Below are 144179 nucleotides of genomic sequence, written 5' to 3' on the forward strand. Positions count from 1 at the left end.
GGACATTGTGCTGGTGGCCATGTTCTATAGGTGACTTCCAAGTCAGCCATATTGCATGGGGGACATTGTGCTGGTTGTCTTGTATAGGTGACTTCCAAGTCAGCCATATTGCATGGGGGACATTGTGCTGGTTGTATTGTATAGGTGACTTCCAAGTCAGCCATATTGCATGGGGGACATTGTGCTGGTGGCCATGTCCTATAGGTGACTTCCAAGTCAGCCATATTGCATGGGGGACATTGTGCTGGTTGTCTTGTATAGGTGACTTCCAAGTCAGCCATATTGCTTGGGGGACATTGTGCTGGTTGTATTGTATAGGTGACTTCCAAGTCAGCCATATTGCATGGGGGACATTGTGCTGGTTGCCATGTTGTATAGGTGACTTCCAAGTCAGCCATATTGCATGGGGGACATTGTGCTGGTGGCCATGTTCTATAGGTGACTTCCAAGTCAGCCATATTGCATTTGGGACATTGTGATGATTGTCTTGTATAGGTGACTTCCAAGTCAGCCATATTGCATGAGGGACATTGTGCTGGTTGTGTTGTATAGGTGACTTCCAAATCAGCCATATTGCATGGGGGACATTGTGCTGGTTGTATTGTATAGGTGAATTCCAAGTCAGCCATATTGCATGGGGGACATTGTGCTGGTTGTCTTGTATAGGTGACTTCCAAGTCAGCCATATTGCTTGGGGGACATTGTGATGGTTGTATTGTATAGGTGACTTCCAAGTCAGCCATATTGCATGGGGGACATTGTGCTGGTTGCCATGTTGTATAGGTGACTTCCAAGTCAGCCAAATTGCATGGGGGACATTGTGCTGGTGGCCATGTTCTATAGGTGACTTCCAAGTCAGCCATATTGCATTTGGGACATTGTGCTGGTTGTATTGTATAGGTGACTTCCAAGTCAGCCATATTGCATGGGGGACATTGTGCTGGTTGTATTGTATAGGTGACTTCCAAGTGAGCCATATTGCTTGGGGGACATTGTGCTGGTGGCCATGTTCTATAGGTGACTTCCAAGTCAGCCATATTGCATGGGGGACATTGTGCTGGTTGCCATGTTCTATAGGTGACTTCCAAGTCAGCCATATTGCATGGGGGACATTGTGCTGGTTGTCTTGTATAGGTGACTTCCAAGTCAGCCATATTGCTTGGGGGACATTGTGCTGGTTGCCATGTTCTATAGGTGACTTCCAAGTCAGCCATATTGCTTGGGGGACATTGTGCTGGTGGCCATGTTCTATAGGTGACTTTCAAGTCAGCCATATTGCTTGGGGGACATTGTGCTGGTTGCCATGTTGTATAGGTGACTTCCAAGTCAGCCATATTGCAATGGTTACATTGTGCTGGTGGCCATGTTCTATAGGTGACTTCCAAGTCAGCCATATTGCATGGGGGACATTGTGCTGGTTGCCATGTTGTATAGGTGACTTCCAAGTCAGCCATATTGCATGGGGGACATTGGGCTGGTGGCCATGTTCTATAGGTGACTTCCAAGTCAGCCATATTGCATGGGGGACATTGTGCTGGTTGTCTTGTATAGGTGACTTCCAAGTCAGCCATATTGCATAGGGGACATTGTGCTGGTTGTGTTGTATAGGTGACTTCCAAATCAGCCATATTGCATGGGGGACATTGTGCTGGTTGTATTGTATAGGTGACTTCCAAGTCAGCCATATTGCATGGGGGACATTGTGCTGGTTGTATTGTATAGGTGACTTCCAAGTCAGCCATATTGCATGGGGGACATTGTGCTGGTGGCCATGTCCTATAGGTGACTTCCAAGTCAGCCATATTGTATGGGGGACAATGTGCTGGTTGTCTTGTATAGGTGACTTCCAAGTCAGCCATATTGCTTGGGGGACATTGTGCTGGTTGTATTGTATAGGTGACTTCCAAGTCAGCCATATTGCATAGGGGACATTGTTCTGGTTGCCATGTTGTATAGGTGACTTCCAAGTCAGCCATATTGCATGGGGGACATTGTGCTGGTGGCCATGTTCTATAGGTGACTTCCAAGTCAGCCATATTGCATGGGGGACATTGTGCTGGTTGTGTTGTATAGGTGAATTCCAAATCAGCCATATTGCATGGGGGACATTGTGCTGGTTGTATTGTATAGGTGACTTCCAAGTCAGCCATATTGCATGGGGGACATTGTGCTGGTTGTCTTGTATAGGTGACTTCCAAGTCAGCCATATTGCTTTGGGGACATTGTGCTGGTTGTATTGTATAGGTGACTTCCAAGTCAGCCATATTACATGGGGGACATTGTGCTGGTAGCCATGTTGTATAGGTGACTTCCAAGTCAGCCATATTGCATGGGGGACATTGTGCTGGTGGCCATGTTCTATAGGTGACTTCCAAGTCAGCCATATTGCATTTGGGACATTGTGCTGGTTGTATTGTATAGGTGACTTCCAAGTCAGCCATATTGCATGGGGGACATTGTGCTGGTTGTATTGTATAGGTGACTTCCAAGTGAGCCACATTGCTTGGCGGACATTGTGCTGGTGGCCATGTTCTATAGGTGACTTCCAAGTCAGCCATATTGCATGGGGGACATTGTGCTGGTTGCCATGTCCTATAGGTGACTTCCAAGTCAGCCATATTGCATGGGGGACATTGTGCTGGTTGTCTTGTATAGGTGACTTCCAAGTCAGCCATATTGCTTGGGGGACATTGTGCTGGTTGCCATGTTCTATAGGTGACTTCCAAGTCAGCCATATTGCTTGGGGGACATTGTGCTGGTGGCCATGTTCTATAGGTGACTTCCAAGTCAGCCATATTGCTTGGGGGACATTGTGCTGGTGGCCATGTTCTATAGGTGACTTCCAAGTCAGCCATATTGCATGGGGGACATTGTGCTGGTTGCCATGTTGTATAGGTGACTTCCAAGTCAGCCAAATTGCATGGGGGACATTTTGCTGGTTGTATTGTATAGGTGACTTCCAAGTCAGCCATATTGCATGGGGGACATTGTGCTGGTTGCCATGTCCTATAGGTGACTTCCAAGTCAGCCATATTGCATGGGGGAAATTGTGCTGGTTGTCTTGTATAGGTGACTTCCAAGTCAGCCATATTGCTTGGGTTACATTGTGCTGGTTGCCATGTTCTATAGCTGACTTCCAAGTCAGCCATATTGCATGGGGGACATTGTGCTGGTGGCCATGTTCTATAGGTGACTTCCAAGTCAGCCATATTGCATGGGGGACATTGTGCTGGTTGTCTTGTATAGGTGACTTCCAAGTCAGCCATATTGCATGGGGGACATTGTGCTGGTGGCCATGTTCTATAGGTGACTTCCAAGTCAGCCATATTGCTTGGGGGACATTGTGCTGGTTGCCATGTTGTATAGGTGACTTCCAATTGAGCCATATTGCTTGGGGGACATTGTGCTGGTTGTGTTGTATAGGTGACTTCCAAGTCAGCCATATTGCATGGGGGACATTGTGCTGGTTGGCTTGTATAGGTGACTTCCAAGTCAGCCGTGTTGCATGGGGGACATTGTGCTGGTTGTCTTGTATAGGTGACTTCCAAGTCAGCCATATTGCTTGGGGGACATTGTGCCGGTTGCCATGTTCTGTAGGTGACTTCCAAGTCAGCCATATTGCTTGGGGGACATTGTGCTGGTGGCCATGTTCTATAGGTGACTTCCAAGTCAGCCATATTGCTTGGGGGACATTGTGCTGGTTGCCATGTTGAACAGGTGACTTCCAAGTCAGCCATATTGCATGGGGGACATTGTGCTGGTGGCCATGTTCTATAGGTGACTTCCAAGTCAGCCATATTGCATTTCTGACATTGTGCTGGTTGTCTTGTATAGGTGACTTCCAAGTCAGCCATATTGCTTGGGGGTCATTGTGCTGGTTGCCATGTCCTATAGGTGACTTCCAAGTCAGCCATATTGCATGGTGGACATTGTGCTGGTTGTCTTGTATAGGTGACTTCCAAGTCAGCCATATTGCATGGGGGACATTGTGCTGGTGGCCATGTGGTATAGGTGACTTCCAAGTCAGCCATATTGCATGGGGGACATTGTGCTGGTTGCCATGTTGTATAGGTGACTTCCAAGTCAGCCATATTGCATGGGGGACATTGTGCTGGTTGCCATGTTGTATAGGTGACTTCCAAGTCAGCCATATTGCATGGGGGACATTGTGCTGGTTGCCATGTTGTATAGGTGACTTCCAAGTCAGCCATATTGCTTGGGGGACATTGTGCTGGTTGCCATGTTGTATAGGTGACTTCCAAGTCAGCCATATTGCCTGGGGGACATTGTGCTGGTTGTATTGTATAGGTGAATTCCAAATCAGCCATATTGCATGGGGGACATTGTGCTGGTTGCCATGTTGTATAGGTGACTTCCAAGTCAGCCATATTGCATGGGGGACATTGTGCTGGTGGCCATGTTCTATAGGTGACTTCCAAGTCAGCCATATTGCATGGGGGACATTGTGCTGGTTGTGTTGTATAGGTGAATTCCAAATCAGCCATATTGCATGGGGGACATTGTGCTGGTTGTATTGTATAGGTGACTTCCAAGTCAGCCATATTGCATGGGGGACATTGTGCTGGTTGTCTTGTATAGGTGACTTCCAAGTCAGCCATATTGCTTTGGGGACATTGTGCTGGTTGTATTGTATAGGTGACTTCCAAGTCAGCCATATTACATGGGGGACATTGTGCTGGTTGCCATGTTGTATAGGTGACTTCCAAGTCAGCCATATTGCATGGGGGACATTGTGCTGGTGGCCATGTTCTATAGGTGACTTCCAAGTCAGCCATATTGCATTTGGGACATTGTGCTGGTTGTATTGTATAGGTGACTTCCAAGTCAGCCATATTGCATGGGGGACATTGTGCTGGTTGTATTGTATAGGTGACTTCCAAGTGAGCCACATTGCTTGGCGGACATTGTGCTGGTGGCCATGTTCTATAGGTGACTTCCAAGTCAGCCATATTGCATGGGGGACATTGTGCTGGTTGCCATGTCCTATAGGTGACTTCCAAGTCAGCCATATTGCATGGGGGACATTGTGCTGGTTGTCTTGTATAGGTGACTTCCAAGTCAGCCATATTGCTTGGGGGACATTGTGCTGGTTGCCATGTTCTATAGGTGACTTCCAAGTCAGCCATATTGCTTGGGGGACATTGTGCTGGTGGCCATGTTCTATAGGTGACTTCCAAGTCAGCCATATTGCTTGGGGGACATTGTGCTGGTGGCCATGTTCTATAGGTGACTTCCAAGTCAGCCATATTGCATGGGGGACATTGTGCTGGTTGCCATGTTGTATAGGTGACTTCCAAGTCAGCCAAATTGCATGGGGGACATTTTGCTGGTTGTATTGTATAGGTGACTTCCAAGTCAGCCATATTGCATGGGGGACATTGTGCTGGTTGCCATGTCCTATAGGTGACTTCCAAGTCAGCCATATTGCATGGGGGAAATTGTGCTGGTTGTCTTGTATAGGTGACTTCCAAGTCAGCCATATTGCTTGGGTTACATTGTGCTGGTTGCCATGTTCTATAGCTGACTTCCAAGTCAGCCATATTGCATGGGGGACATTGTGCTGGTGGCCATGTTCTATAGGTGACTTCCAAGTCAGCCATATTGCATGGGGGACATTGTGCTGGTTGTCTTGTATAGGTGACTTCCAAGTCAGCCATATTGCATGGGGGACATTGTGCTGGTGGCCATGTTCTATAGGTGACTTCCAAGTCAGCCATATTGCTTGGGGGACATTGTGCTGGTTGCCATGTTGTATAGGTGACTTCCAATTGAGCCATATTGCTTGGGGGACATTGTGCTGGTTGTGTTGTATAGGTGACTTCCAAGTCAGCCATATTGCATGGGGGACATTGTGCTGGTTGGCTTGTATAGGTGACTTCCAAGTCAGCCGTGTTGCATGGGGGACATTGTGCTGGTTGTCTTGTATAGGTGACTTCCAAGTCAGCCATATTGCTTGGGGGACATTGTGCCGGTTGCCATGTTCTGTAGGTGACTTCCAAGTCAGCCATATTGCTTGGGGGACATTGTGCTGGTGGCCATGTTCTATAGGTGACTTCCAAGTCAGCCATATTGCTTGGGGGACATTGTGCTGGTTGCCATGTTGAACAGGTGACTTCCAAGTCAGCCATATTGCATGGGGGACATTGTGCTGGTGGCCATGTTCTATAGGTGACTTCCAAGTCAGCCATATTGCATTTCTGACATTGTGCTGGTTGTCTTGTATAGGTGACTTCCAAGTCAGCCATATTGCTTGGGGGTCATTGTGCTGGTTGCCATGTCCTATAGGTGACTTCCAAGTCAGCCATATTGCATGGTGGACATTGTGCTGGTTGTCTTGTATAGGTGACTTCCAAGTCAGCCATATTGCATGGGGGACATTGTGCTGGTGGCCATGTGGTATAGGTGACTTCCAAGTCAGCCATATTGCATGGGGGACATTGTGCTGGTTGCCATGTTGTATAGGTGACTTCCAAGTCAGCCATATTGCATGGGGGACATTGTGCTGGTTGCCATGTTGTATAGGTGACTTCCAAGTCAGCCATATTGCATGGGGGACATTGTGCTGGTTGCCATGTTGTATAGGTGACTTCCAAGTCAGCCATATTGCTTGGGGGACATTGTGCTGGTTGCCATGTTGTATAGGTGACTTCCAAGTCAGCCATATTGCCTGGGGGACATTGTGCTGGTTGTATTGTATAGGTGACTTCCAAGTCAGCCATATTGCATGGGGGACATTGTGCTGGTTGCCATGTTGTATAGGTGACTTCCAAGTCAGCCATATTGCCTGGGGGACATTGTGCTGGTTGTATTGTATAGGTGACTTCCAAGTCAGCCATATTGCATGGGGGACATTGTGCTGGTTGCCATGTTGTATAGGTGACTTCTAAGTCAGCCATATTGCATGGGGGACATTGTGCTGGTTGCCATGTTGTATAGGTGACTTCCAAGTGAGCCATATTGCTTGGGGGACAATGTGATGGTTGTGTTGTATAGGTGACTTCCAAGTCAGCCGTGTTGCATGGGGGACATTGTGCTGGTGGCCATGTTCTATAGGTGACTTCCAAGTCAGCCATATTGCATGGGGGACATTGTGCTGGTTGCCATGTTGTATAGGTGACTTCCAAGTGAGCCATATTGCTTGGGGGACATTGTTCTGGTTGCCATGTTGTAGAGGTGACTTCCAAGTCAGCCATATTGCATGGGGGACATTGTGTTGGTGGCCATTTTCTATAGGTGACTTCCAAGTCAGCCATATTGCTTGGGGGACATTGTGCTGGTTGTCTTGTATAGGTGACTTCCAAGTCAGCCATATTGCATGGGGGACATTGTGCTGGTTGTCTTGTATAGGTGACTTCCAAGTCAGCCGTGTTGCATGGGGGACATTGTGCTGGTGGCCATGTTCTATAGGTGACATCCAAGTCAGCCATATTGCATGGGGGACATTGTGCTGGTTGCCATGTTGTATAGGTGACTTCCAAGTGAGCCATATTGCTTGGGGGACATTGTGCTGGTTGCCATGTTGTATAGGTGACTTCCAAGTCAGCCATATTGCATGGGGGACATTGTGCTGGTGGCCATGTTCTATAGGTGACTTCCAAGTCAGCCATATTGCATGGGGACATTGTGCTGGTTGTCTTGTATAGGTGACTTCCAAGTCAGCCATATTGCATGGGGGACATTGTGCTGGTTGCCATGTTGTATAGGTGACTTCCAAGTCAGCCATATTGCATGGGGGACATTGTGCTGGTTGCCATGTTGTATAGGTGACCTCCAAGTCAGCCATATTGCATGGGGGACATTGTGCTGGTGGCCATGTGGTATAGGTGACTTCCAAGTCAGCCATATTGCATGGGGGACATTGTGCTGGTTGCCATGTTGTATAGGTGACTTCCAAGTCAGCCATATTGCATGGCGGACGTTGTGCTGGTTGCCATGTTGTATAGGTGACTTCCAAGTCAGCCATATTGCATGGGGGACATTGTGCTGGTTGCCATGTTGTATAGGTGACTTCCAAGTCAGCCATATTGCTTGGGGGACATTGTGCTGGTTGCCATGTTGTATAGGTGACTTCCAAGTCAGCCATATTGCCTGGGGGACATTGTGCTGGTTGTATTGTATAGGTGACTTCCAAGTCAGCCATATTGCATGGGGGACATTGTGCTGGTTGCCATGTTGTATAGGTGACTTCCAAGTCAGCCATATTGCCTGGGGGACATTGTGCTGGTTGTATTGTATAGGTGACTTCCAAGTCAGCCATATTGCATGGGGGACATTGTGCTGGTTGCCATGTTGTATAGGTGACTTCTAAGTCAGCCATATTGCATGGGGGACATTGTGCTGGTTGCCATGTTGTATAGGTGACTTCCAAGTGAGCCATATTGCTTGGGGGACATTGTGCTGGTTGTGTTGTATAGGTGACTTCCAAGTCAGCCGTGTTGCATGGGGGACATTGTGCTTGTGGCCATGTTCTATAGGTGACTTCCAAGTCAGCCATATTGCATGGGGGACATTGTGCTGGTTGCCATGTTGTATAGGTGACTTCCAAGTGAGCCATATTGCATGGGGGACATTGTGCTGGTTGCCATGTTGTAGAGGTGACTTCCAAGTCATCCATATTGCATGGGGGACATTGTGCTGGTGGCCATTTTCTATAGGTGACTTCCAAGTCAGCCATATTGCTTGGGGGACATTGTGCTGGTTGTCTTGTATAGGTGACTTCCAAGTCAGCCATATTGCATGGGGGACATTGTGCTGGTTGTCTTGTATAGGTGACTTCCAAGTCAGCCGTGTTGCATGGGGGACATTGTGCTGGTGGCCATGTTCTATAGGTGACTTCCAAGTCAGCCATATTGCATGGGGGACATTGTGCTGGTTGCCATGTTGTATAGGTGACTTCCAAGTGAGCCATATTGCTTGGGGGACATTGTGCTGGTTGCCATGTTGTATAGGTGACTTCCAAGTCAGCCATATTGCATGGGGGACATTGTGCTGGTGGCCATGTTCTATAGGTGACTTCCAAGTCAGCCATATTGCATGGGGACATTGTGCTGGTTGTCTTGTATAGGTGACTTCCAAGTCAGCCATATTGCATGGGGGACATTGTGCTGGTGGCCATTTTCTATAGGTGACTTCCAAGTCAGCCATATTGCTTGGGGGACATTGTGCTGGTTGTCTTGTATAGGTGACTTCCAAGTCAGAAATATTGCATGGGGGACATTGTGCTGGTTGTCTTGTATAGGTGACTTCCAAGTCAGCCGTGTTGCATGGGGGACATTGTGCTGGTGGCCATGTTCTATAGGTGACTTCCAAGTCAGCCATATTGCATGGGGGACATTGTGCTGGTTGCCATGTTGTATAGGTGACTTCCAAGTGAGCCATATTGCTTGGGGGACATTGTGCTGGTTGCCATGTTGTATAGGTGACTTCCAAGTCAGCCATATTGCATGGGGGACATTGTGCTGGTGGCCATGTTCTATAGGTGACTTCCAAGTCAGCCATATTGCATGGGGACATTGTGCTGGTTGTCTTGTATAGGTGACTTCCAAGTCAGCCATATTGCATGGGGGACATTGTGCTGGTTGCCATGTTGTATAGGTGACTTCCAAGTCAGCCATATTGCATGGGGGACATTGTGCTGGTTGCCATGTTGTATAGGTGACCTCCAAGTCAGCCATATTGCATGGGGGACATTGTGGTGGTTGTGTTGTATAGGTGACTTCCAAGTCAGCCATATTGCATGGGGGACATTGTGCTGGTTGTATTGTATAGGTGACTTCCAAGTCAGCCATATTGCATGGGGGACATTGTGCTGGTTGTATTGTATAGGTGACTTCCAAGTGAGCCATATTGCTTGGGGGACATTGTCCTGGTGGCCATGTTGTATAGGTGACTTCCAAGTCAGCCATATTGCTTGGGGGACATTGTGCTGGTTGCCATGTTCTATAGGTGACTTCCAAGTTAGCCATATTGCATGGGGGACATTGTGCTGGTTGTGTTGTATAGGTGACTTCCAAGTCAGCCATATTACATGGGGAACATTGTGCTGGTTGTGTTGTATAGGTGACTTCCAAGTCAGCCATATTGCATGGGGGACATTGTGCTGGTTGCCATGTCCTATAGGTGACTTCCAAGTCAGCCATATTGCATGGGGGAAATTGTGCTGGTTGTCTTGTATAGGTGACTTCCAAGTCAGCCATATTGCTTGGGGGACATTGTGCTGGTTGCCATGTTCTATAGGTGACTTCCAAGTCAGCCATATTGCATGGGGGACATTGTGCTGGTGGCCATGTTCTATAGGTGACTTCCAAGTCAGCCATATTGCATGGGGGACATTGTGCTGGTTGCCATGTTGTATAGGTGACTTCCAAGTCAGCCATATTGCATGGGGGACAATGTGCTGGTTGCCATGTTGTATAGGTGACTTCCAAGTCAGCCATATTGCTTGGGGGACATTGTGCTGGTTGCCATGTTGTATAGGTGACTTCCAAGTCAGCCATATTGCCTGGGGGACATTGTGCTGGTTGTATTGTATAGGTGACTTCCAAGTCAGCCATATTGCATGGGGGACATTGTGCTGGTTGCCATGTTGTATAGGTGACTTCCAAGTCAGCCATATTGCCTGGGGGACATTGTGCTGGTTGTATTTTATAGGTGACTTCCAAGTCAGCCATATTGCATGGGGGACATTGTGCTGGTTGCCATGTTGTATAGGTGACTTCCAAGTCAGCCATATTGCATGGGGGACATTGTGCTGGTTGCCATGTTGTATAGGTGACTTCCAAGTGAGCCATATTGCTTGGGGGACATTGTGCTGGTTGTGTTGTATAGGTGACTTCCAAGTCAGCCGTGTTGCATGGGGGACATTGTGCTGGTGGCCATGTTCTATAGGTGACTTCCAAGTCAGCCATATTGCATGGGGGACATTGTGCTGGTTGCCATGTTGTATAGGTGACTTCCAAGTGAGCCATATTGCTTGGGGGACATTGTGCTGGTTGCCATGTTGTATAGGTGACTTCCAAGTCAGCCATATTGCATGGGGGACATTGTGCTGGTGGCCATGTTCTATAGGTGACTTCCAAGTCAGCCATATTGCTTGGGGGACATTGTGCTGGTTGTCTTGTATAGGTGACTTCCAAGTCAGCCATATTGCATGGGGGACATTGTGCTGGTTGTCTTGTATAGGTGACTTCCAAGTCAGCCGTGTTGCATGGGGGACATTGTGCTGGTGGCCATGTTCTATAGGTGACTTCCAAGTCAGCCATATTGCATGGGGGACATTGTGCTGGTTGCCATGTTGTATAGGTGACTTCCAAGTGAGCCATATTGCTTGGGGGACATTGTGCTGGTTGCCATGTTGTATAGGTGACTTTCAAGTCAGCCATATTGCATGGGGGACATTGTGCTGGTGGCCATGTTCTATAGGTGACTTCCAAGTCAGCCATATTGCATGGGGACATTGTGCTGGTTGTCTTGTATAGGTGACTTCCAAGTCAGCCATATTGCATGGGGGACATTGTGCTGGTTGCCATGTTGTATAGGTGACTTGCAAGTCAGCCATATTGCATGGGGGACATTGTGCTGGTTGCCATGTTGTATAGGTGACTTCCAAGTCAGCCATATTGCATGGGGGACATTGTGCTGGTTGTGTTGTAAAGGTGACTTCCAAGTCAGCCATATTGCATGGGGGACATTGTGCTGGTTGTATTGTATAGGTGACTTCCAAGTCAGCCATATGGCATGGGGGACATTGTGCTGGTTGTATTGTATAGATGACTTCCAAGTGAGCCATATTGCTTGGGGGACATTGTGCTGTATAGGTGACTTCCAAGTCAGCCATATTGCTTGGGGGACATTGTGCTGGTTGCCATGTTCTATAGGTGACTTCCAAGTTAGCCATATTGCATGGGGGACATTGTGCTGGTTGTGTTGTATGACCGACTTCCAAGTCAGCCATATTGCATGGGGGACATTGTGCTGGTTGTGTTGTATAGGTGACTTCCAAGTCAGCCATATTGCATGGGGGACATTGTGCTGGTTGCCATGTCCTATAGGTGACTTCCAAGTCAGCCATATTGCATGGGGGAAATTGTGCTGGTTGTCTTGTATAGGTGACTTCCAAGTCAGCCATATTGCTTGGGGGACATTGTGCTGGTTGCCATGTTCTATAGGTGACTTCCAAGTCAGCCATATTGCATGGGGGACATTGTGCTGGTGGCCATGTTCTATAGGTGACTTCCAAGTCAGCCATATTGCATGGGGGACATTGTGCTGGTTGTCTTGTATAGGTGACTTCCAAGTCAGCCATATTGCATGGGGGACATTGTGCTGGTGGCCATGTTCTATAGGTGACTTCCAAGTCAGCCATATTGCTTGGGGGACATTGTGCTGGTTGTATTGTATAGGTGACTTCCAAGTCAGCCATATTGCATGGGGGACATTGTGCTGGTTGCCATGTTGTATAGGTGACTTCCAAGTGAGCCATATTGCTTGGGGGACATTGTGTTGGTTGTGTTGTATAGGTGACTTCCAAGTCAGCCATATTGCATGGGGGACATTGTGCTGGTTGTCTTGTATAGGTGACTTCCAAGTCAGCCGTGTTGCATGGGGGACATTGTGCTGGTTGTGTTGTATAGGTGACTTCCAAGTCAGCCATATTGCTTGGGGGACATTGTGCTGGTTGCCATGTCCTATAGGTGACTTCCAAGTCAGCCATATTGCATGGGGGAAATTGTGCTGGTTGTCTTGTATAGGTGACTTCCAAGTCAGCCATATTGCTTGGGGGACATTGTGCTGGTTGCCATGTTCTATAGGTGACTTCCAAGTTAGCCATATTGCATGGGGGACATTGTGCTGGTGGCCATGTTCTATAGGTGACTTCCAAGTCAGCCATATTGCATGGGGGACATTGTGCTGGTTGCCATGTTGTATAGGTGACTTCCAAGTCAGCAATATTGCATGGGGGACATTGTGCTGGTTGCCATGTTGTATAGGTGACTTCCAAGTCAGCCATATTGCTTGGGGGACATTGTGCTGGTTGCCATGTTGTATAGGTGACTTCCAAGTCAGCCATATTGCCTGGGGGACATTGTGCTGGTTGTATTGTATAGGTGACTTCCAAGTCAGCCATATTGCATGGGGGACATTGTGCTGGTGGCCATGTTGTATAGGTGACTTCCAAGTCAGCCATATTGCCTGGGGGACATTGTGCTGGTTGTATTGTATAGGTGACTTCCAAGTCAGCCATATTGCATGGGGGACATTGTGCTGGTTGCCATGTTGTATAGGTGACTTCCAAGTCAGCCATATTGCATGGGGGACATTGTGCTGGTTGCCATGTTGTATAGGTGACTTCCAAGTGAGCCATATTGCTTGGGGGACATTGTGCTGGTTGTGTTGTATAGGTGACTTCCAAGTCAGCCGTGTTGCATGGGGGACATTGTGCTGGTGGCCATGTTCTATAGGTGACTTCCAAGTCAGCCATATTGCATGCGGGACATTGTGCTGGTTGCCATGTTGTATAGGTGACTTCCAAGTGAGCCATATTGCTTGGGGGACATTGTGCTGGTTGCCATGTTGTATAGGTGACTTCCAAGTCAGCCATATTGCATGGGGGACATTGTGCTGGTGGCCATGTTCTATAGGTGACTTCCAAGTCAGCCATATTGCTTGTGGGACATTGTGCTGGTTGTCTTGTATAGGTGACTTCCAAGTCAGCCATATTGCATGGGGGACATTGTGCTGGTTGTCTTGTATAGGTGACTTCCAAGTCAGCCGTGTTGCATGGGGGACATTGTGCTGGTGGCCATGTTCTATAGGTGACTTCCAAGTCAGCCATATTGCATGGGGGACATTGTGCTGGTTGCCATGTTGTATAGGTGACTTCCAAGTGAGCCATATTGCTTGGGGGACATTGTGCTGGTTGCCATGTTGTATAGGTGACTTCCAAGTCAGCCATATTGCATGGGGGGACATTGTGCTGGTGGCCATGTTCTATAGGTGACTTCCAAGTCAGCCATATTGCATGGGGACATTGTGCTGGTTGTCTTGTATAGGTGACTTCCAAGTCAGCCATATTGCATGGGGGACATTGTGCTGGTTGCCATGTTGTATAGGTGACTTCCAAGTCAGCCATATTGCATGGGGGACATTGTGCTGGTTGCCATGTTGTATAGGTGACTTCCAAGTCAGCCATATTGCATGGGGGACATTGTGCTGGTTGTATTGTATAGGTGACTTCCAAGTGAGCCATATTGCTTGGGGGACATTGTGCTGGTGGCCATGTTGTATAGGTGACTTCCAAGTCAGCCATATTGCTTGGGGGACATTGTGCTGGTTGCCATGTTCTATAGGTGACTTCCAAGTAAGCCATATTGCATGGGGGACATTGTGCTGGTTGTGTTGTATAGGTGACTTCCAAGTCAGCCATATTGCATGGGGGACATTGTGCTGGTTGTGTTGTATAGGTGACTTCCAAGTCAGCCATATTGCATGGGGGACATTGTGCTGGTTGCCATGTCCTATAGGTGACTTCCAAGTCAGCCATATTGCATGGGGGAAATTGTGCTGGTTGTCTTGTATAGGTGACTTCCAAGTCAGCCATATTGCTTGGGGGACATTGTGCTGGTTGCCATGTTCTATAGGTGACTTCCAAGTCAGCCATATTGCATGGGGGACATTGTGCTGGTGGCCATGTTCTATAGGTGACTTCCAAGTCAGCCATATTGCATGGGGGACATTGTGCTGGTTGTCTTGTATAGGTGACTTCCAAGTCAGCCATATTGCATGGGGGACATTGTGCTGGTGGTCATGTTCTATAGGTGACTTCCAAGTCAGCCATATTGCTTCGGGGACATTGTGCTGGTTGTATTGTATAGGTGACTTCCAAGTCAGCCATATTGCATGGGGGACATTGTGCTGGTTGCCATGTTGTATAGGTGACTTCCAAGTGAGCCATATTGCTTGGGGGACATTGTGCTGGTTGTGTTGTATAGGTGACTTCCAAGTCAGCCATATTGCATGGGGGACATTGTGCTGGTTGTCTTGTATAGGTGACTTCCAAGTCAGCCGTGTTGCATGGGGGACATTGTGCTGGTTGTCTTGTATAGGTGACTTCCAAGTCAGCCATATTGCTTGGGGGACATTGTGCTGGTTGCCATGTTCTGTTGGTGACTTCCAAGTCAGCCATATTGCTTGGGGGACATTGTGCTGGTGGCCATGTTCTATAGGTGACTTCCAAGTCAGCCATATTGCTTGGGGGACATTGTGCTGGTTGCCATGTTGTACAGGTGACTTCCAAGTCAGCCATATTGCATGGGGGACATTGTGCTGGTGGCCATGTTCTATAGGTGACTTCCAAGTCAGCCATATTGCATTTGGGACATTGTGCTGGTTGTCTTGTATAGGTGACTTCCAAGTCAGCCATATTGCTTGGGGGACATTGTGCTAGTTGCCATGTTGTATAGGTGACTTCCAAGTCAGCCATATTGCATGGGGGACATTGTGCTGGTGGCCATGTTCTATAGGTGACTTCCAAGTCAGCCATATTGCATGGGGGACATTGTGCTGGTTGCCATGTTGTATAGGTGACTTCCAAGTCAGCCAAATTGCATGGGGGACATTGTGCTGGTTGTATTGTATAGGTGACTTCCAAGTCAGCCATATTGCATGGGGGACATTGTGCTGGTTGCCATGTTGTATAGGTGACTTCCAATTCAGCCATATTGCATAGGGGACATTGTGCTGGTGGCTATGTTCTATAGGTGACTTCCAAGTCAGCCATATTGCATTTGGGACATTGTGCTGGTTGTATTGTATAGGTGACTTCCAAGTGAGCCATATTGCTTGGCGGACATTGTGCTGGTGGCCATGTTCTATAGGTGACTTCCAAGTCAGCCATATTGCTTGGGGGACATTGTCCTGGTGGCCATGTTATATAGGTGACTTCCAAGTCAGCCATATTGCTTGGGGGACATTGTGCTGGTTGCCATGTTGTATAGGTGACTTCCAAGTCAGCCATATTGCATGGGGGACATTGTGCTGGTGGTCATGTTCTATAGGTGACTTCCAAGTCAGCCATATTGCATGGGGGACATTGTGCTGGTTGCCATGTTGTATAGGTGACTTCCAAGTCAGCCAAATTGCATGGGGGACATTGTGCTGGTTGTATTGTATAGGTGACTTCCAAGTCAGCCATATTGCATGGGGGACATTGTGCTGGTTGCCATGTCCTATAGGTGACTTCCAAGTCAGCCATATTGCATGGGGGAAATTGTGCTGGTTGTCTTGTATAGGTGACTTCCAAGTCAGCCATATTGCTTGGGGGACATTGTGCTGGTTGCCATGTTCTATAGGTGACTTCCAAGTCAGCCATATTGCATGGGGGACATTGTGCTGGTGGCCATGTTCTATAGGTGACTTCCAAGTCAGCAATATTGCATGGGGGACATTGTGCTGGTTGTCTTGTATAGGTGACTTCCAAGTCAGCCATATTGCATGGGGGACATTGTGCTGGTTGTATTGTATAGGTGACTTCCAAGTCAGCCATATTGCATGGGGGACATTGTGCTGGTGGCCATGTCCTATAGGTGACTTCCAAGTCAGCCATATTGCATGGGGGACATTGTGCTGGTTGTATTGTATAGGTGACTTCCAAGTCAGCCATATTGCATGGGGGACATTGTGCTGGTTGCCATGTTGTATAGGTGACTTCCAAGTCAGCCATATTGCATGGGGGACATTTTGCTGGTGGCCATGTTCTATAGGTGACTTCCAAGTCAGCCATATTGCATTTGGGACATTGTGCTGGTTGTATTGTATAGGTGACTTCCAAGTCAGCCATATTGCATGGGGGACATTGTGCTGGTTGTATTGTATAGGTGACTTCCAAGTGAGCCATAATGCTTGGCGGACATTGTGCTGGTGGCCATGTTCTATAGGTGACTTCCAAGTCAGCCATATTGCATGGGGGACATTGTGCTGGTTGCCATGTCCTATAGGTGACTTCCAAGTCAGCCATATTGCATGGGGGACATTGTGCTGGTTGTCTTGTATAGGTGACTTCCAAGTCAGCCATATTGCTTGGGGGACATTGTGCTGGTTGCCATGTTCTATAGGTGACTTCCAAGTCAGCCATATTGCTTGGGGGACATTGTGCTGGTGGCCATGTTCTATAGGTGACTTCCAAGTCAGCCATATTGCTTGGGGGACATTGTGCTGGTTGCCATGTTGTATAGGTGACTTCCAAGTCAGCCATATTGCATGGGGGACATTGTGCTGGTGGCCATGTTCTATAGGTGACTTCCAAGTCAGCCATATTGCATGGGGGACATTGTGCTGGTTGCCATGTCCTATAGGTGACTTCCAAGTCAGCCATATTGCTTGGGGGACATTGTGCTGGTTGCCATGTTGTATAGGTGACTTCCAAGTCAGCCAAATTGCATGGGGGACATTGTGCTGGTTGTATTGTATAGGTGACTTCCAAGTCAGCCATATTGCATGGGGGACATTGTGCTGGTTGCCATGTTGTATAGGTGACTTCCAAGTCAGCCATATTGCATGGGGGACATTGTGCTGGTGGCTATGTTCTATAGGTGACTTCCAAGTCAGCCATATTGCATTTGGGACATTGTGCTGGTTGTATTGTATAGGTGACTTCCAAGTCAGCCATATTGCATGGGGGACATTGTGCTGGTTGTATTGTATAGGTGACTTCCAAGTGAGCCATATTGCTTGGCGGACATTGTGCTGGTGGCCATGTTCTATAGGTGACTTCCAAGTCAGCCATATTGCATGGGGGACATTGTGCTGGTTGCCATGTCCTATAGGTGACTTCCAAGTCAGCCATATTGCATGGGGGACATTGTGCTGGTTGTCTTGTATAGGTGACTTCCAAGTCAGCCATATTGCTTGGGGGACATTGTGCTGGTTGCCATGTTCTATAGGTGACTTCCAAGTCAGCCATATTGCCTGGGGGACATTGTGCTGGTGGCCATGTTCTATAGGTGACTTCCAAGTCAGCCATATTGCTTGGGGGACATTGTGCTGGTTGCCATGTTGTATAGGTGACTTCCAAGTCAGCCATATTGCATGGGGGACATTGTGCTGGTGGCCATGTTCTATAGGTGACTTCCAAGTCAGCCATATTGCATGGGGGACATTGTGCTGGCTGCCATGTTGTATAGGTGACTTCCAAGTCAGCCAAATTGCATGGGAGACATTGTGCTGGTTGTATTGTATAGGTGACTTCCAAGTCAGCCATATTGCATGGGGGACATTGTGCTGGTTGCCATGTCCTATAGGTGACTTCCAAGTCAGCCATATTGCATGGGGGAAATTGTGCTGGTTGTCTTGTATAGGTGACTTCCAAGTCAGCCATATTGCTTGGGGGACATTGTGCTGGTTGCCATGTTCTATAGGTGACTTCCAAGTCAGCCATATTGCATGGGGGACATTGTGCTGGTGGCCATGTTCTATAGGTGACTTCCAAGTCAGCCATATTGCTTGGGGGACATTGTGCTGGTTGCCATGTTGTACAGGTGACTTCCAAGTCAGCCATATTGCATGGGGGACATTGTGCTGGTGGCCATGTTCTATAGGTGACTTCCAAGTCAGCCATATTGCATTTGGGACATTGTGCTGGTTGTCTTGTATAGGTGACTTCCAAGTCAGCCATATTGCTTGGGGGACATTGTGCTAGTTGCCATGTTGTATAGGTGACTTCCAAGTCAGCCATATTGCATGGGGGACATTGTGCTGGTGGCCATGTTCTATAGGTGACTTCCAAGTCAGCCATATTGCATGGGGGACATTGTGCTGGTTGCCATGTTGTATAGGTGACTTCCAAGTCAGCCAAATTGCATGGGGGACATTGTGCTGGTTGTATTGTATAGGTGACTTCCAAGTCAGCCATATTGCATGGGGGACATTGTGCTGGTTGCCATGTTGTATAGGTGACTTCCAAGTCAGCCATATTGCATAGGGGACATTGTGCTGGTGGCTATGTTCTATAGGTGACTTCCAAGTCAGCCATATTGCATTTGGGACATTGTGCTGGTTGTATTGTATAGGTGACTTCCAAGTGAGCCATATTGCTTGGCGGACATTGTGCTGGTGGCCATGTTCTATAGGTGACTTCCAAGTCAGCCATATTGCATGGGGGACATTGTGCTAGTTGCCATGTCCTATAGGTGACTTCCAAGTCAGCCATATTGCATGGGGGACATTGTGCTGGTTGTCTTGTATAGGTGACTTCCAAGTCAGCCATATTGCTTGGGGGACATTGTGCTGGTTGCCATGTTCTATAGGTGACTTCCAAGTCAGCCATATTGCTTGGGGGACATTGTCCTGGTGGCCATGTTATATAGGTGACTTCCAAGTCAGCCATATTGCTTGGGGGACATTGTGCTGGTTGCCATGTTGTATAGGTGACTTCCAAGTCAGCCATATTGCATGGGGGACATTGTGCTGGTGGTCATGTTCTATAGGTGACTTCCAATTCAGCCATATTGCATGGGGGACATTGTGCTGGTTGCCATGTTGTATAGGTGACTTCCAAGTCAGCCAAATTGCATGGGGGACATTGTGCTGGTTGTATTGTATAGGTGACTTCCAAGTCAGCCATATTGCATGGGGGACATTGTGCTGGTTGCCATGTCCTATAGGTGACTTCCAAGTCAGCCATATTGCATGGGGGAAATTGTGCTGGTTGTCTTGTATAGGTGACTTCCAAGTCAGCCATATTGCTTGGGGGACATTGTGCTGGTTGCCATGTTCTATAGGTGACTTCCAAGTCAGCCATATTGCATGGGGGACATTGTGCTGGTGGCCATGTTCTATAGGTGACTTCCAAGTCAGCAATATTGCATGGGGGACATTGTGCTGGTTGTCTTGTATAGGTGACTTCCAAGTCAGCCATATTGCATGGGGGACATTGTGCTGGTTGTATTGTATAGGTGACTTCCAAGTCAGCCATATTGCATGGGGGACATTGTGCTGGTGGCCATGTCCTATAGGTGACTTCCAAGTCAGCCATATTGCATGGGGGACATTGTGCTGGTTGTCTTGTATAGGTGACTTCCAAGTCAGCCATATTGCTTGGGGGACATTGTGCTGGTTGTATTGTATAGGTGACTTCCAAGTCAGCCATATTGCATGGGGGACATTGTGCTGGTTGCCATGTTGTATAGGTGACTTCCAAGTCAGCCATATTGCATGGGGGACATTGTGCTGGTGGCCATGTTCTATAGGTGACTTCCAAGTCAGCCATATTGCATTTGGGACATTGTGCTGGTTGTATTGTATAGGTGACTTCCAAGTCAGCCATATTGCATGGGGGACATTGTGCTGGTTGTATTGTATAGGTGACTTCCAAGTGAGCCATAATGCTTGGCGGACATTGTGCTGGTGGCCATGTTCTATAGGTGACTTCCAAGTCAGCCATATTGCATGGGGGACATTGTGCTGGTTGCCATGTCCTATAGGTGACTTCCAAGTCAGCCATATTGCATGGGGGACATTGTGCTGGTTGTCTTGTATAGGTGACTTCCAAGTCAGCCATATTGCTTGGGGGACATTGTGCTGGTTGCCATGTTCTATAGGTGACTTCCAAGTCAGCCATATTGCTTGGGGGACATTGTGCTGGTGGCCATGTTCTATAGGTGACTTCCAAGTCAGCCATATTGCTTGGGGGACATTGTGCTGGTTGCCATGTTGTATAGGTGACTTCCAAGTCAGCCATATTGCATGGGGGACATTGTGCTGGTGGCCATGTTCTATAGGTGACTTCCAAGTCAGCCATATTGCATGGGGGACATTGTGCTGGTTGCCATGTCCTATAGGTGACTTCCAAGTCAGCCATATTGCTTGGGGGACATTGTGCTGGTTGCCATGTTGTATAGGTGACTTCCAAGTCAGCCAAATTGCATGGGGGACATTGTGCTGGTTGTATTGTATAGGTGACTTCCAAGTCAGCCATATTGCATGGGGGACATTGTGCTGGTTGCCATGTTGTATAGGTGACTTCCAAGTCAGCCATATTGCATGGGGGACATTGTGCTGGTGGCTATGTTCTATAGGTGACTTCCAAGTCAGCCATATTGCATTTGGGACATTGTGCTGGTTGTATTGTATAGGTGACTTCCAAGTCAGCCATATTGCATGGGGGACATTGTGCTGGTTGTATTGTATAGGTGACTTCCAAGTGAGCCATATTGCTTGGCGGACATTGTGCTGGTGGCCATGTTCTATAGGTGACTTCCAAGTCAGCCATATTGCATGGGGGACATTGTGCTGGTTGCCATGTCCTATAGGTGACTTCCAAGTCAGCCATATTGCATGGGGGACATTGTGCTGGTTGTCTTGTATAGGTGACTTCCAAGTCAGCCATATTGCTTGGGGGACATTGTGCTGGTTGCCATGTTGTATAGGTGACTTCCAAGTCAGCCATATTGCCTGGGGGACATTGTGCTGGTGGCCATGTTCTATAGGTGACTTCCAAGTCAGCCATATTGCTTGGGGGACATTGTGCTGGTTGCCATGTTGTATAGGTGACTTCCAAGTCAGCCATATTGCATGGGGGACATTGTGCTGGTGGCCATGTTCTATAGGTGACTTCCAAGTCAGCCATATTGCATGGGGGACATTGTGCTGGTGGCCATGTTCTATAGGTGACTTCCAAGTCAGCAATATTGCATGGGGGACATTGTGCTGGTTGTCTTGTATAGGTGACTTCCAAGTCAGCCATATTGCATGGGGGACATTGTGCTGGTTGTATTGTATAGGTGACTTCCAAGTCAGCCATATTGCATGGGGGACATTGTGCTGGTGGCCATGTCCTATAGGTGACTTCCAAGTCAGCCATATTGCATGGGGGACATTGTGCTGGTTGTCTTGTATAGGTGACTTCCAAGTCAGCCATATTGCTTGGGGGACATTGTGCTGGTTGTATTGTATAGGTGACTTCCAAGTCAGCCATATTGCATGGGGGACATTGTGCTGGTTGCCATGTTGTATAGGTGACTTCCAAGTCAGCCATATTGCATGGGGGACATTGTGCTGGTGGCCATGTTCTATAGGTGACTTCCAAGTCAGCCATATTGCATTTGGGACATTGTGCTGGTTGTATTGTATAGGTGACTTCCAAGTCAGCCATATTGCATGGGGGACATTGTGCTGGTTGTATTGTATAGGTGACTTCCAAGTGAGCCATAATGCTTGGCGGACATTGTGCTGGTGGCCATGTTCTATAGGTGACTTCCAAGTCAGCCATATTGCATGGGGGACATTGTGCTGGTTGCCATGTCCTATAGGTGACTTCCAAGTCAGCCATATTGCATGGGGGAAATTGTGCTGGTTGTCTTGTATAGGTGACTTCCAAGTCAGCCATATTGCTTGGGGGACATTGTGCTGGTTGCCATGTTCTATAGGTGACTTCCAAGTCAGCCATATTGCTTGGGGGACATTGTGCTGGTGGCCATGTTCTATAGGTGACTTCCAAGTCAGCCATATTGCTTGGGGGACATTGTGCTGGTTGCCATGTTGTATAGGTGACTTCCAAGTCAGCCATATTGCATGGGGGACATTGTGCTGGTGGCCATGTTCTATAGGTGACTTCCAAGTCAGCCATATTGCATGGGGGACATTGTGCTGGTTGCCATGTCCTATAGGTGACTTCCAAGTCAGCCATATTGCTTGGGGGACATTGTGCTGGTTGCCATGTTGTATAGGTGACTTCCAAGTCAGCCAAATTGCATGGGGGACATTGTGCTGGTTGTATTGTATAGGTGACTTCCAAGTCAGCCATATTGCATGGGGGACATTGTGCTGGTTGCCATGTTGTATAGGTGACTTCCAAGTCAGCCATATTGCATGGGGGACATTGTGCTGGTGGCTATGTTCTATAGGTGACTTCCAAGTCAGCCATATTGCATTTGGGACATTGTGCTGGTTGTATTGTATAGGTGACTTCCAAGTCAGCCATATTGCATGGGGGACATTGTGCTGGTTGTATTGTATAGGTGACTTCCAAGTGAGCCATATTGCTTGGCGGACATTGTGCTGGTGGCCATGTTCTATAGGTGACTTCCAAGTCAGCCATATTGCATGGGGGACATTGTGCTGGTTGCCATGTCCTATAGGTGACTTCCAAGTCAGCCATATTGCATGGGGGACATTGTGCTGGTTGTCTTGTATAGGTGACTTCCAAGTCAGCCATATTGCTTGGGGGACATTGTGCTGGTTGCCATGTTCTATAGGTGACTTCCAAGTCAGCCATATTGCCTGGGGGACATTGTGCTGGTGGCCATGTTCTATAGGTGACTTCCAAGTCAGCCATATTGCTTGGGGGACATTGTGCTGGTTGCCATGTTGTATAGGTGACTTCCAAGTCAGCCATATTGCATGGGGGACATTGTGCTGGTGGCCATGTTCTATAGGTGACTTCCAAGTCAGCCATATTGCATGGGGGACATTGTGCTGGTGGCCATGTTCTATAGGTGACTTTCAAGTCAGCAATATTGCATGGGGGACATTGTGCTGGTTGTATTGTATAGGTGACTTCCAAGTCAGCCATATTGCATGGGGGACATTGTGCTGGTTGCCATGTTGTATAGGTGACTTCCAAGTCAGCCATATTGCATGGGGGACATTGTGCTGGTGGCTATGTTCTATAGGTGACTTCCAAGTCATCCATATTGCATTTGGGACATTGTGCTGGTTGTATTGTATAGGTGACTTCCAAGTCAGCCATATTGCATGGGGGACATTGTGCTGGTTGTATTGTATAGGTGACTTCCAAGTGAGCCATAATGCTTGGCGGACATTGTGCTGGTGGCCATGTTCTATAGGTGACTTCCAAGTCAGCCATATTGCATGGGGGACATTGTGCTGGTTGCCATGTCCTATAGGTGACTTCCAAGTCAGCCATATTGCATGGGGGACATTGTGCTGGTTGTCTTGTATAGGTGACTTCCAAGTCAGCCATATTGCTTGGGGGACATTGTGCTGGTTGCCATGTTCTATAGGTGACTTCCAAGTCAGCCATATTGCTTGGGGGACATTGTGCTGGTGGCCATGTTCTATAGGTGACTTCCAAGTCAGCCATATTGCTTGGGGGACATTGTGCTGGTTGCCATGTTGTATAGGTGACTTCCAAGTCAGCCATATTGCATGGGGGACATTGTGCTGGTTGTCTTGTATAGGTGACTTCCAAGTCAGCCATATTGCTTGGGGGACATTGTGCTGGTTGCCATGTTCTATAGGTGACTTCCAAGTCAGCCATATTGCCTGGGGGACATTGTGCTGGTGGCCATGTTCTATAGGTGACTTCCAAGTCAGCCATATTGCTTGGGGGACATTGTGCTGGTTGCCATGTTGTATAGGTGACTTCCAAGTCAGCCATATTGCATGGGGGACATTGTGCTGGTGGCCATGTTCTATAGGTGACTTCCAAGTCAGCCATATTGCATGGGGGACATTGTGCTGGTGGCCATGTTCTATAGGTGACTTTCAAGTCAGCAATATTGCATGGGGGACATTGTGCTGGTTGTATTGTATAGGTGACTTCCAAGTCAGCCATATTGCATGGGGGACATTGTGCTGGTTGCCATGTTGTATAGGTGACTTCCAAGTCAGCCATATTGCATGGGGGACATTGTGCTGGTGGCTATGTTCTATAGGTGACTTCCAAGTCATCCATATTGCATTTGGGACATTGTGCTGGTTGTATTGTATAGGTGACTTCCAAGTCAGCCATATTGCATGGGGGACATTGTGCTGGTTGTATTGTATAGGTGACTTCCAAGTGAGCCATAATGCTTGGCGGACATTGTGCTGGTGGCCATGTTCTATAGGTGACTTCCAAGTCAGCCATATTGCATGGGGGACATTGTGCTGGTTGCCATGTCCTATAGGTGACTTCCAAGTCAGCCATATTGCATGGGGGACATTGTGCTGGTTGTCTTGTATAGGTGACTTCCAAGTCAGCCATATTGCTTGGGGGACATTGTGCTGGTTGCCATGTTCTATAGGTGACTTCCAAGTCAGCCATATTGCTTGGGGGACATTGTGCTGGTGGCCATGTTCTATAGGTGACTTCCAAGTCAGCCATATTGCTTGGGGGACATTGTGCTGGTTGCCATGTTGTATAGGTGACTTCCAAGTCAGCCATATTGCATGGGGGACATTGTGCTGGTGGCCATGTTCTATAGGTGACTTCCAAGTCAGCCATATTGCATGGGGGACATTGTGCTGGTTGCCATGTCCTATAGGTGACTTCCAAGTCAGCCATATTGCTTGGGGGACATTGTGCTGGTTGCCATGTTGTATAGGTGACTTCCAAGTCAGCCAAATTGCATGGGGGACATTGTGCTGGTTGTATTGTATAGGTGACTTCCAAGTCAGCCATATTGCATGGGGGACATTGTGCTGGTTGCCATGTTGTATAGGTGACTTCCAAGTCAGCCATATTGCATGGGGGACATTGTGCTGGTGGCTATGTTCTATAGGTGACTTCCAAGTCAGCCATATTGCATTTGGGACATTGTGCTGGTTGTATTGTATAGGTGACTTCCAAGTCAGCCATATTGCATGGGGGACATTGTGCTGGTTGTATTGTATAGGTGACTTCCAAGTGAGCCATATTGCTTGGCGGACATTGTGCTGGTGGCCATGTTCTATAGGTGACTTCCAAGTCAGCCATATTGCATGGGGGACATTGTGCTGGTTGCCATGTCCTATAGGTGACTTCCAAGTCAGCCATATTGCATGGGGGACATTGTGCTGGTTGTCTTGTATAGGTGACTTCCAAGTCAGCCATATTGCTTGGGGGACATTGTGCTGGTTGCCATGTTCTATAGGTGACTTCCAAGTCAGCCATATTGCCTGGGGGACATTGTGCTGGTGGCCATGTTCTATAGGTGACTTCCAAGTCAGCCATATTGCTTGGGGGACATTGTGCTGGTTGCCATGTTGTATAGGTGACTTCCAAGTCAGCCATATTGCATGGGGGACATTGTGCTGGTGGCCATGTTCTATAGGTGACTTCCAAGTCAGCCATATTGCATGGGGGACATTGTGCTGGCTGCCATGTTGTATAGGTGACTTCCAAGTCAGCCAAATTGCATGGGGGACATTGTGCTGGTTGTATTGTATAGGTGACTTCCAAGTCAGCCATATTGCATGGGGGACATTGTGCTGGTTGCCATGTCCTATAGGTGACTTCCAAGTCAGCCATATTGCATGGGGGAAATTGTGCTGGTTGTCTTGTATAGGTGACTTCCAAGTCAGCCATATTGCTTGGGGGACATTGTGCTGGTTGCCATGTTCTATAGGTGACTTCCAAGTCAGCCATATTGCATGGGGGACATTGTGCTGGTGGCCATGTTCTATAGGTGACTTCCAAGTCAGCAATATTGCATGGGGGACATTGTGCTGGTTGTCTTGTATAGGTGACTTCCAAGTCAGCCATATTGCATGGGGGACATTGTGCTGGTTGTATTGTATAGGTGACTTCCAAGTCAGCCATATTGCTTGGGGGACATTGTCCTGGTGGCCATGTTATATAGGTGACTTCCAAGTCAGCCATATTGCTTGGGGGACATTGTGCTGGTTGCCATGTTGTATAGGTGACTTCCAAGTCAGCCATATTGCATGGGGGACATTGTGCTGGTGGTCATGTTCTATAGGTGACTTCCAAGTCAGCCATATTGCATGGGGGACATTGTGCTGGTTGCCATGTTGTATAGGTGACTTCCAAGTCAGCCAAATTGCATGGGGGACATTGTGCTGGTTGTATTGTATAGGTGACTTCCAAGTCAGCCATATTGCATGGGGGACATTGTGCTGGTTGCCATGTCCTATAGGTGACTTCCAAGTCAGCCATATTGCATGGGGGAAATTGTGCTGGTTGTCTTGTATAGGTGACTTCCAAGTCAGCCATATTGCTTGGGGGACATTGTGCTGGTTGCCATGTTCTATAGGTGACTTCCAAGTCAGCCATATTGCATGGGGGACATTGTGCTGGTGGCCATGTTCTATAGGTGACTTCCAAGTCAGCAATATTGCATGGGGGACATTGTGCTGGTTGTCTTGTATAGGTGACTTCCAAGTCAGCCATATTGCATGGGGGACATTGTGCTGGTTGTATTGTATAGGTGACTTCCAAGTCAGCCATATTGCATGGGGGACATTGTGCTGGTGGCCATGTCCTATAGGTGACTTCCAAGTCAGCCATATTGCATGGGGGACATTGTGCTGGTTGTCTTGTATAGGTGACTTCCAAGTCAGCCATATTGCTTGGGGGACATTGTGCTGGTTGTATTGTATAGGTGACTTCCAAGTCAGCCATATTGCATGGGGGACATTGTGCTGGTTGCCATGTTGTATAGGTGACTTCCAAGTCAGCCATATTGCATGGGGGACATTGTGCTGGTGGCCATGTTCTATAGGTGACTTCCAAGTCAGCCATATTGCATTTGGGACATTGTGCTGGTTGTATTGTATAGGTGACTTCCAAGTCAGCCATATTGCATGGGGGACATTGTGCTGGTTGTATTGTATAGGTGACTTCCAAGTGAGCCATAATGCTTGGCGGACATTGTGCTGGTGGCCATGTTCTATAGGTGACTTCCAAGTCAGCCATATTGCATGGGGGACATTGTGCTGGTTGCCATGTCCTATAGGTGACTTCCAAGTCAGCCATATTGCATGGGGGACATTGTGCTGGTTGTCTTGTATAGGTGACTTCCAAGTCAGCCATATTGCTTGGGGGACATTGTGCTGGTTGCCATGTTCTATAGGTGACTTCCAAGTCAGCCATATTGCTTGGGGGACATTGTGCTGGTGGCCATGTTCTATAGGTGACTTCCAAGTCAGCCATATTGCTTGGGGGACATTGTGCTGGTTGCCATGTTGTATAGGTGACTTCCAAGTCAGCCATATTGCATGGGGGACATTGTGCTGGTGGCCATGTTCTATAGGTGACTTCCAAGTCAGCCATATTGCATGGGGGACATTGTGCTGGTTGCCATGTCCTATAGGTGACTTCCAAGTCAGCCATATTGCTTGGGGGACATTGTGCTGGTTGCCATGTTGTACAGGTGACTTCCAAGTCAGCAAAATTGCATGGGGGACATTGTGCTGGTTGTATTGTATAGGTGACTTCCAAGTCAGCCATATTGCATGGGGGACATTGTGCTGGTTGCCATGTTGTATAGGTGACTTCCAAGTCAGCCATATTGCATGGGGGACATTGTGCTGGTGGCTATGTTCTATAGGTGACTTCCAAGTCAGCCATATTGCATTTGGGACATTGTGCTGGTTGTATTGTATAGGTGACTTCCAAGTCAGCCATATTGCATGGGGGACATTGTGCTGGTTGTATTGTATAGGTGACTTCCAAGTGAGCCCTATTGCTTGGCGGACATTGTGCTGGTGGCCATGTTCTATAGGTGACTTCCAAGTCAGCCATATTGCATGGGGGACATTGTGCTGGTTGCCATGTCCTATAGGTGACTTCCAAGTCAGCCATATTGCATGGGGGACATTGTGCTGGTTGTCTTGTATAGGTGACTTCCAAGTCAGCCATATTGCTTGGGGGACATTGTGCTGGTTGCCATGTTCTATAGGTGACTTCCAAGTCAGCCATATTGCCTGGGGGACATTGTGCTGGTGGCCATGTTCTATAGGTGACTTCCAAGTCAGCCATATTGCTTGGGGGACATTGTGCTGGTTGCCATGTTGTATAGGTGACTTCCAAGTCAGCCATATTGCATGGGGGACATTGTGCTGGTGGCCATGTTCTATAGGTGACTTCCAAGTCAGCCATATTGCATGGGGGACATTGTGCTGGCTGCCATGTTGTATAGGTGACTTCCAAGTCAGCCAAATTGCATGGGGGACATTGTGCTGGTTGTATTGTATAGGTGACTTCCAAGTCAGCCATATTGCATGGGGGACATTGTGCTGGTTGCCATGTCCTATAGGTGACTTCCAAGTCAGCCATATTGCATGGGGGAAATTGTGCTGGTTGTCTTGTATAGGTGACTTCCAAGTCAGCCATATTGCTTGGGGGACATTGTGCTGGTTGCCATGTTCTATAGGTGACTTCCAAGTCAGCCATATTGCATGGGGGACATTGTGCTGGTGGCCATGTTCTATAGGTGACTTCCAAGTCAGCAATATTGCATGGGGGACATTGTGCTGGTTGTCTTGTATAGGTGACTTCCAAGTCAGCCATATTGCATGGGGGACATTGTGCTGGTTGTATTGTATAGGTGACTTCCAAGTCAGCCATATTGCATGGGGGACATTGTGCTGGTGGCCATGTTCTATAGGTGACTTCCAAGTCAGCCATATTGCATTTGGGACATTGTGCTGGTTGTATTGTATAGGTGACTTCCAAGTCAGCCATATTGCATGGGGGACATTGTGCTGGTTGTATTGTATAGGTGACTTCCAAGTGAGCCATAATGCTTGGCGGACATTGTGCTGGTGGCCATGTTCTATAGGTGACTTCCAAGTCAGCCATATTGCATGGGGGACATTGTGCTGGTTGCCATGTCCTATAGGTGACTTCCAAGTCAGCCATATTGCATGGGGGACATTGTGCTGGTTGTCTTGTATAGGTGACTTCCAAGTCAGCCATATTGCTTGGGGGACATTGTGCTGGTTGCCATGTTCTATAGGTGACTTCCAAGTCAGCCATATTGCTTGGGGGACATTGTGCAGGTGGCCATGTTCTATAGGTGACTTCCAAGTCAGCCATATTGCTTGGGGGACATTGTGCTGGTTGCCATGTTGTATAGGTGACTTCCAAGTCAGCCATATTGCATGGGGGACATTGTGCTGGTGGCCATGTTCTATAGGTGACTTCCAAGTCAGCCATATTGCATGGGGGACATTGTGCTGGTTGCCATGTCCTATAGGTGACTTCCAAGTCAGCCATATTGCATGGGGGACATTGTGCTGGTTGTCTTGTATAGGTGACTTCCAAGTCAGCCATATTGCTTGGGGGACATTGTGCTGGTTGCCATGTTCTATAGGTGACTTCCAAGTCAGCCATATTGCTTGGGGGACATTGTGCTGGTGGCCATGTTCTATAGGTGACTTCCAAGTCAGCCTTATTGCTTGGGGGACATTGTGCTGGTTGCCATGTTGTATAGGTGACTTCCAAGTCAGCCATATTGCATGGGGGACATTGTGCTGGTGGCCATGTTCTATAGGTGACTTCCAAGTCAGCCATATTGCATGGGGGACATTGTGCTGGTTGCCATGTTGTATAGGTGACTTCCAAGTCAGCCAAATTGCATGGGGGACATTGTGCTGGTTGTATTGTATAGGTGACTTCCAAGTCAGCCATATTGCATGGGGGACATTGTGCTGGTTGCCATGTTGTATAGGTGACTTCCAAGTCAGCCATATTGCATGGGGGACATTGTGCTGGTGGCTATGTTCTATAGGTGACTTCCAAGTCAGCCATATTGCATTTGGGACATTGTGCTGGTTGTATTGTATAGGTGACTTCCAAGTCAGCCATATTGCATGGGGGACATTGTGCTGGTTGTATTGTATAGGTGACTTCCAAGTCAGCCATATTGCATGGGGGACATTGTGCTGGTTGCCATGTCCTATAGGTGACTTCCAAGTCAGCCATATTGCATGGGGGAAATTGTGCTGGTTGTCTTGTATAGGTGACTTCCAAGTCAGCCATATTGCTTGGGGGACATTGTGCTGGTTGCCATGTTCTATAGGTGACTTCCAAGTCAGCCATATTGCATGGGGGACATTGTGCTGGTGGCCATGTTCTATAGGTGACTTCCAAGTCAGCAATATTGCATGGGGGACATTGTGCTGGTTGTCTTGTATAGGTGACTTCCAAGTCAGCCATATTGCATGGGGGACATTGTGCTGGTTGTATTGTATAGGTGACTTCCAAGTCAGCCATATTGCATGGGGGACATTGTGCTGGTGGCCATGTTCTATAGGTGACTTCCAAGTCAGCCATATTGCATTTGGGACATTGTGCTGGTTGTATTGTATAGGTGACTTCCAAGTCAGCCATATTGCATGGGGGACATTGTGCTGGTTGTATTGTATAGGTGACTTCCAAGTGAGCCATAATGCTTGGCGGACATTGTGCTGGTGGCCATGTTCTATAGGTGACTTCCAAGTCAGCCATATTGCATGGGGGACATTGTGCTGGTTGCCATGTCCTATAGGTGACTTCCAAGTCAGCCATATTGCATGGGGGACATTGTGCTGGTTGTCTTGTATAGGTGACTTCCAAGTCAGCCATATTGCTTGGGGGACATTGTGCTGGTTGCCATGTTCTATAGGTGACTTCCAAGTCAGCCATATTGCTTGGGGGACATTGTGCAGGTGGCCATGTTCTATAGGTGACTTCCAAGTCAGCCATATTGCTTGGGGGACATTGTGCTGGTTGCCATGTTGTATAGGTGACTTCCAAGTCAGCCATATTGCATGGGGGACATTGTGCTGGTGGCCATGTTCTATAGGTGACTTCCAAGTCAGCCATATTGCATGGGGGACATTGTGCTGGTTGCCATGTCCTATAGGTGACTTCCAAGTCAGCCATATTGCATGGGGGACATTGTGCTGGTTGTCTTGTATAGGTGACTTCCAAGTCAGCCATATTGCTTGGGGGACATTGTGCTGGTTGCCATGTTCTATAGGTGACTTCCAAGTCAGCCATATTGCTTGGGGGACATTGTGCTGGTGGCCATGTTCTATAGGTGACTTCCAAGTCAGCCATATTGCTTGGGGGACATTGTGCTGGTTGCCATGTTGTATAGGTGACTTCCAAGTCAGCCATATTGCATGGGGGACATTGTGCTGGTGGCCATGTTCTATAGGTGACTTCCAAGTCAGCCATATTGCATGGGGGACATTGTGCTGGTTGCCATGTTGTATAGGTGACTTCCAAGTCAGCCAAATTGCATGGGGGACATTGTGCTGGTTGTATTGTATAGGTGACTTCCAAGTCAGCCATATTGCATGGGGGACATTGTGCTGGTTGCCATGTTGTATAGGTGACTTCCAAGTCAGCCATATTGCATGGGGGACATTGTGCTGGTGGCTATGTTCTATAGGTGACTTCCAAGTCAGCCATATTGCATTTGGGACATTGTGCTGGTTGTATTGTATAGGTGACTTCCAAGTCAGCCATATTGCATGGGGGACATTGTGCTGGTTGTATTGTATAGGTGACTTCAAAGTGAGCCATATTGCTTGGCGGACATTGTGCTGGTGGCCATGTTCTATAGGTGACTTCCAAGTCAGCCATATTGCATGGGGGACATTGTGCTGGTTGCCATGTCCTATAGGTGACTTCCAAGTCAGCCATATTGCATGGGGGACATTGTGCTGGTTGTCTTGTATAGGTGACTTCCAAGTCAGCCATATTGCTTGGGGGACATTGTGCTGGTTGCCATGTTCTATAGGTGACTTCCAAGTCAGCCATATTGCTTGGGGGACATTGTGCTGGTGGACATGTTCTATAGGTGACTTCCAAGTCAGCCATATTGCTTGGGGGACATTGTGCTGGTTGCCATGTTGTATAGGTGACTTCCAAGTCAGCCATATTGCATGGGGGACATTGTGCTGGTGGCCATGTTCTATAGGTGACTTCCAAGTCAGCCATATTGCATGGGGGACATTGTGCTGGTTGCCATGTTGTATAGGTGACTTCCAAGTCAGCCAAATTGCATGGGGGACATTGTGCTGGTTGTATTGTATAGGTGACTTCCAAGTCAGCCATATTGCATGGGGGACATTGTGCTGGTTGCCATGTCCTATAGGTGACTTCCAAGTCAGCCATATTGCATGGGGGAAATTGTGCTGGTTGTCTTGTATAGGTGACTTCCAAGTCAGCCATATTGCTTGGGGGACATTGTGCTGGTTGCCATGTTCTATAGGTGACTTCCAAGTCAGCCATATTGCATGGGGGACATTGTGCTGGTGGCCATGTTCTATAGGTGACTTCCAAGTCAGCAATATTGCATGGGGGACATTGTGCTGGTTGTCTTGTATAGGTGACTTCCAAGTCAGCCATATTGCATGGGGGACATTGTGCTGGTTGTATTGTATAGGTGACTTCCAAGTCAGCCATATTGCATGGGGGACATTGTGCTGGTGGCCATGTCCTATAGGTGACTTCCAAGTCAGCCATATTGCATGGGGGACATTGTGCTGGTTGTCTTGTATAGGTGACTTCCAAGTCAGCCATATTGCTTGGGGGACATTGTGCTGGTGGCCATGTTCTATAGGTGACTTCCAAGTCAGCCATATTGCATGGGGGACATTGTGCTGGTTGTATTGTATAGGTGACTTCCAAGTGAACCATATTGCTTGGGGGACATTGTGCTGGTGGCCATGTTGTATAGGTGACTTCCAAGTCAGCCATATTGCATTGGGGACATTGTGCTGGTGGCCATGTCCTATAGGTGACTTCCAAGTCAGCCATATTGCATGGGGGACATTGTGCTGGTTGCCATGTCCTATAGGTGACTTCCAAGTCAGCCATATTGCTTGGGGGACATTGTGCTGGTTGTATTGTATAGGTGACTTCCAAGTCAGCCATATTGCATGGGGGACATTGTGCTGGTTGCCATGTTGTATAGGTGACTTCCAAGTCAGCCATATTGCATGGGGGACATTGTGCTGGTGGCCATGTTCTATAGGTGACTTCCAAGTCAGCCATATTGCATTTGGGATATTGTGCTGGTTGTCTTGTATAGGTGAATTCCAAGTCAGCCATATTGCATGGGGGACATTGTGCTGGTTGTGTTGTATAGGTGACTTCCAAATCAGCCATATTGCATGGGGGAAATTGTGCTGGTTGTATTGTATAGGTGACTTCCAAGTCAGCCATATTGCATGGGGGACATTGTGCTGGTTGTCTTGTATAGGTGACTTCCAAGTCAGCCATATTGCTTGGGGGACATTGTGCTGGTTGTATTGTATAGGTGACTTCCAAGTCAGCCATATTGCATGGGGGACATTGTGCTGGTTGCCATGTTGTATAGGTGACTTCCAAGTCAGCCATATTGCATGGGGGACATTCTGCTGGTGGCCATGTTCTATAGGTGACTTCCAAGTCAGCCATATTGCATTTGGGACATTGTGCTGGTTGTATTGTATAGGTGACTTCCAAGTCAGAAATATTGCATGGGGGACATTGTGCTGGTTGTATTGTATAGGTGACTTCCAAGTGAGCCATATTGCTTGGGGGACATTGCGCTGGTGGCCATGTTCTATAGGTGACTTCCAAGTCAGCCATATTGCAGGGGGGAAATTGTGCTGGTTGCCATGTCCTATAGGTGACTTCCAAGTCAGCCATATTGCATGGGGGACATTGTGCTGGTTGTCTTGTATAGGTGACTTCCAAGTCAGCCATATTGCTTGGGGGACATTGTGCTGGTTGCCATGTTCTATAGGTGACTTCCAAGTCAGCCATATTGCATGGGGGACATTGTGCTGGTGGCCATGTTCTATAGGTGACTTCCAAGTCAGCCATATTGCATTTGGGACATTGTGATGATTGTCTTGTATAGGTGACTTCCAAGTCAGCCATATTGCATGAGGGACATTGTGCTGGTTGTGTTGTATAGGTGACTTCCAAATCAGCCATATTGCATGGGGGACATTGTGCTGGTTGTATTGTATAGGTGACTTCCAAGTCAGCCATATTGCATGGGGGACATTGTGCTGGTTGTCTTGTATAGGTGACTTCCAAGTCAGCCATATTGCTTGGGGGACATTGTGATGGTTGTATTGTATAGGTGACTTCCAAGTCAGCCATATTGCATGGGGGACATTGTGCTGGTTGCCATGTTGTATAGGTGACTTCCAAGTCAGCCAAATTGCATGGGGGACATTGTGCTGGTGGCCATGTTCTATAGGTGACTTCCAAGTCAGCCATATTGCATTTGGGACATTGTGCTGGTTGTATTGTATAGGTGACTTCCAAGTCAGCCATATTGCATGGGGGACATTGTGCTGGTTGTATTGTATAGGTGACTTCCAAGTGAGCCATATTGCTTGGGGGACATTGTGCTGGTGGCCATGTTCTATAGGTGACTTCCAAGTCAGCCATATTGCATGGGGGACATTGTGCTGGTTGCCATGTTCTATAGGTGACTTCCAAGTCAGCCATATTGCTTGGGGGACATTGTGCTGGTGGCCATGTTCTATAGGTGACTTTCAAGTCAGCCATATTGCTTGGGGGACATTGTGCTGGTTGCCATGTTGTATAGGTGACTTCCAAGTCAGCCATATTGCATGGGTTACATTGTGCTGGTGGCCATGTTCTATAGGTGACTTCCAAGTCAGCCATATTGCATGGGGGACATTGTGCTGGTTGCCATGTTGTATAGGTGACTTCCAAGTCAGCCATATTGCATGGGGGACATTGGGCTGGTGGCCATCTTCTATAGGTGACGTCCAAGTCAGCCATATTGCATGGGGGACATTGTGCTGGTTGTCTTGTATAGGTGACTTCCAAGTCAGCCATATTGCATAGGGGACATTGTGCTGGTTGTTTTGTATAGGTGACTTCCAAATCAGCCATATTGCATGGGGGACATTTTGCTGGTTGTATTGTATAGGTGACTTCCAAGTCAGCCATATTGCATGGGGGACATTGTGCTGGTTGTATTGTATAGGTGACTTCCAAGTCAGCCATATTGCATGGGTGACATTGTGCTGGTGGCCATGTCCTATAGGTGACTTCCAAGTCAGCCATATTGCATGGGGGACATTGTGCTGGTTGTCTTGTATAGGTGACTTCCAAGTCAGCCATATTGCTTGGGGGACATTGTGCTGGTTGTATTGTATAGGTGACTTCCAAGTCAGCCATATTGCATAGGGGACATTGTGCTGGTTGCCATGTTGTATAGGTGACTTCCAAGTCAGCCATATTGCATGGGGGACATTGTGCTGGTGGCCATGTTCTATATGTGACTTCCAAGTCAGCCATATTGCATGGGGGACATTGTGCTGGTTGTGTTGTATAGGTGAATTCCAAATCAGCCATATTGCATGGGGGACATTGTGCTGGTTGTATTGTATAGGTGACTTCCAAGTCAGCCATATTGCATGGGGGACATTGTGCTGGTTGTCTTGTATAGGTGACTTCCAAGTCAGCCATATTGCTTTGGGGACATTGTGCTGGTTGTATTGTATAGGTGACTTCCAAGTCAGCCATATTACATGGGGAACATTGTGCTGGTTGCCATGTTGTATAGGTGACTTCCAAGTCAGCCATATTGCATGGGGGACATTGTGCTGGTGGCCATGTTCTATAGGTGACTTCCAAGTCAGCCATATTGCATTTGGGACATTGTGCTGGTTGTATTGTATAGGTGACTTCCAAGTCAGCCATATTGCATGGGGGACATTGTGCTGGTTGTATTGTATAGGTGACTTCCAAGTGAGCCATATTGCTTGGCGGACATTGTGCTGGTGGCCATGTTCTATAGGTGACTTCCAAGTCAGCCATATTGCATGGGGGACATTGTGCTGGTTGCCATGTCCTATAGGTGACTTCCAAGTCAGCCATATTGCATGGGGGACATTGTGCTGGTGGCCATGTTCTATAGGTGACTTCCAAGTCAGCCATATTGCATGGGGGACATTGTGCTGGTGGCCATGTTCTATAGGTGACTTCCAAGTCAGCAATATTGCATGGGGGACATTGTGCTGGTTGTCTTGTATAGGTGACTTCCAAGTCAGCCATATTGCATGGGGGACATTGTGCTGGTTGTATTGTATAGGTGACTTCCAAGTCAGCCATATTGCATGGGGGACATTGTGCTGGTGGCCATGTTCTATAGGTGACTTCCAAGTCAGCCATATTGCATTTGGGACATTGTGCTGGTTGTATTGTATAGGTGACTTCCAAGTCAGCCATATTGCATGGGGGACATTGTGCTGGTTGTATTGTATAGGTGACTTCCAAGTGAGCCATAATGCTTGGCGGACATTGTGCTGGTGGCCATGTTCTATAGGTGACTTCCAAGTCAGCCATATTGCATGGGGGACATTGTGCTGGTTGCCATGTCCTATAGGTGACTTCCAAGTCAGCCATATTGCATGGGGGACATTGTGCTGGTTGTCTTGTATAGGTGACTTCCAAGTCAGCCATATTGCTTGGGGGACATTGTGCTGGTTGCCATGTTCTATAGGTGACTTCCAAGTCAGCCATATTGCATGGGGGACATTGTGCAGGTGGCCATGTTCTATAGGTGACTTCCAAGTCAGCCATATTGCTTGGGGGACATTGTGCTGGTTGCCATGTTGTATAGGTGACTTCCAAGTCAGCCATATTGCATGGGGGACATTGTGCTGGTGGCCATGTTCTATAGGTGACTTCCAAGTCAGCCATATTGCATGGGGGACATTGTGCTGGTTGCCATGTCCTATAGGTGACTTCCAAGTCAGCCATATTGCATGGGGGACATTGTGCTGGTTGTCTTGTATAGGTGACTTCCAAGTCAGCCATATTGCTTGGGGGACATTGTGCTGGTTGCCATGTTCTATAGGTGACTTCCAAGTCAGCCATATTGCTTGGGGGACATTGTGCTGGTGGCCATGTTCTATAGGTGACTTCCAAGTCAGCCATATTGCTTGGGGGACATTGTGCTGGTTGCCATGTTGTATAGGTGACTTCCAAGTCAGCCATATTGCATGGGGGACATTGTGCTGGTGGCCATGTTCTATAGGTGACTTCCAAGTCAGCCATATTGCATGGGGGACATTGTGCTGGTTGCCATGTTGTATAGGTGACTTCCAAGTCAGCCAAATTGCATGGGGGACATTGTGCTGGTTGTATTGTATAGGTGACTTCCAAGTCAGCCATATTGCATGGGGGACATTGTGCTGGTTGCCATGTTGTATAGGTGACTTCCAAGTCAGCCATATTGCATGGGGGACATTGTGCTGGTGGCTATGTTCTATAGGTGACTTCCAAGTCAGCCATATTGCATTTGGGACATTGTGCTGGTTGTATTGTATAGGTGACTTCCAAGTCAGCCATATTGCATGGGGGACATTGTGCTGGTTGTATTGTATAGGTGACTTCCAAGTCAACCATATTGCATGGGGGACATTGTGCTGGTTGCCATGTCCTATAGGTGACTTCCAAGTCAGCCATATTGCATGGGGGAAATTGTGCTGGTTGTCTTGTATAGGTGACTTCCAAGTCAGCCATATTGCTTGGGGGACATTGTGCTGGTTGCCATGTCCTATAGGTGACTTCCAAGTCAGCCATATTGCATGGGGGACATTGTGCTGGTTGTCTTGTATAGGTGACTTCCAAGTCAGCCATATTGCTTGGGGGACATTGTGCTGGTTGCCATGTTCTATAGGTGACTTCCAAGTCAGCCATATTGCTTGGGGGACATTGTGCTGGTGGCCATGTTCTATAGGTGACTTCCAAGTCAGCCATATTGCTTGGGGGACATTGTGCTGGTTGCCATGTTGTATAGGTGACTTCCAAGTCAGCCATATTGCATGGGGGACATTGTGCTGGTGGCCATGTTCTATAGGTGACTTCCAAGTCAGCCATATTGCATGGGGGACATTGTGCTGGTTGCCATGTTGTATAGGTGACTTCCAAGTCAGCCAAATTGCATGGGGGACATTGTGCTGGTTGTATTGTATAGGTGACTTCCAAGTCAGCCATATTGCATGGGGGACATTGTGCTGGTTGCCATGTTGTATAGGTGACTTCCAAGTCAGCCATATTGCATGGGGGACATTGTGCTGGTGGCTATGTTCTATAGGTGACTTCCAAGTCAGCCATATTGCATTTGGGACATTGTGCTGGTTGTATTGTATAGGTGACTTCCAAGTCAGCCATATTGCATGGGGGACATTGTGCTGGTTGTATTGTATAGGTGACTTCCAAGTCAGCCATATTGCATGGGGGACATTGTGCTGGTTGCCATGTCCTATAGGTGACTTCCAAGTCAGCCATATTGCATGGGGGAAATTGTGCTGGTTGTCTTGTATAGGTGACTTCCAAGTCAGCCATATTGCTTGGGGGACATTGTGCTGGTTGCCATGTTCTATAGGTGACTTCCAAGTCAGCCATATTGCATGGGGGACATTGTGCTGGTGGCCATGTTCTATAGGTGACTTCCAAGTCAGCAATATTGCATGGGGGACATTGTGCTGGTTGTCTTGTATAGGTGACTTCCAAGTCAGCCATATTGCATGGGGGACATTGTGCTGGTTGTATTGTATAGGTGACTTCCAAGTCAGCCATATTGCATGGGGGACATTGTGCTGGTGGCCATGTTCTATAGGTGACTTCCAATTCAGCCATATTGCATTTGGGACATTGTGCTGGTTGTATTGTATAGGTGACTTCCAAGTCAGCCATATTGCATGGGGGACATTGTGCTGGTTGTATTGTATAGGTGACTTCCAAGTGAGCCATAATGCTTGGCGGACATTGTGCTGGTGGCCATGTTCTATAGGTGACTTCCAAGTCAGCCATATTGCATGGGGGACATTGTGCTGGTTGCCATGTCCTATAGGTGACTTCCAAGTCAGCCATATTGCATGGGGGACATTGTGCTGGTTGTCTTGTATAGGTGACTTCCAAGTCAGCCATATTGCTTGGGGGACATTGTGCTGGTTGCCATGTTCTATAGGTGACTTCCAAGTCAGCCATATTGCTTGGGGGACATTGTGCAGGTGGCCATGTTCTATAGGTGACTTCCAAGTCAGCCATATTGCTTGGGGGACATTGTGCTGGTTGCCATGTTGTATAGGTGACTTCCAAGTCAGCCATATTGCATGGGGGACATTGTGCTGGTGGCCATGTTCTATAGGTGACTTCCAAGTCAGCAATATTGCATGGGGGACATTGTGCTGGTTGTCTTGTATAGGTGACTTCCAAGTCAGCCATATTGCATGGGGGACATTGTGCTGGTTGTATTGTATAGGTGACTTCCAAGTCAGCCATATTGCATGGGGGACATTGTGCTGGTGGCCATGTTCTATAGGTGACTTCCAATTCAGCCATATTGCATTTGGGACATTGTGCTGGTTGTATTGTATAGGTGACTTCCAAGTCAGCCATATTGCATGGGGGACATTGTGCTGGTTGTATTGTATAGGTGACTTCCAAGTGAGCCATAATGCTTGGCGGACATTGTGCTGGTGGCCATGTTCTATAGGTGACTTCCAAGTCAGCCATATTGCATGGGGGACATTGTGCTGGTTGCCATGTCCTATAGGTGACTTCCAAGTCAGCCATCTTGCATGGGGGACATTGTGCTGGTTGTCTTGTATAGGTGACTTCCAAGTCAGCCATATTGCTTGGGGGACATTGTGCTGGTTGCCATGTTCTATAGGTGACTTCCAAGTCAGCCATATTGCTTGGGGGACATTGTGCAGGTGGCCATGTTCTATAGGTGACTTCCAAGTCAGCCATATTGCTTGGGGGACATTGTGCTGGTTGCCATGTTGTATAGGTGACTTCCAAGTCAGCCATATTGCATGGGGGACATTGTGCTGGTGGCCATGTTCTATAGGTGACTTCCATGTCAGCCATATTGCATGGGGGACATTGTGCTGGTTGCCATGTCCTATAGGTGACTTCCAAGTCAGCCATATTGCATGGGGGACATTGTGCTGGTTGTCTTGTATAGGTGACTTCCAAGTCAGCCATATTGCTTGGGGGACATTGTGCTGGTTGCCATGTTCTATAGGTGACTTCCAAGTCAGCCATATTGCTTGGGGGACATTGTGCTGGTTGCCATGTTGTATAGGTGACTTCCAAGTCAGCCATATTGCATGGGGGACATTGTGCTGGTGGCCATGTTCTATAGGTGACTTCCAAGTCAGCCATATTGCATGGGGGACATTGTGCTTGTTGCCATGTTGTATAGGTGACTTCCAAGTCAGCCAAATTGCATGGGGGACATTGTGCTGGTTGTATTGTATAGGTGACTTCCAAGTCAGCCATATTGCATGGGGGACATTGTGCTGGTTGCCATGTTGTATAGGTGACTTCCAAGTCAGCCATATTGCATGGGGGACATTGTGCTGGTGGCTATGTTCTATAGGTGACTTCCAAGTCATCCATATTGCATTTGGGACATTGTGCTGGTTGTATTGTATAGGTGACTTCCAAGTCAGCCATATTGCATGGGGGACATTGTGCTGGTTGTATTGTATAGGTGACTTCAAAGTGAGCCATATTGCTTGGCGGACATTGTGCTGGTGGCCATGTTCTATAGGTGACTTCCAAGTCAGCCATATTGCATGGGGGACATTGTGCTGGTTGCCATGTCCTATAGGTGACTTCCAAGTCAGCCATATTGCATGGGGGACATTGTGCTGGTTGTCTTGTATAGGTGACTTCCAAGTCAGCCATATTGCTTGGGGGACATTGTGCTGGTTGCCATGTTCTATAGGTGACTTCCAAGTCAGCCATATTGCTTGGGGGACATTGTGCTGGTGGACATGTTCTATAGGTGACTTCCAAGTCAGCCATATTGCTTGGGGGACATTGTGCTGGTTGCCATGTTGTATAGGTGACTTCCAAGTCAGCCATATTGCATGGGGGACATTGTGCTGGTGGCCATGTTCTATAGGTGACTTCCAAGTCAGCCATATTGCATGGGGGACATTGTGCTGGTTGCCATGTTGTATAGGTGACTTCCAAGTCAGCCAAATTGCATGGGGGACATTGTGCTGGTTGTATTGTATAGGTGACTTCCAAGTCAGCCATATTGCATGGGGGACATTGTGCTGGTTGCCATGTCCTATAGGTGACTTCCAAGTCAGCCATATTGCATGGGGGAAATTGTGCTGGTTGTCTTGTATAGGTGACTTCCAAGTCAGCCATATTGCTTGGGGGACATTGTGCTGGTTGCCATGTTCTATAGGTGACTTCCAAGTCAGCCATATTGCATGGGGGACATTGTGCTGGTGGCCATGTTCTATAGGTGACTTTCAAGTCAGCAATATTGCATGGGGGACATTGTGCTGGTTGTCTTGTATAGGTGACTTCCAAGTCAGCCATATTGCATGGGGGACATTGTGCTGGTTGTATTGTATAGGTGACTTCCAAGTCAGCCATATTGCATGGGGGACATTGTGCTGGTGGCCATGTTGTATAGGTGACTTCCAAGTCAGCCATATTGCATGGGGGACATTGTGCTGGTGGCCATGTTCTATAGGTGACTTCCATGTCAGCCATATTGCATGGGGGACATTGTGCTGGTTGCCATGTCCTATAGGTGACTTCCAAGTCAGCCATATTGCATGGGGGACATTGTGCTGGTTGTCTTGTATAGGTGACTTCCAAGTCAGCCATATTGCTTGGGGGACATTGTGCTGGTTGCCATGTTCTATAGGTGACTTCCAAGTCAGCCATATTGCTTGGGGGACATTGTGCTGGTGGCCATGTTCTATAGGTGACTTCCAAGTCAGCCATATTGCTTGGGGGACATTGTGCTGGTTGCCATGTTGTATAGGTGACTTCCAAGTCAGCCATATTGCATGGGGGACATTGTGCTGGTGGCCATGTTCTATAGGTGACTTCCAAGTCAGCCATATTGCATGGGGGACATTGTGCTGGTTGCCATGTTGTATAGGTGACTTCCAAGTCAGCCAAATTGCATGGGGGACATTGTGCTGGTTGTATTGTATAGGTGACTTCCAAGTCAGCCATATTGCATGGGGGACATTGTGCTGGTTGCCATGTTGTATAGGTGACTTCCAAGTCAGCCATATTGCATGGGGGACATTGTGCTGGTGGCTATGTTCTATAGGTGACTTCCAAGTCATCCATATTGCATTTGGGACATTGTGCTGGTTGTATTGTATAGGTGACTTCCAAGTCAGCCATATTGCATGGGGGACATTGTGCTGGTTGTATTGTATAGGTGACTTCAAAGTGAGCCATATTGCTTGGCGGACATTGTGCTGGTGGCCATGTTCTATAGGTGACTTCCAAGTCAGCCATATTGCATGGGGGACATTGTGCTGGTTGCCATGTCCTATAGGTGACTTCCAAGTCAGCCATATTGCATGGGGGACATTGTGCTGGTTGTCTTGTATAGGTGACTTCCAAGTCAGCCATATTGCTTGGGGGACATTGTGCTGGTTGCCATGTTCTATAGGTGACTTCCAAGTCAGCCATATTGCTTGGGGGACATTGTGCTGGTGGACATGTTCTATAGGTGACTTCCAAGTCAGCCATATTGCTTGGGGGACATTGTGCTGGTTGCCATGTTGTATAGGTGACTTCCAAGTCAGCCATATTGCATGGGGGACATTGTGCTGGTGGCCATGTTCTATAGGTGACTTCCAAGTCAGCCATATTGCATGGGGGACATTGTGCTGGTTGCCATGTTGTATAGGTGACTTCCAAGTCAGCCAAATTGCATGGGGGACATTGTGCTGGTTGTATTGTATAGGTGACTTCCAAGTCAGCCATATTGCATGGGGGACATTGTGCTGGTTGCCATGTCCTATAGGTGACTTCCAAGTCAGCCATATTGCATGGGGGAAATTGTGCTGGTTGTCTTGTATAGGTGACTTCCAAGTCAGCCATATTGCTTGGGGGACATTGTGCTGGTTGCCATGTTCTATAGGTGACTTCCAAGTCAGCCATATTGCATGGGGGACATTGTGCTGGTGGCCATGTTCTATAGGTGACTTTCAAGTCAGCAATATTGCATGGGGGACATTGTGCTGGTTGTCTTGTATAGGTGACTTCCAAGTCAGCCATATTGCATGGGGGACATTGTGCTGGTTGTATTGTATAGGTGACTTCCAAGTCAGCCATATTGCATGGGGGACATTGTGCTGGTGGCCATGTCCTATAGGTGACTTCCAAGTCAGCCATATTGCATGGGGGACATTGTGCTGGTTGTCTTGTATAGGTGACTTCCAAGTCAGCCATATTGCTTGGGGGACATTGTGCTGGTGGCCATGTTCTATAGGTGACTTCCAAGTCAGCCATATTGCATGGGGGACATTGTGCTGGTTGTATTGTATAGGTGACTTCCAAGTGAACCATATTGCTTGGGGGACATTGTGCTGGTGGCCATGTTGTATAGGTGACTTCCAAGTCAGCCATATTGCATTGGGGACATTGTGCTGGTGGCCATGTCCTATAGGTGACTTCCAAGTCAGCCATATTGCATGGGGGACATTGTGCTGGTTGCCATGTCCTATAGGTGACTTCCAAGTCAGCCATATTGCTTGGGGGACATTGTGCTGGTTGTATTGTATAGGTGACTTCCAAGTCAGCCATATTGCATGGGGGACATTGTGCTGGTTGCCATGTTGTATAGGTGACTTCCAAGTCAGCCATATTGCATGGGGGACATTGTGCTGGTGGCCATGTTCTATAGGTGACTTCCAAGTCAGCCATATTGCATTTGGGATATTGTGCTGGTTGTCTTGTATAGGTGAATTCCAAGTCAGCCATATTGCATGGGGGACATTGTGCTGGTTGTGTTGTATAGGTGACTTCCAAATCAGCCATATTGCATGGGGGAAATTGTGCTGGTTGTATTGTATAGGTGACTTCCAAGTCAGCCATATTGCATGGGGGACATTGTGCTGGTTGTCTTGTATAGGTGACTTCCAAGTCAGCCATATTGCTTGGGGGACATTGTGCTGGTTGTATTGTATAGGTGACTTCCAAGTCAGCCATATTGCTTGGGGGACATTGTGCTGGTGGCCATGTTCTATAGGTGACTTCCAAGTCAGCCATATTGCATGGGGGACATTGTGCTGGTTGTATTGTATAGGTGACTTCCAAGTGAACCATATTGCTTGGGGGACATTGTGCTGGTGGCCATGTTGTATAGGTGACTTCCAAGTCAGCCATATTGCATTGGGGACATTGTGCTGGTGGCCATGTCCTATAGGTGACTTCCAAGTCAGCCATATTGCATGGGGGACATTGTGCTGGTTGCAATGTCCTATAGGTGACTTCCAAGTCAGCCATATTGCTTGGGGGACATTGTGCTGGTTGTATTGTATAGGTGACTTCCAAGTCAGCCATATTGCATGGGGGACATTGTGCTGGTTGCCATGTTGTATAGGTGACTTCCAAGTCAGCCATATTGCATGGGGGACATTGTGCTGGTGGCCATGTTCTATAGGTGACTTCCAAGTCAGCCATATTGCATTTGGGATATTGTGCTGGTTGTCTTGTATAGGTGAATTCCAAGTCAGCCATATTGCATGGGGGACATTGTGCTGGTTGTGTTGTATAGGTGACTTCCAAATCAGCCATATTGCATGGGGGAAATTGTGCTGGTTGTATTGTATAGGTGACTTCCAAGTCAGCCATATTGCATGGGGGACATTGTGCTGGTTGTCTTGTATAGGTGACTTCCAAGTCAGCCATATTGCTTGGGGGACATTGTGCTGGTTGTATTGTATAGGTGACTTCCAAGTGAACCATATTGCTTGGGGGACATTGTGCTGTTGGCCATGTTGTATAGGTGACTTCCAAGTCAGCCATATTGCATTGGGGACATTGTGCTGGTGGCCATGTCCTATAGGTGACTTCCAAGTCAGCCATATTGCATGGGGGACATTGTGCTGGTTGCCATGTCCTATAGGTGACTTCCAAGTCAGCCATATTGCTTGGGGGACATTGTGCTGGTTGTATTGTATAGGTGACTTCCAAGTCAGCCATATTGCATGGGGGACATTGTGCTGGTTGCCATGTTGTATAGGTGACTTCCAAGTCAGCCATATTGCATGGGGGACATTGTGCTGGTGGCCATGTTCTATAGGTGACTTCCAAGTCAGCCATATTGCATTTGGGATATTGTGCTGGTTGTCTTGTATAGGTGAATTCCAAGTCAGCCATATTGCATGGGGGACATTGTGCTGGTTGTGTTGTATAGGTGACTTCCAAATCAGCCATATTGCATGGGGGAAATTGTGCTGGTTGTATTGTATAGGTGACTTCCAAGTCAGCCATATTGCATGGGGGACATTGTGCTGGTTGTCTTGTATAGGTGACTTCCAAGTCAGCCATATTGCTTGGGGGACATTGTGCTGGTTGTATTGTATAGGTGACTTCCAAGTCAGCCATATTGCATGGGGGACATTGTGCTGGTTGCCATGTTGTATAGGTGACTTCCAAGTCAGCCATATTGCATGGGGGACATTCTGCTGGTGGCCATGTTCTATAGGTGACTTCCAAGTCAGCCATATTGCATTTGGGACATTGTGCTGGTTGTATTGTATAGGTGACTTCCAAGTCAGAAATATTGCATGGGGACATTGTGCTGGTTGTATTGTATAGGTGACTTCCAAGTGAGCCATATTGCTTGGGGGACATTGCGCTGGTGGCCATGTTCTATAGGTGACTTCCAAGTCAGCCATATTGCATGGGGGAAATTGTGCTGGTTGCCATGTCCTATAGGTGACTTCCAAGTCAGCCATATTGCATGGGGGACATTGTGCTGGTTGTCTTGTATAGGTGACTTCCAAGTCAGCCATATTGCTTGGGGGACATTGTGCTGGTTGCCATGTTCTATAGGTGACTTCCAAGTCAGCCATATTGCATGGGGGACATTGTGCTGGTGGCCATGTTCTATAGGTGACTTCCAAGTCAGCCATATTGCATTTGGGACATTGTGATGATTGTCTTGTATAGGTGACTTCCAAGTCAGCCATATTGCATGAGGGACATTGTGCTGGTTGTGTTGTATAGGTGACTTCCAAATCAGCCATATTGCATGGGGGACATTGTGCTGGTTGTATTGTATAGGTGACTTCCAAGTCAGCCATATTGCATGGGGGACATTGTGCTGGTTGTCTTGTATAGGTGACTTCCAAGTCAGCCATATTGCTTGGGGGACATTGTGATGGTTGTATTGTATAGGTGACTTCCAAGTCAGCCATATTGCATGGGGGACATTGTGCTGGTTGCCATGTTGTATAGGTGACTTCCAAGTCAGCCAAATTGCATGGGGGACATTGTGCTGGTGGCCATGTTCTATAGGTGACTTCCAAGTCAGCCATATTGCATTTGGGACATTGTGCTGGTTGTATTGTATAGGTGACTTCCAAGTCAGCCATATTGCATGGGGGACATTGTGCTGGTTGTATTGTATAGGTGACTTCCAAGTGAGCCATATTGCTTGGGGGACATTGTGCTGGTGGCCATGTTCTATAGGTGACTTCCAAGTCAGCCATATTGCATGGGGGACATTGTGCTGGTTGCCATGTTCTATAGGTGACTTCCAAGTCAGCCATATTGCATGGGGGACATTGTGCTGGTTGTCTTGTATAGGTGACTTCCAAGTCAGCCATATTGCTTGGGGGACATTGTGCTGGTTGCCATGTTCTATAGGTGACTTCCAAGTCAGCCATATTGCTTGGGGGACATTGTGCTGGTGGCCATGTTCTATAGGTGACTTTCAAGTCAGCCATATTGCTTGGGGGACATTGTGCTGGTTGCCATGTTGTATAGGTGACTTCCAAGTCAGCCATATTGCATGGGTTACATTGTGCTGGTGGCCATGTTCTATAGGTGACTTCCAAGTCAGCCATATTGCATGGGGGACATTGTGCTGGTTGCCATGTTGTATAGGTGACTTCCAAGTCAGCCATATTGCATGGGGGACATTGGGCTGGTGGCCATGTTCTATAGGTGACTTCCAAGTCAGCCATATTGCATGGGGGACATTGTGCTGGTTGTCTTGTATAGGTGACTTCCAAGTCAGCCATATTGCATAGGGGACATTGTGCTGGTTGTGTTGTATAGGTGACTTCCAAATCAGCCATATTGCATGGGGGACATTGTGCTGGTTGTATTGTATAGGTGACTTCCAAGTCAGCCATATTGCATGGGGGACATTGTGCTGGTTGTATTGTATAGGTGACTTCCAAGTCAGCCATATTGCATGGGTGACATTGTGCTGGTGGCCATGTCCTATAGGTGACTTCCAAGTCAGCCATATTGCATGGGGGACATTGTGCTGGTTGTCTTGTATAGGTGACTTCCAAGTCAGCCATATTGCTTGGGGGACATTGTGCTGGTTGTATTGTATAGGTGACTTCCAAGTCAGCCATATTGCATAGGGGACATTGTGCTGGTTGCCATGTTGTATAGGTGACTTCCAAGTCAGCCATATTGCATGGGGGACATTGTGCTGGTGGCCATGTTCTATATGTGACTTCCAAGTCAGCCATATTGCATGGGGGACATTGTGCTGGTTGTGTTGTATAGGTGAATTCCAAATCAGCCATATTGCATGGGGGACATTGTGCTGGTTGTATTGTATAGGTGACTTCCAAGTCAGCCATATTGCATGGGGGACACTGTGCTGGTTGTCTTGTATAGGTGACTTCCAAGTCAGCCATATTGCTTTGGGGACATTGTGCTGGTTGTATTGTATAGGTGACTTCCAAGTCAGCCATATTACATGGGGAACATTGTGCTGGTTGCCATGTTGTATAGGTGACTTCCAAGTCAGCCATATTGCATGGGGGACATTGTGCTGGTGGCCATGTTCTATAGGTGACTTCCAAGTCAGCCATATTGCATTTGGGACATTGTGCTGGTTGTATTGTATAGGTGACTTCCAAGTCAGCCATATTGCATGGGGGACATTGTGCTGGTTGTATTGTATAGGTGACTTCCAAGTGAGCCATATTGCTTGGCGGACATTGTGCTGGTGGCCATGTTCTATAGGTGACTTCCAAGTCAGCCATATTGCATGGGGGACATTGTGCTGGTTGCCATGTCCTATAGGTGACTTCCAAGTCAGCCATATTGCATGGGGGACATTGTGCTGGTTGTCTTGTATAGGTGACTTCCAAGTCAGCCATATTGCTTCGGGGACATTGTGCTGGTTGCCATGTTCTATAGGTCACTTCCAAGTCATCCATATTGCTTGGGGGACATTGTGCTGGTGGCCATGTTCTATAGGTGACTTCCAAGTCAGCCATATTGCTTGGGGGACATTGTGCTGGTTGCCATGTTCTATAGGTGACTTCCAAGTCAGCCATATTGCATGGGGGACATTGTGCTGGTTGCCATGTTGTATAGGTGACTTCCAAGTCAGCCAAATTGCATGGGGGACATTGTGCTGGTTGTATTGTATAGGTGACTTCCAAGTCAGCCAAATTGCATGGGGGACATTGTGCTGGTTGTATTGTATAGGTGACTTCCAAGTCAGCCATATTGCATGGGGGACATTGTGCTGGTTGCCATGTCCTATAGGTGACTTCCAAGTCAGCCATATTGCATGGGGGACATTGTGCTGGTTGTCTTGTATAGGTGACTTCCAAGTCAGCCATATTGCTTGGGGGACATTGTGCTGGTTGCCATGTTCTATAGGTCACTTCCAAGTCATCCATATTGCTTGGGGGACATTGTGCTGGTGGCCATGTTCTATAGGTGACTTCCAAGTCAGCCATATTGCTTGGGGGACATTGTGCTGGTGGCCATGTTCTATAGGTGACTTCCAAGTCAGCCATATTGCATGGGGGACATTGTGCTGGTTGCCATGTTGTATAGGTGACTTCCAAGTCAGCCAAATTGCATGGGGGACATTGTGCTGGTTGTATTGTATAGGTGACTTCCAAGTCAGCCATATTGCATGGGGGACATTGTGCTGGTTGCCATGTCCTATAGGTGACTTCCAAGTCAGCCATATTGCATGGGGGAAATTGTGCTGGTTGTCTTGTATAGGTGACTTCCAAGTCAGCCATATTGCATGGGGGACATTGTGCTGGTGGCCATGTTCTATAGGTGACTTCCAAGTCAGCCATATTGCTTGGGGGACATTGTGCTGGTTGCCATGTTGTATAGGTGACTTCCAATTGAGCCATATTGCTTGGGGGACATTGTGCTGGTTGTGTTGTATAGGTGACTTCCAAGTCAGCCATATTGCATGGGGGACATTGTGCTGGTTGGCTTGTATAGGTGACTTTTAAGTCAGCCGTGTTGCATGGGGGACATTGTGCTGGTTGTCTTGTATAGGTGACTTCCAAGTCAGCCATATTGCATGGGGGACATTGTGCTGGTTGTCTTGTATAGGTGACTTCCAAGTCAGCCATATTGCATGGGGGAAATTGTGCTGGTGGCCATGTTCTATAGGTGACTTCCAAGTCAGCCATATTGCTTGGGGGACATTGTGCTGGTTGCCATGTTGTATAGGTGACTTCCAATTGAGCCATATTGCTTGGGGGACATTGTGCTGGTTGTGTTGTATAGGTGACTTCCAAGTCAGCCATATTGCATGGGGGACATTGTGCTGGTTGGCTTGTATAGGTGACTTCCAAGTCAGCCGTGTTGCATGGGGGACATTGTGCTGGTTGTCTTGTATAGGTGACTTCCAAGTCAGCCATATTGCTTGGGGGACATTGTGCCAGTTGCCATGTTCTGTAGGTGACTTCCAAGTCAGCCATATTGCTTGGGGGACATTGTGCTGGTGGCCATGTTCTATAGGTGACTTCCAAGTCAGCCATATTGCTTGGGGGACATTGTGCTGGTTGCCATGTTGAACAGGTGACTTCCAAGTCAGCCATATTGCATGGGGGACATTGTGCTGGTGGCCATGTTCTATAGGTGACTTCCAAGTCAGCCATATTGCATTTCTGACATTGTGCTGGTTGTCTTGTATAGGTGACTTCCAAGTCAGCCATATTGCTTGGGGGACATTGTGCTGGTTGCCATGTCCTATAGGTGACTTCCAAGTCAGCCATATTGCTTGGGGGACATTGTGCTGGTGGCCATGTTCTATAGGTGACTTCCAAGTCAGCCATATTGCATGGGGGACATTGTGCTGGTTGCCATGTTGTATAGGTGACTTCCAAGTCAGCCAAATTGCTTGGGGGACATTGTGCTGGTGGCCATGTTCTATAGGTGACTTCCAAGTCAGCCATATTGCTTGGGGGACATTGTGCTGGTGGCCATGTTCTATAGGTGACTTCCAAGTCAGCCATATTGCATGGGGGACATTGTGCTGGTTGCCATGTTGTATAGGTGACTTCCAAGTCAGCCAAATTGCATGGGGGACATTGTGCTGGTTGTATTGTATAGGTGACTTCCAAGTCAGCCATATTGCATGGGGGACATTGTGCTGGTTGCCATGTCCTATAGGTGACTTCCAAGTCAGCCATATTGCATGGGGGAAATTGTGCTGGTTGTCTTGTATAGGTGACTTCCAAGTCAGCCATATTGCATGGGGGACATTGTGCTGGTGGCCATGTTCTATAGGTGACTTCCAAGTCAGCCATATTGCTTGGGGGACATTGTGCTGGTTGCCATGTTGTATAGGTGACTTCCAATTGAGCCATATTGCTTGGGGGACATTGTGCTGGTTGTGTTGTATAGGTGACTTCCAAGTCAGCCATATTGCATGGGGGACATTGTGCTGGTTGGCTTGTATAGGTGACTTCCAAGTCAGCCGTGTTGCATGGGGGACATTGTGCTGGTTGTCTTGTATAGGTGACTTCCAAGTCAGCCATATTGCATGGGGGACATTGTGCTGGTTGTCTTGTATAGGTGACTTCCAAGTCAGCCATATTGCATGGCGGACATTGTGCTGGTGGCCATGTTCTATAGGTGACTTCCAAGTCAGCCATATTGCTTGGGGGACATTGTGCTGGTTGCCATGTTGTATAGGTGACTTCCAATTGAGCCATATTGCTTGGGGGACATTGTGCTGGTTGTGTTGTATAGGTGACTTCCAAGTCAGCCATATTGCATGGGGGACATTGTGCTGGTTGGCTTGTATAGGTGACTTCCAAGTCAGCCGTGTTGCATGGGGGACATTGTGCTGGTTGTCTTGTATAGGTGACTTCCAAGTCAGCCATATTGCTTGGGGGACATTGTGCCGGTTGCAATGTTCTGTAGGTGACTTCCAAGTCAGCCATATTGCTTGGGGGACATTGTGCTGGTGGCCATGTTCTATAGGTGACTTCCAAGTCAGCCATATTGCTTGGGGGACATTGTGCTGGTTGCCATGTTGAACAGGTGACTTCCAAGTCAGCCATATTGCATGGGGGACATTGTGCTGGTGGCCATGTTCTATAGGTGACTTCCAAGTCAGCCATATTGCATTTCTGACATTGTGCTGGTTGTCTTGTATAGGTGACTTCCAAGTCAGCCATATTGCTTGGGGGACATTGTGCTGGTTGCCATGTCCTATAGGTGACTTCCAAGTCAGCCATATTGCTTGGGGGACATTGTGCTGGTGGCCATGTTCTATAGGTGACTTCCAAGTCAGCCATATTGCATGGGGGACATTGTGCTGGTTGCCATGTTGTATAGGTGACTTCCAAGTCAGCCAAATTGCATGGGGGACATTGTGCTGGTTGTATTGTATAGGTGACTTCCAAGTCAGCCATATTGCATGGGGGACATTGTGCTGGTTGCCATGTCCTATAGGTGACTTCCAAGTCAGCCATATTGCATGGGGGAAATTGTGCTGGTTGTCTTGTATAGGTGACTTCCAAGTCAGCCATATTGCTTGGGTTACATTGTGCTGGTTGCCATGTTCTATAGGTGACTTCCAAGTCAGCCATATTGCATGGGGGACATTGTGCTGGTGGCCATGTTCTATAGGTGACTTCCAAGTCAGCCATATTGCATGGGGGACATTGTGCTGGTTGTCTTGTATAGGTGACTTCCAAGTCAGCCATATTGCATGGGGGACATTGTGCTGGTGGCCATGTTCTATAGGTGACTTCCAAGTCAGCCATATTGCTTGGGGGACATTGTGCTGGTTGCCATGTTGTATAGGTGACTTCCAATTGAGCCATATTGCTTGGGGGACATTGTGCTGGTTGTGTTGTATAGGTGACTTCCAAGTCAGCCATATTGCATGGGGGACATTGTGCTGGTTGGCTTGTATAGGTGACTTCCAAGTCAGCCGTGTTGCATGGGGGACATTGTGCTGGTTGTCTTGTATAGGTGACTTCCAAGTCAGCCATATTGCTTGGGGGACATTGTGCCGGTTGCCATGTTCTGTAGGTGACTTCCAAGTCAGCCATATTGCTTGGGGGACATTGTGCTGGTGGCCATGTTCTATAGGTGACTTCCAAGTCAGCCATATTGCTTGGGGGACATTGTGCTGGTTGCCATGTTGAACAGGTGACTTCCAAGTCAGCCATATTGCATGGGGGACATTGTGCTGGTGGCCATGTTCTATAGGTGACTTCCAAGTCAGCCATATTGCATTTCTGACATTGTGCTGGTTGTATTGTATAGGTGACTTCCAAGTCAGCCATATTGCTTGGGGGACATTGTGCTGGTTGCCATGTTGTATAGGTGACTTCCAAGTCAGCCATATTGCATGGGGGACATTGTGCTGGTGGCCATGTTCTATAGGTGACTTCCAAGTCAGCCATATTGCATGGGGGACATTGTGCTGGTTGCCATGTTGTATAGGTGACTTCCAAGTGAGCCATATTGCTTGGGGGGCATTGTGCTGGTTGCCATGTTGTATAGGTGACTTCCAATTGAGCCATATTGCTTGGGGGACATTGTGCTGGTTGTGTTGTATAGGTGACTTCCAAGTCAGCCATATTGCATGGGGGACATTGTGCTGGTTGGCTTGTATAGGTGACTTCCAAGTCAGCCGTGTTGCATGGGGGACATTGTGCTGGTTGTCTTGTATAGGTGACTTCCAAGTCAGCCATATTGCTTGGGGGACATTGTGCCGGTTGCCATGTTCTGTAGGTGACTTCCAAGTCAGCCATATTGCTTGGGGGACATTGTGCTGGTGGCCATGTTCTATAGGTGACTTCCAAGTCAGCCATATTGCTTGGGGGACATTGTGCTGGTTGCCATGTTGAACAGGTGACTTCCAAGTCAGCCATATTGCATGGGGGACATTGTGCTGGTGGCCATGTTCTATAGGTGACTTCCAAGTCAGCCATATTGCATTTCTGACATTGTGCTGGTTGTCTTGTATAGGTGACTTCCAAGTCAGCCATATTGCTTGGGGGACATTGTGCTGGTTGCCATGTCCTATAGGTGACTTCCAAGTCAGCCATATTGCTTGGGGGACATTGTGCTGGTGGCCATGTTCTATAGGTGACTTCCAAGTCAGCCATATTGCATGGGGGACATTGTGCTGGTTGCCATGTTGTATAGGTGACTTCCAAGTCAGCCAAATTGCATGGGGGACATTGTGCTGGTTGTATTGTATAGGTGACTTCCAAGTCAGCCATATTGCATGGGGGACATTGTGCTGGTTGCCATGTCCTATAGGTGACTTCCAAGTCAGCCATATTGCATGGGGGAAATTGTGCTGGTTGTCTTGTATAGGTGACTTCCAAGTCAGCCATATTGCTTGGGTTACATTGTGCTGGTTGCCATGTTCTATAGGTGACTTCCAAGTCAGCCATATTGCATGGGGGACATTGTGCTGGTGGCCATGTTCTATAGGTGACTTCCAAGTCAGCCATATTGCATGGGGGACATTGTGCTGGTTGTCTTGTATAGGTGACTTCCAAGTCAGCCATATTGCATGGGGGACATTGTGCTGGTGGCCATGTTCTATAGGTGACTTCCAAGTCAGCCATATTGCTTGGGGGACATTGTGCTGGTTGCCATGTTGTATAGGTGACTTCCAATTGAGCCATATTGCTTGGGGGACATTGTGCTGGTTGTGTTGTATAGGTGACTTCCAAGTCAGCCATATTGCATGGGGGACATTGTGCTGGTTGGCTTGTATAGGTGACTTCCAAGTCAGCCGTGTTGCATGGGGGACATTGTGCTGGTTGTCTTGTATAGGTGACTTCCAAGTCAGCCATATTGCTTGGGGGACATTGTGCCGGTTGCCATGTTCTGTAGGTGACTTCCAAGTCAGCCATATTGCTTGGGGGACATTGTGCTGGTGGCCATGTTCTATAGGTGACTTCCAAGTCAGCCATATTGCTTGGGGGACATTGTGCTGGTTGCCATGTTGAACAGGTGACTTCCAAGTCAGCCATATTGCATGGGGGACATTGTGCTGGTGGCCATGTTCTATAGGTGACTTCCAAGTCAGCCATATTGCATTTCTGACATTGTGCTGGTTGTATTGTATAGGTGACTTCCAAGTCAGCCATATTGCTTGGGGGACATTGTGCTGGTTGCCATGTTGTATAGGTGACTTCCAAGTCAGCCATATTGCATGGGGGACATTGTGCTGGTGGCCATGTTCTATAGGTGACTTCCAAGTCAGCCATATTGCATGGGGGACATTGTGCTGGTTGCCATGTTGTATAGGTGACTTCCAAGTGAGCCATATTGCTTGGGGGGCATTGTGCTGGTTGCCATGTTGTATAGGTGACTTCCAAGTCAGCCATATTGCATGGGGGACATTGTGCTGGTGGCCATGTTCTATAGGTGACTTCCAAGTCAGCCATATTGCATTTGGGACATTGTGCTGGTTGTATTGTATAGGTGACTTCCAAGTCAGCCATATTGCATGGGGGACATTGTGCTGGTTGCCATGTTGTATAGGTGACTTCCAAGTCAGCCATATTGCCTGGGGGACATTGTGCTGGTTGTATTGTATAGGTGACTTCCAAGTCAGCCATATTGCATGGGGGAAATTGTGCTGGTTGCCATGTCCTATAGGTGACTTCCAAGTCAGCCATATTGCATGGGGGACATTGTGCTGGTTGTCTTGTATAGGTGACTTCCAAGTCAGCCATATTGCTTGGGGGACATTGTGCTGGTTGCCATGTTCTATAGGTGACTTCCAAGTCAGCCATATTGCTTGGGGGGACATTGTGCTGGTGGCCATGTTCTATAGGTGACTTCCAAGTCAGCCATATTGCATGGGGGACATTGTGCTGGTTGTATTGTATAGGTGACTTCCAAGTCAGCCATATTGCATGGGGGACATTGTGCTGGTGGCCATATCCTATAGGTGACTTCCAAGTCAGCCATATTGCATGGGGGACATTGTGCTGGTTGTCTTGTATAGGTGACTTCCAAGTCAGCATATTGCTTTGGGGAAATTGTGCTGGTTGCCATGTTGTATAGGTGTATTCCAAGTCAGCCATATTGCATGGGGGACATTGTGCTGGTGGCCATGTTCTATAGGTGACTTCCAAGTCAGCCATATTGCATTTGGGACATTGTGCTGGTTGTCTTGTATAGGTGACTTCCAAGTCAGCCATATTGCATGGGGGAAATTTTTGCTGGTTGTGTTGTATAGGTGACTTCCAAATCAGCCATATTGCATGGGGGACATTGTGCTGGTTGTATTGTATAGGTGACTTCCAAGTCAGCCATATTGCATGGGGGACATTGTGCTGGTTGTATTGTATAGGTGACTTCCAAGTCAGCCATATTGCATGGGGGACATTGTGCTGGTGGCCATGTCCTATAGGTGACTTCCAAGTCAGCCATATTGCATGGGGGACATTGTGCTGGTTGTCTTGTATAGGTGACTTCCAAGTCAGCCATATTGCTTGGGGGACATTGTGCTGGTTGTATTGTATAGGTGACTTCCAAGTCAGCCATATTGCATAGGGGACATTGTGCTGGTTGCCATGTTGTATAGGTGACTTCCAAGTGAGCCATATTGCATGGGGGACATTGTGCTGGTGGCCATGTTCTATAGGTGACTTCCAAGTCAGCCATATTGCATGGGGGACATTGTGCTGGTGGCCATGTTCTATAGGTGACTTTCAAGTCAGCCATATTGCATGGGGACATTGTGCTGGTTGTCTTGTATAGGTGACTTCCAAGTCAGCCATATTGCTTTGGGGACATTGTGCTGGTTGTATTGTATAGGTGACTTCCAAGTCAGCCATATTGCATGGGGGACATTGTGCTGGTTGTATTGTATAGGTGACTTCCAAGTGAGCCATATTGCTTGGGGGACATTGTGCTGGTGGCCATGTTGTATAGGTGACTTCCAAGTCAGCCATATTGCTTGGGGGACATTGTGCCGGTTGCCATGTTCTGTAGGTGACTTCCAAGTCAGCCATATTGCTTGGGGGACATTGTGCTGGTGGCCATGTTCTATAGGTGACTTCCAAGTCAGCCATATTGCTTGGGGGACATTGTGCTGGTTGCCATGTTGAACAGGTGACTTCCAAGTCAGCCATATTGCATGGGGGACATTGTGCTGGTGGCCATGTTCTATAGGTGACTTCCAAGTCAGCCATATTGCATTTCTGACATTGTGCTGGTTGTATTGTATAGGTGACTTCCAAGTCAGCCATATTGCTTGGGGGACATTGTGCTGGTTGCCATGTTGTATAGGTGACTTCCAAGTCAGCCATATTGCATGGGGGACATTGTGCTGGTGGCCATGTTCTATAGGTGACTTCCAAGTCAGCCATATTGCATGGGGGACATTGTGCTGGTTGCCATGTTGTATAGGTGACTTCCAAGTGAGCCATATTGCTTGGGGGGCATTGTGCTGGTTGCCATGTTGTATAGGTGACTTCCAAGTCAGCCATATTGCATGGGGGACATTGTGCTGGTGGCCATGTTCTATAGGTGACTTCCAAGTCAGCCATATTGCATTTGGGACATTGTGCTGGTTGTATTGTATAGGTGACTTCCAAGTCAGCCATATTGCATGGGGGACATTGTGCTGGTTGCCATGTTGTATAGGTGACTTCCAAGTCAGCCATATTGCCTGGGGGACATTGTGCTGGTTGTATTGTATAGGTGACTTCCAAGTCAGCCATATTGCATGGGGGAAATTGTGCTGGTTGCCATGTCCTATAGGTGACTTCCAAGTCAGCCATATTGCATGGGGGACATTGTGCTGGTTGTCTTGTATAGGTGACTTCCAAGTCAGCCATATTGCTTGGGGGACATTGTGCTGGTTGCCATGTTCTATAGGTGACTTCCAAGTCAGCCATATTGCTTGGGGGGACATTGTGCTGGTGGCCATGTTCTATAGGTGACTTCCAAGTCAGCCATATTGCATGGGGGACATTGTGCTGGTTGTATTGTATAGGTGACTTCCAAGTCAGCCATATTGCATGGGGGACATTGTGCTGGTGGCCATATCCTATAGGTGACTTCCAAGTCAGCCATATTGCATGGGGGACATTGTGCTGGTTGTCTTGTATAGGTGACTTCCAAGTCAGCATATTGCTTTGGGGAAATTGTGCTGGTTGCCATGTTGTATAGGTGTATTCCAAGTCAGCCATATTGCATGGGGGACATTGTGCTGGTGGCCATGTTCTATAGGTGACTTCCAAGTCAGCCATATTGCATTTGGGACATTGTGCTGGTTGTCTTGTATAGGTGACTTCCAAGTCAGCCATATTGCATGGGGGAAATTTTTGCTGGTTGTGTTGTATAGGTGACTTCCAAATCAGCCATATTGCATGGGGGACATTGTGCTGGTTGTATTGTATAGGTGACTTCCAAGTCAGCCATATTGCATGGGGGACATTGTGCTGGTTGTATTGTATAGGTGACTTCCAAGTCAGCCATATTGCATGGGGGACATTGTGCTGGTGGCCATGTCCTATAGGTGACTTCCAAGTCAGCCATATTGCATGGGGGACATTGTGCTGGTTGTCTTGTATAGGTGACTTCCAAGTCAGCCATATTGCTTGGGGGACATTGTGCTGGTTGTATTGTATAGGTGACTTCCAAGTCAGCCATATTGCATAGGGGACATTGTGCTGGTTGCCATGTTGTATAGGTGACTTCCAAGTGAGCCATATTGCATGGGGGACATTGTGCTGGTGGCCATGTTCTATAGGTGACTTCCAAGTCAGCCATATTGCATGGGGGACATTGTGCTGGTGGCCATGTTCTATAGGTGACTTTCAAGTCAGCCATATTGCATGGGGACATTGTGCTGGTTGTCTTGTATAGGTGACTTCCAAGTCAGCCATATTGCTTTGGGGACATTGTGCTGGTTGTATTGTATAGGTGACTTCCAAGTCAGCCATATTGCATGGGGGACATTGTGCTGGTTGTATTGTATAGGTGACTTCCAAGTGAGCCATATTGCTTGGGGGACATTGTGCTGGTGGCCATGTTGTATAGGTGACTTCCAAGTCAGCCATATTGCTTGGGGGACATTGTGCTGGTTGCCATGTTCTATAAGTGACTTCCAAGTCAGCCATATTGCATGGGGGACATTGTGCTGGTTGTGTTGTATAGGTGACTTCCAAGTCAGCCATATTGCATGGGGGACATTGTGCTGGTTGTGTTGTATAGGTGACTTCCAAGTCAGCCATATTGCATGGGGGACATTGTGCTGGTTGTATTGCATAGGTGACTTCCAAGTCAGCCATATTGCATGGGGGACATTGTGCTGGTTGCCATGTTGTATAGGTGACTTCCAAGTCAGCCATATTGCATGGGGGACATTGTGCTGGTGGCCATGTTCTATAGGTGACTTCCAAGTCAGCCATATTGCATTTGGGACATTGTGCTGGTTGTCATGTATAGGTGACTTCCAAGTCAGCCATATTGCATGGGGGACATTGTGCTGGTTGTGTTGTATAGGTGACTTCCAAATCAGCCATATTGCATGGGGGACATCGTGCTGGTTGTATTGTATAGGTGACTTCCAAGTCAGCCATATTGCATGGGGGACATTGTGCTGGTTGTCTTGTATAGGTGACTTCCAAGTCAGCCGTGTTGCATGGGGGACATTGTGCTGGTGGCCATGTTCTATAGGTGACTTCCAAGTCAGCCATATTGCATAGGGGACGTTGTGCTGGTTGCCATGTTGTATAGGTGACTTCCAAGTCAGCCATATTGCATTTGGGACATTGTGCTGGTTGTCTTGTATAGGTGACTTCCAAGTCAGCCATATTGCTTGGGGGACATTGTGCTGGTTGCCATGTGCTATAGGTGACTTCCAAGTCAGCCATATTGCATGGGGGACATTGTGCTGGTTGTCTTGTATAGGTGACTTCCAAGTCAGCCATATTGCATGGGGGACATTGTGCTGGTTGCCATGTTGTATAGGTGACTTCCAAGTCAGCCATATTGCTTGGGGGACATTGTGCTGGTTGTGTTCTATAGGTGACTTCCAAGTCAGCCATATTGCATGGGGGACATTGTGCTGGTTGTCTTGTATAGGTGACTTCCAAGTCAGCCGTGTTGCATGGGGGACATTGTGCTGGTGGCCATGTTCTATAGGTGACTTCCAAGTCAGCCATATTGCATGGGGGACATTGTGCTGGTTGCCATGTTGTATAGGTGACTTCCAAGTCAGCCATATTGCATGGGGGACATTGTGCTGGTGGCCATGTTCTATAGGTGACTTCCAAGTCAGCCATATTGCATTTGGGACATTGTGCTGGTTGTCATGTATAGGTGACTTCCAAGTCAGCCATATTGCATGGGGGACATTGTGCTGGTTGTGTTGTATAGGTGACTTCCAAATCAGCCATATTGCATGGGGGACATCGTGCTGGTTGTATTGTATAGGTGACTTCCAAGTCAGCCATATTGCATGGGGGACATTGTGCTGGTTGTCTTGTATAGGTGACTTCCAAGTCAGCCGTGTTGCATGGGGGACATTGTGCTGGTGGCCATGTTCTATAGGTGACTTCCAAGTCAGCCATATTGCATAGGGGACGTTGTGCTGGTTGCCATGTTGTATAGGTGACTTCCAAGTCAGCCATATTGCATTTGGGACATTGTGCTGGTTGTCTTGTATAGGTGACTTCCAAGTCAGCCATATTGCTTGGGGGACATTGTGCTGGTTGCCATGTGCTATAGGTGACTTCCAAGTCAGCCATATTGCATGGGGGACATTGTGCTGGTTGTCTTGTATAGGTGACTTCCAAGTCAGCCATATTGCATGGGGGACATTGTGCTGGTTGCCATGTTGTATAGGTGACTTCCAAGTCAGCCATATTGCTTGGGGGACATTGTGCTGGTTGTGTTCTATAGGTGACTTCCAAGTCAGCCATATTGCATGGGGGACATTGTGCTGGTGGCCATGTTCTATAGGTGACTTTCAAGTCAGCCATATTGCATGGGGACATTGTGCTGGTTGTCTTGTATAGGTGACTTCCAAGTCAGCCATATTGCTTTGGGGACATTGTGCTGGTTGTATTGTATAGGTGACTTCCAAGTCAGCCATATTGCATGGGGGACATTGTGCTGGTTGTATTGTATAGGTGACTTCCAAGTGAGCCACATTGCTTGGGGGACATTGTGCTGGTGGCCATGTTGTATAGGTGACTTCCAAGTCAGCCATATTGCTTGGGGGACATTGTGCTGGTTGCCATGTTCTATAAGTGACTTCCAAGTCAGCCATATTGCATGGGGGACATTGTGCTGGTTGTGTTGTATAGGTGACTTCCAAGTCAGCCATATTGCATGGGGGACATTGTGCTGGTTGTGTTGTATAGGTGACTTCCAAGTCAGCCATATTGCATGGGGGACATTGTGCTGGTTGTATTGCATAGGTGACTTCCAAGTCAGCCATATTGCATGGGGGACATTGTGCTGGTTGCCATGTTGTATAGGTGACTTCCAAGTCAGCCATATTGCATGGGGGACATTGTGCTGGTGGCCATGTTCTATAGGTGACTTCCAAGTCAGCCATATTGCATTTGGGACATTGTGCTGGTTGTCATGTATAGGTGACTTCCAAGTCAGCCATATTGCATGGGGGACATTGTGCTGGTTGTGTTGTATAGGTGACTTCCAAATCAGCCATATTGCATGGGGGACATCGTGCTGGTTGTATTGTATAGGTGACTTCCAAGTCAGCCATATTGCATGGGGGACATTGTGCTGGTTGTCTTGTATAGGTGACTTCCAAGTCAGCCGTGTTGCATGGGGGACATTGTGCTGGTGGCCATGTTCTATAGGTGACTTCCAAGTCAGCCATATTGCATAGGGGACGTTGTGCTGGTTGCCATGTTGTATAGGTGACTTCCAAGTCAGCCATATTGCATTTGGGACATTGTGCTGGTTGTCTTGTATAGGTGACTTCCAAGTCAGCCATATTGCTTGGGGGACATTGTGCTGGTTGCCATGTGCTATAGGTGACTTCCAAGTCAGCCATATTGCATGGGGGACATTGTGCTGGTTGTCTTGTATAGGTGACTTCCAAGTCAGCCATATTGCATGGGGGACATTGTGCTGGTTGCCATGTTGTATAGGTGACTTCCAAGTCAGCCATATTGCTTGGGGGACATTGTGCTGGTTGTGTTCTATAGGTGACTTCCAAGTCAGCCATATTGCATGGGGGACATTGTGCTGGTTGTCTTGTATAGGTGACTTCCAAGTCAGCCGTGTTGCATGGGGGACATTGTGCTGGTGGCCATGTTCTATAGGTGACTTCCAAGTCAGCCATATTGCATGGGGGACATTGTGCTGGTTGCCATGTTGTATAGGTGACTTCCAAGTCAGCCATATTGCATGGGGGACATTGTGCTGGTGGCCATGTTCTATAGGTGACTTCCAAGTCAGCCATATTGCATTTGGGACATTGTGCTGGTTGTCATGTATAGGTGACTTCCAAGTCAGCCATATTGCATGGGGGACATTGTGCTGGTTGTGTTGTATAGGTGACTTCCAAATCAGCCATATTGCATGGGGGACATCGTGCTGGTTGTATTGTATAGGTGACTTCCAAGTCAGCCATATTGCATGGGGGACATTGTGCTGGTTGTCTTGTATAGGTGACTTCCAAGTCAGCCGTGTTGCATGGGGGACATTGTGCTGGTGGCCATGTTCTATAGGTGACTTCCAAGTCAGCCATATTGCATAGGGGACGTTGTGCTGGTTGCCATGTTGTATAGGTGACTTCCAAGTCAGCCATATTGCATTTGGGACATTGTGCTGGTTGTCTTGTATAGGTGACTTCCAAGTCAGCCATATTGCTTGGGGGACATTGTGCTGGTTGCCATGTGCTATAGGTGACTTCCAAGTCAGCCATATTGCATGGGGGACATTGTGCTGGTTGTCTTGTATAGGTGACTTCCAAGTCAGCCATATTGCATGGGGGACATTGTGCTGGTTGCCATGTTGTATAGGTGACTTCCAAGTCAGCCATATTGCTTGGGGGACATTGTGCTGGTTGTGTTCTATAGGTGACTTCCAAGTCAGCCATATTGCATGGGGGACATTGTGCTGGTTGTCTTGTATAGGTGACTTCCAAGTCAGCCGTGTTGCATGGGGGACATTGTGCTGGTGGCCATGTTCTATAGGTGACTTCCAAGTCAGCCATATTGCATGGGGGACATTGTGCTGGTTGCCATGTTGTATAGGTGACTTCCAAGTCAGCCATATTGCTTGGGGGACATTGTGCTGGTTGCCCTGTTCTATAGGTGACTTCCAAGTCAGCCATATTGCATGGGGGACATTGTGCTGGTTGTCTTGTATAGGTGACTTCCAAGTCAGCCATATTGCTTGGGGGACATTGTGCTGGTTGTATTGTATAGATGACTTCCAAGTCAGCCATATTGCATAGGGGACTTTGTGCTGGTTGCCATATTGTATAGGTGACTTCCAAGTCGGCCATATTGCATGGGAGACATTGTGCTGGTGGCCATTTTCTATAGGTGACTTCCAAGTCAGCCATATTGCATTTGGGACATTGTGCTGGTTGTCTTGTATCGGTGACTTCCAAGTCAGCCATATTGCTTGGGGGACATTGTGCTGGTTGCCATGTGCTATAGGTGACTTCCAAGTCAGCCATATTGCATGGGGGACATTGTGCTGGTTGTCTTGTATAGGTGACTTCCAAGTCAGCCATATTGCATGGGGGACATTGTGCTGGTTGCCATGTTGTATAGGTGACTTCCAAGTCAGCCATATTGCTTGGGGGACATTGTGCTGGTTGTGTTCTATAGGTGACTTCCAAGTCAGCCATATTGCATGGGGGACATTGTGCTGGTTGTCTTGTATAGGTGACTTCCAAGTCAGCCGTGTTGCATTGGGGACATTGTGCTGGTGGCCATGTTCTATAGGTGACTTCCAAGTCAGCCATATTGCATGGGGGACATTGTGCTGGTTGCCATGTTGTATAGGTGACTTCCAAGTCAGCCATATTGCTTGGGGGACATTGTGCTGGTTGCCATGTTCTATAGGTGACTTCCAAGTGAGCCATATTGCTTGGGGGACATTGTGCTGGTTGCCATGTTGTATAGGTGACTTCCAAGTCAGCCATATTGCATGGGGGACATTGTGCTGGTGGCCATGTTCTATAGGTGACTTCCAAGTCAGCCACATTGCATGGGGGACATTGTGCAGGTTTCTTGTATAGGTGACTTCCATGTCAGCCATATTGCATGGGGGACATTGTGCTGGTTGCCATGTTGTATAGGTGACTTCCAAGTCAGCCATATTGCATGGGGGACATTGTGCTGGTTGCCATGTTTATAGGTGACTTCCAAGTCAGCCATATTGCATGGGGGACATTGTGCTGGATGCCATGTTGTATAGGTGTCTTCCAAGTGAGCCATATTGCATGGGGGACATTGTGCTGGTTGTGTTGTATAGGTGACTTCCAAGTCAGCCATATTGCATGGGGGACATTGTGCTGGTTGTGTTGTATAGGTGACTTCCAAGTCAGCCATATTGCATTGGGGACATTGTGCTGGTTGTATTGTATAGGTGACTTCCAAGTCAGCCATATTGCATGGGGGACATTGTGCTGGTTGTATTGTATAGGTGACTTCCAAGTGAGCCATATTGCTTGGGGGACATTGTGCTGGTGGCCATGTTCTATAGGTGACTTCCAAGTCAGCCATATTGCATGGGGGACATTGTGCTGGTTGCCATGTCCTATAGGTGACTTCCAAGTCAGCCATATTGCATGGGGGACATTGTGCTGGTTGCCCTGTTGTATAGGTGACTTCCAAGTGAGCCATATTGCTTGGGGGACATTGTGCTGGTTGTGTTGTATAGGTGACTTCCAAGTCAGCCATATTGCATGGGGGACATTGTGCTGGTTGTCTTGTATAGGTGACTTCCAAGTCAGCCATATTGCATGGGGGACATTGTGCTGGTGGCCATGTTGTAAAGGTGACTTCCAAGTCAGCCATATTGCATGGGGGACATTGTGCTGGTTGCCATGTTGTATAGGTGACTTCCAAGTCAGCCATATTGCATGGGGGACATTGTGCTGGTTGCCATGTTGTATAGGTGACTTACAAGTCAGCCATATTGCATGGGGGACATTGTGCTGGTTGCCATGTCCTATAGGTGACTTCCAAGTCAGCCATATTGCATGGGGGAAATTGTGCTGGTTGTCTTGTATAGGTGACTTTTAAGTCAGCCATATTGCTTGGGGGACATTGTGCTGGTTGCCATGTTCTATAGGTGACTTCCAAGTCAGCCATATTGCTTGGGGGACATTGTGCTGGTTGCCATGTTGTATAGGTGGCTTCCAAGTCAGCCATATTGCTTGGGGGACATTGTGCTGGTTGCCATGTTGTATAGGTGACTTCCAAGTCAGCCATATTGCATGGGGGACATTGTGCTGGTGGCCATGTTCTATAGGTGACTTCCAAGTCAGCCATATTGCATGGGGGACATTGTGCTGGTTGTCTTGTATAGGTGACTTCCAAGTCAGCCATATTGCATGGGGGACATTGTGCTGGTTGTGTTGTATAGGTGACTTCCAAATCAGCCATATTGCATGGGGGACATTGTGCTGGTTGTATTGTATAGGTGACTTCCAAGTCAGCCATATTGCATGGGGGACATTCTGCTGGTTGTATTGTATAGGTGACTTCCAAGTCAGCCATATTGCATGGGGGACATTGTGCTGGTGGCCATGTCCTATAGGTGACTTCCAAGTCAGCCATATTGCATGGGGGACATTGTGCTGGTTGTCTTGTATAGGTGACTTCCAAGTCAGCCATATTGCCTGGGGGACATTGTGCTGGTTGTATTGTATAGGTGACTTCCAAGTCAGCCATATTGCACAATTTCCCCCATGCAATATGGCTGACTTGGAAGTCACCTATAGGACATGGCAACCAGCACAATGTCCCCCATGCAATATGGCTGACTTGGAAGTCACCTATACAATACAACCAGCACAATGTCCCCCATGCAATTTGGCTGACTTGGAAGTCACCTATACAACATGGCAACCAGCACAATGTCCCCCATGCAATATGGCTGACTTGGAAGTCACCTATAGAACATGGCCACCAGCACAATGTCCCCCATGCAATATGGCTGACTTGGAAGTCACCTATACAACATGGCAACCAGCACAATGTCCCCCAAGCAATATGGCTGACTTGGAAGTCACCTATAGAACATGGCCACCAGCACAATGTCCCCCAAGCAATATGGCTGACTTGGAAGTCACCTATAGAACATGGGAACCAGCACAATGTCCCCCAAGCAATATGGCTGACTTGGAAGTCACCTATACAAGACAACCAGCACAATGTCCCCCATGCAATATGGCTGACTTGGAAGTCACCTATAGGACATGGCAACCAGCACAATGTCCCCCATGCAATATGGCTGACTTGGAAGTCACCTATAGAACATGGCCACCAGCACAATGTCCGCCAAGCAATATGGCTCACTTGGAAGTCACCTATACAATACAACCAGCACAATGTCCCCCATGCAATATGGCTGACTTGGAAGTCACCTATACAATACAACCAGCACAATGTCCCAAATGCAATATGGCTGACTTGGAAGTCACCTATAGAACATGGCCACCAGCACAATGTCCCCCAAGCAATATGGCTGACTTGGAAGTCACCTATACAAGACAACCAGCACAATGTCCCCCATGCAATATGGCTGACTTGGAAGTCACCTATAGGACATGGCAACCAGCACAATGTCCCCCATGCAATATGGCTGACTTGGAAGTCACCTATACAATACAACCAGCACAATGTCCCCCATGCAATTTGGCTGACTTGGAAGTCACCTATACAACATGGCAACCAGCACAATGTCCCCCATGCAATATGGCTGACTTGGAAGTCACCTATAGAACATGGCCACCAGCACAATGTCCCCCATGCAATATGGCTGACTTGGAAGTCACCTATACAACATGGCAACCAGCACAATGTCCCCCAAGCAATATGGCTGACTTGGAAGTCACCTATAGAACATGGCCACCAGCACAATGTCCCCCAAGCAATATGGCTGACTTGGAAGTCACCTATAGAACATGGGAACCAGCACAATGTCCCCCAAGCAATATGGCTGACTTGGAAGTCACCTATACAAGACAACCAGCACAATGTCCCCCATGCAATATGGCTGACTTGGAAGTCACCTATAGGACATGGCAACCAGCACAATGTCCCCCATGCAATATGGCTGACTTGGAAGTCACCTATAGAACATGGCCACCAGCACAATGTCCGCCAAGCAATATGGCTCACTTGGAAGTCACCTATACAATACAACCAGCACAATGTCCCCCATGCAATATGGCTGACTTGGAAGTCACCTATACAATACAACCAGCACAATGTCCCAAATGCAATATGGCTGACTTGGAAGTCACCTATAGAACATGGCCACCAGCACAATGTCCCCCAAGCAATATGGCTGACTTGGAAGTCACCTATACAAGACAACCAGCACAATGTCCCCCATGCAATATGGCTGACTTGGAAGTCACCTATAGGACATGGCCACCAGCACAATGTCCCCCATGCAATATGGCTGACTTGGAAGTCACCTATACAAGACAACCAGCACAATGTCCCCCATGCAATATGGCTGACTTGGAAGTCACCTATAGGACATGGCCACCAGCACAATGTCCCCCATGCAATATTGCTGACTTGGAAGTCACCTATAGAACATGGCCACCAGCACAATGTCCCCCATGCAATATGGCTGACTTGGAAGTCACCTATAGAACATGGCAACCAGCACAATGTCCCCCAAGCAATATGGCTGACTTGGAAGTCACCTATACAAGACAACCAGCACAATTTCCCCCATGCAATATGGCTGACTTGGAAGTCACCTATAGGACATGGCAACCAGCACAATGTCCCCCATGCAATATGGCTGACTTGGAAGTCACCTATACAATACAACCAGCACAATGTCCCCCATGCAATTTGGCTGACTTGGAAGTCACCTATACAACATGGCAACCAGCACAATGTCCCCCATGCAATATGGCTGACTTGGAAGTCACCTATAGAACATGGCCACCAGCACAATGTCCCCCATGCAATATGGCTGACTTGGAAGTCACCTATACAACATGGCAACCAGCACAATGTCCCCCAAGCAATATGGCTGACTTGGAAGTCACCTATAGAACATGGCCACCAGCACAATGTCCCCCAAGCAATATGGCTGACTTGAAAGTCACCTATAGAACATGGCAACCAGCACAATGTCCCCCAAGCAATATGGCTGACTTGGAAGTCACCTATACAAGACAACCAGCACAATGTCCCCCATGCAATATGGCTGACTTGGAAGTCACCTATAGGACATGGCAACCAGCACAATGTCCCCCATGCAATATGGCTGACTTGGAAGTCACCTATAGAACATGGCCACCAGCACAATGTCCGCCAAGCAATATGGCTCACTTGGAAGTCACCTATACAATACAACCAGCACAATGTCCCCCATGCAATATGGCTGACTTGGAAGTCACCTATACAATACAACCAGCACAATGTCCCAAATGCAATATGGCTGACTTGGAAGTCACCTATAGAACATAGCCACCAGCACAATGTCCCCCATGCAATATGGCTGACTTGGAAGTCACCTATACAACATGGCAACCAGCACAATGTCCCCCATGCAATATGGCTGACTTGGAAGTCACCTATATAAGACAACCAGCACAATGTCCCCCATGCAATATGGCTGACTTGGAAGTCACCTATAGGACATGGCCACCAGCACAATGTCCCCCATGCAATATGGCTGACTTGGAAGTCACCTATACAAGACAACCAGCACAATGTCCCCCATGCAATATGGCTGACTTGGAAGTCACCTATAGGACATGGCCACCAGCACAATGTCCCCCATGCAATATTGCTGACTTGGAAGTCACCTATAGAACATGGCCACCAGCACAATGTCCCCCATGCAATATGGCTGACTTGGAAGTCACCTATAGAACATGGCAACCAGCACAATGTCCCCCAAGCAATATGGCTGACTTGGAAGTCACCTATACAAGACAACCAGCACAATTTCCCCCATGCAATATGGCTGACTTGGAAGTCACCTATAGGACATGGCAACCAGCACAATGTCCCCCATGCAATATGGCTGACTTGGAAGTCACCTATACAATACAACCAGCACAATGTCCCCCATGCAATTTGGCTGACTTGGAAGTCACCTATACAACATGGCAACCAGCACAATGTCCCCCATGCAATATGGCTGACTTGGAAGTCACCTATAGAACATGGCCACCAGCACAATGTCCCCCATGCAATATGGCTGACTTGGAAGTCACCTATACAACATGGCAACCAGCACAATGTCCCCCAAGCAATATGGCTGACTTGGAAGTCACCTATAGAACATGGCCACCAGCACAATGTCCCCCAAGCAATATGGCTGACTTGAAAGTCACCTATAGAACATGGCAACCAGCACAATGTCCCCCAAGCAATATGGCTGACTTGGAAGTCACCTATACAAGACAACCAGCACAATGTCCCCCATGCAATATGGCTGACTTGGAAGTCACCTATAGGACATGGCAACCAGCACAATGTCCCCCATGCAATATGGCTGACTTGGAAGTCACCTATAGAACATGGCCACCAGCACAATGTCCGCCAAGCAATATGGCTCACTTGGAAGTCACCTATACAATACAACCAGCACAATGTCCCCCATGCAATATGGCTGACTTGGAAGTCACCTATACAATACAACCAGCACAATGTCCCAAATGCAATATGGCTGACTTGGAAGTCACCTATAGAACATAGCCACCAGCACAATGTCCCCCATGCAATATGGCTGACTTGGAAGTCACCTATACAACATGGCAACCAGCACAATGTCCCCCATGCAATATGGCTGACTTGGAAGTCACCTATACAATACAACCAGCACAATGTCCCCCATGCAATTTGGCTGACTTGGAAGTCACCTATACAACATGGCAACCAGCACAATGTCCCCCATGCAATATGGCTGACTTGGAAGTCACCTATACAAGACAACCAGCACAATGTCCCCCATGCAATATGGCTGACTTGGAAGTCACCTATAGGACATGGCCACCAGCACAATGTCCCCCATGCAATATTGCTGACTTGGAAGTCACCTATAGAACATGGCCACCAGCACAATGTCCCCCATGCAATATGGCTGACTTGGAAGTCACCTATAGAACATGGCAACCAGCACAATGTCCCCCAAGCAATATGGCTGACTTGGAAGTCACCTATACAAGACAACCAGCACAATTTCCCCCATGCAATATGGCTGACTTGGAAGTCACCTATAGGACATGGCAACCAGCACAATGTCCCCCATGCAATATGGCTGACTTGGAAGTCACCTATACAATACAACCAGCACAATGTCCCCCATGCAATTTGGCTGACTTGGAAGTCACCTATACAACATGGCAACCAGCACAATGTCCCCCATGCAATATGGCTGACTTGGAAGTCACCTATAGAACATGGCCACCAGCACAATGTCCCCCATGCAATATGGCTGACTTGGAAGTCACCTATACAACATGGCAACCAGCACAATGTCCCCCAAGCAATATGGCTGACTTGGAAGTCACCTATAGAACATGGCCACCAGCACAATGTCCCCCAAGCAATATGGCTGACTTGAAAGTCACCTATAGAACATGGCAACCAGCACAATGTCCCCCAAGCAATATGGCTGACTTGGAAGTCACCTATACAAGACAACCAGCACAATGTCCCCCATGCAATATGGCTGACTTGGAAGTCACCTATAGGACATGGCAACCAGCACAATGTCCCCCATGCAATATGGCTGACTTGGAAGTCACCTTTAGAACATGGCCACCAGCACAATGTCCGCCAAGCAATATGGCTCACTTGGAAGTCACCTATACAATACAACCAGCACAATGTCCCCCATGCAATATGGCTGACTTGGAAGTCACCTATACAATACAACCAGCACAATGTCCCAAATGCAAAGATGGCTGACTTGGAAGTCACCTATAGAACATAGCCACCAGCACAATGTACCCCATGCAATATGGCTGACTTGGAAGTCACCTATACAACATGGCAACCAGCACAATGTCCCCCATGCAATATGGCTGACTTGGAAGTCACCTATACAATACAACCAGCACAATGTCCTCCATGCAATTTGTCTGACTTGGAAGTCACCTATACAACATGGCAACCAGCACAATGTCCCCCATGCAATATGGCTGACTTGGAAGTCACCTATACAATACAACCAGCACAATGTCCCCCATGCAATTTGGCTGACTTGGAAGTCACCTATACAACATGGCAACCAGCACAATGTCCCCTATGCAATATGGCTGACTTGGAAGTCGCCTATAGAACATGGCCACCAGCACAATGTCCCCCATGCAATATGGCTGACTTGGAAGTCACCTATACAACATGGCAACCAGCACAATGTCCCCCAAGCAATATGGCTGACTTGGAAGTCACCTATAGAACATGGCCACCAGCACAATGTCCCCCAAGCAATATGGCTGACTTGAAAGTCACCTATAGAACATGGCAACCAGCACAATGTCCCCCAAGCAATATGGCTGACTTGGAAGTCACCTATACAAGACAACCAGCACAATGTCCCCCATGCAATATGGCTGACTTGGAAGTCACCTATAGGACATGGCAACCAGCACAATGTCCCCCATGCAATATGGCTGACTTGGAAGTCACCTATAGAACATGGCCACCAGCACAATGTCCGCCAAGCAATATGGCTCACTTGGAAGTCACCTATACAATACAACCAGCACAATGTCCCCCATGCAATATGGCTGACTTGGAAGTCACCTATACAATACAACCAGCACAATGTCCCAAATGCAATATGGCTGACTTGGAAGTCACCTATAGAACATAGCCACCAGCACAATGTCCCCCATGCAATATGGCTGACTTGGAAGTCACCTATACAACATGGCAACCAGCACAATGTCCCCCATGCAATATGGCTGACTTGGAAGTCACCTATACAATACAACCAGCACAATGTCCCCCATGCAATTTGGCTGACTTGGAAGTCACCTATACAACATGGCAACCAGCACAATGTCCCCCAAGCAATATGGCTGACTTGGAAGTCACCTATAGAACATGGCCACCAGCACAATGTCCCCCAAGCAATATGGCTGACTTGGAAGTCACCTATAGAACATGGCCACCAGCACAATGTCCCCCAAGCAATATGGCTGACTTGGAAGTCACCTATAGAACATGGCAACCAGCACAATGTCCCCCAAGCAATATGGCTGACTTGGAAGTCACCTATACAAGACAACCAGCACAATGTCCCCCATGCAATATGGCTGACTTGGAAGTCACCTATAGGACATGGCAACCAGCACAATGTCCCCCATGCAATATGGCTGACTTGGAAGTCACCTATAGAACATGGCCACCAGCACAATGTCCCCCATGCAATATGGCTGACTTGGAAGTCACCTATACAACATGGCAACCAGCACAATGTCCCCCAAGCAATATGGCTGACTTGGAAGTCACCTATAGAAAATGGCCACCAGCACAATGTCCCCCAAGCAATATGGCTGACTTGAAAGTCACCTATAGAACATGGCAACCAGCACAATGTCCCCCAAGCAATATGGCTGACTTGGAAGTCACCTATACAAGACAACCAGCACAATGTCCCCCATGCAATATGGCTGACTTGGAAGTCACCTATAGGACATGGCAACCAGCACAATGTCCCCCATGCAATATGGCTGACTTGGAAGTCACCTATAGAACATGGCCACCAGCACAATGTCCGCCAAGCAATATGGCTCACTTGGAAGTCACCTATACAATACAACCAGCACAATGTCCCCCATGCAATATGGCTGACTTGGAAGTCACCTATACAATACAACCAGCACAATGTCCCAAATGCAATATGGCTGACTTGGAAGTCACCTATAGAACATAGCCACCAGCACAATGTCCCCCATGCAATATGGCTGACTTGGAAGTCACCTATACAACATGGCAACCAGCACAATGTCCCCCATGCAATATGGCTGACTTGGAAGTCACCTATACAATACAACCAGCACAATGTCCCCCATGCAATTTGGCTGACTTGGAAGTCACCTATACAACATGGCAACCAGCACAATGTCCCCCATGCAATATGGCTGACTTGGAAGTCACCTATACAATACAACCAGCACAATGTCCCCCATGCAATTTGGCTGACTTGGAAGTCACCTATACAACATGGCAACCAGCACAATGTCCCCCATGCAATATGGCTGACTTGGAAGTCACCTATACAATACAACCAGCACAATGTCCCCCATGCAATTTGGCTGACTTGGAAGTCACCTATACAACATGGCAACCAGCACAATGTCTCCCATGCAATTTGGCTGACTTGGAAGTCACCTATAGAACATGGCCACCAGCACAATGTCCCCCATGCAATATGGCTGACTTGGAAGTCACCTATACAACATGGCAACCAGCACAATGTCCCCCAAGCAATATGGCTGAATTGGAAGTCACCTATAGAACATGGCCACCAGCACAATGTCCCCCAAGCAATATGGCTGACTTGAAAGTCACCTATAGAACATGGCAACCAGCACAATGTCCCCCAAGCAATATGGCTGACTTGGAAGTCACCTATACAAGACAACCAGCACAATGTCCCCCATGCAATATGGCTGACTTGGAAGTCACCTATAGGACATGGCAACCAGCACAATGTCCCCCATGCAATATGGCTGACTTGGAAGTCACCTATAGAACATGGCCACCAGCACAATGTCCGCCAAGCAATATGGCTCACTTGGAAGTCACCTATACAATACAACCAGCACAATGTCCCCCATGCAATATGGCTGACTTGGAAGTCACCTATACAATACAACCAGCACAATGTCCCAAATGCAATATGGCTGACTTGGAAGTCACCTATAGAACATAGCCACCAGCACAATGTCCCCCATGCAATATGGCTGACTTGGAAGTCACCTATACAACATGGCAACCAGCACAATGTCCCCCATGCAATATGGCTGACTTGGAAGTCACCTATACAATACAACCAGCACAATGTCCCCCATGCAATTTGGCTGACTTGGAAGTCACCTATACAACATGGCAACCAGCACAATGTCCCCCATGCAATATGGCTGACTTGGAAGTCACCTATAGAACATGGCCACCAGCACAATGTCCCCCATGCAATATGGCTGACTTGGAAGTCACCTATACAACATGGCAACCAGCACAATGTCCCCCATGCAATATGGCTGACTTGGAAGTCACCTATAGAACATGGCCACCAGCACAATGTCCCCCAAGCAATATGGCTGACTTGGAAGTCACCTATAGAACATGGCAACCAGCACAATGTCCCCCAAGCAATATGGCTGACTTGGAAGTCACCTATACAAGACAACCAGCACAATGTCCCCCATGCAATATGGCTGACTTGGAAGTCACCTATAGGACATGGCAACCAGCACAATGTCCCCCATGCAATATGGCTGACTTGGAAGTCACCTATAGAACATGGCCACCAGCACAATGTCCCCCATGCAATATGGCTGACTTGGAAGTCACCTATACAACATGGCAACCAGCACAATGTCCCCCAAGCAATATGGCTGACTTGGAAGTCACCTATAGAACATGGCCACCAGCACAATGTCCCCCAAGCAATATGGCTGACTTGAAAGTCACCTATAGAACATGGCAACCAGCACAATGTCCCCCAAGCAATATGGCTGACTTGGAAGTCACCTATACAAGACAACCAGCACAATGTCCCCCATGCAATATGGCTGACTTGGAAGTCACCTATAGGACATGGCAACCAGCACAATGTCCCCCATGCAATATGGCTGACTTGGAAGTCACCTATAGAACATGGCCACCAGCACAATGTCCGCCAAGCAATATGGCTCACTTGGAAGTCACCTATACAATACAACCAGCACAATGTCCCCCATGCAATATGGCTGACTTGGAAGTCACCTATACAATACAACCAGCACAATGTCCCAAATGCAATATGGCTGACTTGGAAGTCACCTATAGAACATAGCCACCAGCACAATGTCCCCCATGCAATATGGCTGACTTGGAAGTCACCTATACAACATGGCAACCAGCACAATGTCCCCCATGCAATATGGCTGACTTGGAAGTCACCTATACAATACAACCAGCACAATGTCCCCCATGCAATTTGGCTGACTTGGAAGTCACCTATACAACATGGCAACCAGCACAATGTCCCCCATGCAATATGGCTGACTTGGAAGTCACCTATAGAACATGGCCACCAGCACAATGTCCCCCATGCAATATGGCTGACTTGGAAGTCACCTATACAACATGGCAACCAGCACAATGTCCCCCAAGCAATATGGCTGACTTGGAAGTCACCTATAGAACATGGCCACCAGCACAATGTCCCCCAAGCAATATGGCTGACTTGGAAGTCACCTATAGAACATGGCAACCAGCACAATGTCCCCCAAGCAATATGGCTGACTTTGAAGTCACCTATACAAGACAACCAGCACAATGTCCCCCATGCAATATGGCTGACTTGGAAGTCACCTATAGGACATGGCAACCAGCACAATGTCCCCCATGCAATATGGCTGACTTGGAAGTCACCTATAGAACATGGCCACCAGCACAATGTCCCCCATGCAATATGGCTGACTTGGAAGTCACCTATACAACATGGCAACCAGCACAATGTCCCCCAAGCAATATGGCTGACTTGGAAGTCACCTATAGAACATGGCCACCAGCACAATGTCCCCCAAGCAATATGGCTGACTTGGAAGTCACCTATAGAACATGGCAACCAGCACAATGTCCCCCAAGCAATATGGCTGACTTGGAAGTCACCTATACAAGACAACCAGCACAATGTCCCCCATGCAATATGGCTGACTTGGAAGTCACCTATAGGACATGGCAACCAGCACAATGTCCCCCATGCAATATGGCTGACTTGGAAGTCACCTATAGAACATGGCCACCAGCACAATGTCCGCCAAGCAATATGGCTCACTTGGAAGTCACCTATACAATACAACCAGCACAATGTCCCCCATGCAATATGGCTGACTTGGAAGTCACCTATACAATACAACCAGCACAATGTCCCAAATGCAATATGGCTGACTTGGAAGTCACCTATAGAACATGGCCACCAGCACAATGTCCCCCATGCAATATGGCTGACTTGGAAGTCACCTATACAACATGGCAACCAGCACAATGTCCCCCATGCAATATGGCTGACTTGGAAGTCACCTATACAAGACAACCAGCACAATGTCCCCCATGCAATATGGCTGACTTGGAAGTCACCTATAGGACATGGCCACCAGCACAATGTCCCCCATGCAATATGGCTGACTTGGAAGTCACCTATACAAGACAACCAGCACAATGTCCCCCATGCAATATGGCTGACTTGGAAGTCACCTATAGGACATGGCCACCAGCACAATGTCCCCCATGCAATATTGCTGACTTGGAAGTCACCTATAGAACATGGCCACCAGCACAATGTCCCCCATGCAATATGGCTGACTTGGAAGTCACCTATAGAACATGGCAACCAGCACAATGTCCCCCAAGCAATATGGCTGACTTGGAAGTCACCTATACAAGACAACCAGCACAATTTCCCCCATGCAATATGGCTGACTTGGAAGTCACCTATAGGACATGGTAACCAGCACAATGTCCCCCATGCAATATGGCTGACTTGGAAGTCACCTATACAATACAACCAGCACAATGTCCCCCATGCAATTTGGCTGACTTGGAAGTCACCTATACAACATGGCAACCAGCACAATGTCCCCCATGCAATATGGCTGACTTGGAAGTCACCTATAGAACATGGCCACCAGCACAATGTCCCCCATGCAATATGGCTGACTTGGAAGTCACCTATACAACATGGCAACCAGCACAATGTCCCCCAAGCAATATGGCTGACTTGGAAGTCACCTATAGAACATGGCCACCAGCACAATGTCCCCCAAGCAATATGGCTGACTTGAAAGTCACCTATAGAACATGGCAACCAGCACAATGTCCCCCAAGCAATATGGCTGACTTGGAAGTCACCTATACAAGACAACCAGCACAATGTCCCCCATGCAATATGGCTGACTTGGAAGTCACCTATAGGACATGGCAACCAGCACAATGTCCCCCATGCAATATGGCTGACTTGGAAGTCACCTATAGAACATGGCCACCAGCACAATGTCCGCCAAGCAATATGGCTCACTTGGAAGTCACCTATACAATACAACCAGCACAATGTCCCCATGCAATATGGCTGACTTGGAAGTCACCTATACAATACAACCAGCACAATGTCCCAAATGCAATATGGCTGACTTGGAAGTCACCTATAGAACATAGCCACCAGCACAATGTCCCCCATGCAATATGGCTGACTTGGAAGTCACCTATACAACATGGCAACCAGCACAATGTCCCCCATGCAATATGGCTGACTTGGAAGTCACCTATACAATACAACCAGCACAATGTCCCCCATGCAATTTGGCTGACTTGGAAGTCACCTATACAACATGGCAACCAGCACAATGTCCCCCATGCAATATGGCTGACTTGGAAGTCACCTATACAATACAACCAGCACAATGTCCCCCATGCAATTTGGCTGACTTGGAAGTCACCTATACAACATGGCAACCAGCACAATGTCCCCCATGCAATATGGCTGACTTGGAAGTCACCTATAGAACATGGCCACCAGCACAATGTCCCCCATGCAATATGACTGACTTGGAAGTCACCTATACAACATGGCAACCAGCACAATGTCCCCCAAGCAATATGGCTGACTTGGAAGTCACCTATAGAACATGGCCACCAGCACAATGTCCCCCAAGCAATATGGCTGACTTGAAAGTCACCTATAGAACATGGCAACCAGCACAATGTCCCCCAAGCAATATGGCTGACTTGGAAGTCACCTATACAAGACAACCAGCACAATGTCCCCCATGCAATATGGCTGACTTGGAAGTCACCTATAGGACATGGCAACCAGCACAATGTCCCCCATGCAATATGGCTGACTTGGAAGTCACCTATAGAACATGGCCACCAGCACAATGTCCGCCAAGCAATATGGCTCACTTGGAAGTCACCTATACAATACAACCAGCACAATGTCCCCCATGCAATATGGCTGACTTGGAAGTCACCTATACAATACAACCAGCACAATGTCCCAAATGCAATATGGCTGACTTGGAAGTCACCTATAGAACATAGCCACCAGCACAATGTCCCCCATGCAATATGGCTGACTTGGAAGTCACCTATACAACATGGCAACCAGCACAATGTCCCCCATGCAATATGGCTGACTTGGAAGTCACCTATACAATACAACCAGCACAATGTCCCCCATGCAATTTGGCTGACTTGGAAGTCACCTATACAACATGGCAACCAGCACAATGTCCCCCATGCAATATGGCTGACTTGGAAGTCACCTATAGAACATGGCCACCAGCACAATGTCCCCCATGCAATATGGCTGACTTGGAAGTCACCTATACAACATGGCAACCAGCACAATGTCCCCCAAGCAATATGGCTGACTTGGAAGTCACCTATAGAACATGGCCACCAGCACAATGTCCCCCAAGCAATATGGCTGACTTGGAAGTCACCTATAGAACATGGCAACCAGCACAATGTCCCCCAAGCAATATGGCTGACTTGGAAGTCACCTATACAAGACAACCAGCACAATGTCCCCCATGCAATATGGCTGACTTGGAAGTCACCTATAGGACATGGCAACCAGCACAATGTCCCCCATGCAAAATGGCTGACTTGGAAGTCACCTATAGAACATGGCCACCAGCACAATGTCCCCCATGCAATATGGCTGACTTGGAAGTCACCTATACAACATGGCAACCAGCACAATGTCCCCCAAGCAATATGGCTGACTTGGAAGTCACCTATAGAACATGGCCACCAGCACAATGTCCCCCAAGCAATATGGCTGACTTGAAAGTCACCTATAGAACATGGCAACCAGCACAATGTCCCCCAAGCAATATGGCTGACTTGGAAGTCACCTATACAAGACAACCAGCACAATGTCCCCCATGCAATATGGCTGACTTGGAAGTCACCTATAGGACATGGCAACCAGCACAATGTCCCCCATGCAATATGGCTGACTTGGAAGTCACCTATAGAACATGGCCACCAGCACAATGTCCGCCAAGCAATATGGCTCACTTGGAAGTCACCTATACAATACAACCAGCACAATGTCCCCCATGCAATATGGCTGACTTGGAAGTCACCTATACAATACAACCAGCACAATGTCCCAAATGCAATATGGCTGACTTGGAAGTCACCTATAGAACATAGCCACCAGCACAATGTCCCCCGTGCAATATGGCTGACTTGGAAGTCACCTATACAACATGGCAACCAGCACAATGTCCCCCATGCAATATGGCTGACTTGGAAGTCACCTATACAATACAACCAGCACAATGTCCCCCATGCAATTTGGCTGACTTGGAAGTCACCTATACAACATGGCAACCAGCACAATGTCCCCCATGCAATATGGCTGACTTGGAAGTCACCTATAGAACATGGCCACCAGCACAATGTCCCCCATGCAATATGGCTGACTTGGAAGTCACCTATACAACATGGCAACCAGCACAATGTCCCCCAAGCAATATGGCTGACTTGGAAGTCACCTATAGAACATGGCCACCAGCACAATGTCCCCCAAGCAATATGGCTGACTTGGAAGTCACCTATAGAACATGGCAACCAGCACAATGTCCCCCAAGCAATATGGCTGACTTGGAAGTCACCTATACAAGACAACCAGCACAATGTCCCCCATGCAATATGGCTGACTTGGAAGTCACCTATAGGACATGGCAACCAGCACAATGTCCCCCATGCAATATGGCTGACTTGGAAGTCACCTATAGAACATGGCCACCAGCACAATGTCCCCCATGCAATATGGCTGACTTGGAAGTCACCTATACAACATGGCAACCAGCACAATGTCCCCCAAGCAATATGGCTGACTTGGAAGTCACCTATAGAACATGGCCACCAGCACAATGTCCCCCAAGCAATATGGCTGACTTGGAAGTCACCTATAGAACATGGCAACCAGCACAATGTCCCCCAAGCAATATGGCTGACTTGGAAGTCACCTATACAAGACAACCAGCACAATGTCCCCCATGCAATATGGCTGACTTGGAAGTCACCTATAGGACATGGCAACCAGCACAATGTCCCCCATGCAATATGGCTGACTTGGAAGTCACCTATAGAACATGGCCACCAGCACAATGTCCGCCAAGCAATATGGCTCACTTGGAAGTCACCTATACAATACAACCAGCACAATGTCCCCCATGCAATATGGCTGACTTGGAAGTCACCTATACAATACAACCAGCACAATGTCCCAAATGCAATATGGCTGACTTGGAAGTCACCTATAGAACATGGCCACCAGCACAATGTCCCCCATGCAATATGGCAGACTTGGAAGTCACCTATACAACATGGCAACCAGCACAATGTCCCCCATGCAATATGGCTGACTTGGAAGTCACCTATACAATACAACCAGCACAATGTCCCCCAAGCAATATGGCTGACTTGGAAGTCACCTATACAAGACAACCAGCACAATGTCCCCCATGCAATATGGCTGACTTGGAAGTCACCTATAGGACATGGCCACCAGCACAATGTCCCCCATGCAATATGGCTGAATTGGAAGTCACCTATACAATACAACCAGCACAATGTCCCCCATGCAATATGGCTGACTTGGAAGTCACCTATACAATACAACCAGCACAATGTCCCCCATGCAATTTGGCTGACTTGGAAGTCACCTATACAACATGGCAACCAGCACAATGTCCCCCATGCAATATGGCTGACTTGGAAGTCACCTATAGAACATGGCCACCAGCACAATGTCCCCCATGCAATATGGCTGACTTGGAAGTCACCTATACAACATGGCAACCAGCACAATGTCCCCCAAGCAATATGGCTGACTTGGAAGTCACATATAGAACATGGCCACCAGCACAATGTCCCCCAAGCAATATGGCTGACTTGGAAGTCACCTATAGAACATGGCCACCAGCACAATGTCCCCCAAGCAATATGGCTGACTTGGAAGTCACCTATAGAACATGGCAACCAGCACAATGTCCCCCAAGCAATATGGCTGACTTGGAAGTCACCTATACAAGACAACCAGCACAATGTCCCCCATGCAATATGGCTGACTTGGAAGTCACCTATAGGACATGGCAACCAGCACAATGTCCCCCATGCAATATGGCTGACTTGGAAGTCACCTATAGAACATGGCCACCAGCACAATGTCCGCCAAGCAATATGGCTCACTTGGAAGTCACCTATACAATACAACCAGCACAATGTCCCCCATGCAATATGGCTGACTTGGAAGTCACCTATACAATACAACCAGCACAATGTCCCAAATGCAATATGGCTGACTTGGAAGTCACCTATAGAACATGGCCACCAGCACAATGTCCCCCATGCAATATGGCTGACTTGGAAGTCACCTATACAACATGGCAACCAGCACAATGTCCCCCATGCAATATGGCTGACTTGGAAGTCACCTATACAATACAACCAGCACAATGTCCCCCAAGCAATATGGCTGACTTGGAAGTCACCTATACAAGACAACCAGCACAATGTCCCCCATGCAATATGGCTGACTTGGAAGTCACCTATAGGACATGGCCACCAGCACAATGTCCCCCATGCAATATGGCTGAATTGGAAGTCACCTATACAATACAACCAGCACAATGTCCCCCATGCAATATGGCTGACTTGGAAGTCACCTATACAATACAACCAGCACAATGTCCCCCATGCAATTTGGCTGAATTGGAAGTCACCTATACAACATGGCAACCAGCACAATGTCCCCCATGCAATATGGCTGACTTGGAAGTCACCTATAGAACATGGCCACCAGCACAATGTCCCCCATGCAATATGGCTGACTTGGAAGTCACCTATACAACATGGCAACCAGCACAATGTCCCCCAAGCAATATGGCTGACTTGGAAGTCACATATAGAACATGGCCACCAGCACAATGTCCCCCATGCAATATGGCTGACTTGGAAGTCACCTATAGAACATGGCAACCAGCACAATGTCCCCCAAGCAATATGGCTGACTTGGAAGTCACCTATACAAGACAACCAGCACAATGTCCCCCATGCAATATGGCTGACTTGGAAGTCACCTATAGGACATGGCAACCAGCACAATGTCCCCCATGCAATATGGCTGACTTGGAAGTCACCTATAGAACATGGCCACCAGCACAATGTCCGCCAAGCAATATGGCTCACTTGGAAGTCACCTATACAATTCAACCAGCACAATGTCCCCCATGCAATATGGCTGACTTGGAAGTCACCTATACAATACAACCAGCACAATGTCCCAAATGCAATATGGCTGACTTGGAAGTAACCTATAGAACATAGCCACCAGCACAATGTCCCCCATGCAATATGGCTGACTTGGAAGTCACCTATACAACATGGCAACCAGCACAATGTCCCCCATGCAATATGGCTGACTTGGAAGTCACCTATACAATACAACCAGCACAATGTCCCCCATGCAATTTGGCTGACTTGGAAGTCACCTATACAACATGGCAACCAGCACAATGTCCCCCAAGCAATATGGCTGACTTGGAAGTCACCTATAGAACATGGCCACCAGCACAATGTCCCCCAAGCAATATGGCTGACTTGGAAGTCACCTATAGAACATGGCAACCAGCACAATGTCCCCCAAGCAATATGGCTGACTTGGAAGTCACCTATACAAGACAACCAGCACAATGTCCCCCATGCAATATGGCTGACTTGGAAGTCACCTATAGGACATGGCAACCAGCACAATGTCCCCCATGCAATATGGCTGACTTGGAAGTCACCTATAGAACATGGCCACCAGCACAATGTCCGCCAAGCAATATGGCTCACTTGGAAGTCACCTATACAATACAACCAGCACAATGTCCCCATGCAATATGGCTGACTTGGAAGTCACCTATACAATACAACCAGCACAATGTCCCAAATGCAATATGGCTGACTTGGAAGTCACCTATAGAACATAGCCACCAGCACAATGTCCCCCATGCAATATGGCTGACTTGGAAGTCACCTATACAACATGGCAACCAGCACAATGTCCCCCATGCAATATGGCTGACTTGGAAGTCACCTATACAATACAACCAGCACAATGTCCCCCATGCAATTTGGCTGACTTGGAAGTCACCTATACAACATGGCAACCAGCACAATGTCCCCCATGCAATATGGCTGACTTGGAAGTCACCTATACAATACAACCAGCACAATGTCCCCCATGCAATTTGGCTGACTTGGAAGTCACCTATACAACATGGCAACCAGCACAATGTCCCCCATGCAATATGGCTGACTTGGAAGTCACCTATAGAACATGGCCACCAGCACAATGTCCCCCATGCAATATGGCTGACTTGGAAGTCACCTATACAACATGGCAACCAGCACAATGTCCCCCAAGCAATATGGCTGACTTGGAAGTCACCTATAGAACATGGCCACCAGCACAATGTCCCCCAAGCAATATGGCTGACTTGAAAGTCACCTATAGAACATGGCAACCAGCACAATGTCCCCCAAGCAATATGGCTGACTTGGAAGTCACCTATACAAGACAACCAGCACAATGTCCCCCATGCAATATGGCTGACTTGGAAGTCACCTATAGGACATGGCAACCAGCACAATGTCCCCCATGCAATATGGCTGACTTGGAAGTCACCTATAGAACATGGCCACCAGCACAATGTCCGCCAAGCAATATGGCTCACTTGGAAGTCACCTATACAATACAACCAGCACAATGTCCCCCATGCAATATGGCTGACTTGGAAGTCACCTATACAATACAACCAGCACAATGTCCCAAATGCAATATGGCTGACTTGGAAGTCACCTATAGAACATAGCCACCAGCACAATGTCCCCCATGCAATATGGCTGACTTGGAAGTCACCTATACAACATGGCAACCAGCACAATGTCCCCCATGCAATATGGCTGACTTGGAAGTCACCTATACAATACAACCAGCACAATGTCCCCCATGCAATTTGGCTGACTTGGAAGTCACCTATACAACATGGCAACCAGCACAATGTCCCCCATGCAATATGGCTGACTTGGAAGTCACCTATAGAACATGGCCACCAGCACAATGTCCCCCATGCAATATGGCTGACTTGGAAGTCACCTATACAACATGGCAACCAGCACAATGTCCCCCAAGCAATATGGCTGACTTGGAAGTCACCTATAGAACATGGCCACCAGCACAATGTCCCCCAAGCAATATGGCTGACTTGGAAGTCACCTATAGAACATGGCAACCAGCACAATGTCCCCCAAGCAATATGGCTGACTTGGAAGTCACCTATACAAGACAACCAGCACAATGTCCCCCATGCAATATGGCTGACTTGGAAGTCACCTATAGGACATGGCAACCAGCACAATGTCCCCCATGCAAAATGGCTGACTTGGAAGTCACCTATAGAACATGGCCACCAGCACAATGTCCCCCATGCAATATGGCTGACTTGGAAGTCACCTATACAACATGGCAACCAGCACAATGTCCCCCAAGCAATATGGCTGACTTGGAAGTCACCTATAGAACATGGCCACCAGCACAATGTCCCCCAAGCAATATGGCTGACTTGAAAGTCACCTATAGAACATGGCAACCAGCACAATGTCCCCCAAGCAATATGGCTGACTTGGAAGTCACCTATACAAGACAACCAGCACAATGTCCCCCATGCAATATGGCTGACTTGGAAGTCACCTATAGGACATGGCAACCAGCACAATGTCCCCCATGCAATATGGCTGACTTGGAAGTCACCTATAGAACATGGCCACCAGCACAATGTCCGCCAAGCAATATGGCTCACTTGGAAGTCACCTATACAATACAACCAGCACAATGTCCCCCATGCAATATGGCTGACTTGGAAGTCACCTATACAATACAACCAGCACAATGTCCCAAATGCAATATGGCTGACTTGGAAGTCACCTATAGAACATAGCCACCAGCACAATGTCCCCCGTGCAATATGGCTGACTTGGAAGTCACCTATACAACATGGCAACCAGCACAATGTCCCCCATGCAATATGGCTGACTTGGAAGTCACCTATACAATACAACCAGCACAATGTCCCCCATGCAATTTGGCTGACTTGGAAGTCACCTATACAACATGGCAACCAGCACAATGTCCCCCATGCAATATGGCTGACTTGGAAGTCACCTATAGAACATGGCCACCAGCACAATGTCCCCCATGCAATATGGCTGACTTGGAAGTCACCTATACAACATGGCAACCAGCACAATGTCCCCCAAGCAATATGGCTGACTTGGAAGTCACCTATAGAACATGGCCACCAGCACAATGTCCCCCAAGCAATATGGCTGACTTGGAAGTCACCTATAGAACATGGCAACCAGCACAATGTCCCCCAAGCAATATGGCTGACTTGGAAGTCACCTATACAAGACAACCAGCACAATGTCCCCCATGCAATATGGCTGACTTGGAAGTCACCTATAGGACATGGCAACCAGCACAATGTCCCCCATGCAATATGGCTGACTTGGAAGTCACCTATAGAACATGGCCACCAGCACAATGTCCCCCATGCAATATGGCTGACTTGGAAGTCACCTATACAACATGGCAACCAGCACAATGTCCCCCAAGCAATATGGCTGACTTGGAAGTCACCTATAGAACATGGCCACCAGCACAATGTCCCCCAAGCAATATGGCTGACTTGGAAGTCACCTATAGAACATGGCAACCAGCACAATGTCCCCCAAGCAATATGGCTGACTTGGAAGTCACCTATACAAGACAACCAGCACAATGTCCCCCATGCAATATGGCTGACTTGGAAGTCACCTATAGGACATGGCAACCAGCACAATGTCCCCCATGCAATATGGCTGACTTGGAAGTCACCTATAGAACATGGCCACCAGCACAATGTCCGCCAAGCAATATGGCTCACTTGGAAGTCACCTATACAATACAACCAGCACAATGTCCCCCATGCAATATGGCTGACTTGGAAGTCACCTATACAATACAACCAGCACAATGTCCCAAATGCAATATGGCTGACTTGGAAGTCACCTATAGAACATGGCCACCAGCACAATGTCCCCCATGCAATATGGCTGACTTGGAAGTCACCTATACAACATGGCAACCAGCACAATGTCCCCCATGCAATATGGCTGACTTGGAAGTCACCTATACAATACAACCAGCACAATGTCCCCCAAGCAATATGGCTGACTTGGAAGTCACCTATACAAGACAACCAGCACAATGTCCCCCATGCAATATGGCTGACTTGGAAGTCACCTATAGGACATGGCCACCAGCACAATGTCCCCCATGCAATATGGCTGAATTGGAAGTCACCTATACAATACAACCAGCACAATGTCCCCCATGCAATATGGCTGACTTGGAAGTCACCTATACAATACAACCAGCACAATGTCCCCCATGCAATTTGGCTGACTTGGAAGTCACCTATACAACATGGCAACCAGCACAATGTCCCCCATGCAATATGGCTGACTTGGAAGTCACCTATAGAACATGGCCACCAGCACAATGTCCCCCATGCAATATGGCTGACTTGGAAGTCACCTATACAACATGGCAACCAGCACAATGTCCCCCAAGCAATATGGCTGACTTGGAAGTCACATATAGAACATGGCCACCAGCACAATGTCCCCCAAGCAATATGGCTGACTTGGAAGTCACCTATAGAACATGGCCACCAGCACAATGTCCCCCAAGCAATATGGCTGACTTGGAAGTCACCTATAGAACATGGCAACCAGCACAATGTCCCCCAAGCAATATGGCTGACTTGGAAGTCACCTATACAAGACAACCAGCACAATGTCCCCCATGCAATATGGCTGACTTGGAAGTCACCTATAGGACATGGCAACCAGCACAATGTCCCCCATGCAATATGGCTGACTTGGAAGTCACCTATAGAACATGGCCACCAGCACAATGTCCGCCAAGCAATATGGCTCACTTGGAAGTCACCTATACAATACAACCAGCACAATGTCCCCCATGCAATATGGCTGACTTGGAAGTCACCTATACAATACAACCAGCACAATGTCCCAAATGCAATATGGCTGACTTGGAAGTCACCTATAGAACATGGCCACCAGCACAATGTCCCCCATGCAATATGGCTGACTTGGAAGTCACCTATACAACATGGCAACCAGCACAATGTCCCCCATGCAATATGGCTGACTTGGAAGTCACCTATACAATACAACCAGCACAATGTCCCCCAAGCAATATGGCTGACTTGGAAGTCACCTATACAAGACAACCAGCACAATGTCCCCCATGCAATATGGCTGACTTGGAAGTCACCTATAGGACATGGCCACCAGCACAATGTCCCCCATGCAATATGGCTGAATTGGAAGTCACCTATACAATACAACCAGCACAATGTCCCCCATGCAATATGGCTGACTTGGAAGTCACCTATACAATACAACCAGCACAATGTCCCCCATGCAATTTGGCTGACTTGGAAGTCACCTATACAACATGGCAACCAGCACAATGTCCCCCATGCAATATGGCTGACTTGGAAGTCACCTATAGAACATGGCCACCAGCACAATGTCCCCCATGCAATATGGCTGACTTGGAAGTCACCTATACAACATGGCAACCAGCACAATGTCCCCCAAGCAATATGGCTGACTTGGAAGTCACATATAGAACATGGCCACCAGCACAATGTCCCCCATGCAATATGGCTGACTTGGAAGTCACCTATAGAACATGGCAACCAGCACAATGTCCCCCAAGCAATATGGCTGACTTGGAAGTCACCTATACAAGACAACCAGCACAATGTCCCCCATGCAATATGGCTGACTTGGAAGTCACCTATAGGACATGGCAACCAGCACAATGTCCCCCATGCAATATGGCTGACTTGGAAGTCACCTATAGAACATGGCCACCAGCACAATGTCCGCCAAGCAATATGGCTCACTTGGAAGTCACCTATACAATTCAACCAGCACAATGTCCCCCATGCAATATGGCTGACTTGGAAGTCACCTATACAATACAACCAGCACAATGTCCCAAATGCAATATGGCTGACTTGGAAGTAACCTATAGAACATAGCCACCAGCACAATGTCCCCCATGCAATATGGCTGACTTGGAAGTCACCTATACAACATGGCAACCAGCACAATGTCCCCCATGCAATATGGCTGACTTGGAAGTCACCTATACAATACAACCAGCACAATGTCCCCCATGCAATTTGGCTGACTTGGAAGTCACCTATACAACATGGCAACCAGCACAATGTCCCCCAAGCAATATGGCTGACTTGGAAGTCACCTATAGAACATGGCCACCAGCACAATGTCCCCCAAGCAATATGGCTGACTTGGAAGTCACCTATAGAACATGGCAACCAGCACAATGTCCCCCAAGCAATATGGCTGACTTGGAAGTCACCTATACAAGACAACCAGCACAATGTCCCCCATGCAATATGGCTGACTTGGAAGTCACCTATAGGACATGGCAACCAGCACAATGTCCCCCATGCAATATGGCTGACTTGGAAGTCAACTATAGAACATGGCCACCAGCACAATGTCCGCCAAGCAATATGGCTCACTTGGAAGTCACCTATACAATACAACCAGCACAATGTCCCCATGCAATATGGCTGACTTGGAAGTCACCTATACAATACAACCAGCACAATGTCCCAAATGTAATATGGCTGACTTGGAAGTCACCTATAGAACATGGCCACCAGCACAATGTCCCCCATGCAATATGGCTGACTTGGAAGTCACCTATACAACATGGCAACCAGCACAATGTCCCCCATGCAATATGGCTGACTTGGAAGTCACCTATACAATACAACCAGCACAATGTCCCCCAAGCAATATGGCTGACTTGGAAGTCACCTATACAAGACAACCAGCACAATGTCCCCCATGCAATATGGCTGACTTGGAAGTCACCTATAGGACATGGCAACCAGCACAATGTCCCCCATGCAATATGGCTGACTTGGAAGTCACCTATAGAACATGGCCACCAGCACAATGTCCGCCAAGCAATATGGCTCACTTGGAAGTCACCTATACAATACAACTAGCACAATGTCCCCCATTCAATATGGCTGACTTGGAAGTCACCTATACAATACAACCAGCACAATGTCCCAAATGCAATATGGCTGACTTGGAAGTCACCTATAGAACATAGCCACCAGCACAATGTCCCCCATGCAATATGGCTGACTTGGAAGTCACCTATACAACATGGCAACCAGCACAATGTCCCCCATGCAATATGGCTGACTTGGAAGTCACCTATACAATACAACCAGCACAATGTCCCCCATGCAATTTGGCTGACTTGGAAGTCACCTATACAACATGGCAACCAGCACAATGTCCCCCATGCAATATGGCTGACTTGGAAGTCACCTATAGAACATGGCCACCAGCACAATGTCCCCCATGCAATATGGCTGACTTGGAAGTCACCTATACAACATGGCAACCAGCACAATGTCCCCCAAGCAATATGGCTGACTTGGAAGTCACCTATAGAACATGGCCACCAGCACAATGTCCCCCAAGCAATATGGCTGACTTGGAAGTCACCTATAGAACATGGCAACCAGCACAATGTCCCCCAAAACAATATGGCTGACTTGGAAGTCACCTATACAAGACAACCAGCACAATGTCCCCCATGCAATATGGCTGACTTGGAAGTCACCTATAGGACATGGCAACCAGCACAATGTCCCCCATGCAATATGGCTGACTTGGAAGTCACCTATAGAACATGGCCACCAGCACAATGTCCCCCATGCAATATGGCTGACTTGGAAGTCACCTATACAACATGGCAACCAGCACAATGTCCCCCAAGCAATATGGCTGACTTGGAAGTCACCTATAGAACATGGCCACCAGCACAATGTCCCCCAAGCAATATGGCTGTCTTGGAAGTCACCTATAGAACATGGCAACCAGCACAATGTCCCCCAAGCAATATGGCTGACTTGGAAGTCACCTATACAAGACAACCAGCACAATGTCCCCCATGCAATATGGCTGACTTGGAAGTCACCTATAGGACATGGCAACCAGCACAATGTCCCCCATGCAATATGGCTGACTTGGAAGTCACCTATAGAACATGGCCACCAGCACAATGTCCGCCAAGCAATATGGCTGACTTGGAAATCACCTATACAATACAACCAGCACAATGTCCCCCAAGCAATATGGATGACTTGGAAGTCACCTATACAAGACAACCAGCACAATGTCCCCCATGCAATATGGCTGACTTGGAAGTCACCTATAGGACATGGCCACCAGCACAATGTCCCCCATGCAATATGGCTGAATTGGAAGTCACCTATACAATACAACCAGCACAATGTCCCCCATGCAATATGGCTGACTTGGAAGTCACCTATACAATACAACCAGCACAATGTCCCCCATGCAATTTGGCTGACTTGGAAGTCACCTATACAACATGGCAACCAGCACAATGTCCCCCATGCAATATGGCTGACTTGGAAGTCACATATAGAACATGGCCACCAGCACAATGTCCCCCATGCAATATGGCTGACTTGGAAGTCACCTATACAACATGGCAACCAGCACAATGTCCCCCAAGCAATATGGCTGACTTGGAAGTCACCTATACAACATGGCAACCAGCACAATGTCCCCCATGCAATATGGCTGACTTGGAAGTCACCTATAGAACATGGCCACCAGCACAATGTCCCCCATGCAATATGGCTGACTTGGAAGTCACCTATACAACATGGCAACCAGCACAATGTCCCCCAAGCAATATGGCTGACTTGGAAGTCACCTATAGAACATGGCAACCAGCACAATGTCCCCCAAAACAATATGGCTGACTTGGAAGTCACCTATACAAGACAACCAGCACAATGTCCCCCATGCAATATGGCTGACTTGGAAGTCACCTATAGGACATGGCAACCAGCACAATGTCCCCCATGCAATATGGCTGACTTGGAAGTCACCTATAGAACATGGCCACCAGCACAATGTCCCCCATGCAATATGGCTGACTTGGAAGTCACCTATACAACATGGCAACCAGCACAATGTCCCCCAAGCAATATGGCTGACTTGGAAGTCACCTATAGAACATGGCCACCAGCACAATGTCCCCCAAGCAATATGGCTGTCTTGGAAGTCACCTATAGAACATGGCAACCAGCACAATGTCCCCCAAGCAATATGGCTGACTTGGAAGTCACCTATACAAGACAACCAGCACAATGTCCCCCATGCAATATGGCTGACTTGGAAGTCACCTATAGGACATGGCAACCAGCACAATGTCCCCCATGCAATATGGCTGACTTGGAAGTCACCTATAGAACATGGCCACCAGCACAATGTCCGCCAAGCAATATGGCTGACTTGGAAATCACCTATACAATACAACCAGCACAATGTCCCCCAAGCAATATGGATGACTTGGAAGTCACCTATACAAGACAACCAGCACAATGTCCCCCATGCAATATGGCTGACTTGGAAGTCACCTATAGGACATGGCCACCAGCACAATGTCCCCCATGCAATATGGCTGAATTGGAAGTCACCTATACAATACAACCAGCACAATGTCCCCCATGCAATATGGCTGACTTGGAAGTCACCTATACAATACAACCAGCACAATGTCCCCCATGCAATTTGGCTGACTTGGAAGTCACCTATACAACATGGCAACCAGCACAATGTCCCCCATGCAATATGGCTGACTTGGAAGTCACATATAGAACATGGCCACCAGCACAATGTCCCCCATGCAATATGGCTGACTTGGAAGTCACCTATACAACATGGCAACCAGCACAATGTCCCCCAAGCAATATGGCTGACTTGGAAGTCACCTATAGAACATGGCCACCAGCACAATGTCCCCCAAGCAATATGGCTGACTTGGAAGTCACCTATAGAACATGGCAACCAGCACAATGTCCCCCAAGCAATATGGCTGACTTGGAAGTCACCTATACAAGACAACCAGCACAATGTCCCCCATGCAATATGGCTGACTTGGAAGTCACCTATAGGACATGGCAACCAGCACAATGTCCCCCATGCAATATGGCTGACTTGGAAGTCACCTATAGAACATGGCCACCAGCACAATGTCCGCCAAGCAATATGGCTCACTTGGAAGTCACCTATACAATTCAACCAGCACAATGTCCCCCATGCAATATGGCTGACTTGGAAGTCACCTATACAATACAACCAGCACAATGTCCCAAATGCAATATGGCTGACTTGGAAGTCACCTATAGAACATAGCCACCAGCACAATGTCCCCCATGCAATATGGCTGACTTGGAAGTCACTTATACAACATGCAACCAGCACAATGTCCCCCATGCAATATGGCTGACTTGAAGTCACCTATACAATACAACCAGCACAATGTCCCCCATGCAATTTGGCTGACTTGGAAGTCACCTATACAACATGGCAACCAGCACAATGTCCCCCAAGCAATATGGCTGACTTGGAAGTCACCTATAGAACATGGCCACCAGCACAATGTCCCCCAAGCAATATGGCTGACTTGGAAGTCACCTATAGAACATGGCAACCAGCACAATGTCCCCCAAGCAATATGGCTGACTTGGAAGTCACCTATACAAGACAACCAGCACAATGTCCCCCATGCAATATGGCTGACTTGGAAGTCACCTATAGGACATGGCAACCAGCACAATGTCCCCCATGCAATATGGCTGACTTGGAAGTCAACTATAGAACATGGCCACCAGCACAATGTCCGCCAAGCAATATGGCTCACTTGGAAGTCACCTATACAATACAACCAGCACAATGTCCCCCATGCAATATGGCTGACTTGGAAGTCACCTATACAATACAACCAGCACAATGTCCCAAATGTAATATGGCTGACTTGGAAGTCACCTATAGAACATGGCCACCAGCACAATGTCCCCCATGCAATATGGCTGACTTGGAAGTCACCTATACAACATGGCAACCAGCACAATGTCCCCCATGCAATATGGCTGACTTGGAAGTCACCTATACAATACAACCAGCACAATGTCCCCCAAGCAATATGGCTGACTTGGAAGTCACCTATACAAGACAACCAGCACAATGTCCCCCATGCAATATGGCTGACTTGGAAGTCACCTATAGGACATGGCCACCAGCACAATGTCCCCCATGCAATATGGCTGACTTGGAAGTCACCTATACAATACAACCAGCACAATGTCCCCCATGCAATATGGCTGACTTGGAAGTCACCTATACAAGACAACCAGCACAATGTCCCCCATGCAATATTGCTGACTTGGAAGTCACCTATAGAACATGGCCACCAGCACAATGTCCCCCATGCAATATGGCTGACTTGGAAGTCACCTATAGAACATGGCAACCAGCACAATGTCCCCCAAGCAATATGGCTGACTTGGAAGTCACCTATACAAGACAACCAGCACAATTTCCCCCATGCAATATGGCTGACTTGGAAGTCACCTATAGGACATGGCAACCAGCACAATGTCCCCCAAGCAATATGGCTGACTTGGAAGTCACCTATACAAGACCACCAGCACAATGTCCCCCAAGCAATATGGCTGACTTGATAGTCACCTATAGAACATGGCAACCAGCACAATGTCCCCCAAGCAATATGGCTGACTTGGAAGTCACCTATACAAGACAACCAGCACAATGTCCCCCATGCAATATGGCTGACTTGGAAGTCACCTATAGGACATGGCAACCAGCACAATGTCCCCCATGCAATATGGCTGACTTGGAAGTCACCTATAGAACATGGCCACCAGCACAATGTTCGCCAAGCAATATGGCTCACTTGGAAGTCACCTATACAATACAACCAGCACAATGTCCCCCATGCAATATGGCTGACTTGGAAGTCACCTATACAATACAACCAGCACAATGTCCCAAATGCAATATGGCTGACTTGGAAGTCACCTATAGAACATAGCCACCAGCACAATGTCCCCCATGCAATATGGCTGACATGGAAGTCACCTATACAATACAACCAGCACAATGTCCCCCAAGCAATATGGCTGACTTGGAAGTCACCTATACAAGACAACCAGCACAATGTCCCCCATGCAATATGGCTGACTTGGAAGTCACCTATACAATACAACCAGCACAATGTCCCCCATGCAATATGGCTGATTTGGAAGTCACCTATACAACACAACCAGCACAATGTCCCCCATGCAATATGGCTGACTTGGAAGTCACCTATACAAGACAACCAGCACAATGTCCCCCATGCAATATGGCTGACTTGGAAGTCACCTATAGAACTTGGCCACCAGCACAATGTCCCCCATGCAATATGGCTGACTTGGAAGTCACCTATACAACATGGCAACCAGCACAATGTCCCCTATGCAATATGGCTGACTTGGAAGTCACCTATACAATACAACCAGCACAATGTCCCCCAAGCAATATGGCTGACTTGGAAGTCACCTATACAAGACAACCAGCACAATGTCCCCCATGCAATATGGCTGACTTGGAAGTCACCTGTAGGACATGGCCACCAACACAATGTCCCCCATGCAATATGGCTGACTTGGAAGTCACCTATAGGACATGGCAACCAGCACAATGTCCCCCATGCAATATGGCTGACTTGGAAGTCACCTATAGAACATGGCCACCAGCACAATGTTCGCCAAGCAATATGGCTCACTTGGAAGTCACCTATACAATACAACCAGCACAATGTCCCCCATGCAATATGGCTGACTTGGAAGTCACCTATACAATACAACCAGCACAATGTCCCAAATGCAATATGGCTGACTTGGAAGTCACCTATAGAACATAGCCACCAGCACAATGTCCCCCATGCAATATGGCTGACTTGGAAGTCACCTATACAACATGGCAACCAGCACAATGTCCCCCATGTAATATGGCTGACATGGAAGTCACCTATACAATACAACCAGCACAATGTCCCCCAAGCAATATGGCTGACTTGGAAGTCACCTATACAAGACAACCAGCACAATGTCCGCCATGCAATATGGCTGACTTGGAAGTCACCTATACAATACAACCAGCACAATGTCCCCCATGCAATATGGCTGATTTGGAAGTCACCTATACAACACAACCAGCACAATGTCCCCCATGCAATATGGCTGACTTGGAAGTCACCTATACAAGACAACCAGCACAATGTCCCCCATGCAATATGGCTGACTTGGAAGTCACCTATAGAACTTGGCCACCAGCACAATGTCCCCCATGCAATATGGCTGACTTGGAAGTCACCTATACAACATGGCAACCAGCACAATGTCCCCTATGCAATATGGCTGACTTGGAAGTCACCTATACAATACAACCAGCACAATGTCCCCCAAGCAATATGGCTGACTTGGAAGTCACCTATACAAGACAACCAGCACAATGTCCCCCATGCAATATGGCTGACTTGGAAGTCACCTGTAGGACATGGCCACCAACACAATGTCCCCCATGCAATATGGCTGACTTGGAAGTCACCTATACAATACAACCAGCACAATGTCCCCCATGCAATATGGCTGACTTGGAAGTCACCTATACAATACAACCAGCACAATGTCCCCCATGCAATATGGCTGATTTGGAAGTCACCTATACAACACAACCAGCACAATGTCCGCCGAGCAATATGGCTCACTTGGAAGTCACCTATACAAGACAACCAGCACAATGTCCCCCATGCAATATGGCTGACTTGGAAGTCACCTAAAGGACATGGCCACCAGCACAATGTCCCCCATGCAATATGGCTGACTTGGAAGTCACATATACAATACAACCAGCACAATGTCCCCCATGCAATATGGCTGACTTGGAAGTCACCTATACAACATGGCAACCAGCACAATGTCCCCCATGCAATATGGCTGATTTGGAAGTCACCTATACAACACAACCAGCACAATGTCCCCCATGCAATATGGCTGACTTGGAAGTCACCTATACAAGACAACCAGCACAATGTCCCCCATGCAATATGGCTGACTTGGAAGTCACCTATAGAACTTGGCCACCAGCACAATGTCCCCCATGCAATATGGCTGACTTGGAAGTCACCTATACAACATGGCAACCAGCACAATGTCCCCTATGCAATATGGCTGACTTGGAAGTCACCTATACAATACAACCAGCACAATGTCCCCCAAGCAATATGGCTGACTTGGAAGTCACCTATACAAGACAACCAGCACAATGTCCCCCATGCAATATGGCTGACTTGGAAGTCACCTATAGGACATAGCCACCAGCACAATGTCCCCCATGCAATATGGCTGACTTGGAAGTCACCTATACAATACAACCAGCACAATGTCCCCCATGCAATATGGCTGACTTGGAAGTCACCTATACAATACAACCAGCACAATGTCCCCCATGCAATATGGCTGATTTGGAAGTCACCTATACAACACAACCAGCACAATGTCCGCCAAGCAATATGGCTCACTTGGAAGCCACCTATACAAGACAACCAGCACAATGTCCCCCATGCAATATGGCTGACTTGGAAGTCACCTAAAGGATATGGCCACCAGCACAATGTCCCCCATGCAATATGGCTGACTTGGAAGTCACATATACAATACAACCAGCACAATGTCCCCCATGCAATATGGCTGACTTGGAAGTCACCTATACAACATGGCAACCAGCACAATGTCCCCCATGCAATATGGCTGATTTGGAAGTCACCTATACAACACAACCAGCACAATGTCCCCCATGCAATATGGCTGACTTGGAAGTCACCTATACAAGACAACCAGCACAATGTCCCCCATGCAATATGGCTGACTTGGAAGTCACCTATACAATACAACCAGCACAATGTCCCAAATGCAATATGGCTGACTTGGAAGTCACCTATAGAACATAGCCACCAGCACAATGTTCCCCATGCAATATGGCTGACTTGGAAGTCACCTATACAACATGGCAACCAGCACAATGTCCCCCATGCAATATGGCTGATTTGGAAGTCACCTATACAACACAACCAGCACAATGTCCCCCATGCAATATGGCTGACTTGGAAGTCACCTATACAAGACAACCAGCACAATGTCCCCCATGCAATATGGCTGACTTGGAAGTCACCTATAGAACTTGGCCACCAGCACAATGTCCCCCATGCAATATGGCTGACTTGGAAGTCACCTATACAAGACAACCAGCACAATGTCCCCCATGCAATATGGCTGACTTGGAAGTCACCTATACAATACAACCAGCACAATGTCCCCCAAGCAATATGGCTGACTTGGAAGTCACCTATACAAGACAACCAGCACAATGTCCCCCATGCAATATGGCTGACTTGGAAGTCACCTATACAATACAACCAGCACAATGTCCCCCATGCAATATGGCTGATTTGGAAGTCACCTATACAACACAACCAGCACAATGTCCCCCATGCAATATGGCTGACTTGGAAGTCACCTATACAAGACAACCAGCACAATGTCCCCCATGCAATATGGCTGACTTGGAAGTCACCTATAGAACTTGGCCACCAGCACAATGTCCCCCATGCAATATGGCTGACTTGGAAGTCACCTATACAACATGGCAACCAGCACAATGTCCCCTATGCAATATGGCTGACTTGGAAGTCACCTATACAATACAACCAGCACAATGTCCCCCAAGCAATATGGCTGACTTGGAAGTCACCTATACAAGACAACCAGCACAATGTCCCCCATGCAATATGGCTGACTTGGAAGTCACCTATACAATACAACCAGCACAATGTCCCCCATGCAATATGGCTGACTTGGAAGTCACCTATACAATACAACCAGCACAATGTCCCCCATGCAATATGGCTGATTTGGAAGTCACCTATACAACACAACCAGCACAATGTCCGCCAAGCAATATGGCTTACTTGGAAGTCACCTATACAAGACAACCAGCACAATGTCCCCCATGCAATATGGCTGACTTGGAAGTCACCTAAAGGACATGGCCACCAGCACAATGTCCCCCATGCAATATGGCTGACTTGGAAGTCACCTATACAATACAACCAGCACAATGTCCCCCATGCAATATGGCTGACTTGGAAGTCACCTATACAATACAACCAGCACAATGTCCCCCATGCAATATGGCTGATTTGGAAGTCACCTATACAACACAACCAGCACAATGTCCGCCAAGCAATATGGCTCACTTGGAAGTCACCTATACAATACAACCAGCACAATGTCCCCCATGCAATATGGCTGACTTGGAAGTCACCTATACAACATGGCAACCTGCACAATGTCCCCCATGCAATATGGCTGATTTGGAAGTCACCTATACAACACAACCAGCACAATGCCCCCCATGCAATATGGCTGACTTGGAAGTCACCTATACAAGACAACCAGCACAATGTCCCCCATGCAATATGGCTGACTTGGAAGTCACCTATAGAACTTGGCCACCAGCACAATGTCCCCCATGCAATATGGCTGACTTGGAAGTCACCTATACAACATGGCAACCAGCACAATGTCCCCTATGCAATATGGCTGACTTGGAAGTCACCTATACAATACAACCAGCACAATGTCCCCCAAGCAATATGGCTGACTTGGAAGTCACCTATACAAGACAACCAGCACAATGTCCCCCATGCAATATGGCTGACTTGGAAGTCACCTATAGGACATGGCCACCAGCACAATGTCCCCCATGCAATATGGCTGACTTGGAAGTCACCTATACAATACAACCAGCACAATTTCCGCCAAGCAATATGGCTCACTTGGAAGTCACCTATACAAGACAACCAGCACAATGTCCCCCATGCAATATGGCTGACTTGGAAGTCACCTAAAGGACATGGCCACCAGCACAATGTCCCCCATGCAATATGGCTGACTTGGAAGTCACATATACAATACAACCAGCACAATGTCCCCCATGCAATATGGCTGACTTGGAAGTCACCTATACAACATGGCAACCAGCACAATGTCCCCCATGCAATATGGCTGATTTGGAAGTCACCTATACAACACAACCAGCACAATGTCCCCCATGCAATATGGCTGACTTGGAAGTCACCTATACAAGACAACCAGCACAATGTCCCCCATGCAATATGGCTGACTTGGAAGTCACCTATAGAACATGGCCACCAGCACAATGTCCCCCATGCAATATGGCTGACTTGGAAGTCACCTATAGAACATGGCCACCAGCACAATGTAACCCATGCAATATGGCTGACTTGGAAGTCACCTATACAACATGGCAACCAGCACAATGTCCCCCAAGCAATATGGCTGACTTGGAAGTCACCTATAGAACATGGCCACCAGCACAATGTCCCCCAAGCAATATGGCTGACTTGGAAGTCACCTATAGGACATGGCAACCAGCACAATGTCCCCCATGCAATATGGCTGACTTGGAAGTCACCTATAGAACATGGCCACCAGCACAATGTCCGCCAAGCAATATGGCTCACTTGGAAGTCACCTATACAATACAACCAGCACAATGTCCCCCATGCAATATGGCTGACTTGGAAGTCACCTATACAATACAACCAGCACAATGTCCCAAATGCAATATGGCTGACTTGGAAGTCACCTATAGAACATGGCCACCAGCACAATGTCCCCCATGCAATATGGCTGAATTGGAAGTCACCTATACAAGACAACCAGCACAATGTCCCCCATGCAATATGGCTGACTTGGAAGTCACCTATAGGACATGGCCACCAGCACAATGTCCCCCATGCAATATGGCTGACTTGGAAGTCACCTATACAATACAACCAGCACAATGTCCCCCATGCAATATGGCTGACTTGGAAGTCACCTATACAATACAACCAGCACAATGTCCCCCATGCAATATGGCTGATTTGGAAGTCACCTATACAACACAACCAGCACAATGTCCGCCAAGCAATATGGCTCACTTGGAAGTCACCTATACAAGACAACCAGCACAATGTCCCCCATGCAATATGGCTGACTTGGAAGTCACCTAAAGGACATGGCCACCAGCACAATGTCCCCCATGCAATATGGCTGACTTGGAAGTCACATATACAATACAACCAGCACAATGTCCCCCATGCAATATGGCTGACTTGGAAGTCACCTATACAACATGGCAACCAGCACAATGTCCCCCATGCAATATGTCTGATTTGGAAGTCACCTATACAACACAACCAGCACAATGTCCCCCATGCAATATGGCTGACTTGGAAGTCACCTATACAAGACAACCAGCACAATGTCCCCCATGCAATATGGCTGACTTGGAAGTCACCTATACAATACAACCAGCACAATGTCCCAAATGCAATATGGCTGACTTGGAAGTCACCTATAGAACATAGCCACCAGCACAATGTCCCCCATGCAATATGGCTGACATGGAAGTCACCTATACAATACAACCAGCACAATGTCCCCCAAGCAATATGGCTGACTTGGAAGTCACCTATACAAGACAACCAGCACAATGTCCCCCATGCAATATGGCTGACTTGGAAGTCACCTATACAAGACAACCAGCACAATGTCCCCCATGCAATATGGCTGACTTGGAAGTCACCTATACAATACAACCAGCACAATGTCCCCCATGCAATATGGCTGATTTGGAAGTCACCTATACAACACAACCAGCACAATGTCCCCCATGCAATATGGCTGACTTGGAAGTCACCTATACAAGACAACCAGCACAATGTCCCCCATGCAATATGGCTGACTTGGAAGTCACCTATAGAACTTGGCCACCAGCACAATGTCCCCCATGCAATATGGCTGACTTGGAAGTCACCTATACAACATGGCAACCAGCACAATGTCCCCTATGCAATATGGCTGACTTGGAAGTCACCTATACAATACAACCAGCACAATGTCCCCCATGCAATATGGCTGACTTGGAAGTCACCTATACAACATGGCAACCAGCACAATGTCCCCCATGCAATATGGCTGATTTGGAAGTCACCTATACAACACAACCAGCACAATGTCCCCCATGCAATATGGCTGACTTGGAAGTCACCTATACAAGACAACCAGCACAATGTCCCCCATGCAATATGGCTGAATTGGAAGTCACCTATAGAACATGGCCACCAGCACAATGTCCCCCATGCAATATGGCTGACTTGGAAGTCACCTATAGAACATGGCCACCAGCACAATGTCCCCCATGCAATATGGCTGACTTGGAAGTCACCTATACAACATGGCAACCAGCACAATGTCCCCCAAGCAATATGGCTGACTTGGAAGTCACCTATAGAACATGGCCACCAGCACAATGTCCCCCAAGCAATATGGCTGACTTGGAAGTCACCTATAGAACATGGCAACCAGCACAATGTCCCCCAAGCAATATGGCTGACTTGGAAGTCACCTATACAAGACAACCAGCACAATGTCCCCCATGCAATATGGCTGACTTGGAAGTCACCTATAGGACATGGCAACCAGCACAATGTCCACCATGCAATATGGCTGACTTGGAAGTCACCTATAGAACATGGCCACCAGCACAATGTCCGCCAAGCAATATGGCTCACTTGGAAGTCACCTATACAATACAACCAGCACAATGTCCCCCATGCAATATGGCTGACTTGGAAGTCACCTATACAATACAACCAGCACAATGTCCCAAATGCAATATGGCTGACTTGGAAGTCACCTATAGAACATGGCCACCAGCACAATGCCCCCCATGCAATATGGCTGACTTGGAAGTCACCTATACAACATGGCAACCAGCACAATGTCCCCCATGCAATATGGCTGACATGGAAGTCACCTATACAATAAAACCAGCACAATGTCCCCCAAGCAATATGGCTGACTTGGAAGTCACCTATACAAGACAACCAGCACAATGTCCCCGATGCAATATGGCTGACTTGGAAGTCACCTATACAATACAACCAGCACAATGTCCCCCATGCAATATGACTGATTTGGAAGTCGCCTATACAACACAACCAGCACAATGTCCCCCATGCAATATGGCTGACTTGGAAGTCACCTATACAAGACAACCAGCACAATGTCCCAAATGCAATATGGCTGACTTGGAAGTCACCTATAGAACATGGCCACCAGCACAATGTCCCCCATGCAATATGGCTGACTTGGAAGTCACCTATACAACATGGCAACCAGCACAATGTCCCCTATGCAATTTGGCTGACTTGGAAGTCACCTATACAATACAACCAGCACAATGTCCCCCAAGCAATATGGCTGACTTGGAAGTCACCTATACAAGACAACCAGCACAATGTCCCCCATGCAATATGGCTGACTTGGAAGTCACCTATAGGACATGGCCACCAGCACAATGTCCCCCATGCAATATGGCTGACTTGGAAGTCACCTATACAATACAACCAGCACAATGTCCCCCATGCAATATGGCTGACTTGGAAGTCACCTATACAATACAACCAGCACAATGTCCCCCATGCAATATGGCTGACTTGGAAGTCACCTATGCAATACAACCAGCACAATGTCCCCCATGCAATATGGCTGACTTGGAAGTCACCTATAGAACATGGCCACCAGCACAATGTCCGCCAAGCAATATGGCTCACTTGGAAGTCACCTATACAATACAACCAGCACAATGTCCCCCATGCAATATGGCTGACTTGGAAGTCACCTATACAATACAACCAGCACAATGTCCCAAATGCAATATGGCTGACTTGGAAGTCACCTATAGCACATGGCCACCAGCACAATGTCCCCCATGCAATATGGCTGACTTGGAAGTCACCTATACAACATGGCAACCAGCACAATGTCCCCCATGCAATATGGCTGACTTGGAAGTCACCTATACAATACAACCAGCACAATGTCCCCCAAGCAATATGGCTGACTTGGAAGTCACCTATACAAGACAACCAGCACAATGTCCCCCATGCAATATGGCTGACTTGGAAGTCACATATACAATACAACCAGCACAATGTCCCCCATGCAATATGGCTGATTTGGAAGTCACCTATACAACACAACCAGCACAATGTCCCCCATGCAATATGGCTGACTTGGAAGTCACCTATACAAGACAACCAGCACAATGTCCCCCATGCAATATGGCTGACTTGGAAGTCACCTATACAATACAACCAGCACAATGTCCCCCATGCAATATGGCTGACTTGGAAGTCACCTATACAAGACAACCAGCACAATGTCCCCCATGCAATATGGCTGACTTGGAAGTCACCTATAGAACATGGCCACCAGCACAATGTCCCCCATGCAATATGGCTGACTTGGAAGTCACCTATAGAACATGGCAACCAGCACAATGTCCCCCAAGCAATATGGCTGACTTGGAAGTCACCTATACAAGACAACCAGCACAATTTCCCCCATGCAATATGGCTGACTTGGAAGTCACCTATAGGACATGGCAACCAGCACAATGTCCCCCATGCAATATGGCTGACTTGGAAGTCACCTATACAATACAACCAGCACAATGTCCCCCATGCAATTTGGCTGACTTGGTAGTCACCTATACAACATGGCAACCAGCACAATGTCCCCCATGCAATATGGCTGACTTGGAAGTCACCGATAGAACATGGCCACCAGCACAATGTCCCCCATGCAATATGGCTGACTTGGAAGTCACCTATACAACATGGCAACCAGCACAATGTCCCCCAAGCAATATGGCTGACTTGGAAGTCACCTATAGAACATGGCCACCAGCACAATGTCCCCCAAGCAATATGGCTGACTTGGAAGTCACCTATAGAACATGGCAACCAGCACAATGTCCCCCAAGCAATATGGCTGACTTGGAAGTCACCTATACAAGACAACCAGCACAATGTCCCCCATGCAATATGGCTGACTTGGAAGTCACCTATAGGACATGGCAACCAGCACAATGTCCCCCATGCAATATGGCTGACTTGGAAGTCACCTATAGAACATGGCCACCAGCACAATGTCCACCAAGCAATATGGCTCACTTGGAAGTCACCTATACAATACAACCAGCACAATGTCCCCCATGCAATATGGCTGACTTGGAAGTCACCTATACAATACAACCAACACAATGTCCAAAATGCAATATGGCTGACTTGGAAGTCACCTATAGAACATGGCCACCAGCACAATGTCCCCCATGCAATATGGCTGACTTGGAAGTCACCTATACAACATGGCAACCAGCACAATGTCCCCCATGCAATATGGCTGACATGGAAGTCACCTATACAATACAACCAGCACAATGTCCCCCAAGCAATATGGCTGACTTGGAAGTCACCTATACAAGACAACCAGCACAATGTCCCCCATGCAATATGGCTGACTTGGAAGTCACCTATACAATACAACCAGCACAATGTCCCCCATGCAATATGGCTGATTTGGAAGTCGCCTATACAACACAACCAGCACAATGTCCCCCATGCAATATGGCTGACTTGGAAGTCACCTATACAAGACAACCAGCACAATGTCCCAAATGCAATATGGCTGACTTGGAAGTCACCTATAGAACATGGCCACCAGCACAATGTCCCCCATGCAATATGGCTGACTTGGAAGTCACCTATACAACATGGCAACCAGCACAATGTCCCCTATGCAATTTGGCTGACTTGGAAGTCACCTATACAATACAACCAGCACAATGTCCCCCAAGCAATATGGCTGATCTTGGAAGTCACCTATACAAGACAACCAGCACAATGTCCCCCATGCAATATGGCTGACTTGGAAGTCACCTATAGGACATGGCCACCAGCACAATGTCCCCCATGCAATATGGCTGACTTGGAAGTCACCTATACAATACAACCAGCACAATGTCCCCCATGCAATATGGTTGACTTGGAAGTCACCTATACAATACAACCAGCACAATGTCCCCCATGCAATATGGCTGATTTGGTTGTCACCTATACAACACAACCAGCACAATGTCCCCCATGCAATATGGCTGACTTGGAAGTCACCTATACAAGACAACCAGCACAATGTCCCCCATGCAATATGGCTGACTTGGAAGTCACCTATAGAACATGGCCACCAGCACAATGTCCCCCATGCAATATGGCTGACTTGGAAGTCACCTATAGAACATGGCAACCAGCACAATGTCCCCCAAGCAATATGGCTGACTTGGAAGTCACCTATACAAGACAACCAGCACAATTTCCCCCATGCAATATGGCTGACTTGGAAGTCACCTATAGGACATGGCAACCAGCACAATGTCCCCCATGCAATATGGCTGACTTGGAAGTCACCTATACAATACAACCAGCACAATGTCCCCCATGCAATTTGGCTGACTTGGTAGTCACCTATACAACATGGCAACCAGCACAATGTCCCCCATGCAATATGGCTGACTTGGAAGTCACCGATAGAACATGGCCACCAGCACAATGTCCCCCATGCAATATGGCTGACTTGGAAGTCACCTATACAACATGGCAACCAGCACAATGTCCCCCAAGCAATATGGCTGACTTGGAAGTCACCTATAGAACATGGCCACCAGCACAATGTCCCCCAAGCAATATGGCTGACTTGGAAGTCACCTATAGAACATGGCAACCAGCACAATGTCCCCCAAGCAATATGGCTGACTTGGAAGTCACCTATACAAGACAACCAGCACAATGTCCCCCATGCAATATGGCTGACTTGGAAGTCACCTATAGGACATGGCAACCAGCACAATGTCCCCCATGCAATATGGCTGACTTGGAAGTCACCTATAGAACATGGCCACCAGCACAATGTCCACCAAGCAATATGGCTCACTTGGAAGTCACCTATACAATACAACCAGCACAATGTCCCCCATGCAATATGGCTGACTTGGAAGTCACCTATACAATACAACCAGCACAATGTCCAAAATGCAATATGGCTGACTTGGAAGTCACCTATAGAACATGGCCACCAGCACAATGTCCCCCATGCAATATGGCTGACTTGGAAGTCACCTATACAACATGGCAACCAGCACAATGTCCCCCATGCAATATGGCTGACATGGAAGTCACCTATACAATACAACCAGCACAATGTCCCCCAAGCAATATGGCTGACTTGGAAGTCACCTATACAAGACAACCAGCACAATGTCCCCCATGCAATATGGCTGACTTGGAAGTCACCTATACAATACAACCAGCACAATGTCCCCCATGCAATATGGCTGATTTGGAAGTCGCCTATACAACACAACCAGCACAATGTCCCCCATGCAATATGGCTGACTTGGAAGTCACCTATACAAGACAACCAGCACAATGTCCCAAATGCAATATGGCTGACTTGGAAGTCACCTATAGAACATGGCCACCAGCACAATGTCCCCCATGCAATATGGCTGACTTGGAAGTCACCTATACAACATGGCAACCAGCACAATGTCCCCTATGCAATTTGGCTGACTTGGAAGTCACCTATACAATACAACCAGCACAATGTCCCCCAAGCAATATGGCTGATCTTGGAAGTCACCTATACAAGACAACCAGCACAATGTCCCCCATGCAATATGGCTGACTTGGAAGTCACCTATAGGACATGGCCACCAGCACAATGTCCCCCATGCAATATGGCTGACTTGGAAGTCACCTATACAATACAACCAGCACAATGTCCCCCATGCAATATGGTTGACTTGGAAGTCACCTATACAATACAACCAGCACAATGTCCCCCATGCAATATGGCTGATTTGGTTGTCACCTATACAACACAACCAGCACAATGTCCCCCATGCAATATGGCTGACTTGGAAGTCACCTATACAAGACAACCAGCACAATGTCCCCCATGCAATATGGCTGACTTGGAAGTCACCTATAGAACATGGCCACCAGCACAATGTCCCCCATGCAATATGGCTGACTTGGAAGTCACCTATAGAACATGGCCACCAGCACAATGTAACCCATGCAATATGGCTGACTTGGAAGTCACCTATACAACATGGCAACCAGCACAATGTCCCCCAAGCAATATGGCTGACTTGGAAGTCACCTATAGAACATGGCCACCAGCACAATGTCCCCCAAGCAATATGGCTGACTTGGAAGTCACCTATAGAACATGGCAACCAGCACAATGTCCCCCAAGCAATATGGCTGACTTGGAAGTCACCTATACAAGACAACCAGCACAATGTCCCCCATGCAATATGGCTGACTTGGAAGTCACCTATAGAACATGGCAACCAGCACAATGTCCCCCATGCAATATGGCTGACTTGGAAGTCACCTATAGAACATGGCCACCAGCACAATGTCCCCCAAGCAATATGGCTCACTTGGAAGTCACCTATACAATACAATCAGCACAATGTCCCAAATGCAATATGGCTGACTTGGAAGTCACCTATAGAACATGGCCACCAGCACAATGTCCCCCATGCAATATGGCTGACTTGGAAGCCACCTATACAACATGGCAACCAGCACAATGTCCCCCATGCAATATGGCTGACTTGGAAGTAAACTATACAATACAACCAGCACAATGTCCCCCAAGCAATATGGCTGACTTGGAAGTCACCTATACAAGACAACCAGCACAATGTCCCCCATGCAATATGGCTGACTTGGAAGTCACCTATACAATACAACCAGCACAATGTCCCCCATGCAATATGGCTGATTTGGAAGTCACCTATACAATACAACCAGCACAATGTCCCCCATGCAATATGGCTGATTTGGAAGTCACCTATACAACACAACCAGCACAATGTCCCCCATGCAATATGGCTGACTTGGAAGTCACCTATACAAGACAACCAGCACAATGTCCCCCATGCAATATGGCTGACTTGGAAGTCACCTATAGAACATGGCCACCAGCACAATGTCCCCCATGCAATATGGCTGACTTGGAAGTCACCTATAGAACATGGCCACCAGCACAATGTAACCCATGCAATATGGCTGACTTGGAAGTCACCTATACAACATGACAACCAGCACAATGTCCCCCAAGCAATATGGCTGACTTGGAAGTCACCTATAGAACATGGCCACCAGCACAATGTCCCCCAAGCAATATGGCTGACTTGGAAGTCACCTATACAACATGGCAACCAGCACAATGTCCCCCAAGCAATATGGCTGACTTGGACGTCACCTATACAAGACAACCAGCACAATGTCCCCCATGCAATATGGCTGACTTGGAAGTCACCTATAGAACATGGCAACCAGCACAATGTCCCCCATGCAATATGGCTGACTTGGAAGTCACCTATAGAACATGGCCACCAGCACAATGTCCCCCAAGCAATATGGCTCACTTGGAAGTCACCTATACAATACAACCAGCACAATGTCCCCCATGCAATATGGCTGACTTGGAAGTCACCTATACAATACAACCAGCACAATGTCCCAAATGCAATATGGCTGACTTGGAAGTCACCTATAGAACATGGCCACCAGCACAATGTCCCCCATGAAATATGGCTGACTTGGAATGCACCTATACAACATGGCAACCAGCACAATGTCCCCCATGCAATATGGCTGACTTGGAAGTCACCTATACAATACAACCAGCACAATGTCCCCCAAGCAATATGGCTGATCTTGGAAGTCACCTATACAAGACAACCAGCACAATGTCCCCCATGCAATATGGCTGACTTGGAAGTCACCTATAGGACATGGCCACCAGCACAATGTCCCCCATGCAATATGGCTGACTTGGAAGTCACCTATACAATACAACCAGCACAATGTCCCCCATGCAATATGGTTGACTTGGAAGTCACCTATACAATACAACCAGCACAATGTCCCCCATGCAATATGGCTGATTTGGTTGTCACCTATACAACACAACCAGCACAATGTCCCCCATGCAATATGGCTGACTTGGAAGTCACCTATACAAGACAACCAGCACAATGTCCCCCATGCAATATGGCTGACTTGGAAGTCACCTATAGAACATGGCCACCAGCACAATGTCCCCCATGCAATATGGCTGACTTGGAAGTCACCTATAGAACATGGCCACCAGCACAATGTAACCCATGCAATATGGCTGACTTGGAAGTCACCTATACAACATGGCAACCAGCACAATGTCCCCCAAGCAATATGGCTGACTTGGAAGTCACCTATAGAACATGGCCACCAGCACAATGTCCCCCAAGCAATATGGCTGACTTGGAAGTCACCTATAGAACATGGCAACCAGCACAATGTCCCCCAAGCAATATGGCTGACTTGGAAGTCACCTATACAAGACAACCAGCACAATGTCCCCCATGCAATATGGCTGACTTGGAAGTCACCTATAGAACATGGCAACCAGCACAATGTCCCCCATGCAATATGGCTGACTTGGAAGTCACCTATAGAACATGGCCACCAGCACAATGTCCCCCAAGCAATATGGCTCACTTGGAAGTCACCTATACAATACAATCAGCACAATGTCCCAAATGCAATATGGCTGACTTGGAAGTCACCTATAGAACATGGCCACCAGCACAATGTCCCCCATGCAATATGGCTGACTTGGAAGCCACCTATACAACATGGCAACCAGCACAATGTCCCCCAGGCAATATGGCTGACTTGGAAGTAAACTATACAATACAACCAGCACAATGTCCCCCAAGCAATATGGCTGACTTGGAAGTCACCTATACAAGACAACCAGCACAATGTCCCCCATGCAATATGGCTGACTTGGAAGTCACCTATACAATACAACCAGCACAATGTCCCCCATGCAATATGGCTGATTTGGAAGTCACCTATACAATACAACCAGCACAATGTCCCCCATGCAATATGGCTGATTTGGAAGTCACCTATACAACACAACCAGCACAATGTCCCCCATGCAATATGGCTGACTTGGAAGTCACCTATACAAGACAACCAGCACAATGTCCCCCATGCAATATGGCTGACTTGGAAGTCACCTATAGAACATGGACACCAGCACAATGTCCCCCATGCAATATGGCTGACTTGGAAGTCACCTATAGAACATGGCCACCAGCACAATGTAACCCATGCAATATGGCTGACTTGGAAGTCACCTATACAACATGACAACCAGCACAATGTCCCCCAAGCAATATGGCTGACTTGGAAGTCACCTATAGAACATGGCCACCAGCACAATGTCCCCCAAGCAATATGGCTGACTTGGAAGTCACCTATACAACATGGCAACCAGCACAATGTCCCCCAAGCAATATGGCTGACTTGGACGTCACCTATACAAGACAACCAGCACAATGTCCCCCATGCAATATGGCTGACTTGGAAGTCACCTATAGAACATGGCAACCAGCACAATGTCCCCCATGCAATATGGCTGACTTGGAAGTCACCTATAGAACATGGCCACCAGCACAATGTCCCCCAAGCAATATGGCTCACTTGGAAGTCACCTATACAATACAACCAGCACAATGTCCCCCATGCAATATGGCTGACTTGGAAGTCACCTATACAATACAACCAGCACAATGTCCCAAATGCAATATGGCTGACTTGGAAGTCACCTATAGAACATGGCCACCAGCACAATGTCCCCCATGAAATATGGCTGACTTGGAATGCACCTATACAACATGGCAACCAGCACAATGTCCCCCATGCAATATGGCTGACTTGGAAGTCACCTATACAATACAACCAGCACAATGTCCCCCAAGCAATATGGCTGACTTGGAAGTCACCTATACAAGACAACCAGCACAATGTCCCCCATGCAATATGGCTGATTTTGAAGTCACCTATACAACACAACCAGCACAATGTCCCCCATGCAATATGGCTGACTTGGAAATCACCTATACAAGACAACCATCACAATGTCCCAAATGCAATATAGCTGACTTGGAAGTCACCTATAGAACATGGCCACCAGCACAATGTCCCCCATGCAATATGGCTGACTTGGAAGTCACCTATAGAACATGGCCACCAGCACAATGTCCCCCATGCAATATGGCTGACTTGGAAGTCACCTATACAACATGGCAACCAGCACAATGTCCTCCATGCAATATGGCTGACTTGGAAGTCACCTATACAATACAACCAGCACAATGTCCCCCAAGCAATATGGCTGACTTGGAAGTCACCTATACAAGACAACCAGCACAATGTCCCCCATGCAATATGGCTGACTTGGAAATCACCTATAGGACATGGCCACCAGCACAATGTCCCCCATGCAATATGGCTGACTTGGAAGTCACCTATACAATACAACCAGCACAATGTCCCCCATGCAATATGGCTGACTTGGAAGTCACCTATACAATACAACCAGCACAATGTCCCCCATGCAATATGGCTGATTTGGAAGTCACCTATATAACACAACCAGCACAATGTCTCCCATGCAATATGGCTGACTTGGAAGTCACCTATACAAGACAACCAGCACAATGTCCCCCATGCAATATGGCTGACTTGGAAGTCACGTATAGAACATGGCCACCAGCACAATGTCCCCCATGCAATATGGCTGACTTGGAAGTCACCTATACAACATGGCAACCAACACAATGTCCCCCAAGCAATATGGCTGACTTGGAAGTCACCTATACAACATGGCAACCAGCACAATGTCCCCCAAGCAATATGGCTGACTTGGAAGTCACCTATAGAACATGGCAACCAGCACAATGTCCCCCAAGCAATATGGCTGACTTAAAAGTCACCTATACAAGACAACCAGCACAATTTCCCCCATGCAATATGGCTGACTTGGACGTCACCTATAGGACATGGCAATAAGCACAATGTCCCCCAGGCAATATGGCTGACTTGTAAGTCACCTATACAACATGGCAACCAGCACAATGTCCCCCATGCAATATGGCTGACTTGGAAGTCACCTATACAACATGGCAACCAGCACAATGTCCCTCATGCAATATGGCTGACTTGGAAGTCACCTTTACAACATGGCCACCAGCACAATGTCCCCCATGCAATATGGCTGACTTGGAAGTCACCTATAGGACATGGCAACCAGCACAATGTCCCCCATGCAATATGGCTGACTTGGAAGTCACCTATAGAACATGGCCACCAGCACAATGTCCCCCAAGCAATATGGCTCACTTGGAAGTCACCTATACAATACAACCAGCACAATGTCCCCCATGCAATATGGCTGACTTGGAAGTCACCTATACAATACAACCAGCACAATGTCCCCCATGCAATATGGCTGACTTGGAAGTCACCTATACAACACAACCTGCACAATGTCCCCCATGCAATATGGCTGACTTGGAAGTCACCTATACAACACAACCAGCACAATGTCCCCCATGCAATATGGCTCACTTGGAAGTCACCTATACAACATGGCATCCAGCACAATGTCCCCCATGCAATATGGCTGACTTGGAAGTCACCTATACAACATGGCAACCAGCACAATGTCCCCCATGCAATATGGCTGACTTGGAAGTCACCTATACAACATGGCAACCAGCACAATGTCCCCCATGCAATATGGCTGACTTCGAAGTCACCTATGCAAGAAACCAGCACAATGTCCCCCATGCAATGTGGCTGACTTGGAAGTCACCTATAGAACATGGCCACCAGCACAATGTCCCCCATGCAATATGGCTGACTTGGAAGTCACCTATACAACATGGCAACCAGCACAATGTCCCCCATGCAATATGGCTGACTTGGAAGTCAGCTATACAATACAACCAGCACAATGTCCCCCAAGCAATATGGCTGACTTGGAAGTCACCTATACAAGACAACCAGCACAATGTCCCCCATGCAATATGGCTGACTTGGAAGTCACCTATAGGACATGGCCACCAGCACAATGTCCCCCATGCAATATGGCTGACTTGGAAGTCACCTATACAATACAACCAGCACAATGTCCCCCAAGCAATATGGCTGACTTGGAAGTCACCTATACAATACAACCAGCACAATGTCCCCCATGCAATATGGCTGATTTGGAAGTCACCTATACAACACAACCAGCACAATGTCCCCCATGCAATATGGCTGACTTGGAAGTCACCTATACAAGACAACCAGCACAATGTCCCCCATGCAATATGGCTGACTTGGAAGTCACCTATAGAACATGGCCACCAGCACAATGTCCCCCATGCAATATGGCTGACTTGGAAGTCACCTATACAACATGGCAACCAGCACAATGTCCCCCATGCAATATGGCTGACTTGGAAGTCACCTATAGAACATGGCCACCAGCACAATGTCCCCCATGCAATATGGCTGACTTGGAAGTCACCTATACAACATGGCAACCAGCACAATGTCCCCCAAGAAATATGGCTGACTTGGAAGTCACCTATAGAACATGGCCACCAGCACAATGTCCCCCAAGCAATATGGCTGACTTGGAAGTCACCTATAGAACATGGCAACCAGCACAATGTCCCCCAAGCAATATGGCTGACTTGGAAGTCACCTATACAAGACAACCAGCACAATGTCCCCCATGCAATATGGCTGACTTGGAAGTCACCTATAGGACATGGCAACCAGCACAATGTCCCCCAAGCAATATGGCTGACTTAAAAGTCACCTATACAAGACAACCAGCACAATTTCCCCCATGCAATATGGCTGACTTGGACGTCACCTATAGGACATGGCAATAAGCACAATGTCCCCCAGGCAATATGGCTGACTTGTAAGTCACCTATACAACATGGCAACCAGCATAATGTCCCCCATGCAATATGGCTGACTTGGAAGTCACCTATACAACATGGCAACCAGCACAATGTCCCTCATGCAATATGGCTGACTTGGAAGTCACCTTTACAACATGGCCACCAGCACAATGTCCCCCATGCAATATGGCTGACTTGGAAGTCACCTATAGGACATGGCAACCAGCACAATGTCCCCCATGCAATATGGCTGACTTGGAAGTCACCTATAGAACATGGCCACCAGCACAATGTCCCCCAAGCAATATGGCTCACTTGGAAGTCACCTATACAATACAACCAGCACAATGTCCCCCATGCAATATGGCTGACTTGGAAGTCACCTATACAATACAACCAGCACAATGTCCCCCATGCAATATGGCTGACTTGGAAGTCACCTATACAACACAACCTGCACAATGTCCCCCATGCAATATGGCTGACTTGGAAGTCACCTATACAACACAACCAGCACAATGTCCCCCATGCAATATGGCTCACTTGGAAGTCACCTATACAACATGGCATCCAGCACAATGTCCCCCATGCAATATGGCTGACTTGGAAGTCACCTATACAACATGGCAACCAGCACAATGTCCCCCATGCAATATGGCTGACTTGGAAGTCACCTATACAACATGGCAACCAGCACAATGTCCCCCATGCAATATGGCTGACTTCGAAGTCACCTATGCAAGAAACCAGCACAATGTCCCCCATGCAATGTGGCTGACTTGGAAGTCACCTATAGAACATGGCCACCAGCACAATGTCCCCCATGCAATATGGCTGACTTGGAAGTCACCTATACAACATGGCAACCAGCACAATGTCCCCCATGCAATATGGCTGACTTGGAAGTCAGCTATACAATACAACCAGCACAATGTCCCCCAAGCAATATGGCTGACTTGGAAGTCACCTATACAAGACAACCAGCACAATGTCCCCCATGCAATATGGCTGACTTGGAAGTCACCTATAGGACATGGCCACCAGCACAATGTCCCCCATGCAATATGGCTGACTTGGAAGTCACCTATACAATACAACCAGCACAATGTCCCCCAAGCAATATGGCTGACTTGGAAGTCACCTATACAATACAACCAGCACAATGTCCCCCATGCAATATGGCTGATTTGGAAGTCACCTATACAACACAACCAGCACAATGTCCCCCATGCAATATGGCTGACTTGGAAGTCACCTATACAAGACAACCAGCACAATGTCCCCCATGCAATATGGCTGACTTGGAAGTCACCTATAGAACATGGCCACCAGCACAATGTCCCCCATGCAATATGGCTGACTTGGAAGTCACCTATACAACATGGCAACCAGCACAATGTCCCCCATGCAATATGGCTGACTTGGAAGTCACCTATAGAACATGGCCACCAGCACAATGTCCCCCATGCAATATGGCTGACTTGGAAGTCACCTATACAACATGGCAACCAGCACAATGTCCCCCAAGCAATATGGCTGACTTGGAAGTCACCTATAGAACATGGCCACCAGCACAATGTCCCCCAAGCAATATGGCTGACTTGGAAGTCACCTATAGAACATGGCAACCAGCACAATGTCCCCCAAGCAATATGGCTGACTTGGAAGTCACCTATACAAGACAACCAGCACAATGTCCCCCATGCAATATGGCTGACTTGGAAGTCACCTATAGGACATGGCAACCAGCACAATGTCCCCCATGCAATATGGCTGACTTGGAAGTCACCTATAGAACATGGCAACCAGCACAATGTCCCCCAAGCAATATGGCTGACTTGGAAGTTACCTATACAAGACAACCAGCACAATTTCCCCCATGCAATATGGCTGACTTGGAAGTCACCTATAGGACATGGCAACCAGCACAATGTCCCCCATGCAATATGGCTGAATTGGAAGTCACCTATAGAACATGGCCACCAGCACAATGTCCCCCAAGCAATATGGCTGATTTGGAAGTCACCTATACAACACAACCAGCACAATGTCCCCCATGCAATATGGCTGACTTGGAAATCACCTATACAAGACAACCATCACAATGTCCCAAATGCAATATGGCTGACTTGGAAGTCACCTATAGAACATGGCCACCAGCACAATGTCCCCCATGCAATATGGCTGACTTGGAAGTCACCTATACAACATATTAACCAGCACAATGTCCCCCATGCAATATGGCTGACTTGGAAGTCACCTATACAATACAACCAGCACAATGTCCCCCAAGCAATATGGCTGACTTGGAAGTCACCTATACAAGACAACCAGCACAATGTCCCCCATGCAATATGGCGGACTTGGAAGTCACCTATAGGACATGGCCACCAGCACAATGTCCCCCATGCAATATGGCTGACTTGGAAGTCACCTATACAATACAACCAGCACAATGTCCCCCATGCAATATGGCTGACTTGGAAGTCACCTATACAATACAACCAGCACAATGTCCCCCATGCAATATGGCTGATTTGGAAGTCACCTATATAACACAACCAGCACAATGTCCCCCATGCAATATGGCTGACTTGGAAGTCACCTATACAAGACAACCAGCACAATGTCCCCCATGCAATATGGCAGACTTGGAAGTCACCTATAGAACATGGCCACCAGCACAATGTCCCCCATGCAATATGGCTGACTTGGAAGTCACCTATACAACATGGCAACCAACACAATGTCCCCCAAGCAATATGGCTGACTTGGAAGTCACCTATAGAACATGGCAACCAGCACAATGTCCCCCAAGCAATATGGCTGACTTAAAAGTCACCTATACAAGAGAACCAGCACAATTTCCCCCATGCAATATGGCTGACTTGGACGTCACCTATAGGACATGGCAACAAGCACAATGTCCCCCATGCAATATGGCTGACTTGTAAGTCACCTATACAACATGGCAACCAGCACAATGTCCCTCATGCAATATGGCTGACTTGGAAGTCACCTATACAACATGGCAACCAGCACAATGTCCCTCATGCAATATGGCTGACTTGGAAGTCACCTTTACAACATGGCCACCAGCACAATGTCCCCCATGCAATATGGCTGACTTGGAAGTCACCTATAGGACATGGCAACCAGCACAATGTCCCCCATGCAATATGGCTGACTTGGAAGTCACCTATAGAACATGGCCACCAGCACAATGTCCCCCAAGCAATATGGCTCACTTGGAAGTCACCTATACAATACAACCAGCACAATGTCCCCCATGCAATATGGCTGACTTGGAAGTCACCTATACAATACAACCAGCACAATGTCCCCCATGCAATATGGCTGACTTGGACGTCACCTATAGGACATGGCAACAAGCACAATGTCCCCCATGCAATATGGCTGACTTGTAAGTCACCTATACAACATGGCAACCAGCACAATGTCCCCCATGCAATATGGCTGACTTGGAAGTCACCTATACAACATGGCAACCAGCACAATGTCCCTCATGCAATATGGCTGACTTGGAAGTCACCTTTACAACATGGCCACCAGCACAATGTCCCCCATGCAATATGGCTGACTTGGAAGTCACCTATAGGACATGGCAACCAGCACAATGTCCCCCATGCAATATGGCTGACTTGGAAGTCATCTATAGAACATGGCCACCAGCACAATGTCCCCCAAGCAATATGGCTCACTTGGAAGTCACCTATACAATACAACCAGCACAATGTCCCCCATGCAATATGGCTGACTTGGAAGTCACCTATACAATACAACCAGCACAATGTCCCCCATGCAATATGGCTGACTTGGAAGTCACCTATACAACACAACCTGCACAATGTCCCCCATGCAATATGGCTGACTTGGAAGTCACCTATACAACACAACCAGCACAATGTCCCCCATGCAATATGGCTCACTTGGAAGTCACCTATACAACATGGCATCCAGCACATTGTCCCCCATGCAATATGGCTGACTTGGAAGTCACCTATACAACATGGCAACCAACACAATGTCCCCCATGCAATATGGCTGACTTGGAAGTCACCTATACAACATGGCAACCAGCACAATGTCCCCCATGCAATATGGCTGACTTCGAAGTCACCTATACAAGAAACCAGCACAATGTCCCCCATGCAATGTGGCTGACTTGGAAGTCACCTATAGAACATGGCCACCAGCACAATGTCCCCCATGCAATATGGCTGACTTGGAAGTCACCTATACAACATGGCAACCAGCACAATGTCCCCCATGCAATATGGCTGACTTGGAAGTCAGCTATACAATACAACCAGCACAATGTCCCCCAAGCAATATGGCTGACTTGGAAGTCACCTATACAAGACAACCAGCACAATGTCCCCCATGCAATATGGCTGACTTGGAATTCACCTATAGGACATGGCCACCAGCACAATGTCCCCCATGCAATATGGCTGACTTGGAAGTCACCTATACAATACAACCAGCACAATGTCCCCCATGCAATATGGCTGACTTGGAAGTCACCTATACAATACAACCAGCACAATGTCCCCCATGCAATATGGCTGATTTGGAAGTCACCTATACAACACAACCAGCACAATGTCCCCCATGCAATATGGCTGACTTGGAAGTCACCTATACAAGACAACCAGCACAATGTCCCCCATGCAATATGGCTGACTTGGAAGTCACCTATAGAACATGGCCACCAGCACAATGTCCCCCATGCAATATGGCTGACTTGGAAGTCACCTATACAACATGGCAACCAGCACAATGTCCCCCATGCAATATGGCTGACTTGGAAGTCACCTATAGAACATGGCCACCAGCACAATGTCCCCCATGCAATATGGCTGACTTGGAAGTCACCTATACAACATGGCAACCAGCACAATGTCCCCCAAGCAAAATGGCTGACTTGGAAGTCACCTATAGAACATGGCCACCATCACAATGTCCCCCAAGCAATATGGCTGACTTGGAAGTCACCTATAGAACATGGCCACCATCACAATGTCCCCCAAGCAATATGGCTGACTTGGAAGTCACCTATACAAGACAACCAGCACAATGTCCCCCATGCAATATGGCTGACTTGGAAGTCACCTATAGGACATGACAACCAGCACAATGTCCCCCATGCAATATGGCTGACTTGGAAGTCACCTATAGAACATGGCCACCAGCACAATGTCCCCCAAGCAATATGGCTCACTTGGAAGTCACCTATACAATACAACCAGCACAATGTCCCCCATGCAATATGGATGACTTGGAAGTCACCTATACAATACAACCAGCACAATGTCCCAAATGCAATATGGCTGACTTGGAAGTCACCTATAGAACATGGCCACCAGCACAATGTCCCCCATGCAATATGGCTGACTTGGAAGTCACCTATACAACATGGCAACCAGCACAATTTCCCCCATGCAATATGGCTGACTTGGAAGTCACCTATACAAGACAACCAGCACAATGTCTCCCATGCCATATGGCTGACTTGGAAGTCACCTATAGGACATGGCCACCAGCACAATGTCCCCCATGCAATATGGCTGACATGGAAGTCACCTATACAATACAACCAGCACAATGTCCCCCATGCAATATGGCTGACTTGTAAGTCACCTATACAATACAACCAGCACAATGTCCCCCATGCAATATGGCTGATTTGGAAGTCACCTATACAACACAACCAGCACAATGTCCCCCATGCAATATGGCTGACTTGGAAGTCACCTATACAAGACAACCAGCACAATGTCCCCCATGCAATATGGCTGACTTGGAAGTCACCTATAGAACATGGCCACCAGCACAATGTCCCCCATGCAATATGGCTGAATTGGAAGTCACCTATACAACATGGCAACCAGCACAATGTCCCCCATGCAATATGGCTGACTTGGAAGTCACCTATAGAACATGGCCACCAGCACAATGTCCCCCATGCAATATGGCTGACTTGGAAGTCACCTATACAACATGGCAACCAACACAATGTCCCCCAAGCAATATGGCTGACTTGGAAGTCACCTATAGAACATGGCCACCAGCACAATGCCCCCCAAGCAATATGGCTGACTTGGAAGTCACCTATAGAACATGGCAACCAGCACAATGTCCCCCATGCAATATGGCTGACTTGGAAGTCACCTATAGGACATGGCAACCAGCACAATTTCCCCCATGCAATATGGCTGACTTGGAAGTCACCTATAGAACATGGCCACCAGCACAATGTCCCCCAAGCAATATGGCTCACTTGGAAGTCACCTATACAATACAACCAGCACAATGTCCCCCATGCAATATGGCTGACTTGGAAGTCACCTATACAATACAACCAGCACAATGTCCCAAATGCAATATGGCTGACTTGGAAGTCACCTATAGAACATGGCAACCAGCACAATTTCCCCCATGCAATATGGCTGACTTGGAAGTCACCTATAGAACATGGCCACCAGCACAATGTCCCCCAAGCAATATGGCTCACTTGGAAGTCACCTATACAATACAACCAGCACAATGTCCCCCATGCAATATGGCTGACTTGGAAGTCACCTATACAATACAACCAGCACAATGTCCCAAATGCAATATGGCTGACTTGGAAGTCACCTATAGAACATGGCAACCAGCACAATGTTCCCCATGCAATATGGCTGACTTGGAAGTCACCTATACAATACAACCAGCACAATGTCCCCCGAGCAATATGGCTGACTTGGAAGTCACCTATACAAGACAACCAGCACAATGTCCCCCATGCAATATGGCTGATTTGGAAGTCACCTATACAATACAACCAGCACAATGTCCTCCATGCAATATGGCTGATTTGGAAGTCACCTATACACCACAACCATCACAATGTCCCCCATGCAATATGGCTGACTTGGAAGTCACCTATACAAGACAACCAGCACAATGTCCCAAATGCAATATGGCTGACTTGGAAGTCACCTATAGAACATGGCAACCAGCACAATTTCCCCCATGCAATATGGCTGACTTGGAAGTCACCTATACAAGACAACCAGCACAATGTCTCCCATGCCATATGGCTGAATTGGAAGTCACCTATAGGACATGGCCACCAGCACAATGTCCCCCATGCAATATGGCTGACATGGAAGTCACCTATACAATACAACCAGCACAATGTCCCCCATGCAATATGGCTGACTTGTAAGTCACCTATACAATACAACCAGCACAATGTCCCCCATGCAATATGGCTGATTTGGAAGTCACCTATACAACACAACCAGCACAATGTCCCCCATGCAATATGGCTGACTTGGAAGTCACCTATACAAGACAACCAGCACAATGTCCCCCATGCAATATGGCTGACTTGGAAGTCACCTATAGAACATGGCCACCAGCACAATGTCCCCCATGCAATATGGCTGACTTGGAAGTCACCTATACAACATGGCAACCAGCACAATGTCCCCCATGCAATATGGCTGACTTGGAAGTCACCTATAGAACATGGCCACCAGCACAATGTCCCCCATGCAATATGGCTGACTTGGAAGTCACCTATACAACATGGCAACCAACACAATGTCCCCCAAGCAATATGGCTGACTTGGAAGTCACCTATACAAGACAACCAGCACAATGTCCCCCATGCAATATGGCTGACTTGGAAGTCACCTATAGGACATGACAACCAGCACAATGTCCCCCATGCAATATGGCTGACTTGGAAGTCACCTATAGAACATGGCCACCAGCACAATGTCCCCCAAGCAATATGGCTCACTTGGAAGTCACCTATACAATACAACCAGCACAATGTCCCCCATGCAATATGGATGACTTGGAAGTCACCTATACAATACAACCAGCACAATGTCCCAAATGCAATATGGCTGACTTGGAAGTCACCTATAGAACATGGCCACCAGCACAATGTCCCCCATGCAATATGGCTGACTTGGAAGTCACCTATACAACATGGCAACCAGCACAATTTCCCCCATGCAATATGGCTGACTTGGAAGTCACCTATACAAGACAACCAGCACAATGTCTCCCATGCCATATGGCTGACTTGGAAGTCACCTATAGGACATGGCCACCAGCACAATGTCCCCCATGCAATATGGCTGACATGGAAGTCACCTATACAATACAACCAGCACAATGTCCCCCATGCAATATGGCTGACTTGTAAGTCACCTATACAATACAACCAGCACAATGTCCCCCATGCAATATGGCTGATTTGGAAGTCACCTATACAACACAACCAGCACAATGTCCCCCATGCAATATGGCTGACTTGGAAGTCACCTATACAAGACAACCAGCACAATGTCCCCCATGCAATATGGCTGACTTGGAAGTCACCTATAGAACATGGCCACCAGCACAATGTCCCCCATGCAATATGGCTGAATTGGAAGTCACCTATACAACATGGCAACCAGCACAATGTCCCCCATGCAATATGGCTGACTTGGAAGTCACCTATAGAACATGGCCACCAGCACAATGTCCCCCATGCAATATGGCTGACTTGGAAGTCACCTATACAACATGGCAACCAACACAATGTCCCCCAAGCAATATGGCTGACTTGGAAGTCACCTATAGAACATGGCCACCAGCACAATGCCCCCCAAGCAATATGGCTGACTTGGAAGTCACCTATAGAACATGGCAACCAGCACAATGTCCCCCATGCAATATGGCTGACTTGGAAGTCACCTATAGGACATGGCAACCAGCACAATTTCCCCCATGCAATATGGCTGACTTGGAAGTCACCTATAGAACATGGCCACCAGCACAATGTCCCCCAAGCAATATGGCTCACTTGGAAGTCACCTATACAATACAACCAGCACAATGTCCCCCATGCAATATGGCTGACTTGGAAGTCACCTATACAATACAACCAGCACAATGTCCCAAATGCAATATGGCTGACTTGGAAGTCACCTATAGAACATGGCAACCAGCACAATTTCCCCCATGCAATATGGCTGACTTGGAAGTCACCTATAGAACATGGCCACCAGCACAATGTCCCCCAAGCAATATGGCTCACTTGGAAGTCACCTATACAATACAACCAGCACAATGTCCCCCATGCAATATGGCTGACTTGGAAGTCACCTATACAATACAACCAGCACAATGTCCCAAATGCAATATGGCTGACTTGGAAGTCACCTATAGAACATGGCAACCAGCACAATGTTCCCCATGCAATATGGCTGACTTGGAAGTCACCTATACAATACAACCAGCACAATGTCCCCCGAGCAATATGGCTGACTTGGAAGTCACCTATACAAGACAACCAGCACAATGTCCCCCATGCAATATGGCTGATTTGGAAGTCACCTATACAATACAACCAGCACAATGTCCTCCATGCAATATGGCTGATTTGGAAGTCACCTATACAACACAACCATCACAATGTCCCCCATGCAATATGGCTGACTTGGAAGTCACCTATACAAGACAACCAGCACAATGTCCCAAATGCAATATGGCTGACTTGGAAGTCACCTATAGAACATGGCAACCAGCACAATTTCCCCCATGCAATATGGCTGACTTGGAAGTCACCTATACAAGACAACCAGCACAATGTCTCCCATGCCATATGGCTGAATTGGAAGTCACCTATAGGACATGGCCACCAGCACAATGTCCCCCATGCAATATGGCTGACATGGAAGTCACCTATACAATACAACCAGCACAATGTCCCCCATGCAATATGGCTGACTTGTAAGTCACCTATACAATACAACCAGCACAATGTCCCCCATGCAATATGGCTGATTTGGAAGTCACCTATACAACACAACCAGCACAATGTCCCCCATGCAATATGGCTGACTTGGAAGTCACCTATACAAGACAACCAGCACAATGTCCCCCATGCAATATGGCTGACTTGGAAGTCACCTATAGAACATGGCCACCAGCACAATGTCCCCCATGCAATATGGCTGACTTGGAAGTCACCTATACAACATGGCAACCAGCACAATGTCCCCCATGCAATATGGCTGACTTGGAAGTCACCTATAGAACATGGCCACCAGCACAATGTCCCCCATGCAATATGGCTGACTTGGAAGTCACCTATACAACATGGCAACCAACACAATGTCCCCCAAGCAATATGGCTGACTTGGAAGTCACCTATAGAACATGGCCACCAGCACAATGCCCCCCAAGCAATATGGCTGACTTGGAAGTCACCTATAGAACATGGCAACCAGCACAATGTCCCCCATGCAATATGGCTGACTTGGAAGTCACCTATAGGACATGGCAACCAGCACAATTTCCCCCATGCAATATGGCTGACTTGGAAGTCACCTATAGAACATGGCCACCAGCACAATGTCCCCCAAGCAATATGGCTCACTTGGAAGTCACCTATACAATACAACCAGCACAATGTCCCCCATGCAATATGGCTGACTTGGAAGTCACCTATACAATACAACCAGCACAATGTCCCAAATGCAATATGGCTGACTTGGAAGTCACCTATAGAACATGGCAACCAGCACAATTTCCCCCATGCAATATGGCTGACTTGGAAGTCACCTATAGAACATGGCCACCAGCACAATGTCCCCCAAGCAATATGGCTCACTTGGAAGTCACCTATACAATACAACCAGCACAATGTCCCCCATGCAATATGGCTGACTTGGAAGTCACCTATACAATACAACCAGCACAATGTCCCAAATGCAATATGGCTGACTTGGAAGTCACCTATAGAACATGGCAACCAGCACAATGTTCCCCATGCAATATGGCTGACTTGGAAGTCACCTATACAATACAACCAGCACAATGTCCCCCGAGCAATATGGCTGACTTGGAAGTCACCTATACAAGACAACCAGCACAATGTCCCCCATGCAATATGGCTGATTTGGAAGTCACCTATACAATACAACCAGCACAATGTCCCCCATGCAATATGGCTGATTTGGAAGTCACCTATACAACACAACCATCACAATGTCCCCCATGCAATATGGCTGACTTGGAAGTCACCTATACAAGACAACCAGCACAATGTCCCAAATGCAATATGGCTGACTTGGAAGTCACCTATAGAACATGGCGACAGCACAATGTCCCCCATGCAATATGGCTGACTTGGAAGTCACCTATACAACATGGCAACCAGCACAATGTCCCCCATGCAATATGGCTGACTTGGAAGTCACCTATACAATACAACCAGCACAATGTCCCCCAAGCAATATGGCTGACTTGGAAGTCACCTATACAAGACAACCAGCACAATGTCCTCCATGCAATATGGCTGACTTGGAAGTCACCTATAGGACATGGCCACCAGCACAATGTCCCCCATGCAATATGGCTGACTTGGAAGTCACCTATACAATACAACCAGCACAATGTCCCCCATGCAATATGGCTGACTTGGAAGTCACCTATACAATACAACCAGCACAATGTCCCCCATGCAATATGGCTGATTTGGAAGTCACCTATACAACACAACCAGCACAATGTCCCCCATGCAATATGGCTGACTTGGAAGTCACCTATACAAGACAACCAGCACAATGTCCCCCATGCAATATGGCTGACTTGGAAGTCACCTATAGAACATGGCCACCAGCACAATGTTCCCCATGCAATATGGCTGACTTGGAAGTCACCTATTCAACATGGCAACCAGCACAATGTCCCCCAAGCAATATGGCTGACTTGGAAGTCACCTATACAACATGGCAACCAGCACAATGTCCCCCAAGCAATATGGCTGACTTGGACGTCACCTATAGAACATGGCAACCAGCACAATGTACCCCAAGCAATATGGCTGACTTAAAAGTCACCTATACAAGACAACCAGCACAATTTCCCCCATGCAATATGGCTGACTTGGAAGTCACCTATAGGACATGGCAACCAGCACAATGTCCCCCATGCAATATGGCTGACTTGTAAGTCACCTATACAACATGGCAACCAGCACAATGTCCCCCATGCAATATGGCTGACTTGGAAGTCACCTATACAACATGGCAACCAGCACAATGTCCCCCATGCAATATGGCTGACTTGGAAGTCACCTTTACAACATGGCCACCAGCACAATGTCCCCCATGCAATATGGCTGACTTGGAAGTCACCTATAGGACATGGCAACCAGCACAATGTCCCCCATGCAATATGGCTGACTTGGAAGTCACCTATAGAACATGGCCACCAACACAATGTCCCCCAAGCAATATGGCTCATTTGGAAGTCACCTATACAATACAACCAGCACAATGTCCCCCATGCAATATGGCTGACTTGGAAGTCACCTATGCAATACAACCAGCACAATGTCCACCATGCAATATGGCTGACTTGGAAGTCACCTATACAACACAACCAGCACAATGTCCCCCATGCAATATGGCTGACTTGGAAGTCACCTATACAACATGGCATCCAGCACAATGTCCCCCATGCAATATGGCTGACTTGGAAGTCACCTTTACAACATGGCCACCAGCACAATGTCCCCCATGCAATATGGCTGACTTGGAAGTCACCTATAGGACATGGCAACCAGCACAATGTCCCCCATGCAATATGGTTGACTTGGAAGTCACCTATAGAACATGGCCACCAACACAATGTCCCCCAAGCAATATGGCTCATTTGGAAGTCACCTATACAATACAACCAGCACAATGTCCCCCATGCAATATGGCTGACTTGGAAGTCACCTATGCAATACAACCAGCACAATGTCCACCATGCAATATGGCTGACTTGGAAGTCACCTATACAACACAACCAGCACAATGTACCCCATGCAATATGGCTGACTTGGAAGTCACCTATACAACATGGCAACCAGCACAATGTCCCCCATGCAATATGGCTGACTTGGAAGTCACCTATACAACATGGCAACCAGCACAATGTCCCCCATGCAATATGGCTGACTTGGAAGTCACCTATACAAGAAACCAGCACAATGTCCCCCATGCAATGTGGCTGACTTGGAAGTCACCTATAGAACATGGCCACCAGCACAATGTCCCCCATGCAATATGGCTGACTTGGAAGTCACCTATACAACATGGCAACCAGCACAATGTCCCCCAAGCAATATGGCTCACTTGGAAGTCACCTATAGAACATGGCAAAAAGCACAATGTCCCCCAAGCAATATGGCTGACTTGGAAGTCACCTATACAACATGGCAACCAGCACAATGTCCCCCATGCAATATGGCTGACTTGGAAGTCACCTATAGAACATGGCCACCAGCACAATGTCCCCCATGCAACACGGCTGACTTGGAAGTCACCTATACAAGACAACCAGCACAATGTCCCCCATGCAATATGGCTGACTTGGAAGTCACCTATAGGACATGGCAACCAGCACAATGTCCCCCATGCAATATGGCTGACTTGGAAGTCACCTATAGAACATGGCCACCAGCACAATGTCCCCCAAGCAATATGGCTCACTTGGAAGTCACCTATACAATACAACCAGCACAATGTCCCCCATGCAATATGGCTGACTTGGAAGTCACCTATACAATACAACCAGCACAATGTCCCCCATGCAATATGGCTGACTTGGAAGTCACCTATACAACACAACCAGCACAATGTCCCCCATGCAATATGGCTGACTTGGAAGTCACCTATACAACACAACCAGCACAATGTCCTCCATGCAATATGGCTCACTTGGAAGTCACCTATACAACATGGCATCCAGCACAATGTCCCCCATGCAATATGGCTGACTTGGAAGTCACCTATACAACATGGCAACCAGCACAATGTCCCCCATGCAATATGGCTGACTTGGAAGTCACCTATACAAGAAACCAGCACAATGTCCCCCATGCAATGTGGCTGACTTGGAAGTCACCTATAGAACATGGCCACCAGCACAATGTCCCCCATGCAATATGGCTGACTTGGAAGTCACCTATACAACATGGCAACCAGCACAATGTCCCCCAAGCAATATGGCTGACTTGGAAGTCACCTATACAACATGGCAACCAGCACAATGTCCCCCATGCAATATGGCTGACTTGTAAGTCACCTATACAACATGGCAACCAGCACAATGTCCCCCATGCAATATGGCTGACTTGGAAGTCACCTATAGAACATGGCCACCAGCACAATGTCCCCCATGCAACACGGCTGACTTGGAAGTCACCTATACAAGACAACCAGCACAATGTCCCCCATGCAATATGGCTGACTCGGAAGTCACCTATACAACACAACCAGCACAATGTCCCCCAAGCAATATGGCTCACTTGGAAGTCACGTATACAACATGGCAACCAGCACAATGTCCCCCATGAAATATGGCTGACTTTGAAGTCACCTATACAACATGGCAACCAGCACAATGTCCCCCATGCAATATGGCTGACTTGGAAGTCACCTATACAAGACAACCATCACAATGTCCCCCATGCAATATGGCTGACTTGGAAGTCACCTATAGGACATGGCAACCAGCACAATGTCCCCCAAGCAATATGGCTGACTTGGAAGTCACCTATACAAGGCAACCAGCACAATGTCCCAAATGCAATATGGCTGACTTGGAAGTCACCTATAGAACATGGCCACCAGCACAATGTCCCCCATGCAATATGGCTGACTTGGAAGTCACCTATACAACATGGCAACCAGCACAATGTCCCCCATGCAATATGGCTGACTTGGAAGTCACCTATACAATACAACCAGCACAATGTCCCCCTAGCAATATGGCTGACTTGGAAGTCACCTATACAAGACAACCAGCACAATGTCCCCCATGCAATATGGCTGACTTGGAAGTCACCTATACAATACAACCAGCACAATGTCCCCCATGCAATATGGCTGATTTGGAAGTCACCTATACAACACAACCAGCACAATGTCTCCGATGCAATATGGCTGACTTGGAAGTCACCTATACAAGACAACCAGCACAATGGCCCAAATGCAATATGGCTGACTTGGAAGTCACCTATAGAACATGGCCACCAGCACAATGTCCCCCATGCAATATGGCTGACTTGGAAGTCACCTATACAATACAACCAGCACAATGTCCACCATGCAATATGGCTGACTTGGAAGTCACCTATACAACACAACCAGCACAATGTACCCCATGCAATATGGCTGACTTGGAAGTCACCTATACAACATGGCAACCAGCACAATGTCCACCATGCAATATGGCTGACTTGGAAGTCACCTATACAACATGGCAACGAGCACAATGTCCCCCATGCAATATGGCTGACTTGGAAGTCACCTATACAAGAAACCAGCACAATGTCCCCCATGCAATGTGGCTGACTTGGAAGTCACCTATAGAACATGGCCACCAGCACAATGTCCCCCATGCAATATGGCTGACTTGGAAGTCACCTATACAACATGGCAACCAGCACAATGTCCCCCAAGCAATATGGCTCACTTGGAAGTCACCTATAGAACATGGCAAAAAGCACAATGTCCCCCAAGCAATATGGCTGACTTGGAAGTCACCTATACAACATGGCAACCAGCACAATGTCCCCCATGCAATATGGCTGACTTGGAAGTCACCTATAGAACATGGCCACCAGCACAATGTCCCCCATGCAACACGGCTGACTTGGAAGTCACCTATACAAGACAACCAGCACAATGTCCCCCATGCAATATGGCTGACTTGGAAGTCACCTATAGGACATGGCAACCAGCACAATGTCCCCCATGCAATATGGCTGACTTGGAAGTCACCTATAGAACATGGCCACCAGCACAATGTCCCCCAAGCAATATGGCTCACTTGGAAGTCACCTATACAATACAACCAGCACAATGTCCCCCATGCAATATGGCTGACTTGGAAGTCACCTATACAATACAACCAGCACAATGTCCCCCATGCAATATGGCTGACTTGGAAGTCACCTATACAACACAACCAGCACAATGTCCCCCATGCAATATGGCTGACTTGGAAGTCACCTATACAACACAACCAGCACAATGTCCTCCATGCAATATGGCTCACTTGGAAGTCACCTATACAACATGGCATCCAGCACAATGTCCCCCATGCAATATGGCTGACTTGGAAGTCACCTATACAACATGGCAACCAGCACAATGTCCCCCATGCAATATGGCTGACTTGGAAGTCACCTATACAAGAAACCAGCACAATGTCCCCCATGCAATGTGGCTGACTTGGAAGTCACCTATAGAACATGGCCACCAGCACAATGTCCCCCATGCAATATGGCTGACTTGGAAGTCACCTATACAAGAAACCAGCACAATGTCCCCCATGCAATATGGCTGACTTGGAAGTCACCTATACAATACAACCAGCACAATGTCCCCCATGCAATATGGCTGACTTGGAAGTCACCTATACAACACAACCAGCACAATGTCCCCCATGCAATATGGCTGACTTGGAAGTCACCTATACAACACAACCAGCACAATGTCCTCCATGCAATATGGCTCACTTGGAAGTCACCTATACAACATGGCATCCAGCACAATGTCCCCCATGCAATATGGCTGACTTGGAAGTCACCTATACAACACAACCAGCACAATGTCCCCCATGCAATATGGCTGACTTGGAAGTCACCTATACAACACAACCAGCACAATGTCCTCCATGCAATATGGCTCACTTGGAAGTCACCTATACAACATGGCATCCAGCACAATGTCCCCCATGCAATATGGCTGACTTGGAAGTCACCTATACAACATGGCAACCAGCACAATGTCCCCCATGCAATATGGCTGACTTGGAAGTCACCTATACAAGAAACCAGCACAATGTCCCCCATGCAATGTGGCTGACTTGGAAGTCACCTATAGAACATGGCCACCAGCACAATGTCCCCCATGCAATATGGCTGACTTGGAAGTCACCTATACAACATGGCAACCAGCACAATGTCCCCCAAGCAATATGGCTGACTTGGAAGTCACCTATACAACATGGCAACCAGCACAATGTCCCCCATGCAATATGGCTGACTTGTAAGTCACCTATACAACATGGCAACCAGCACAATGTCCCCCATGCAATATGGCTGACTTGGAAGTCACCTATAGAACATGGCCACCAGCACAATGTCCCCCATGCAACACGGCTGACTTGGAAGTCACCTATACAAGACAACCAGCACAATGTCCCCCATGCAATATGGCTGACTCGGAAGTCACCTATACAACACAACCAGCACAATGTCCCCCAAGCAATATGGCTCACTTGGAAGTCACGTATACAACATGGCAACCAGCACAATGTCCCCCATGCAATATGGCTGACTTTGAAGTCACCTATACAACATGGCAACCAGCACAATGTCCCCCATGCAATATGGCTGACTTGGAAGTCACCTATACAAGACAACCATCACAATGTCCCCCATGCAATATGGCTGACTTGGAAGTCACCTATAGGACATGGCAACCAGCACAATGTCCCCCAAGCAATATGGCTGACTTGGAAGTCACCTATACAAGGCAACCAGCACAATGTCCCAAATGCAATATGGCTGACTTGGAAGTCACCTATAGAACATGGCCACCAGCACAATGTCCCCCATGCAATATGGCTGACTTGGAAGTCACCTATACAACATGGCAACCAGCACAATGTCCCCCATGCAATATGGCTGACTTGGAAGTCACCTATACAATACAACCAGCACAATGTCCCCCAAGCAATATGGCTGACTTGGAAGTCACCTATACAAGACAACCAGCACAATGTCCCCCATGCAATATGGCTGACTTGGAAGTCACCTATACAACATGGCAACCAGCACAATGTCCCCCATGCAATATGGCTGACTTGGAAGTCACCTATACAATACAACCAGCACAATGTCCCCCAAGCAATATGGCTGACTTGGAAGTCACCTATACAAGACAACCAGCACAATGTCCCCCATGCAATATGGCTGACTTGGAAGTCACCTATACAATACAACCAGCACAATGTCCCCCATGCAATATGGCTGATTTGGAAGTCACCTATACAACACAACCAGCACAATGTCTCCGATGCAATATGGCTGACTTGGAAGTCACCTATACAAGACAACCAGCACAATGTCCCAAATGCAATATGGCTGACTTGGAAGTCACCTATAGAACATGGCCACCAGCACAATGTCCCCCATGCAATATGGCTGACTTGGAAGTCACCTATACAACATGGCAACCAGCACAATGTCCCCCATGCAATATGGCTGACTTGGAAGTCACCTATACAATACAACCAGCACAATGTCCCCCAAGCAATATGGCTGACTTGGAAGTCACCTATACAAGACAACCAGCACAATGTCCCCCATGCAATATGGCTGACTTGGAAGTCACCTATACAACATGGCAACCAGCACAATGTCCCCCATGCAATATGGCTGACTTGGAAGTCACCTATACAACATGGCAACCAGCACAATGTCCCCCATGCAATATGGCTGACTTGGAAGTCACCTATACAAGAAACCAGCACAATGTCCCCCATGCAATGTGGCTGACTTGGAAGTCACCTATAGAACATGGCCACCAGCACAATGTCCCCCATGCAATATGGCTGACTTGGAAGTCACCTATACAACATGGCAACCAGCACAATGTCCCCCAAGCAATATGGCTCACTTGGAAGTCACCTATAGGACATGGCCACCAGCACAATGTCCCCCATGCAATATGGCTGACTTGGAAGTCACCTATACAATACAACCAGCACAATGCCCCCCATGCAATATGGCTGATTTGGAAGTCACCTATACAACACAACCAGCACAATGTCTCTGATGCAATATGGCTGACTTGGAAGTCACCTATACAAGACAACCAGCACAATGTCCCAAATGCAATATGGCTGACTTGGAAGTCACCTATAGAACATGGCCACCAGCACAATGTCCCCCATGCAATATGGCTGACTTGGAAGTCACCTATACAACATGGCAACCAGCACAATGTCCCCCATGCAATATGGCTGACTTGGAAGTCACCTATACAATACAACCAGCACAATGTCCCCCAAGCAATATGGCTGACTTGGAAGTCACCTATACAAGACAACCAGCACAATGTCCCCCATGCAATATGGCTGACTTGGAAGTCACCTATACAACATGGCAACCAGCACAATGTCCCCCATGCAATATGGCTGACTTGGAAGTCACCTATACAACATGGCAACCAGCACAATGTCCCCCATGCAATATGGCTGACTTGGAAGTCACCTATACAAGAAACCAGCACAATGTCCCCCATGCAATGTGGCTGACTTGGAAGTCACCTATAGAACATGGCCACCAGCACAATGTCCCCCATGCAATATGGCTGACTTGGAAGTCACCTATACAACATGGCAACCAGCACAATGTCCCCCAAGCAATATGGCTCACTTGGAAGTCACCTATAGGACATGGCCACCAGCACAATGTCCCCCATGCAATATGGCTGACTTGGAAGTCACCTATACAATACAACCAGCACAATGCCCCCCATGCAATATGGCTGATTTGGAAGTCACCTATACAACACAACCAGCACAATCTCTCTGATGCAATATGGCTGACTTGGAAGTCACCTATACAAGACAACCAGCACAATGTCCCAAATGCAATATGGCTGACTTGGAAGTCACCTATAGAACATGGCCACCAGCACAATGTCCCCCATGCAATATGGCTGACTTGGAAGTCACCTATACAACATGGCAACCAGCACAATGTCCCCCATGCAATATGGCTGACTTGGAAGTCACCTATACAATACAACCAGCACAATGTCCCCCAAGCAATATGGCTGACTTGGAAGTCACCTATACAAGACAACCAGCACAATGTCCCCCATGCAATATGGCTGACTTGGAAGTCACCTATACAACATGGCAACCAGCACAATGTCCCCCATGCAATATGGCTGACTTGGAAGTCACCTATACAACATGGCAACCAGCACAATGTCCCCCATGCAATATGGCTGACTTGGAAGTCACCTATACAAGAAACCAGCACAATGTCCCCCATGCAATGTGGCTGACTTGGAAGTCACCTATAGAACATGGCCACCAGCACAATGTCCCCCATGCAATATGGCTGACTTGGAAGTCACCTATACAACATGGCAACCAGCACAATGTCCCCCAAGCAATATGGCTCACTTGGAAGTCACCTATAGAACATGGCAAAAAGCACAATGTCCCCCAAGCAATATGGCTGACTTGGAAGTCACCTATACAACATGGCAACCAGCACAATGTCCCCCATGCAATATGGCTGACTTGGAAGTCACCTATAGAACATGGCCACCAGCACAATGTCCCCCATGCAACACGGCTGACTTGGAAGTCACCTATACAAGATAACCAGCACAATGTCCCCGATGCAATATGGCTGACTTGGAAGTCACCTATAGGACATGGCAACCAGCACAATGTCCCCCAAGCAATATGGCTGACTTGGAAGTCACCTACAGAACATGGCAACCAGCACAATGTCCCCCAAGGAATATGGCGACTTGGAAGTCACCTATACAAGACAACCAGCACAATGTCCCCCATGCAACACGGCTGACTTGGAAGTCACCTATACAAGACAACCAGCACAATGTCCCCCATGCAATATGGCTGACTTGGAAGTCACCTATACAACACAACCAGCACAATGTCCCCCAAGCAATATGGCTGACTTGGAAGTCACCTATACAACATGGCAACCAGCACAATGTCCCCCATGCAATATGGCTGACTCGGAAGTCACCTATACAACACAACTAGCACAATGTCCCAAATGCAATATGGCTGACTTGGAAGTCACCTATAGAACATGGCCACCAGCACAATGTCCCCCATGCAATATGGCTGACTTGGAAGTCACCTATACAACATGGCAACCAGCACAATGTCCCCCATGCAATATGGCTGACTTGGAAGTCACCTATACAATACAACCAGCACAATGTCCCCCAAGCAATATGGCTGACTTGGAAGTCACCTATACAAGACAACCAGCACAATGTCCCCCATGCAATATGGCTGACTTGGAAGTCACCTATACAATACAACCAGCACAATGTCCCCCATGCAATATGGCTGATTTGGAAGTCACCTATACAACACAACCAGCACAATGTCTCCGATGCAATATGGCTGACTTGGAAGTCACCTATACAAGACAACCAGCACAATGTCCCAAATGCAATATGGCTGACTTGGAAGTCACCTATAGAACATGGCCACCAGCACAATGTCCCCCATGCAATATGGCTGACTTGGAAGTCACCTATACAACATGGCAACCAGCACAATGTCCCCCATGCAATATGGCTGACTTGGAAGTCACCTATACAATACAACCAGCACAATGTCCCCCAAGCAATATGGCTGACTTGGAAGTCACCTATACAAGACAACCAGCACAATGTCCCCCATGCAATATGGCTGACTTGGAAGTCACCTATACAACATGGCAACCAGCACAATGTCCCCCATGCAATATGGCTGACTTGGAAGTCACCTATACAACATGGCAACCAGCACAATGTCCCCCATGCAATATGGCTGACTTGGAAGTCACCTATACAAGAAACCAGCACAATGTCCCCCATGCAATGTGGCTGACTTGGAAGTCACCTATAGAACATGCCCACCAGCACAATGTCCCCCATGCAATATGGCTGACTTGGAAGTCACCTATACAACATGGCAACCAGCACAATGTCCCAGAAGCAATATGGCTCACTTGGAAGTCACCTATAGGACATGGCCACCAGCACAATGTCCCTCATGCAATATGGCTGACTTGGAAGTCACCTATACAATACAACCAGCACAATGTCCCCCATGCAATATGGCTGATTTGGAAGTCACCTATACAACACAACCAGCACAATGTCTCTGATGCAATATGGCTGACTTGGAAGTCACCTATACAAGACAACCAGCACAATGTCCCAAATGCAATATGGCTGACTTGGAAGTCACCTATACAACATGGCAACCAGCACAATGTCCCCCATGCAATATGGCTGACTTGGAAGTCACCTATACAAGAAACCAGCACAATGTCCCCCATGCAATGTGGCTGACTTGGAAGTCACCTATAGAACATGGCCACCAGCACAATGTCCCCCATGCAATATGGCTGACTTGGAAGTCACCTATACAACATGGCAACCAGCACAATGTCCCCCAAGCAATATGGCTCACTTGGAAGTCACCTATAGGACATGGCCACCAGCACAATGTCCCCCATGCAATATGGCTGACTTGGAAGTCACCTATACAATACAACCAGCACAATGTCCCCCATGCAATATGGCTGATTTGGAAGTCACCTATACAACACAACCAGCACAATGTCTATGATGCAATATGGCTGACTTGGAAGTCACCTATACAAGACAACCAGCACAATGTCCCAAATGCAATATGGCTGACTTGGAAGTCACCTATAGAACATGGCCACCAGCACAATGTCCCCCATGCAATATGGCTGACTTGGAAGTCACCTATACAACATGGCAACCAGCACAATGTCCCCCATGCATTATGGCTGACTTGGAAGTCACCTATACAATACAACCAGCACAATGTCCCCCAAGCAATATGGCTGACTTGGAAGTCACCTATACAAGACAACCAGCACAATGTCCCCCATGCAATATGGCTGACTTGGAAGTCACCTATACAACATGGCAACCAGCACAATGTCCCCCATGCAATATGGCTGACTTGGAAGTCACCTATACAACATGGCAACCAGCACAATGTCCCCCATGCAATATGGCTGACTTGGAAGTCACCTATACAAGAAACCAGCACAATGTCCCCCATGCAATGTGGCTGACTTGGAAGTCACCTATAGAACATGGCCACCAGCACAATGTCCCCCATGCAATATGGCTGACTTGGAAGTCACCTATACAACATGGCAACCAGCACAATGTCCCCCAAGCAATATGGCTCACTTGGAAGTCACCTATAGAACATGGCAAAAAGCACAATGTCCCCCAAGCAATATGGCTGACTTGGAAGTCACCTATACAACATGGCAACCAGCACAATGTCCCCCATGCAATATGGCTGACTTGGAAGTCACCTATAGAACATGGCCACCAGCACAATGTCCCCCATGCAACACGGCTGACTTGGAAGTCACCTATACAAGATAACCAGCACAATGTCCCCCATGCAATATGGCTGACTTGGAAGTCACCTATAGGACATGGCAACCAGCACAATGTCCCCCAAGCAATATGGCTGACTTGGAAGTCACCTACAGAACATGGCAACCAGCACAATGTCCCCCAAGCAATATGGCTGACTTGGAAGTCACCTATACAAGACAACCAGCACAATGTCCCCCATGCAACACGGCTGACTTGGAAGTCACCTATACAAGACAACCAGCACAATGTCCCCCATGCAATATGGCTGACTTGGAAGTCACCTCTTCAACACAACCAGCACAATGTCCCCCAAGCAATATGGCTCACTTGGAAGTCACCTATACAACATGGCAACCAGCACAATGTCCCCCATGCAATATGGCTGACTTGGAAGTCACCTATACAATACAACCAGCACAATGTCCCCCAAGCAATATGGCTGACTTGGAAGTCACCTATAGAACATGGCCACCAGCACAATGTCCCCCATGCAATATGGCTGACTTGGAAGTCACCTATACAAGACAACCAGCACAATGTCTCCCATGCAATATGGCTGACTTGGAAGTCACCTATAGAACATGGCCACCAGCACAATGTCCCCCATGCAATATGGCTGACTTGGAAGTCACCTATACAATACAACCAGCACAATGTCCCCCATGCAATATGGCTGACTTGGAAGTCACCTATACAACACAACCAGCACAATGTCCCCCAGGCAATATGGCTGACTTGGAAGTCACCTATACAACACAACCAGCACAATGTCCCCCATGCAATATGGCTCACTTGGAAGTCACCTATACAACATGGCATCCAGCACAATGTCCCCCATGCAATATGGCTGACTTGGAAGTCACCTATACAACATGGCAACCAGCACAATGTCCCCCATGCAATATGGCTGACTTGGAAGTCACCTATACAACATGGCAACCAGCACAAAATCCCCCATGCAATATGGCTGACTTGGAAGTCACCTATACAAGAAACCAGCACAATGTCCCCCATGCAATGTGGCTGACTTGGAAGTCACCTATAGAACATGGCCACCAGCACAATGTCCCCCATGCAATATGGCTGACTTGGAAGTCACCTATACAACATGGCAACCAGCACAATATCCCCCAAGCAATATGGCTCACTTGGAAGTCACCTATAGAACATGGCAACCAGCACAATGTCCCCCAAGCAATATGGCTGACTTGGAAGTCACCTATACAACATGGCAACTAGCACAATGTCCCCCTTGCAATATGGCTGACCTGGAAGTCACCTATAGAACATGGCCACCAGCACAATGTCCCCCATGCAACACGGCTGACTTGGAAGTCACCTATACAAGACAACCAGCACAATGTCCCCCATGCAATATGGCTGACTCGGAAGTCACCTATACAACACAACCAGCACAATGTCCCCCAAGCAATATGGCTCACTTGGAAGTCACGTATACAACATGGCAACCAGCACAATGTCCCCCATGCAATATGGCTGACTTGGAAGTCACCTATACAACATGGCAACCAGCACAATGTCCCCCATGCAATATGGCTGACTTGGAAGTCACCTATACAAGACAACCAGCACAATGTCCCCCATGCAATATGGCTGACTTGGAAGTCACCTATAGGACATGGCAACCAGCACAATGTCCCCCAAGCAATATGGCTGACTTGGAAGTCACCTATACAAGACAACCAGCACATTGTCCCAAATGCAATATGGCTGACTTGGAAGTCACCTATAGAACATGGCCACCAGCACAATGTCCCCCATGCAATATGGCTGACTTGGAAGTCACCTATACAACATGGCAACCAGCACAATGTCCCCCATGCAATATGGCTGACTTGGAAGTCACCTATACAATACAACCAGCACAATGTCCCCCAAGCAATATGGCTGACTTGGAAGTCACCTATACAAGACAACCAGCACAATGTCCCCCATGCAATATGGCTGACTTGGAAGTCACCTATAGGACATGGCCACCAGCACAATGTCCCCCATGCAATATGGCTGACTTGGAAGTCACCTATACAATACAACCAGCACAATGTCCCCCATGCAATATGGCTGACTTGGAAGTCACCTATACAATACAACCAGCACAATGTCCCCCATGCAATATGGCTGATTTGGAAGTCACCTATACAACACAACCAGCACAATGTCTCCCATGCAATATGGCTGACTTGGAAGTCACCTATACAAGACAACCAGCACAATGTCCCAAATGCAAAATGGCTGACTTGGAAGTCACCTATAGAACATGGCCACCAGCACAATGTCCCCCATGCAATATGGCTGACTTGGAAGTCACCTATACAAGACAACCAGCACAATGTCCCCCATGCAATATGGCTGACTTGGAAGTTACCTATAGAACATGGCCACCAGCACAATGTCCCCCATGCAATATGGCTGACTTGGAAGTCACCTATACAAGACAACCAGCACAATGTCCCCCATGCAATATGGCTGACTTGGAAGTCACCTATAGGACATGGGCACCAGCACAATGTCCCCCATGCAATATGGCTGACTTGGAAGTCACCTATACAATACAACCAGCACAATGTCCCCCATGCAATATGGCTGACTTGGAAGTCACCTATACAATACAACCAGCACAATGTCTCCCATGCAATATGGCTGACTTGGAAGTCACCTATACAAGACAACCAGCACAATGTCCCAAATGCAATATGGCTCACTTGGAAGTCACCTATAGGACATGGCCACCAGCACAATGTCCCCCATGCAATATGGCTGACTTGGAAGTCACCTATACAATACAACCAGCACAATGTCCCCCATGCAATATGGCTGATTTGGAAGTCACCTATACAACACAACCAGCTCAATGTCCCCCATGCAATATGGCTGACTTGGAAGTCACCTATACAAGACAACCAGCACAATGTCCCCCATGCAATATGGCTGACTTGGAAGTCACCTATAGAACATGGCCACCAGCACAATGTCCCCCATGCAATATGGCTGACTTGGAAGTCACCTATACAAGATGGCAACCAGCACAATGTCCCCCAAGCAATATGGCTGACTTGGAAGTCACCTATACAACATGGCAACCAGCACAATGTCCCCCAAGCAATATGGCTCACTTGGAAGTCACCTATAGAACATGGCAACCAGCACAATGTCCCCCATGCAATATGCCTGACTTGGAAGTCACCTATACAACATGGCAACCAGCACAATGTCCCCCATGCAATATGGCTGACTTGGAAGTCACCTATACAAGACAACCAGCACAATGTCCCCCATGCAATATGGCTGATTTGGAATTCACCTATACAACACAACCAGCACAATGTCCCCCATGCAATATGGCTGACTTGGAAGTCACCTCTTCAACACAACCAGCACAATGTCCCCCAAGCAATATGGCTCACTTGGAAGTCACCTATACAACATGGCAACCAGCACAATGTCCCCCATGCAATATGGCTGACTTGGAAGTCACCTATACAATACAACCAGCACAATGTCCCCCAAGCAATATGGCTGACTTGGAAGTCACCTATAGAACATGGCCACCAGCACAATGTCCCCCATGCAATATGGCTGACTTGGAAGTCACCTATACAAGACAACCAGCACAATGTCTCCCATGCAATATGGCTGACTTGGAAGTCACCTATAGAACATGGCCACCAGCACAATGTCCCCCATGCAATATGGCTGACTTGGAAGTCACCTATACAATACAACCAGCACAATGTCCCCCATGCAATATGGCTGACTTGGAAGTCACCTATACAACACAACCAGCACAATGTCCCCCAGGCAATATGGCTGACTTGGAAGTCACCTATACAACACAACCAGCACAATGTCCCCCATGCAATATGGCTCACTTGGAAGTCACCTATACAACATGGCATCCAGCACAATGTCCCCCATGCAATATGGCTGACTTGGAAGTCACCTATACAACATGGCAACCAGCACAATGTCCCCCATGCAATATGGCTGACTTGGAAGTCACCTATACAACATGGCAACCAGCACAAAATCCCCCATGCAATATGGCTGACTTGGAAGTCACCTATACAAGAAACCAGCACAATGTCCCCCATGCAATGTGGCTGACTTGGAAGTCACCTATAGAACATGGCCACCAGCACAATGTCCCCCATGCAATATGGCTGACTTGGAAGTCACCTATACAACATGGCAACCAGCACAATATCCCCCAAGCAATATGGCTCACTTGGAAGTCACCTATAGAACATGGCAACCAGCACAATGTCCCCCAAGCAATATGGCTGACTTGGAAGTCACCTATACAACATGGCAACTAGCACAATGTCCCCCTTGCAATATGGCTGACCTGGAAGTCACCTATAGAACATGGCCACCAGCACAATGTCCCCCATGCAACACGGCTGACTTGGAAGTCACCTATACAAGACAACCAGCACAATGTCCCCCATGCAATATGGCTGACTCGGAAGTCACCTATACAACACAACCAGCACAATGTCCCCCAAGCAATATGGCTCACTTGGAAGTCACGTATACAACATGGCAACCAGCACAATGTCCGCCATGCAATATGGCTGACTTGGAAGTCACCTATACAACATGGCAACCAGCACAATGTCCCCCATGCAATATGGCTGACTTGGAAGTCACCTATACAAGACAACCAGCACAATGTCCCCCATGCAATATGGCTGACTTGGAAGTCACCTATAGGACATGGCAACCAGCACAATGTCCCCCAAGCAATATGGCTGACTTGGAAGTCACCTATACAAGACAACCAGCACATTGTCCCAAATGCAATATGGCTGACTTGGAAGTCACCTATAGAACATGGCCACCAGCACAATGTCCCCCATGCAATATGGCTGACTTGGAAGTCACCTATACAACATGGCAACCAGCACAATGTCCCCCATGCAATATGGCTGACTTGGAAGTCACCTATACAATACAACCAGCACAATGTCCCCCAAGCAATATGGCTGACTTGGAAGTCACCTATACAAGACAACCAGCACAATGTCCCCCATGCAATATGGCTGACTTGGAAGTCACCTATAGGACATGGCCACCAGCACAATGTCCCCCATGCAATATGGCTGACTTGGAAGTCACCTATACAATACAACCAGCACAATGTCCCCCATGCAATATGGCTGACTTGGAAGTCACCTATACAATACAACCAGCACAATGTCCCCCATGCAATATGGCTGATTTGGAAGTCACCTATACAACACAACCAGCACAATGTCTCCCATGCAATATGGCTGACTTGGAAGTCACCTATACAAGACAACCAGCACAATGTCCCAAATGCAATATGGCTGACTTGGAAGTCACCTATAGAACATGGCCACCAGCACAATGTCCCCCATGCAATATGGCTGACTTGGAAGTCACCTATACAAGACAACCAGCACAATGTCCCCCATGCAATATGGCTGACTTGGAAGTTACCTATAGAACATGGCCACCAGCACAATGTCCCCCATGCAATATGGCTGACTTGGAAGTCACCTATACAAGACAACCAGCACAATGTCCCCCATGCAATATGGCTGACTTGGAAGTCACCTATAGGACATGGGCACCAGCACAATGTCCCCCATGCAATATGGCTGACTTGGAAGTCACCTATACAATACAACCAGCACAATGTCCCCCATGCAATATGGCTGACTTGGAAGTCACCTATACAATACAACCAGCACAATGTCCCCCATGCAATATGGCTGATTTGGAATTCACCTATACAACACAACCAGCACAATGTCTCCCATGCAATATGGCTGACTTGGAAGTCACCTATACAAGACAACCAGCACAATGTCCCAAATGCAATATGGCTCACTTGGAAGTCACCTATAGGACATGGCCACCAGCACAATGTCCCCCATGCAATATGGCTGACTTGGAAGTCACCTATACAATACAACCAGCACAATGTCCCCCATGCAATATGGCTGATTTGGAAGTCACCTATACAACACAACCAGCTCAATGTCCCCCATGCAATATGGCTGACTTGGAAGTCACCTATACAAGACAACCAGCACAATGTCCCCCATGCAATATGGCTGACTTGGAAGTCACCTATAGAACATGGCCACCAGCACAATGTCCCCCATGCAATATGGCTGACTTGGAAGTCACCTATACAAGATGGCAACCAGCACAATGTCCCCCAAGCAATATGGCTGACTTGGAAGTCACCTATACAACATGGCAACCAGCACAATGTCCCCCAAGCAATATGGCTCACTTGGAAGTCACCTATAGAACATGGCAACCAGCACAATGTCCCCCAAGCAATATGGCTGATTTTGGAAGTCACCTATACAACATGGCAACCAGCACAATGTCCCCCATGCAATATGGCTGACTTGGAAGTCACCTATAGAACATGGCCACCAGCACAATGTCCCCCATGCAACACGGCTGACTTGGAAGTCACCTATACAAGACAACCAGCACAATGTCCCCCATGCAATATGGCTGACTTGGAAGTCA

Source organism: Petromyzon marinus, unplaced genomic scaffold, assembly GCF_048934315.1.
Source record: "Petromyzon marinus isolate PM22_M1 ecotype Great Lakes invasive population unplaced genomic scaffold, UKy_Petmar_22M1.pri1.0 PM_G_Scaffold_13, whole genome shotgun sequence".
In the NCBI taxonomy this organism is placed as follows: Eukaryota; Metazoa; Chordata; class Hyperoartia; order Petromyzontiformes; family Petromyzontidae; genus Petromyzon; species Petromyzon marinus.